The sequence below is a fragment of the Danio rerio genome, chromosome 22 (genome assembly GCF_049306965.1).
Source record: "Danio rerio strain Tuebingen ecotype United States chromosome 22, GRCz12tu, whole genome shotgun sequence".
Lineage (NCBI taxonomy): Eukaryota > Metazoa > Chordata > Actinopteri > Cypriniformes > Danionidae > Danio > Danio rerio.
In genome coordinates, this window is record NC_133197.1 from 32,243,820 (window position 1) to 32,365,715 (window position 121,896).

The window sequence follows — 121,896 nt, forward strand, 5'->3', positions numbered from 1 at the left end:
TAAAAAGTAGCCCTTTCAAAAGTACTCGAGTACTGAGTATTACTGTGTGAAAACCTGATGCATTTACATGTAATTTGAGGATGTGTGTAAACGTAACATTCTGTAGTGCATTTAGTTTTTGTTCAGCAGACACACAACATCATAAGACATTAATATTAAGTTAGATTTAGGTTGTGATGTCAGGTGCCTGCTGGGTGTTTAAGGCCATTTCGATCATCATACAGTAAACATCCGTCATCTTGTCATTAGAGACATGCATCTAAACAGTCTCTGGGTCAATGTTTAAAGATTTTGGACATCTTCTTGGACACTTTTAACGCTTCCAAACAGTTTGTTGCAATTATAAATCACCCATGTCTAGAGGTAGTTCATTGGACAAAAATCACAGGACTGATTTTTCTAATTCCCATAGACAAGAAAAAAGTAGTGGAGTAAAAGTACTGATACTGCACAAAAAAATGTAGTTAAGGGAAAGTAAAAGTACACACTTTTAAAACTACTTAGTAAATTACAATTCCTGAGAAAAACTCAATGACAGTCATTTAAGTATTTGTGATTAGTTACTTTACAACACTGGTTGCACTTAATTTAAATGTCATCTTAATTCACACTTCAATAGTTGTGTTACTTTTTCCCCATCCGCAAAACTATTTTAGTTAAATACAAGAGCCATTTTATTTACAGCAGTGTATTTTTATTAATTAATTAATTAATTAATTAATTAATTTATTTATTTATTTATTTATTTATTTATTTATTTATTATTATTATTATTATTATTATTATTATTATTATTGCACAAACCATTAGGAACATGCATAAAACAACACAATACAAAAGGTAAATATAAAAAAACAAATATAACAATGATAAAAAAATGTATTAAAATTAAAAAATGAAATCCACAAAGCATAACGTACAGCATTACTACATCCATTGATTTTGTGATGAGCCTCTGGGAAACGGGTCTGTTAAAAGCAAAGCACGGTTTTTCCAACTGTGAAGAAACAGAGGTCCTGGTGAACTTGTGGCCATTTTTTTGTAAACATGCAGAGCAAAATCCTCTGAGTAAAATTTACTCATTTTAGAAAGTATTTGGTCCCTCTCTAAAGTGAGTTAAAGTTACTCAAGTTAATGAGACAATGAAAGGATTAAGTGATGATGGAGCACTGATGATGAACACTTGTTGTTTATAAGCTGAAACATAGAAGAGAAGCACAAAACTACAACTGACTTCACAGCCTTAGATGAAATCAGCCAAAATATAATACATTAAATCTCTCAAAATCTCAGCAGAGGATCATTAAGCAACTCCACAAACAGCAGCTTTACTTACTACCAACCTGTTTGCCCTTATTTAAAGAGGGACCAAATACTCTCTGAACTGAGTACATTTACTCAGAGGATACTGCTGTGTGCCCTCTGATTCTAGCTGTGGGTTAAAATGCAATATTTCATATAAACACCAAGATTGTCCAAAAAATGTCTTTGGGTTTTGTTTTTCATTATTTATTTTACCTTTTGAGTAAATAGTAAACAAAAATCAGTATCTGCAATATTAATTGTGTTGCACTTCATTCGTCAATTTAATTCACACAAATAATTACATTACCTTTTCTCATCCACAGTAAATGTTTTTCGTTAAATACAAGAGCAGTTGTGTCCAGCAGTGTATTGTTTGTTGCCCAAAACTATCAGGAACACATACATACAACAACACAATATAAAAGGTGAACATAAACTAATATAACAAAGATAAAAAAAAATAAAAAAAATTACAAAAATCCATAAAGCATAATGTGCAGCATTTCTACATTGAATGATTTTTAGAATTAACAGGGAAATTGAAAACTATTATAATAATTAATAAATATCTCAGATTGTTTAAATTTTAAATGTTTTGCTTTTCAACAATTTCACAGTAAAAAAAAAAACTTTAATGTGGGAGATGACTTTATGTTGGTGTATGTGATATTTTGATAATAAAGAGAATAACAATATATTCAAGACTTTTATTGAATTTGTTCATAATAAATACATAAATAAATAAATAAATAAATAAATATATATATATATATATATATATATATATATATATATATATATATATATATATATATATATATATATATATATATATATATTCATTCATTAATTTTCTTGTCGGCTTAGTCCCTTTATTAATTCGGGGTCGTCACAGCGGAATGAACCGCCAACTTATCCTGCAAGTTTTTACGCAGCGGATGCCCTTCCAGCCGCAACCCTTCTCTGGGAAACATCCACACACACATTCACACACACACTCATAAACTACGGACAATTTAGCCTACCCAATTCGTCTGTACCGCATGTCTTTGGACTGTGGGGGAAACCAGAGCACCTGGAGGAAACCCACGCCAAGGCAGGGAGAACATGCAAACTCCACACAGAAACGCCAACTGAGCCAAAGTTCGACCCAACGACCTTCTTGCTGTGAGGCGACAGCACTACTGCACCACTGCCTCGCTCATATATATATATATATATATATATATATATATATATATATATATATATATATATATATATATATATATATATATATATATATATATATATATATATATAATCTTTTAAGGTAAAATAATAGCTAAGTTTTGTCATTTTAGAAATATTCTGCACAGTTTAGTTACACCCACCTCCAACTCACAGCTGCTTAATAATCTCTAGTCGTCTTGAACACCTTGATTAGTTGGATCAACTCAGCAAAACTGTGCAGAGCTGCGGCCCTCCAGGGATCCAGTTTGAGACCTATGCTTTACAACATTGCATTCAAAAATTAAACTACAAAGACTCTCTTTATCTGCTTTACAGAAACTACAGCTGTCATTACAATGTACTTTGGTAATAAAGATTTTACTGGGTAAATTGTATGTAGTATTTTAAAACGAATTTCCGTAATTTTATTGTTATTGTTAATATTTGTATTTGAAGGATGTTAACTATATTAGAATTGCAGAAAAAATGTCCTAAAATAGGAATAATTTTATATTGTACACGTTATATTGTAGTGTTTTTTTATTGTGTGAAAAGTGAATATACAATCACAGTACACTAAGAAAATAAAAAAAAAACATTAAAAAAAGAAAACAAAAATAAAAAGGGGTATATACATCACAGATTAAAAGAAAAGATTGATAATTTACAAATTTCTGTGTTTTTTTAAGCCTTTTTTGTAAAAGAGTTAGTTTTAAAGTAATACAGCATTTCAGTAAGCAAAATGTTAAAAAAAAGGGTTTTCGGTTTGTAAATTTGCATTTATGTTTATAAAATTGTGTTAATAAGATGAGAAGATTAAAGAAATTTATTTTCTTTTCATGTAAAGGTTCTGTCTTGTAATTAACAAAACCAATTAAAACATTTTCCCACAGTAAGGAAAGGTCGAATCAATGTTCTCAATTATAAAAAGGGAAAAATCTTTCCAAAGCGAATTAGAATAGCTGCATTGCCAAAATATGTGAACTAGAGACTCAGATTGTTTCTTACAAAAGAAACAATTGGTTGTCTAGCAGTGTATTTTTAATTTATTTTATTATTGACTTCAATAACAAACATACAAAATCTGATCTTACACAAAACAAGACAATTATATAACATTGATAATAACTTAAGAGGTTCAATAATATTACAAACAAATAAAAACCAGGAACAAAAGAGAAAATAAAATTTAAAAAATAAACAGAGATACAAAACACAAATACAGCAAGATGAATGAAGGACTAATGTATCTGTGATATTTCCAAAATAATTATCATAATAATCCAAGAATCTGTCACTTTTCTTGATTTTAACCAGTCTAAGAGATTTAACAGTTGTCTAGCAGTGTATTTTAGTCAGTTACTGTTTAATTCCAAACAGTATTGTTTTTATTTTATTTTATTTTTTATAGCATAACCATCAGGAACAAACATACAACACAATACAAAATATGAAACACACACAAAAAAAACTAAAGTAATAATGGTAAAAACAAAGATAAATAAAAATTAATTAATTAATTCAATTCCACAAAGTATAGTGTACAGCATTTCTACATCCAATGAGTTTAAGAATTAACATGGGAGTAAAAAAAAGTGTCATATTATTTAATGCATATCTTTGTCTAGCAGTGTGTGGTGCAGCAGTTTTGATTGACATGATGTCATAATACAGATTAATCACTTTTCCTTTGACGCTCTCTAGAGGCCAAACTTGGCAAATGATTATCTGTAGTGCAGCAGTATAAAGTGTTTTCTATGTAGATTACGGACTTTTATTATTATTAATTGATCTTAAACACAATTTTAATAACAATAAAAAAGCATTGATTCGAATATATTAAATAAGCTGATATGTTTGATTTAAAATATACAATTTTATCATTATAATCGATTCCCTGTCGTTCAGTAGAGTTGCTACCATCTGTTCTGAGTATTTAAAGGAATCATTCATTCATTTTCTTTTCGGCTTAGTCCCTTTATTAATCAGGGGTCGCCACAGCGAAATGAACCGCCAACTTATCCAGCATATGTTTCACACAGCAGATGCCCTTTCAGCCACAACCCATCTCTGGGAAACACCCACACACTCTCGCTTACCCATGTCTTTGGACTGTGAGGAAACCCACGCAGAAAACATGCAAACTCCACGTAGAAATGTCAACTGAACCAGCCGGGACTCGAACCAGTGACCTTCTTGCTGTCAGTGTGAAAGTGCTACCCACATAGCCACCGTTTTGCCCTATATGGTAAATTTGAAATATAAAATTTATATAATTATTGTAACCGATCCTCTGCTGCCCTCTTCAGGCCGTTCAGAAGAGTTGCTACCAGCAAGATAGTAGTACAAAATATTATTCATTGATTCATTTGTACATTTTCCGTCAGCTTAGTCTGTATTTCAGAGGTCGCCACAGCGGAATGAACCACCAACTATTCCAGAATATGTTTTACAAAGTGATGGCCACAAACTATAATAGGCTATTTTTTTTTAAATAATTTCGACACCATCTTTAAAAACGATATTTTGAGGTTACTTGTTAACAATTTTCTTCCTTTTGCCTTCAAATAAATGTTTTATGTTTTGTGCAATTCTAATGACAGCCTTATGAAAATTAACCATGGTTTTATTATAATAACCATAATGGTTTATCCCAGGGGTTCCCAAACTTTTCAGCCTGCAACCCCCAAAATGACAGTTCCAGTGACTCGCAAAAGTGGTTTGTTCTTTAGACTACAGAAAAAAAATATATAGCTTAGGGGGGCTAATAATTTTGACCTTGAAATGTTTTTGTTTTTACTTTAAAACTGTTTTAATCTAGCCGAAATAAAACAAATTTTACTTTCTCTAGAAAAAAAAAAAATATAATAATATATATATAATTTAAAGGAAAAAAATTAAAGGGGGCTAATAATTCTGACCAACTGTATCTAACAACCATAATATAGTCATTATTAATATTAAGCTGTTTCATTTTTAATATTAACCTCACTAAATGAGAATAGTGGCCCAATGTTTGCAGCACAAGACGACGATGATGTTGGAAAGCTTTTATTTCTCACATGCACTTTTACATGCAGTAAAATTGGACCCACCTGACCATACACAAACATCACACATTTCAGGGGAAGACAGGTGAGACAGGTCAGACGAGAGGTGCTTTTAGAAAGAGGAAATGTGATTTATTAGGGAAGAGGTAGGCGAAAAAAAAGCCCCTCTCAGACTAGTCTTGAAGGGCAGGGTGAGATCAGGAAGAAAAAAAGCCCCAACACAAGCACAAACACAGACATAACATAATGTGGATAGTCCAATAAAAGCGGCAGCCATCTGGTCCTGCAGCCAGGGGGCGCTGGTCAAAGATGGTCTCCAGGTCTGACCAAAACTTGTTGCAAAGCCGCTAGTTTCTCCCTGATGTTTTCCAATTTGCGGTCTATAGCCACAGTCACACAGTACTAACAGTTCTGTTCACTACCATTTCAATCCATCCGGCCAGCTTGGTAAGGTTTTGAGCCGCACCAACCACTTTTATTAATCATCAATACCCCAGAGCCCCGCCTAAGCCCATCAGCAGAAACCCTGTTATCAAAGTTCAGAATTGATAGATATTTTAACATCCTCCAAGGACAGAGCGACCAGGCACAGAATGTGCTACTTCTCACCCCTGTCCATCATGTATCCAGCAGCAAACATCCCTGCAGGACAGTTGGGTTCCCACGAACCCAAACTTCTCGTAAAGAAGATGGTGTCGATTGTGTTCAGAGACCAGCTGATCAAATCCATAATTCCTTATTTGTTTGTAGAGCAGGGCAAGGAGAGCCTCAGAGGTGCCAAGAGAAGCCAAGCAGGAGAGATATGGGAGGGAGAGGGAAAAACTGTGACTGCTTATGCCAAAAGCCAAAGAAGACCAAGACTACCAAGACTGTTCTTGGTTTAAATTTGGCGACCGCCACTTGGAGCCTCTATGTTCAGCCGTGGCTTTTATTTTTAATGTATGTGAGTGCTGTAAAAGTGTCAAAGTTTAACATTGTGCCGTAAAACCTGCGGCAACAAACACTATTGCTGTGTCCTTAATCTAGTGCAGGAGGGCTCAACCCTGTTCCTGGAGATCTACCTTCCTGCACAGTTTACCTGTTATGCCTGGTTTATACTTCTGCGTCCAGTGACCGGCGTAACCCACGGTGCATGCAACGCACGTAGCTGTGCATTTATACTTCTGCGCGCTGTCTCTGTTGGTCTGCATTAACACTTCCGAAACGCTAGTTGGCAGTAAGGTGTAAATGTTCCTCTGTGTCAAGTTTCTTCGCTGTTGTTTTGCTTTTCCTGAACACTTCCAGGATGTACAAGTGCCTCAAACTCGCTCATTTTGAGGCAGGAACCGGCGGACGTGCAACAACTTTAACTATGAGGTAAACACAAAACAAAACTTTCCATCTGGAGCTCCTTCACAGGACTCCACACTTGCAAACAATCGCTCCATCAGGCTCGCACCATTCATGCGGCTCTCTGTCCCACCCTGTCGCTACGCGTCGCTGCGACGTGTAGTTACATTTTTTGAGAGGTGCACGTCAGCAACGCCGACGGCCACGGCGAAGGGCTATGCGTCAGCGCTGTAGCATACGCCGCCGTTTGACGCATCTGTCAACAGCTCGCTGGCTGAGATATCACACTATCTTGTTAGATATGCCAAATGTGACTGTTAAACGATGTACTGGTTTGAATGCAGCTACTCTTCTTCCTACTGAGGAGGATGGGGAAGAGCATCATTATTGTTTAACAGCACTTGAACAGGTGTGTACACCACGACCTGACCTCTCTGACGAACCACTTGAAAATTGTGACAATGTCCTCTTTGTGGATGGTTCAGCGTTTAAAGATCCACAAACAGGCCAGAATAAGGTTGGTTACGCTGTAACAACTGAATTTGATGTGATGGCACTATTCGGCACAGGCCGCAGAGCTCGTGGCGTTGACAGAGGCACGTAAATTGATGGCAGAAAAAGAAGCTACCATTTACACCGACTCTAGGTATGCATTTGGGGTAGCTCATGATTTTGGGGCTGTGTGGAAACAGAGAAAATTTCTAAAGTCTGATGGTTGACCAATACTCAATGCTCCTTTAGTGGCAGCGCTGCTTGATGCGATTTAACTACCTGACAAACTGGCCATTTGTAAATGCGCAGCGCACACTAACAACAAAGATTATGTTTCTGCAGGTAACTCCAGAGCAGTCGCAGCAGCAAAAGTCGCGGCGTCCCGAGACGAGGACAACTCTGAATGTTCTCTGATATCTGTCGATAATGACAATGACGTGTGTTCTTCTTTGCAGGATATGCAGACCTTCGCGACGGGGTTGGAGAAAAAACAAGTGGAGACAGTCTGGCTGTGTGATGAAAGATAATGTGTGGAAGAGTGCTGAGGGCAAGGCGTGTTTACCAAAAATTTTTTCCAACATTATGCGAAATTACTTCACGGTAAAGATCATGTGTCAAAAACAGCAATGGTTGCGCAAATGAACGAACTGTGGTTCACAAAGGGGTTCACTACATTTGCGGACAATTTCTGAAGACGATGTGTAATTTGCAACACACATAATGTGGCCAGAGCGATAAAGGTTCCACTATCATCTCATCCACCTCCAACAGGGCCTTTTGAATATTTGATGATGGATTTCATTGAATTGTCCCCATGCAATGGGAAAAGGTATTGTTTGGTGATGGTTGACATGTGGTCAAAGTAGGTTGAAGTTTTTCCAACCTCAAAACAAGATTCGGCTGCGGTAGCAAAAGCGTTACTGACTGAAATCGTGCCGAGATGGGGAATACCACTAAAAATAAGCTCAGATAATGGTAGTCATTTTGTTAATGAAGCAATCAAACAAGAGGGCCAATATTTGGAAATTGATTTGAGAACACATTGCAGTTACCATCCAGCTTCAGGCGGAGCTGTCGAAAGAGAAAATGGTACACTGAAGAACAAATTGGCAAAATGCTGTGAAGACACAGGGCTTACATGGGTTCAAGCTCTACCCATTGTCCTAATGTACATGAGAATGAGAAAAAGACCAAGAATGAATTTGAGCCCGTTTGAAATTGTCTTTGGCAGACCACCACGTGTAGGTGTGAATGGGGGTAAACAGCAGCTGCCCTCAACAGATGTGTGTGAGGATGACATGTTGAATTACTGTAAAGAAATGTCTCATGTGTTGTCAAATGTTTGTGTGCAGGTAAAGGCCGCATTGGGGAAGGCAGCTGACAGACCATTACACAATCTGAGGCCTGGCGATTTCGTGGTAATAAGGGACCTGAGGAGAAAGAGCTGGAGAGCGAAATGTTGGCTGGGTCCATTTCAAGTGCTACTGACCACTGGGACAGCGGTGAAGGTCGCGGAGCGGGCGACGTGGGTGCACGCTGGGCACTGCAGGAAAATTCCACCACATGAGGAGGATTCTGCGAGGGAGTAGGAGAGAAAGAGGGGCTCTGAAACTGTCTGAAGGAAAACAGCAGGCTGATATCTGAGTGAAGCAAGGTCACAGCTGGGGAGAAACAACAACAAAGTCAAGAGGTGTGTGTGTGAAACAGTAACTACTGAATACAACACCAAGCAGCAATCAGACGGAGGAGAAGGCGACCAAAAGAGAGGTGAATAAGCTGTGGTTGACCATCACATTAAGGATCTGAAGATGGACGCAAAGATTTCTGGCATCCATTCTGTGTGCAAGGAATGTGTGGTCTGAGGAGAACAACACTGGCATTGCTGCTAGTGTCACCTTAATTAACCTGATTACAACAAAACATTACTGGCATTGTAGTTGATATGAGATTGGCCGTAAAAGTGCCTAAGAACGCTAAACAACTGATGGCTAGATTGGCTGTCATTTAAGTGGGGAAACTGAATCTACTGGGCCTTTACTGTGGTGTTACCTGTATTGGGGGTGGGCCTGGTGATATTATGTTGTCTGCCATGTATTTTCAGATTTATATCATGGTCAGTGGGCAGACTGATTACATCTACAACATCCCTTCAGATGGTAAAGATGGCTGTCAACAAAGAGGGTATGAATATTGATATGGGGGATGAATTTGATTATGTCTTTGGTGATAGCAGCAGCTATGTGGATATGAACAAAGAAAACCCATAAACAGACTGAGAACAGATTTAGGTGACGGCTGTTACTTAATTGAGAAAATGTTAATGGATCTGACTTTTTGTTTGAATTTTGAGACGACTATTTGCTTGCTTATATGTATTTTGAGTCTATCCAAACAAAAACAGCAAACTGCATGAGTTGTATGTTCTGTAACAAGTCTTAAAAGAGTGATTATTTGCATGAAAATCGAGAGAAGAGTAAAAATGCGATGTATGTTTAAGAGTACAGAAACAACAACGTGTTCCTATGTTTATGAGTATTATGATTGAATCAACAATGTAGAGGGTTAGTAATTTTAACTGATTGACAAATGTTTCTGAATTTTGTTGTGTGAAATTAATCAATAATGTGAAAATAACAGGCAATTTCTGTGATGGAAACCTCTGAGGGGTGACTGAGGGTCTGACTTCGGTCAGGAGCGCAATAACAGTGATTATTCGTTTAGCCCGGCTCCCAGGGAAGAGGGATGTTTTGAAAAGTAAATCTTAATGGGGAAACTATATTAAGAAGAGGGTTTGAACATCTCTAGTGTATTAATGTGTGCAGAAACCTGTTAAATGATTTGTGTAACCAGTGTGATTAATATAATTGGAATGATTTTTTTGTAATCAGCATGATCAATATAATCAGAATGAGATTTATAACTAGTGTGATTTTTAGAAAAGGTGAAAAAATGAATTTGATGATGAGTTATCAATGAATGATAAAAAGAGAGGAATTGTAATGGAAATTCATTTTTAGATGAGCTTTATATGTTAGAAACTTGTCTAAGACTCATTATTACATTTGTGTGTATCTGTGTTCTCCATATGTTCATCATAAAACCTATGTGTGTACATTTTTATAGATAACTATATTTCTTTAGGTGAAAGCTTTTTCATTATCCTAAGAAGAATGTGTGGTTGTTATGAGCATATCGCACGAACAGCACTGACGCCTGACGTAATTGTAGATGAGGCCTTATTGGGAGTTGACCTCGTAAGCAGTACAAACTAGATAAAAAGGTGAACACACTTTGCTTTAGTATCTCACTCTGCAGAAACTGTTGTTGCTGTATGACTGTGATCTTCTTTATAAAGAATAAAACTTGTAAAAGACATCCCGGGTAAGACTTTGTTTCTTGACCACTGAGACAGCCTCCTTAGAGAAAATAGCCACTACAATATATATATATATATATATATATATATATATATATATATATATATATATATATATATATATATATATATATATATATATATATATAATATTCATGCTTCAAGGCTGCACTTGCGGTCAGTAAAACTTTAACTTCAGAGTTTTACTTCCTTTCAATGTTCAAGCACTCATTTTGAGGTTTGGCAGCAAGGTGTGAAACAAACAGGACTGCATTATGTTGAAGCGCTCAACTTTTCACAGGGTGAGGATTATGCAACTTCAACTCTGTAAGTGTTATGGGATGTTTTTACTTACTTTGTAAATGTCACTGTGTATATGATTTTTTAGATCATAATAATTTTTTTGCTATTTTTGTTTTATTATTTAATTTTTATTTTATAATTTATCCATTTAATCAATTTGCAGATCTGCTGATTTGGATAGAAGCTTCAGAGACTTTAACAACTCAGTTCACACATTTAGGTCAGAATGTGACTATAAACTGTGATCTTGACATAAATGAGGTGACGTGGATGTTTCTGAATCTAGCAGATTCTCCACTTCTGATTTTACGATCATTCTCAAAACCACTGAAATATTCAGTGCAACCCAAACATAATCTTTTCATAAATAACATCACTGTTGATGATTTAGGAGTTTATTACTGTATAAACATAGAAGAAACTGCACAAGTTAGCAACGGCACAAAACTACACATCACTGGTGAGTGATCCTTACCTTTTTATTTATTATTATTATTATTATTATTATTATTATTAATAGTAGTAGTAGTATGTGCTTTACACTTGATTTATCTTGATTTGTAAATACTTAAAGGGATAGTTCTCTAAAAACTGAAAATTCATTGTTTACTCTCCCTTGTTCAAAACCTGTTTGAGTTTCTTTTTTTCTTTTGAACACAAAAGAAGGTATTTTGAAGAGAGCTGGAAACCTGTTTGGTAATAGGTTTTCAGCTTTTATCAATATATATACTTTTGTGTTCAACAGAAGAAACTCATAATGGTTGGAAAAAACTTCAATAGTTAGTGAGTAAATTTTAATTTTGAAGGGTGAACTATTCCTTTAAGTGACCCTTTAGTTGCTGCTGACACAAAGTTTTTTTATTTACAGCCCCAACTCAATTTTCTGAGTTATCTGAGAGTCAAAATCACACAGAGGTGAAGAACTTGCAGCAAAATCACACAACAGCGAGGTGTATTCAGCAGAATCAAACAACATGGTGGAAATTTACAATCATCTCTGGTCTTCTGAATGTTCTTCTGGTCATTGTGGTCGTTGGTGAGTTGTTTAGCAATAAACGCAAAAACATAAATGTTCTTTATGAGATATTAAATGAACAGTTACCCAAAAACTACAAAACACAAAAGAAGGTGTTAAGCTGAAAACCTGTAACCAATGACTTCCATATAGGGAAAACAAATACTATAGAAGTCAATTGGTTACCAGTTTAAATATTGTTTTCAGTTTTTAGGTGACATATTCATCCCTTTATGTTGTTCTGATTTTTGATTTTTTGTTACTAATCTAAATATGTCACAAGGACTATCACTGATTGGGTGTAAAGAATCTAGAGGACAATCACAAAAACTTCAGAGCACAAATCAGCAGCAGCTTCAGTCAAGTGAACTAGTGGTAAACAACACAAAACTCCTACTAATAAAAATCAAACACAATTTTCTTATTTACAGTTTGCTCATTTTGATTTCCTTGTGTCTCTTTCAGTACTCTGAGGTGAATGTTTCGAAGCTGCGTAAACTTTTCAGGTCCAACCAAGTCTCTTCCTGCACCTATGCTGCTGTAAAGCTTCCAAAGTCATAAATAATTACATGTATACTAATTTATTAATTACTTGATTCTTGACTCATTATTGATATCTATTGATCAGCAACCTTGAATAATATACGGTTCATTGCAAACTCACTCATTTCTTGTTTCAACTAAAGCAGTTCCTGCTATCTTCTGTCTTTTTTTGCATTTTCAATAGACTTTAGTATTAAAGGAGCAGTCCTTTTTTGGAAATCTTACAACTCCCTCAATATTAAACAGTTGAGTTTTACCATTTTTTAAATCCATTTAGCCAATCTCCAGGTCTGGCGGGAGCACTTTCAGCTTAGCTTAGCATAAATCATTGAATTGGATTAGATCATTAGCATCTCGGTCACAAATTTCAAAAAAGAGTTTTGAACATTTTTCTATATTTAAAGCTTTACTTCTGTAGGTACATTGTGTACTGACCCAGCAGGCACACAGCGTCATAAGACTTTAATATTAGGTTAGATTTAGGTCATGATGTCGAGCGATCAAAATTCAGCGTCGAAGGACAACGTTATTTTTGTGTCTAATAAACGATGTTAAATGACGTTGATACTTCTTCGGTTTTAGGTTGTGTTAGAAAGTGACCAAAACCCAACGTCGAGCCAACATCTTAAACCAACGTTATATTGACGTTAAATACTGACATTTATCTGTCAGGTATATGGCAACCAAAATTCAACATCTGATAGACGTCATAGTGGTAATGTCCACACAACGTCAAGCTGTACCATTAAATGTTGATATTTGGTCATTTTAGGCTGTGTTGAAAATTGACGTCTGTGAGTTCTGACGTCAACCCAATATTCATTTCCACCCAAAATGCAACGCCCCCACAACGTTGGGGTACAGCGTCAATCTGACGCCATGTTGATGTCCTGTGCCTGCTGGAAAGACTGATGAAAAATTAAAAGTTATTTACTAGATCTAAATAGCTAGGAACTTTACTCTTTACTCTTAGTCTTACTCTGTCGTATTAATCAAGGAACTTTTTCTGTTGTACCATGGCTGCAGCAGGCTCAATGATAGAAAACAGCACAGTTACCAGTTACCAAGCTGGAAATTATTATTTTTTAGGTGACAAAATAGTAACTTTTTATTTTCTGGTGGTTTTAGTTCTATTATTCACAATTTACCTAATCCCACTTGGTCTGATTTTACAGATCACTGTTATGCAGATGACATTCAACTTTATTCTATCTGTACACCTACTCCATCCGCCCAAATTGATAAAATCTCTGCCTGTGTAAAGGACATTAAAGACTGACTTAACTCAAATTCTTTGAAACTTAAAATGAACAAAACTGAGATCATTTGTATTGGCATGTTTTCTGAATGTTACACTTTTGATTTGATAAACTGACTACTTTGTTTGATCCACCTTTTGTTTTTCTAGTTTGTTATATTTGACGTCTTGTACAGTATGTTTGTTAACCTAATGTTGTCTTTACTTGATTATTGTTTCTTTCAATTTACTCCGCAAATATAACATAAACTACCACTGCTATGCTGATGATCTCCAACTATATTTTCCTATTAAACTAAGAAAAGATTTATCATTAGAACACCTTTTCTTATGCCTAACCGACATTAAGACTTGGATGACCAATAACTCTCTGCAACTAAATGAAAATAAAACAGAAGTGCTCCTATTAGGTCCTGCTGCTTCCAACGATTCAATTAAAACTCAGCAAAGATTCCTGTAATCTGCACAGTCATGCCAAGAATCTCGGCATAATTTTTGATCCACTTCTGCAGTTTGACAAGCATGAAAGTGCAGTTGCAAAGAGCAGCTTTTTTCAACTTAGATTGGTGGCAAAAGTTAGGCCATTTTTTTTCTAAAAAAAGATCTAGAAACTGTAACCCATGCTTTAATTTCCTCCCGATTAGACAACTGCAACTCCTTGTACATTTGTCTACCTCTGTCAACACTCTCTCGGCCGCCAGATTGATAACTAAGAAAAGAGATCACATCTCCCCATCCTTGCTTCACTGCACTGGCTTCCTATAAAATTCAGTTGATTTTAAAATCCTTATTTTTCATATAAAACTTTGTACAATTCTTCCCCGATTTATGTCAGCAAGCTCATCAGGTCATACAGCTTGTAGACCATTAAGGTCCCATGATCAGTTTCTTTTGTCGATCTCTCGATCTCGCTGCAAATCAAAAGGTGCTTGAGATTTCTGTGTTGCGGCCAGGCCCGGATTGGCTAATCGGGAGGACCGGGAGAATTCACGGTGGGCCGGTCCGTTTTTTGGCCGCAAGGGCCAGTGTCCCTAGTTCCAGAATGCTCTCAGCAGTCACACTTTTTAAAAATAATTTATTTATTTACTTGACCACAGCCTTCTTATTCATTATTTTACCGCAGCTCTGCTCTTTTTATCTATTTTCTCGTAGCTTCGTGAGCAGGATGCAGCCTGCAGGTTAATGATGATATAACCAGATATGTCACTTCACATTATACAGCTGTTGTGGTACAGTGGTTAGTACGTTAGTTGATGACGCGGTCAACCTGGGTTCGGTCCTTGTCTAAGTAACAATTTTTTTTTTTTCATCTTTATTGTTAACACATAATACTGTAAGGGTTGTTGAACATTTGAAGTTCTAAAAGAGCTGTTTTCTCAAAAAAAGACGTGATAGTGTAATTAGAAACTGAATTGGAAATAACCTTATTTTAATATAGTCAGTGGTGAACTGAGGTGGGCCGGTCTGAGGCTTGTAACTCCAGGGCTGAAAAAGAGTCCCACTCCGGCCCTGGTTGCGGCCCCAAGGTTCTGGAACAGTTTCCCATTGAACATCAGGATTTCTCCACCCTTGGATACTTTCAAATCTAACTTAAATGTTTATTTTTACTCCCTTGCCTTTGAGTGACCCAAACATGTAATTTCTTATCTGTATTTTGGTATTACATATGTACTTGTATATTTTCTTTTCTTACATTTTTAATACAAGTTTTATTTTATTTTATTAAATATTTTATCTCATTGTAAAGCACTCTGAATCAACTACAGTTGCATAAAGTTGTGCTCTTGAAAATAAAGTTGCCTTGCCTTTCAATGTCTGTTCGTACTATATTTTTTTATTGCATACATTTTAAAGTGTCCTTGAGCTCTGGAAATATAAAATATAATGTATATGAAATGTTCTATACAAATAAAAATGTATTATTAATATTATAAGTATTTGCAGAAGTGTCAAGCTTTGGTAAAAAAAATATCATTACTTTCTGTAGTTAGATACTATTTGGACTCTTTGGGGTTAGATGCTATCTCACTTAATGAGGTTTAATGATTTATTAAATGAGGTTAAATGATTTTATATTAGAGCAATTCCAGTGTTATGGATGCAACATTTGTAGTAAAAACCTAAAACATAAATTCACAGAGAAAGTACATGTTAACACTATATTGAACCATCTGTTTATATATTCCAAAACAACCACAGTTATGGGATCAGAAAAATATCAATCTGTGAACATTTTATAGATTTTAAATGAGGTAAATAAACATGTTATGGATGTGACCAATAGAGTATGCTAGTTTACACAACATACTTTGAAGAAATTCATTGAATTTAACTGCACAACCCAAAACAAACAATGCTAATCAAAATGATAGGAGTTGGCTCTCTTTTAAACAAAAATGCTCAATTTTATTTTATTTTACAATTTTTTGCATTCATGAGGAAAAAGCTTTGTTATGGATGTGACAGATGTGAAATTGCCACTTGGGTGACTTTGGTAAATCAAATATAATTATTTGAACAGAGACATTTTTGAGTGTAATAGCACTAACATATTGTTGCTGTATAAATAAATTGGCAGGATGATTTTGTTTTGTATGCATTATAAGAAAATAAACAATAATTTAAGATTTTACCACAGTTCAGTCCTAAATCAATGCCTCTTTTTCCTAAAATTATTTATGTTTACAACCCACATTATTAATTCGTTTTGAATTTAGACAAGATTTAGTCCTAAAATGGAAACGGTTTCAACTGGTTTTGTAAGCATGACATTTTTTTCCACTATGAAACTTTCAAACATGTAGAGTGTTATAGGAGTAGCCTGAAAGGAAGTTCTTTAGTGGTTTAACCTCAGCTCAGATGTGTTTCCGCTCAGAGTAAGAGAGGTTTGAATGATCAGTTTATTCATGTGGATCAGACAACTTACATTGCAAACATCAAACATGCTTAAGTTGTGTAATATGAAAATAATTAAATATTTTGATGTTGTTAAATGTCATATTGTTAGTGTTTCATACCTTGTGCCTTTGAATTTGAGAAAGAAAGCCTGAGAGACAAAAACAGGACTGGTTTTAAAAAATGACACTTTTAGAAATAGCACTCAGGCCACAGCAAAACCTCCTCTAAACTATGGACACAGACACTGTTTGTCTTTGGTTTTCAAGTGACTGAAGGGAGGAAACATGTTACTCTTGACTATTTTGTTGAAAGTAAAGGATTAAATATTATGCAGGGTTTTAAAATAATAAATATAGAACCATATTATTTGTTTATTCACTTTTTAAAGGGATATTTTACCCAAAACTCTCTCTGTTTAGTGGTTTTATTAGTTTCTTTATTCGGTTGCACACATTTTTTTTTAATTAAGCTGAAAACCAGTACCCATGGTAATAAAACCATAGTAAGAAATAACAAATACTGTGGAGGTCAGTGGTAACAGAATTTACAGTTTTGGGTGAACTTTCCCTCTAATGTCAAGCCTATCTTCATAGTGATCTCAGAAAAAAATTCTGAATGATTTACAAGTAACAAAACATTATAAAAGGCGACGCAGTGGCGCAGTCGGTAGTGCTGTTGCCTCACAGCAAGAAAGTCGCTGGTTCGAGCCTCGGCTGGGTCAGTTGGCATTTCTGTGTGGTGTTTGCATGTTCTCCGCGTTCGCGTGGGTTTCCTCCGGGTGCTCCGGTTTCCCCCACAGTCCAAAGACATGCGGTGCAGGTGAATTGGGTAGGCTAAATTGTCTGTAGTGTACGAGTGTGTACAAGTGGGTATACATGATTCCCAGAGATGGGTTGCAGCCGGAAGGGCATCCACTGTGAAAACAGGTGCTGGATAAGTTGACGGTTCATTCCGCTGTGGTGACCTCGGCACTGAGCCGAAATGAAAATGAATGTATTGTAAGGCGTGAGATATCACAAATACTTTGATGTCTTTGACAATTCAAACATGAGCCAAAAATAGAGACAATTGGCTTCACAACCCAGCAGGTGGGAATGCGGGAAAGAACCAGTTACCGCTACATTTGCATTTGAATCCGCTGAAACTCGAATTCAACCACCCCAACTCACACATATGGTCATTTCAAAGTCTGAATGTTCTAAATTAACCCAAGTGACTTTATCTATCATGTTTGATATCATTTGAAATGTCTCAGTGCGACTGGTACAATGGTCTCATTCTCTCAGAAATAGACATAATCAAAACAATAAATATATAACTTCAGGCATCTTTTGAACCACTGTGAAGGGTGTGACTTTACCACAGGCAGCACTAAATGCAAATGCCTTTTGTTATGCACACACCCGATTTCTCTGAGCGACATGAACACCCGAATGAACGGATGTAATAGTTACTAGTGAAGACAAAAGGTTCAAACATTTATCTAAATTATATATTGATATAATCTTCTTAATGTTTTATGATTGGAGTCAGATAAAACTTAAGATAAATATATTAATATTCTAAACCACCTCATGCTAAAATTGGAGTCAGATATGAGTTAAATTTAAGGTAAATCAACATTGTGCATTGGTAAGACCGAACAGGCACTGAACCTTCATCCACCAGTGGACACCGGCATTGGGCCAACTGGTTGAACCTTTGTCATGTTCACCAGCGAACAACCACCAGATGTCGCTGGTAAACACACACACACTTAGAACTACACTTTTCCTCGGCCAACTGAAGGAGTTAATGTGTGGCTTGAAAAGTGTGTGTTAATCAGTCTCTAAAGTCCTCAGGTGTGAATGTAAATCAAGCTAAATGAGAAAGCAGGTGTGTGGGCGAAGAGCATGTATGAAGTTGTAGTCCAGGAAAAGTGTAGTTCTAAGTGTGTGTGTGTTTACCAGCGACATCTGGTGGTTGTTCGCTGGTGAACAAGACAACCTTATAGTATGAATGAAATAGGAACACACTGAAAATAAAGGAAACAAATCTCAGTGCATATATGCAGCTGTCACAATACTATATCCACTATATTCATGAAATTAACTATCCAAAAAAAACAAAAAAACATGGGATATTTATGAGAGCTTTAATGCCAGATGCCTAATGCTAAAACACGAAAACTACATGAAGTATTTATCATAGCAGAAGAAATATGTAAATATGTTTTGGATGAACTTAAGTGTTAAATGAAGACAACTCATATTTTATATTCCCACAGAATATTTGACCAACTCCCTCTGTCTCATCCATGTTAGCCATCCTTGTGTTTCTCCTGGTAAGCTACACAAACTAGCCTACATACAATGCGCCAACATGTTTTTAAAAAGCAGCACATTTGCACATTGAAAAAAACTTAATCAAAAAGGCTTTCGATTTGAGTAATGACAAATGATGACACACAACCCAACACAAGGCTGATTAAAAATGTAAAGAGCAGAAATTACATATATTTACTTAAAAATGTAATGAGTATAAGTAATAAGTCCATTCATTTTATTTTCGGCTTAGTACCTTTATTGATCCAGGGTCGCACACTCACACACTACAGACAATTTAGCCTACCCAATTCACCTGTACCGCATGTCTTTGGACTGTGGGGGAAACCGGAGCACCCGAAGGAAACCCACGTAAACGCAGGGAAAACATGCAAACTTAACACAGAAACACAAACTGACCCAGCCGAGGCTCGAACCAGCGACCTTCTTGCTGTGAGGCGACAGCACCTAAGTAAAAAGTTAAGACAAAAAATAGTGAAGTGCTGTTCCTGAAAAAAAAAAATTTAAGTACATGAATTAATTATTTGTTCTTTGTTATTTCCCATCAATGTCTTCGGTGCAGCAAGATGATATTACAGCAAACAAGCAAAACTTCAGTGCACAGGACCAATTCTGTATATTTCCTATTAAAAAAAAAAGATACAGTCAGTTCTTAATATGGCTGCTCAAATACTTTCAAATAATCAAAGAAATTTCAGAACTATGCCTATTTGTTTAATAATATAATAAGCATTTGACTGTATATTAATATCTGCATATGGACCAAAGATAAATAAATAAACACAAATTTTAGGCATTTTAACTAAATGTTGATTTATCATACTTTGTAAAACAAGAGGGCGTGCTTCAAGTCTATGAATAGTTTAACAAACCTATTTACAAAATCTATGATCCAATAACACTGCAAGACTGAATAAAATGATTTGTAACTAATATAAATGCAATCTAATAGAGAGAAAAAAATTATATATCAAATATATCTATTTAAATCGGTGGGCCTGACAGGGTTGAATACTATAGCAACCAGCATTGCTGTATACTTGGACAGGGACATGTGTAATAAACTGAAGAGAATTAGTTTTCATTTAAGTTGAATTACACTCTGCTTTCTGCATGATAGGCTGGATATGTAATGTATTGTAATGTGTATTTATATAGCGCATTTATTGTGTATGGCAATACACCCAAAGCGCTTCACAATCATGAGAGGAGGTCTCTCCACATCACCACCAGTGTGCATCGTCCACTTGGATGATGCGACGGCAGCCACAGGACAATGGCACCAGTGCGCTCACCACACACCAGCTATTGGTGGAGTGGAGAGACAGTGATAGAGCCAATTCAGTGGAAGGGGATAATTGGGAGGCCATGATCGTAAGGGCCGATAGAGGGACTTTGGCCAGGACACCGGGGTTAAACCCCTACTCTTTCACGAGAAGTGCCATGGGATTTTTAATGACCACAGAGAGTCAGGACCTTGGTTTAACGTCTCATCTGTAAGACGGCGCCCACTGACAGTGTAGTGTCCCCTTCACTTTTACTGGGGCATTAGGACTCACACAGACCACAGGTTGAGTGCCCCCAGCTGGACTCACCAACACCACTTCCAACAGCAACCTAGTGTTCCCTAGTGGTCTCCCATCCAGGTACTGACCAGGCTCAGCCCTGCATAGCTTCAGTGAGTAACCGGTCTTGGGCTGCAGGGTGACATGGCTGTGGCATGTGCCACAATCTGAAATATTGTTATGTCTTTTTTTCCTGTTCATCTAAGTCCTGCTATAGCCACTCCTCATTTTATTTGGGCTTGGAACCGGAACATGGAATTTCAAATAAACTCCTGTGGCTGAGTTCTGAAACACAAACATCATATGTGTTTAGTTAGTGTGATCTACTCATGACATTTACTTCTTGCTACTGTTAAATCTGAATAAACTGAACTTACAGTAAAGAGAGAAATAATTCCAATACATACAGCAAACATTATTGCAGTCCTCTTTGGTCTTGGTTTTGTTCCTTGGTTTGTACTTTCTCTTACTTGTTTTTCTGAATCGACAAAAATGAATAGGAAAAACTATATGAAAACATACATGCACCCATTCCTAGAGCAAAATATTAATGCGGGGCAAAGATTAATCGCAACCAAAATAAAAGTTGTGTGTGTACTGTATATATGTATTATAAAAATATAAATGCAAACATGCATGCATATGATACAGATTCTAAATATATTCAAATATTTATGCAATAAAAATGTTTTTACACACCTTTGACAATAAGATTGAAACTCTTTAATATTGATTGTCTTATAATATAGCACGTGTATCTTCCTTTATCACTGTGTTGAAGATTGTTGAGTTTGAGCGAGAAGTTTCCATTCTTATATTCATCAGGGAAGGTTTCAGCTCTGTTCTTATATTCTTGATTTTGTCCCTCTACTGAAACTTGTCCATTAATAATGTCGTACACGTTCAGATTATTGTGTCTCCAGCACATTATGATGTCTTGAACTGTGAGCTCAGGTTGTCTAGTAGAGCATTCGATAACACTTGAGTCACCAATAAAACCCACAATGCTCTCCTGCAGAGACACTAAAAAGAGAAAAGTTTATTATATAAAAAGAACTAATAAGGCATTTTCTAACTTGACTGTTAAACTTGTGCTCACTTTCAGTCATCAGCAACATCAGCTGGAATAATAATAATTCCTTACATTAATATAGCACTTTTCTGGGCACTCAAAGCGCTTTACACATGGGAGGAACTTCCTCATTTACCACCAGTGTGCAGTATCCACCTGGATGACGCAACGGCAGCCATTTTGCGCCAGACCGCACAACACACACCAGCTGATTGGTAGAGAGGAGACAGAGTGATTAAGTCAATTATGATATAGGGATGGTTAGGAGGCCATGATGGACAGAGGCCAGTGGGCAGATTTGGCCAGTATGCCGGCGTTAAACCCCTACTCTTTTTCGAAGGACATCCTGGGATTTTTAACGACCACAGAGAGTCAGGACCTCGGTTTAACGTCTCATCCAAAAGACGGCGCTCACTGAGCAGTATAGAGTCCCTGTCACTATTGACCTTATTCTAAAATGCGGAAGTGCGCCTGTTTTCGCGATTGTCTTAGAACTTCCGTTTCAGTCACCTATGGGAGAAATGACTAGGAATAATAAACGGCAAAAACGGTCAAACTACTTGCTCTACAAACAAATGTTTGCATGACTATAAAGACCAAGTAGAATAATAAAACAAGGAAAAAGATTCAAATGGCAGCGCCCACTCGTCTGCGGAGAATAAGGTCAATACTGGGGTGTTAGGACCCACACAGACTGCAGGTTGGGCACCCCCTGCTGGCCTCACTAACACCACTTCCGGCAGCAACCTAGCTTTCCCATGTGGTCTCCCATCCAGGTACTAACCGGGCACAGCCCTGCTTAGCTTCAGTGGGCGACCATGTAGAGGTCTGCACTCCCGTGGCTGCCCGCGGGCGCCGCGGGACCCGACCAGATTTCTGCGGCGCGGGAACAAACTTCCGAATAAATCGCAGGAGCGGTCGGTAACGGGTTTAATTTGGGACGGGAGCGGGCTGTCTAGTAATATCGCAGATATTGCTATGCGAATGAGAGAGAGAGAGAGAGAGAGCTTTGCCTGTGTGTGTGCTTGGTGCTTGTGTGTGTGTATGTTAGTGCGCGCGCGCGAATGAGAGAGAGAGAGAGAGAAAGAGAGAGAGAGAGAGAGAGAGAGAGCTTTCCCAGATAGCAAAATACACTCGGGCTAGTTCCGGCTAGATTCTCGCCTGCCTGAGACTTACCACTCGGCCTGGCTCTGGCTGCCGGACTCGGGCCAGATGCTTGTGGGCTCACACCTGTGTGTCTGCTTGGTGCTTGTTTGTGCGTTTGTGCGCGCGTATGAGAGAGAGAGAGCTGTCTGTGGCCCCGTTTACACTAGTGCGTTTTAGTTTTAAAACGGCGTTTTAGAATGAAAACGATCCGCGTCCACACTCGCGTTTTACCCAGCGTTTCTGAACTGCTCTCCGTCCACACCAAAACGCTGAAAACGCACATCACGTGACCACACACACACACTTTGGCAATCGCTGGAGCCCATCTACCCAGATGAGAGCTCTGCTAGTCGGACTTCTCATCAAGCATCTCCCGCTGGATCTAATCTCACTATATTTATTAAACGTGATATTTCATTCATCTTGTTGTCTTTATCTAACGACATATTCCCTGACTTTGGTCATTGGAATATATTACTTGTTCTCAGGTAACGTGTTTTGGCTGAGCGCAAAGATAAGTTAATGATTAATGTAAGCACGTAGCCTACATTCTGTATATTGACTGATCGCTTGCCTTTATTTCCTATAATGTATAAACTTATTGTATGTTATACTTTTATAATGGCCATTATCGATTATTAAAACTGATATTCAGCAAAAGAGAGGGTGTGTTTCGCATTTTCACTGAAATTGAAAGGAGGCAGTTGTTATCGGCTCCGTTTTGTTATAAATATGCACACAGTGAAGATGACGCTCATGCAGCACGACGCCTCAACATTTCTGCGGTCTGTTTAGTTGTTAATATTAAAATAAAAATAGGCAGTTCCTTATATCAAGTTTACATTTTATTGTTGAGAAAGTGAAACAATGTAGCCAAGGTGATGTGAATGAAGTTATAAAGTACACTGTTCCCTGTGAAGATTGACGCGTGTCCTCGGTATGTTTTCCATATCAAACTGAGAAGAAGAGATGCAGCCTTGATCAAACTTGCGAAGTCTGAACTTACACGGAGAAGATTCAGGACTGAACTGTGTGTTAGGCTACTTAATATTGAGGAAAAGCCCCAATCAGAGAGGCGAATGTCTGCAGCCCCACCTCCGTTTTCAGATGTCTCCGTCTTTCCCCATCCACACTGAGACGGAGCAGCAGCGTTTTAGAATGAAAACGGCCTCTCCAGCGTTTTCGAAACGCTCCGTTTTCGGCGCTCGAGAACTCCGGCGTAGTGTGGACGGATGGCGTAACCGTAGCAAAACTTATGCGTTTTCAAACTAAAACGCGCAGATCTCTACGACCATGTAAGCGCTGCAGAGAGCTAGCTGCCGGAATAAGACCAATATGTCTTGCCTGTTAATAAAAAACGTTGTAAGCAATATTTGGCGATACATATCATACGGTCCTTACAGTGAAACATATGAAAACATATAAAAGAGTATTGCTCAACTCTAAATACATTGCTTGCTGTTTAAATTGCAATTGTTTAGGCAATTAACAAAATTATTTTTTATTTATAAATGTAAACTAAGGCATTTTTATAGAGACAGTTTATAGACAATTAAAGACTAAAGTTGTTATTGCGTTACACTGTTTATTGCACCCTCTTTTTTAGCTCATTTCTCTCTTTTTTTAAAGGTTATAATACTTAATTAACAATATGGACTATTTTATTGAAAAATGAATTGTTTTGTTATTTTGGCTTCAGGGCCCTGTTTCAGAAAGGAGGTTAAGTGAAAACGGAGTATGTGAACCCTGAAATGAGAGAAACTCTAGGTTTTCCATTTCAAAATGACAGGTTTGTCGAACTCGAGAAAGCAGGGTAAGTCAAGCCTGTTTCTGAAAGAGAGGTAACTTACTCTGTGAACCTAACCTGGTCTGGAGCTGGTTTTATTCTCTAAACTTTGAGTTTCTGACGGTCTCCTCCCCTTTTTTAAAGACGAAGCAGTATTTTCAATGCAATCTCATGGCAATTCACAAAGAAACGTAAGTATTTTACGTTTGGTCAGTTTAGTGGCTAATTCGTATGAATTCATACGATCTAATTTGTACAATTTAGTACGATTTGCTTTTTGGTGGGGTAAGGTGCCACGCCTTCTTTTTAAAATCGTACATTTTTGTATGACTGAACTCGTACAAATTCGTACGAATTAGCCACTAAACTGACAAAACGTAAATAACTTACGTTTCCTCGTGAGATCGGGCTGGTGTTTCTCACCTTAGCCTTACGTTTCCACTCACCTATTTTATTGTTTGATTTGGAGATGCGCATAAAAAAACGATTGATGGAAATGTCATGATGCACATAACTTTTGTAAATAGACATAAAATCATGCGCATAACTAAGTAGGATAAACTTTCATTCAATAAGAAAATATGTACATAAACTACGATGGAAACACTTTTACCGAACAAATTCCAGGATGTGTATTAAAAAAGAGATCGTACATCAGGTGCGTACATCAGGTGCATTCGACATGAAGCACGCTACAGCCGGCAATCAACGAGATTAGCCAAGCACAGGTAAGGGCGGAGTTGAAAACGGAGCTGTCAAGCCAGACACTTCAGGGCTCAAAGTTGCCAAAGTCATGATGACCGATCACAAGGTGTCATCATTATTTTTTTTTTATAACAACAAAAGATTTACAGTACAAATAAAAACAGAACACAGTCTCTACAAACTAGTACATTTTTAAACAATAAGAGAATTATAAATTAAATATCAATTGTATGAAAGAAATAAGGGGAAATGAAAGGATAATATAAACATAAAAATGAATAGGCCTATTAAATGCAAAGCAATAAGCACAAATTTTAGGAGTTTAAACATCACTCTTTAGGCTAATACTTCTTGTTTGAATATGGGTTAACATTTATTTACATTTATAGATAAAACTTCATTCATTCATTCATTCATTTTCTTTTCGGCTTAAGTCCCTTTATTAATCTGGGGTCGCCACTGCAGAATGAAACACCAACTATCTAATCCAGCATATGTTTTACACAGCAGATGCCCTTCCAGCTGCAACCCATCTCTGGGAAACATCCATACACACTCATTTACAATGGACAATTTAGCTTACCCAATTCACCTGTACCGCATCCGCATGTCTCTGGACTGTTGGAGAAACCTGAGGAAACCCACGAGAACGCGGGGAGAACATGCAAACTCCACACAGAAACACCATATGACCCAGCCAAGACTCAAACCAGCGACCTTCTTGCTGTGAGATATTTGATGGGTTGCAAATATCAAAATCAAAGCTCTGACGTTTGCTTGCAAATCAACTTCTGGCTTTGCTCCTTTTTATCTGCTCTCACTTCTGCAGATTTATGTGCCCTCCAGAAACTTGCGTTCTGTGAATAAACGTCGCCTCGTGGTTCCATCCCAAAGAGGGAAGAAATCACTTTCCCAAACTTTCGCATTCAATCTGCCCAGTTGGTGGAATGAACTCCCTAACTGCATTAGAACGGCAGAGTCACTCGCTGTCTTCAAGAAACGACTAAAAACTCAACTATTTAGTCTCCAATTTCCTTCCTAATCTGCAATTGCCTTTCCGGCTCCACCGCTAACTGTTCTACAAAATAAATAAATAATGTTTTGCTTCTTACACTTTACATACCTGAATCTTGCCTACAGCACTAATTCATTTTTGCTATTATAGTTGTGTAAATTGCTTCCTTGTATGAAGTGCCTAGAAGGATTTAAATCAAACTTCGCTTATCAACACATACATAAAACACGTGTATATACACCTATAAATTACTCGCATATACACCTATACTCCTGGATGTTCAAAACAGCACAGATGAAACTTGTGCATATACATATAAACTTGGCGCATGCATACACCCACATACATACGCGAATACATTTAAATTCAATCCTCACATAAACACCCACATTAACACACGCACATACATATAAACTTGCTGCTACAAACACACCTATACACATTTGCATATACATATATACTCAATTCTCGAATGAACACCCACAATTACACGCACATACATATAAACTTGCAGCATGCAAACACACCTATACACACTCACCTATATGTATAAACTCGATCCATGCATTTGCACCCATGAACTCTCACATATCAATGTAAACTTGATATGTGCATAAACACCCAGATAACACTCTTACAAACATACAAAATAAAATTCACAAACATGTACAGTTAGTTGTGTGTGTGTGTGTGTGTGTGTGTGTGTATATATATATATATATATATATATATATATATATATATATATATATATATGTGGGGGTGTGTGTGTGTGTGTGTGTGTGTGTGTGTGAGTGATTTCATATGTGTATATGTATGAATTCTCAGTGTAAAAGCAAGTTATTTCACTTAAAAAAGAAGTAGCTTAATTTCTACGTAAAAGTCCTTTGAGCACAAATGAACAAGATCGTTATTTGTCATGAATCAGGTTATTGCAAAGCTTATGAAATAGAAAGAATGTGATTAATAGAGGTAATAAATCTATTCAATTATGAACATATGTTATATAAAATATTAGTCTATATAAATAGACTATACAAAATAAGAAATATTTTTAAACCTTTTAATTTAATTGGATAATTACACAAATATAAATGGACAGATAGAACCCTTAAAGCAAGTTCAAGCTGAAAAGCAGCCAGAACTATAAAAACTGTATACTCAAACTAAATTCCTTTTTTCTATTGCAAATGTTAATGTAGCCCAAGCCCGGTTTGGATAATCGGGAGGACAGGGAGAATTCCCAGTGGGCCAGTCCGTTTTTTTTTGCCAGTGAGGGCCAGTGTCCCTAGCTGCTTGCACTCTCAGCTGTCACACTTTTTTTCATTTATTTATTTATTTGACCATAGCCTCATTCTTTTTCTTCATTATTTTGCTGCAGATCCGCTGTTTTTATTTATTTTCTCACAGCCCCATGAGCAAAATGCAGCCTGTAGGTTAATGATGAGGTAGCTCATCATTCATTCGACCCCAAACAGCGGCACCTTAGTGAATATAAGAATTTGAATAATTAATGTTAATGAATTAATTGTGGTGAATCAATGAATATTACACCTGCTCAATAAAAATCACGTTTCACTACATTAATAAATCTGACTTAACTTGATCAGAAATCTAAAAAGGGGAGAAAAAGATTAAGCCATCAATAGAAAGTAATACTGTGGTTAAGAGTCTTTCAGAATATAGTGCAATACTTACTTTACAAACGTTCTGACACAACAGCTCCCTTGTGGTCCAGTGGTCATCATGTTGCATTACGACGCCGCCAACATGAATTCTAACCTGATCTGAGTGATTTTTACATTATTTTTATTTTGTTGTTAGGACATATAATACTGTTTGGGTTACTTATATAGGTGTACATATTTTATTTATTTATTTATTTTGTGTGAACACCATTACAAAGGACTGGATATCTATAAAAAAATGTGCACAGAATATATATTCAGATATTGCACAGTGGGCCGGACTAAGGCTTGAAACTCTAGGGCTGAAAAGGAGTCCCACTCTAGCCCTGATGTGGCCTATACACTTCTTGTTTTGTTTTTTAATTATTATAATTGTTATGCTTTTAATATGTTTTTATAATTTGTATGTCATAATTGCAAGATTTTGGTATAATTTTGATTGTTAATTATGCAGCATATACAAAAAAAAAGAAAAGAAAAAAAAAACTCTGATTAAAAGTTTCTAACTGTACATATGTTTGTGAATTTTATTTTGTATGTTTGCAAGAGTGTTATTTGGGTGTTTATGCACACATCAAGTTTACATTGATATGTGAGAGTTCATGGGTGCACATGCATGGATCGAGTTTATATGTATATGCGAGTGTGTATAGGTGTGTTTGCATGCTGCAAGTTTATATGTATGTGCGTGTGTTAATCAGTGGCGTTTCGAGGGGGGGCTTAAGCCCCTGATGTATTGTCAAAAGCCCCTGATCCTTTGCAATATGTTGCACTTAAAGAAAAATATGATGTATAACATTTATTTTGTTTTCTAAGTACTGAATATTACTGCGCACATCACGCACATTCCACCTAATGCAGTGTTTGTGTCGGGTCAGCTGTTCAGCAGTACCTGTATCTACCGGCAGGTGGGAGTGGCACTGTTGTCAGATGATGTTTAAAAAAAATCCGCCACTGCACTTTATTTATTCATTATTTTGAAGAGCTGAAGCTGATGAGGTAATAATACAACTCTTTCACGAAACTAATTAGTTCTGACTACTGATGAAGCTTAACATTTGTTTCCACAGTATAAAATATGTGTAGTTTTGGTAAATAATAAAATAACTAATGGATAAAATGTGCATCATATATCAATGCATACATGTGAATTAGTCAGAAAAAGGTAAATTGTTTCTAGCTTTTCTATGATATCTAGGCATATTTATCTACATATGATATAGCCAGTGCCAGTCACATCTGTTTCTAATAGTTAAATCACAGTGAGCTCATGCATCTAGCATATTATTTTATTGCTTCTATTATAACATGCTATATCAGTTAGCACGGAATTATAAATCGAATTTATTCTTATGAAAATACCTGAAATGGCTGGATGATGACATACAGTTGAAGTCTTATTAGCCCTAGTTGAATTATTAGCCCTCCTGTTAATTTTTTTCCCTAATTTCTGTTTAACGAAGAGAAGATTCTTTCAACACATTTCTGAACATAATAGTTTTAATAACTAATTTCTAATACCTGATTTATTTTATCTTTGCCATGTTGACAGTAAATAATATTTGACTAGACATTTATCAAGACACTTCTATACAGCTTAAAGTGACATTTAAAGGCTTTAAAGGCAGGTTAGGGTAATTAAGCAAGTTATTGTATAATGATGGTTTGTTCTGTAGACTATCAGAAAAAAATTTAGCTTAAAGGGGCTAATAATTTTGACCCTAAAGGGATTTTTTAAATGTGTAAAACTGCTCTTATTCTAGCTGAAATAAAACAAAAAAGAATTTCTTCAAAAGAAAAAATATTATCAGACATACAGTGAAAATCTCCTTGCTCTGTTAAACATCATTTGGGAAATATTTAAAAAATAAAATAAAATTCAAAGGGGAACAATAATTCTGAAAATCAGTTAAAGCCTTTTTATGTTTATTCAGATCTAATTTTCATTAAACACAGCAATAGCTGGATACCCTTATCCATATTAAGGATTTCCTGGAATGATCTACTACTTTTATGAGGCATCTCTGGAATTTCTGCTCAATGAATGAATGAAACAGGCTACATGCATTTAAATTGCTACAATGCCCACATTACCTTATTTTGAGGAAAACTGAAAAAATCTCCTTCTAAAGAAATTTGAAGGAAACACATTTCTAGCATATAGATCTTTATTTTTCTTTTTTGTACTATTTTTGATAAAATTGTTATTATGTCAAAAAATAGTAGCCTATTGAATATCAATATTTAGCAAGGTATTGAATTTAAAAATTTCAGTATTTTGACAACACTACACCTTAGTTAATCACTCTGTCCAAATGAACATGTTTGTAGCTTTTTATTGCATTGGATAACTCACACTATAAAATAAATCATATTTTCAGATTTAAGGACATGCAGAAAATTACATTTTCAAAAAACAAATAGAAACTGCAAATCAGGAGAGGAGATAGGAGGCTCAAGAGGTATGATATGGCTCACAACAAACTAGTAAATGAGAAGTGGGATAATTTATCAATGTTTTTTTTTCCTTTTTGGTGTTACAAGTCACAAAGCTTCAAAAATGTATTGTTAAAATACTTTCAACTCAAAAACCCTATTTATTATTAAAACATTTATAAATATAAAAGTAGATTTTGGGGTGAATTTGAACAATGAATTTGTGGGTGTTTATGTGAGGATCAAGTTTATGTATTTGCGTGTGTATGTGGGTGTATGCATGCGTCAAGTTTGTATGTACATACAAGTTTCATCTGTGTTGTTTTGAATATCCAGTAGTATAGGTGTATATGCGAGTAATTTATAGGTGTATATGCATGTGTTTTAAGTATGTGTTGATTAGCAAAGTTTGATTTAAATCCTACACGGCACCTCATATCCTTGTCCTCATTTGTAAGTTGCTTTGGATAAAAGCGTCTGCTAAATGACTAAATGTAAATGTGAGGCGACAGCCCTACCTACTGCACCACTGCGTCACCGAAATAAAACTTTCCAATATATAATAATGTAAAACCTAAAACAAGTTGTTTTGATTAAGTCTTAAACAATGATTAAGATTATTTTGGATAATGAAATCATTTTTAAAAAGGCCCTTTAATCCAAAAAGATTGAACAAAAGGGCATTCCTTAAATAAATGAGTTACACTTTAAGCAGACAAAGGGCAGATACATCCATGTCACTTTTAAAACTTTTGCATAAACAGCTTGACAGGAAAAAATACATATATTTTAAATCATATAAATATATATCTATTTTGTTTTATTATTTAATAAAATAGTTCTTTAACTTAATTTGTTAAGAAAACATTATGGTGTCAGGATCAATGATGATAATTATTTTATTACAAGTCTGTAAGACTTATTTGAGTTAATATTTAGGGTCACTAATACATATATATATAATTGAAATTCTTGATGGAGCTGAATGCAGTAAATATTTTGTATAAAAAAGGTCAAAAATAAACCTGTGCTAACAATCTAGCTTTTATAACCAGATTATTTAACAAAAGATGATACTGCAGTAAATATTTGTAGTCTTTTAATAAGCAGGAAATATACAAGATAGAGATCGTATGAAAAGTTGTTTGTTTTGAAATTTGTGAATCGGATTTTGTCCAATAATAAAACCAAAACACACGTGGTTGTTGTCATGCGGTGAACTCGACCAATATAATAATATCGGAGTCTTCATGGCAGCTCCAGCAGTCATTCCTTAGATGCTGGACCGGCTGAATCAGTCGCCTGATCCCCGAGTGTTGCGGTACTTTGATGCCACATGTGACAGTCACGTGCTGTTGGCACAGCATCAATCAGCGTTGCCAGGCGTACGATAATTATCGTATTTGTATTGTATTATCGTATTTGGCACTTTTCCTCCCATGCGCGCCGTGCTTAGGTCAGTACAGTAGTTTTCAGCTTGAGGGCGATCGTATTAGCAAAACAATAAAGTTTAAAAAATGAGTGCTGGAAAGGAAGGTGAGAAGGACAGGGGAGAGGCGAAGAGGAGGGCAGAGTCTGTGGAGCAGCCTAAAAGTAAGCACTGACAGCAAACGTACAGAAGTGAGTGGGAAAAGGATCTGATTTTTGCAGGATGGCTAAGGCCTGTTTTTGGCAATGACAGCAAAGCTTTCTGCTGGTGTTGTAATGTACACATGGTGGCTGAGATCACTGTTTTAAAAAATCACGAAAAGTCAAAGAAGCATCAAGACAAAAAGAAAAATCTTGTCCCAGCTCAAATGTCCACTTGCTGCAAAAACCTGTGGAGAGTGAGATGGATACAGCTGTGAAAAATGCAGAGATGAAGTTAACAGGGTTTATGGCAGAGCACAACATAGCACTACGGACCTCAGATCATTTGGTTGGTGTCTTGAAAGATATATTTAAAGATTCAAAAACAGCTCAGCACATGTGCCTTGGGAATGTAAAAACGCTTTGTGTCGTTGTTCGTTTTTTCGACAAAGGCATAAATAGAATTCAAACTTGTTTCTGGAAACTGGTACAAATCTATTCAGACAAATACGGACAGTTGGCCGCTGAGGGAGCAACTGCTGAAAGACTTTACAACGAGATAATGAACCGATGCAGAGGTACCGATTGAAAACACAGTGGGATTCGGTTCGGATGGTTGCAATACAATGATTGGAAAAAATAATTTCGCCTCCAGTCGCCTTAGAAACGATCTGCCAGGCATCACAGTGCAGCAGTGCGTTTGCCACTTGTAGCACCTCTGTGCAAGTGAAGCATGCAAGCAGCTCCCTCACAGGTGCGAGGATTTAGCCAGAGACATATATCGATATTTCAAAAACAGTGCAAAACGTGTCGCACAACTCAGAGATTTTCAAGACTTTTGCCATGTTGAGCCCCACAAACTACTAAAGCCCGCCCAGACTAGATGGCTGTCATTGAACGAAGTTGCCCAGTGGAATGGTCTTCGCCTTTTTTTTACCGACCAGTGGCTCGAGGCCAGATTGACGGCTGCGGAGAATATTTTTCACCCCTAAATGATGAGTCTCTTCATCTGTACTATTATTTCCTTGAGTGGACGTTGCCTAAATTCACAGACCTTAATCAGTGTTTTCAAAGTGAAAAGGTGGTGATTACTTCATTGAAAAACAAGGTCTGTGAAACCTAAAAAGATCTCCTCCTCACCTTCATGGACAGAGACTATGTTCTGCACACTCCTTTGAATCAGGTCAACATAAATGACAACATAAAAAATCAGATTAAACACACTGTACTTGGGTGTAAAAGTGATGCAGCTTGCTGTCTTTGGTTTCCCTCACGCAACAATTGCCACGGTTGATTGACAAGACAAATGCAGACCGTCTCCAAATCCTCGATGACCAGTGGAGGCGATTGCCACTGGTGGCCTTAAGCAAAGATACAAAGGCAATGGATGTTGATGAATTCTGGCACCATATTTCTACATTAAAGAGTTTCGAGGGTGCAACGGTGTTCAGTAAATTGGGAGAGTTTGCCCTTAATGTTCTCGTTTTCCCCCAACCAAATGCCTCATGTAAGCGTGTGTTTTTCAAAATGAATCTTATCATGACGAAGCCACAAAATCGGCTCATTACAGATACCCTGAATGGGCTCGTGCACACCTCAGACTGTATTATAAATTCTGGAGGGTGCACTGCCTTCAAACCAACCAGCACAATGTTGAGGTCCATGACTGCATCAGATTTGTACCCCAAAGTGAATCCTTCAACATCTGGCAACACACAGGTCTCCGATGACAGCGACTCGGAGGTGGAGTTTGAAGCTTCCCACTAAGGTACGCCTAGTTTTTTACGCATTCTGGTAATTTGCACGTTGTGGCAAAACGCTATTTGTCTAGATAATAACTGCATACTGTTCATTTGACTCGTGTACGATAATTTTTTCTCCAAATCTGTTAATTTGATGTTCTGGTACGATAGTTTGACATTTCCAATCTGGCAACCCTGATCCGGACAAAATTTCTAACCAGCATGCACCGCTTTATGGCAGATTTCGATATATCTGCGCAGTGCTGCATGAAGTCGAACGCACCTAATGTCTACATACCGAATGTGCCTTCAATTAGGGATGGCTGAGGTGAAACTGACATTTCGACACAGTTTCGAAATCCCGAAGCGCAAGTGTTTCGAAGCACTGCACCGAAGCATGATCCGAAACACCCAGGTCACGTGACTAAAGTGTTTATAAACACCTAGTCAAGTGACTAAAGCGATTCAAAGCATCAATCACTTCAGAAACGTTTCAAAACCTGGCAAATCTGCGTTTGACTGACTGGCTTAGAGTGAAACTTTGTCCCATATGGCCTGGTGGCCTGTGCATGTGTACACTAACTGTGCTGCAAATGGATTTTGGGTTCAAATCCCAACTTGTAAATGCTCCGAAATTATGATTTAATGTATTTTAATAATGTTACTGCTTTATAGTGTTGTCTAGATAGGATTAGCTGCGCATATGCCATAAATACAGCATAATTTTTGTAAAACTGTATAATAATAATTCATATTTTTGCATTATTGTGAATTTCTGAATAATTCTGCAACTTGGGGTTTAATACCTCAATTTGCGTAAATGTTGCTTTACTGAAGCTGTTCCAGTGCAATATATAAAAAATTATGTCTAGGTCACTGTAGAGTGGGGTCTCTAAATGATTTGAAGCTTCGACACATTTGCATCATCTGTTTTAGTGTTTCATGAAGCCTTGCTTTGCCCACCACTATTTTCAATACAGCTTGTATTAAGAACAAGGAGCAAATGATACAGTAGCTACAGCCGTGTGCTCTTACATGCAGCTTCTGAATACCTAGGTTCACATTTATGATGTCATGAAATAAGGACTCTAACATTAAATGCAATACCTATTTAAAACCAGAAAGGGTCGCTAAATCACAACTTAATCCTAACTAAATGTGAAATGTCTGGATAAGACAACACCTTGATTAGCAGTTTCAGTTTTTTTCATTGCAGTTGGTGCTTACACTGCAGTAAAGTGCCCCAAAGATTGAGCTTGGCACCTTTTGAAATAAAGGTTTAACTTACATTTGTGTTAGTTTAAGTTAGGTTTAATCTGGTTGTGCTGCACAGTGACGGTTCTAGCTTAAATGACACCCTGGGCGAATTACCCCATATACGCCCCTCAACACCTCCAACCCCTAATCCTAAATGTAACTGGAAAACAATGTAAAGACAAAACCGGAGTTAAGAAATATTTTGCATGAATATTAATTATGGCAATTCTATAGAATACAAAAATAAATGTTTTATAGAATTATCTGTTCATCATTACGGAAGCGTAGATGCGGAAGCGTAGAGCTACTTCTTACACAAACTCAATAGTGATGTGCAAAACCCACTGATTTCCTAGCTGATCCTATACCAAGTTAGATGAAGGCGAGTATCGGCAATACCGATCCGATTCCGAAACTGCCCAAAAATGACTGTTTGGTAAATTAAAGTAGCAAGTAGTGTACTTAAAAGTGTCCCTTTATACTGAATACGACACATATAACGGGTTATAATTGTTTAATGATGAAGAATTATACAAAAAAGCCAACATATATTTATTGACAACATGTGAGCGTGTATATCTTAAAACGCCTGTCTGAAAAAAAAAAAACATTCACACTTCTACATTTAGTGGCATGTTAATCCGGTTCCCATGAAAGTTTTTTTTTAACCTTTTTTCGTTGTTTTATCAGTCACAAAAAACCCAAGACCCCTAATACAGCCACATCGCCGCATTTTCTCCCTCTGTACCTGGATGGTGCCTGCCTGCTGCACCTAAGGACTCTGAAAGCGATGTTAGTCTCGCCCTAGAAGCACTTGTGCCTCTCCTTTCCTCCTCGTCTGACAGCCTATCATGATGTTGTCATACTCTGTCTTGTGATTATTATGTAGATTTTTGATTAAGTTTATGGTATTACCACAGTACCTCACTGTTTTGTTACACTTGTCACAAACAGCATCATTTGAGTTTATGGAAGTGAAGTAGCTACACACATAACTTCGCATGTGCCACGCCAGCGGACTGAGTGGCTAGCTACCGTGATCTGCAGTTGTATAGTGCCACCTTCGATATAAGCAAATATGTATCTCTCGTACCAATATTTAGGGAATCCGAAGTCGATACATATTTTAGCGCTTTCGAGCGCATAGCGGCTTCTTTTCGCTGGCCTAAAGATTCATGGTCCCTTCTTCTCCAGTGCAAATTGGTTGGAAAGGCACAGGAGGTTTTTGCTACACTGTCCTTAGAGGACAGCCTTAATTATGATACTGCTAAATCAGCAATCCTCCGTGCTTATGAACTCGTACCTGAAGCATACAGACAGAAATTTAGAAATCACAAAAAGCTTTCTAGCCAGACTTTTGTTGAGTACGCGCGAGAAAAAGGCGTTCTTTTTGATAAATGGTGTAATGCAAGTAAGGCAACTGACTTTAATTCGTTAAGAGAATTAATTTTGCTTGAAGAATTTAAAGATAGATTGCCTGAACGTGTAGTGGTATACCTTAACGAACAAAAAGTTATGTCGTTGTCACAGGCAGCTGTGTTGGCAGATGAGTTTGTGCTTACGCACAAAAATGTGTTCTATCCAGTCCGATCGGATAAAAATCCCACTGTTCAGTCTGTGAATTTTCCACGTATTCCGACTGCTACTTCCCGACCTAAAGAGGCAATAGAGTGTTACTACTGCCATAAGAAAGGGCACAAATTATCTGAATGTTCCACGCTGAAGCGAAAAAATCCGCAACAGCCATCTAAAAGTGTTGGTTTTGCAAAATCTATTTTAACTAACAGCAATGATGAGAGCACTGATCTGAGCTACACACCATTCTTGCTCAGGGGTCTAATTTCATTATCTGGCAACCCTGAAGATCAGTGTGAGATTGTACTGCTGCGTGATACAGGCGCTTCTCACTCGTTTATGGTAGAAAATGCATTATCTCTGCCTGAACACTCATCTTGTGGATCTAATATTTTAGTCCAAGGCATTGAGATGGGTTTTGTAAATGTGCCACTATATCGCGTTCATTTACAGTGCGATTTGTTCACTGGGTTTGTGTCAGTCGGCATTCGTCCTTCTCTTCCTGTTAAAGGAGTTTCATTTATTCTAGGTAATGATTTGGCCGGTGGTAAAGTAATGCCTATTTTAGAAGTTACTGATCACCCCAATCTTACCTGTTGTCCAGACGAGTTATCAGTAAATCACCCAGATACTTTCCCAGCGTGCGTAATGACGCGCGCCATGTCACGGAAAGATGATTCAGTTGACTTATCAGACTCTTTTATTGCGCCAGTATTTTCTGAGAATGTAGTTTCTCCTCCAGACAAAACAGCTACACAGAAACAACAGGAAAAATCTGAATATTTTAATTTTGATGGTGATGCTCTGAGTTTGCCCGTTACTCGTCAGCAGATTATTGCTGCGCAGAAAGATGATGATACTTTGGTAAAGTGCTTCGACTCCGTTGTTGATTCAGATCAGATTGATAAAAAGCAAATTGCGTATTTCGTTGAAAATGGCTTGTTGATGCGCAAGTGGTGCTCTAATATTGAGACTGATGCTGATTGGAATAATGTCTATCAAATTGTCGTTCCCTCCGCTTACCGCCAACATGTATTATGTCTAGCACACGATCATGTGATGTCAGGTCATTTAGGTATCACGAAAACATACAATCGGATACTTAAACATTTCTTTTGGCCTTGTTTAAAGAAGGACGTCGTGCAGTTTTGTCGCACCTGCCATACGTGCCAATGCATGGGGAAGCCAAACCAGGTAATTCCACCTGCTCCTCTTTTTCCTATCCCAGTCATAGGAGAGCCATTTGAACATGTAATTATTGATTGTGTGGGTCCATTACCTAAAACCAAAACAGGTAATCAGTTTTTACTTACAATAATGTGTACTGCTACTCGATTTCCCAAGGCAATACCGCTCCGCAGAATTACAGCTCCTCTTATAATCAAATCATTGATTAAATTTTTCTCCACATTCGGCTTACCAAAAATCATACAAACTGACCAAGGATCAAATTTTATGTCAAAAATGTTTGCTCAAGTTCTAAAATCATTGTCTATCACCCACCGAGTATCAAGTGCTTATCACCCACAAAGTCAAGGTGCTCTCGAGCGATTTCACCAGACGCTCAAGTCTATGTTAAAGAAATACTGTGCGGATACCTGCAAAGACTGGGATGAGGGCGTTCCATTGGTACTATTAGCGGTGAGAGAAATTATCCAAGAGTCTCTCGGGTTTAGCCCCGCTCAGCTTGTATTCAGTCACGATTTGCGAACTCCTCTTAAACTTCTGAAAGAGAACATTTTGGAAATTAAGGAAAGTCCAAAAATGAATGTTCTTAGTTATGTAAGCCGTTTTAGAGAACGTTTACATGATGCTTGTAAATTGGCAAAAGAATCACTTAAAGCTGCGCAAAATGTCATGAAGCGTCAGTATGACACCCGAGCGGTCGCGCGCTCCTTTCAGCCCGGCGATCAGGTGCTCGTACTGTTGCCAATGCCTGGTTCTGCTCTCTCTGCCCGCTTTTCTGGACCCTATGTGGTGCAGAAAAAGTTAAGCGAGACAGATTACGTAATTGAAACACCTGACAGAAAACGCAAATCGCGGGTATGTCATGTTAACATGTTAAAAACGTACCATGTTAAAGAGAAAACTCAGATCACCACACCTGTTCTTCCTGCTGTTGCAGTTGTGAGCGATGTTACGCATTCTGAAGCTGATGATGGTGGCCTGGTGTTACGCAATGCTCCTCAGCAGTGCGCTCGTTTAACTAATTCAGAGATGCTGAAAAATCTGAATTCACATCTCACGTATTTATCAGATTCTCAAAGGCAAGATATCATTCATTTAATTCAGAAATTCCCCAATCTTTTCAGTGACACTCCAACGCAAACATCCGTAATTAAACATGACATCAATATTCAAAATTCTTCCCCAATAAAGCAACATCCTTACCGTGTGAACGCACACAAGCGTGCTATTATGAGGAAGGAGGTTGAATATTTGATGGAAAATGGTCTTGCAGTTCCTAGTTGCAGTCCATGGAGTTCACCGTGCGTTCTGGTACCCAAACCAGACGGAACATTTAGATTCTGCACAGATTACCGTAAGGTTAATGCTGTCACTGTCCCAGATTGCTACCCTTTACCCCGTATGGAAGATTGTATTGACAACCTTGGTTCAGCTAGTTTTGTCACTAAACTTGATTTGTTAAAGGGCTACTGGCAAATTAAATTAACTCCGCAAGCTTCTGCTATCTCAGCCTTCGTTACACCAGATCACTTCATGCAATATTCAGTTATGGCCTTCGGATTGCGAAACGCACCTGCCACATTTCAAAGATTAATTAATACGGTTTTATTCGGCGTTCCAAATTGTAACGCATATTTGGATGATTTAGTGGTTTATGCATCTGAATGGTCTGAACACATTTCTTTGCTGCACACTGTTTTTGAAAAACTGTCCAACGCCACATTAACATTAAATTTGGCAAAATGTGAATTTGCTAGGGCGACCGTCACATACCTTGGTAAGGAAGTTGGTCAAGGTCAAGTTCGGCCAGTCGCTGCGAAAGTCTCCGCCATAGCCGAATTTCCCGTACCTAAAACCAGGCGAGAGTTGCGCCGGTTTTTGGGTATGTCGGGGTACTATCGGAGTTTCTGCCGAAACTTTTCCAGTGTGGTTTCACCCCTAACGAATTTACTTAGTCCTTCTCAGCAATTTGTTTGGTCAGCTGAGTGTCAGCATGCTTTTGAGAGCATAAAAGCTTTGCTCTGCTGCGCTCCTGTACTCGCGGCCCCAGATTTCACCACTCCTTTTAAACTGGAAGTAGACGCGAGTGCTCTAGGTGCTGGCGCGGTACTTATTCAGGAGGACCGTGATAGTATCGAGCACCCAGTCTGTTATTTTTCCAGAAAATTCAACAAACACCAAATTAATTACTCCACTATCGAAAAAGAAGCACTTGCATTACTATTGGCATTACAATACTTTGAAGTTTACCTTGGTTCCAGTTCGTTTCCAATCATTGTTTACACCGATCACAATCCGTTAGTTTTTCTCTCCCGAATGTACAATCAAAATCAGCGCCTCATGCGCTGGGCTTTGATTGTACAGAATTACAACCTGGAAATCCGTCACAAGAAAGGCACCGACAATATAGTGGCCGATGCTCTTTCCAGGTGTGTGTAGTTGGTCGTAATTAAACCGCATGGTTTGTTTTGCGAGTTTTTTTTCTTTCTATTTCACAATTTTTTTTTTTTTTTTAACAAACAATATTATATGTTTGTTCTCATGGGTGGGAGTGTTATGTATTTGTGTTTTTTGTGCTCTGTTTTCTCTGTGTTTTTTCCCTCTCTCTCTCTCTCTCTCTCTCTCTCTCTCTCGCTCTGTTCTCCCGTATCTGCTCTCATGTATTCTCAGGTTCTGTTCATTGGTCCATTCAGCTGTCAGTCATTCCTCTCCGGTTACGTCACTCTTACGTCACATCCAATAAGCAAAGACCTCCCGTGTTAAAAGCGCGCGCCAGACCACTCGCTCTTTCTTGCTTTCTTGCTTGCATTTGTCTCTTTCGCTGTTTCGTCGCTTTTTTTTGTATTTACCGCGTGCGTTTAGAAATTACCCCGTCTAACTGTGTTTTGTTGTTGCTTGTTTCTGTGTGCACGTTATCAGTCCGTTATTCGTACATTGTTCTTAGTTTATCGTTGTTTACGAGGCTTGGACGAAGCGGACAGGTAAGAAGGTCACGTGACATACATTTCGCAACACTCAGGACTACTCTGCTGTCTAGTACATTAGGTTAGGGGCGAGCGCCACTCCTTGTACTTTTTGAATAGATAGATAGAGTAGATAGTTAGGGCTCGGAAGATCTTCGTGTATTAATTATACTGTTTTTCACATAGTTAGTTAGCTAGATGCTTCTGGGAAGTTAGATTTAGTTTGGGTTTTGTTCTTTTCATTTCTTTAGCGCCGCCCGCGTCCCTTCTGCCAGCTCTCTTGTTTTCCCCGTCTTTATTTGTTTCAGTGTTGTACATATTTGTAACAATTACGCACATGACTTTGAGGGCGGAATAACAAGTAGTTCCGACTAAGTTGCCATTATTCAGAGAAACTAGGGTAATTAGGGTTACTTTCTGCCGTTACCTTCCACACATTTTTATCGGCGTACACATGGGGGTAAATTAGATTTTACAGTAGGGGGGACAATAAATATAAAATTTCTTATGAGCAGTTTTTTCAAGGGGACACAAATAATACAGACAAATTGTACTTATAAAGATATGTCCCCACAGTTAAAAACGGTTCCATCATTATTATTACAACATAAATGAATACGTCATTATACGTCATTATGGTTATCATGAATTGTTTTTCTCAGGTTCAATGACAAAACAAATTGTTCTTCAAAACTATTTATTGCATTGTTTGTTGAGTTGTTTACAGTCAACTGACTGACTCCTGAAGCAGAATAAATGCAGTCATACTGTATCATACTGTAAATGGGTGAGCCTGTGAAGTTCATCTGCTAAACAGCCAGAATTGTCATTATCCCTTCATTAAAAGCACAACACCCTTATCTGACACTGTACATATGATTGACCCTGCTCTGCTTGTTTCTCAATAATTTCTCCTTTGCCTGTGATTAATATTGTGACATTAGTATTTTCATAAGCACTCAATCTGAAAGCCAAATTGTCTCAATATGTGAACTTTTTGTACTTGGCATTTAGGTGCACTGAAAAATGATCTTATGTCCATTTTCTCTGTCATTTTATCTAATGGATGACACTGCAAGGCAAGTTTATTTATATTGTAGCACATTTAATACACAATGGTAATTCAAAAGTGCACATAAAGTACGCAAAACTCAGAAAAATAATCACAACAACAAAAACAAGGAATTTAAAAAGAAATACCAGAAAATACAGTGGGGTTAGTTTGGATGTAGCACAGTGCTCATTAATCGGGGTCGCCACAGCAGAATGAACCGCCAACCTATCCAGCAAGTTTTTTACGCTGCGAATGGACAGCTAAACAATATGCTAATTGTGGCCGTTAATGTTAAGTTAAAATTATGCCAAGTCGTCACAAATGAAACAATGCATGGGAAACGGCTTTGACGTGTTAGTTGCAGTGCACTATACAACAAGCTATTGTATACAGGCTAACGTTAAGTAATTTTAATGGCTAATACAGCAGATTCATGGACAATTACATCTGTAATCAGCCTTTTTGTCGCAATAATTTATGAATGAGTCTGCATTAACTACATTGAAGAGAATCACTTATTTAAGGTGAATAAAATACCTACTTGCTAAAGTTTAACATTGACTGAGCCGAAGCCAAACATCCGTCTATCCCCGGGTGCCTCCTAATGTGAATCCCGGTAGTTTATATGCACAACGATAAAATATGCGACACAAGTTGTCGGCTCGCAGTAAGTTTTGCTAGATGACAAAACTAAGGTTGATATAATATGAGGATGATCTTATTTTGACTAATGGCTATAGAAGCAGAAAGGAAGGATAATGAGGCAGGGGTAAGACCCAGCCGGGGAACGAACCAGCGACCCTCTTGCTGTGAGGCAATTGTGCTACCCACTGCGCCACCGTGTAAATGAATGAATGTTTTTATGGTTATTTATGCCATTACCTTATTATCATCCTATATATGTTGCATTATTATTATCATCCTTTGTATGCAGGCCCGGCGCCAGGATGTCATAACTGAGCAAAAGTATCTGGATGCAGCCTTATGATGCAAGCTGAGATTGCATCAATCAGCGATGCAATGTCAAACACATTGCACTCAAATGGAGTGCATTCCTTTTTCCTTTTAATTTGGCTATTTATTCACTTATTTATTATTACTTTGCATTACTGCCGTACTATACTTTTTATAGTAATAATAATATGCTTCGCTATTACTGATTTTATCAATGAAGGTAATGCAACCATACCATTTACATAATAACTCAGACAGACCATGGCTTCAGAACCAAACAAGTGCTTTAAATTAAGCTACATTATATTATCCTTATTTCTTTCTGTTTTATTCAAATAATATAAATGTTTAAAGTTTTAGGTAAAGACATCAAACTATGTCTACACATGCAAGCTAGACAACTCTATAACCGGTAAATAAATATAGTGAAATCAGCATAACCAAGTCATCATGCTTCATTACCCAACCAATCCGCTTGTTAAGTGTGACGTCACGCGAAGCGGCTTCCGGGTCCAAGTGCTCTATTCAACTGAATGGGGAGACCATGGTAATAATAAATGTTTACAAAGCAATTTAAAATTTCTGAAAATCACGATTGCAATATATATATATATATATATATATATATATATATATATATATATATATATATATATATATATATATCCATGCCTAATACCCAATGGCTAGAAAGTAGGGATGTAACGGTATCAGAATTTCACGGTACGGTAATACCTCGGTATGAATGTCACGGTACGGTATTTGAATCATTTACAGGAAAAAACAAAACTTATGAAAATACTCCAAAAAAGTGCCAAAAGTGTCAATGACATACAAATTAGCCATCTATCTGTAAGCTTTGAAACAGGAACTTCAATTTTAATAACAAAAAAATATTAAACCATGTAAAAAAATAAAGTTTCAATTTAGTATTGTTGAAAACTCATCACATTCAACATTTAATCACTCACTCACTTAGATAGAGATGGGTTTAAAGGAAAATTATCATATGAATATAATCTGGTAAAAGCTGGTATCTCTGGGTATTTACAATGTCCCCTGCAACAGAAAAAAACCCTCTCATTTGGGACTGAGGTTTCTGGGATAGAGAGATATGAGTTGGCCCAGGTTGACAGCAGTGGGGTAACGTTGTGCATTGTCTTTCCCCCACTTGAGAGGACAAACCATGAGTGAGATAGAGATCTCATGTCTGCATCAATCTGAACAGTGTGCTGACAACACAGCTGATAAGAACTCGCGCGACAACACCCCTATTCAGTACGCGCGCGGCGACAACACAGCTGATAAGAACTCGCGCGACAACACCGCTATTCAGTACGCGCGCGACAACACAGCTGATAAGAACTCGCGCGACAACACCGCTATTCAGTAAGCGCGTGACAACACAGCGCTATTCAGTAAGCGCCCGACAACACAGCTGATAAGAACTCGCGCGACAACACCGCTATTCAGTACGCGCGCGACAACACAGCTGATAAGAACTCGCGCGACAACACCGCTATTCAGTAAGCGCCCGACAACACAGCTGATAAGAACTCGCGCGACAACACAGCTGATAAGAAGTCGCGCGACAACACCGCTATTCAGTACGCGCGCGACAACACAGCTGATAAGAACTCGCGCGACAACACCGCTATTCAGTAAGCGCCCGACAACACAGCTGATAAGAACTCGCGCGACAACACCGCTACTCAGTACGCGCGCGTCAACACAGCTGATAAGAACTCGCACGACAACACCGCTATTCAGTACGCGCGCGACAACACAGCTGATAGGAACGCGCGCGACAACACCGCTATTCAGTATGCCCGCGGCGACAACACCCGCTTTAGAGTTTTCCAGCTCTTTTTCATCCCCGCTTCTAGCAGCACACTCCATTTCCGCATTACTGGATTTGTAGTGACAACAGACCGCAAGGGATGATGGTCAAGCATGGGCTGATGGGAATTGTAGTTTTCGCTACCTCCCGTTCGCTTCATTCGCCTGAGCAAATTTTCTCAGAAGATCTATAGTTTTACCGAGTCATGCGACTACGGTAATATCGAAAAAAATTTATATTGCGGTATGACGGTATTTACAATACCTTTACATCCCTACTAGAAAGTGATTATTTTTTTATAAATTGTAAAAATGTTGGTATTTGTTATGCAGCAAGCCCAGAGATTGTTGTGTACACTATGACTTTATGTACAATTAACTTTAATTTGTGATATGAATAAAAAGTTATCAAAAAATATATATTTCTCAACTCAAATGAGTGGCCCGGAAACAGTATTACATACGTCACCAACACGTCACCACTTAACACGCGGATATCAGTTTTGGGAAAAAGTTCAATGTTACAGTCTAATGTCATTTAAAAAATATCTTAGTAACATTTTAAAGCATTGTGCCTGGTTTATACTTCTGCGTCAAGTGACCGGCGTAACTCACGGCGCATGCAACACTCGTAGATGTACATTTATACTTCTGCTCGCTGTCTCTGTTGGTCAGCAACACTTCCGAAACAATAGTTGGCAATTAGGTGTTAATGTTCCTTTGTGTCGAGTTTCTTTGCTGCTGTTTTGTTCTTTCTGAACACTTGCTGAATGTACAAGTGGCTCAAACACGCTCATTTTGAGGCAGGAACTGGCGGACGTGCAACAACTTTAACTGTGAGGTAAACACAAAAAAAAATCTTTCCATCCAAACAAAAGGTAAACAATCGCTCCATCTGGGTCACGCCATTCGCACGGATCTCGGTCCCGCCCAGACTCGTCAGCGCTACCAAACCGACCAATCACAGAGCTTGCGCTAAGCCTCGTTGCAACGTGTAGTTAAATTTTTTGAGAGGTGCACGTCAGCGACGCAGACGGCTACGGCGTAGGGCTATGCGTCAATGCTGTTGCATACACCTGCGTTTGACGCAGAAGTATAAATCAGCCTTTAGTGTAGCCAGAAAATTACCAAAAAAGATACCCAAGTTCACAGTTCACATAATTTTGGCATGGATGACACGCAACTCAATAGGCTATATATCTTTTTTTCATCATTTTAAAGGTAAAAATCAGGGCTCTGAACCGGTTCAAAGAATGAAAACGATAAACGAAAACAACTGACATTTTCCAGGAACAGAAACAAAAAACGAAAACAAGAAACAGAAGAACAGAAACATAACCATATAATAACAGTAATTTATTGTTCTCTTAATTATATGAATTTGGGAAACAAAAAGCATTAATTTATATCATGTCTAGCTACAAACGCGACGGTGACGCATACAACGTGAATGCCCGTGAAGCAAATGTCATAAGCGAAAGTCGTTTCTGATGCGACGAGCTTGTCTTATAGGTCACAGAGAACCTGCTCGTTCAAGTACAAAGATATGTTTCGTTTTTAGTTATTGTTATTAAAACTTGTATTTATACTAAATGAATTATTGATAGTCGATTGTTTTTATATGTGTCTCCATAAAGAAAATCCTTATGTTAATATTTCTCAATCATCTGATAAATCAATCTGTAATATTGAAGGATGAGGGGAGGATTGTGGCAAACCAGTTTATTTTGTTGACCAATCATATTGTACCCGATTGGTGCAACTCCACCCCGTGGGTGTCAAAGAGGGTCATCCCGGGAAGTTGATTAGAGAGTTCATGAAAGTGCGTAGTTCATGCGATCTGTTTAATAAAAGCAATCTGTGAAACAAATGAAGAGTTTCCATGACAAAGATCATAAACATGAGAGATAAAGTTTTGAAAGATATGATATATTATTAAACCACTAAAACATTTTCCTTTTGGAGAATTACAGTATTTAATAGCTTAGTCCATATAAATAATCCATAAATAAAATACATTATTTACAAGGCTACTGAAGAATTAACCAAATATGCAATATGATCCGCATAATGATCACATTGAAATTAGATAAGCGTTCATCTTTATATAAACTATAAATGCCTGGCCGTGATGCGTTTTTATGCCAAAGATCATATAGCTTGAAAATCTTTAACATTTTAGAGGAAGTAGGTAAAGTTTGCACAATCGGTGTTTGGTCTTATTAATCTGCTACCCATAATTAAATTTCATGTAGCCTACTTTTTTATTGCTTGATTATATTTGTGCATAATAGGTTTTTATGTGTCCCCAATATGCAAAGTCAAGAGAGTGCACGACTCCATAAGGTAACGTAAACTGCACACACTTGATTATGTAATGTGTGAAATTGGGCACACGTCTCACAGCGCAAAGCATATCTTAATAAATGCTCCTGCCTAATCGGTCATCGATAAGGTATATCGGTTTTAAAGGGTTATCGACAATAAATTGATCATTGAGTAATCGTTAGCATCCCTAGTTTAATCAATTGTGAATGTATTGGCAATGTTATTTAAAAGGCACACACAATCTATAAATTAATCTATCCAATACAGGGCTCTAGACTAACTTTTTGCCTTGGTGCACCTTTTTTTCTTAGGTGCACCTCGCATTGCATTGCATACAATTTTATACAGTACATTAAAGATAAATAAAGCAAGGATATTGGAATGATGCTTTTTATATTTTTACACCAACAAAAATATCTTGTGTCATGCCCTTGTATAATAAAAATCTTTGTAATTGTAACATTCAACATGCAATAAATTGCCATTAAAAAATCCTAAACCGCATAATGTTTTGTATTTTAAAATAAAATATATATTTTTTTAACTTGACCTATGCCTAATCCAAATAGCACTAAATAATTTACATATTTAAAAATTACACTAATTAAACTAAATAACTATATATTACGCTAAATAACTAAAATAGCCTATATAATCTTATTCTCTGATTAAAACTAAAGTGATTTAGCAATGCCGCACCACTGACAAGCCAATCGCAGAGAAACAAAATCAACCACAGAAATCGCAGAAACCGCAGTGAGCACTTTTTCCAAAGTTATGCCTTTCTTTTTCCACAAATAATTACTGTGCGTTTAATGTTAAATAAAACAATAATGAATATAGGCCAGCATATAGGCCTATAAGTGTATCCTGTGTGTGTGTGTGTGTGTCTGTGTGTGTGTGTGTGCATGTGCGTGTGTGTGTGTGTGTTCGCATTGTCATCATGAACAAAAGTGCAGATATGATGAAAGTTAGAGATACATTTTGAAGCTTTACTCATTATAACAGGAATTTTTTGCAAAAATACAGACATACTTAAATATTCGTTTGGTCTCAATAATAAATGCTTCTTTTGGACATGATGCTGACAACAGCTATAGTGTTTAGAAATGGCCAACGAAGGTGGGCTGGAGTATTATAAATGTTTTTACTGTAGATCGAAACTGGTTACAGATATTAAACTAGAGATACTGATATTATATAATAAAAATGATTTTAATCTATAAAATAAAGAGGTGCACTTGTGGTCAGTGAAAATTTGACTTGAACTTCCTTTCAGTGTGGGTAAAGCTCTCGATGTGAGCTAAAGGTTAGCACCAAAGAGGTGTGAAACAACAAGACTTCATGTAGAAGTGCTCAACTAGACGTTTGAACAAAATGAGGATTCTGCAACTTCAGTTCTGTAAGTTTTATAGATTATAGATATCTTTGTGACTCTGGACTGTTTGCTTTTGTATGTTTTAAGATTTCTTTCTGTTTCTGATTAATACATTTCTGTCTGTGATTTTCCTGCAGATCTTCTGATGTGGTGTCATGCTGGAGATACATTTACGAGTCAGTTTACGGGTTTGGGTGAAAATGTGACAATAAGTTGTGATATTGATGCAGATGAAGTGACATGGCTGTTACTGAATCCACCAGATCACCCTGTTAAGATATTACACATCTTCTCAAACCCACCAACACATTTCTACTTAAATGAAACATACCGACAGAAATACTCAGTGCTGTCAAATGATCTGATCATTAAAAACATCACATATGATGACTTAGCAGTTTATTATTGTGCAGACATAGATGCATCTGTACAATTCAGCAGTGGTACCAGACTACAGCTCTTGGGTGAGTGGTGTTTCTCTTTTCTTTCTTTTCTTTATACTTGCTGTATTATCCATTAGATACATTTTAGACGCTTGGAGCTTTCTTTAAAAGCTCTAAAGAAATAAATTTCTTTATTTTTTAGCTCCATCTCACTTACCAGAGTGTCAGAACTACACGGAGATGAAGAACTTGCATCAAAATCACACAACAGTGAAATGTATTCAGCAGAATCAAACACCATGGAGGACATTTACAATCATCTCTGGTCTGCTGAATGCTCTTCTGGTCATTGGTGAGGTTTTTTCATAATTATTTAAGTAACCGCAGTGTGATTCTATAATGAGGTAACAACCGTGTGACTCTATATGTAGAAAAATAAAACCGAAAACTCTTGTACACGATGTTGGTGTAGAGATGTAGTTCTTACATTATGTTCAATGTTTGTATTTGAAATTAGGATTATTAAAAGTTATAATACCTGGAAGACGATTGCAAGAACTTTATATCACTGAATGGCATCAAACTCAGTCAAGTGAAGAATCAAGTAAACCACGGGTAAGTTACACAAAGCAGCTCTTACCCAAGAAAACACAAAATTTTACTTATTATTGTTTTCTCATTGATCTTTCAGTGTGCTGAGGAGGATTTTTCAAAGCTGCTTAAACCGTTCAACCATTCTGAGGTGTGTAATTCCCTGATAACAGCCGTTGTCTTTAAAAGCGATGAATAACATGTACCAACATGGAAAAAAATACTGTAGTTATTTAATATCACAGTGTTTTGGACCATACTAAAGTGTATTATACTGTGTATGTTAAAGCATTTACAGCACATTGTTAATGAATTCTAATGTCTAGTTTTAAAAGTGAACTGATAAACTGTAATTAGTGTAGTATAATTTACTTTTTACTACAGTAAGCAGTGTATTGTTACGGAGACCCAAAAGGGATGTGATGGTGGAGAAAAAATGGGTGGTAGAAAAAGAAAACGTGGTGAGAGGAAAATATATTTTTAACTATACAGTTAATATCAGAATTATCAGCCCACCCTGAATTATTAGCCCCCCTGTTTATTTTTTCCCCAATTTCTGTTTAACAGAGAGAATATTTTCTGAACACATTTCTAAACATAATAGTTTTAATAACTCATCTCTAATAACTGATTTATTTTATCTTTGCCATGATGACAGTAAATAATATTTGACTAGATATTTTTCAAATCACTTCTATACAGCTTAAAGGAACATTTAAAGGGTTTACTAGGTTTACTAGGCAGATTTGGGTAATTAGACAAGGTATGGTTTAATGATGGTTTGTTCTGTAGACTATCGGAAAAATATATAGCTTAAAGGGGCTAATAATTTTGACCCTAAAATGGTTTTTAAAAAATTAAAAACTGCTTTTATTCTAAAACATTAAAAAAACAAATGAGACTTTCTTCAGATGTAAAAATATTATCATACATACTGTGAAATTTTCCTTGCTCTGGTAAACATAATTTGGGAAATATTTAAAAATAAAAACCAAATATAAAAAAAAAACAAAGGGGGGCTAATAATTCTGACTTCAACTGTATATTTTTTTTATATTTTTGCATTCCCTCGCAAAGATGTTTTGCGTTCCCTCGCAAAACTGACGTTCCAAAAAACTTCCTGTTCACTTTGTATTTTATAAATATAGCTCATTTGTTTATACAGTCAAGCATGAACCCAGAGTATGAATGCTATTTCTTTCATTAAATGGTTGATGTGCTTATTGTGACGTCCTACACTGTGGAGTGTTTTAGAGTGATTGCATTAGGAAATTAATACATTAGGATAACCTGTTAAAAAGAATTATTTAATAATTTATTTTATTAAAGGCCTAGACCTGTTGTACTTAAACCCATCAGTGTTCAACAGAAGAATTATATTATATTATATTATATTATATTATATTATATTATATTATATTATATTATATTATATTAGTCTCTCAAACCAAAACAATAAAATAAAATAATTGGATTAATAATTAATGATTACATATTAAAAATATAGATATTAATTAGGTTTTCCTCACTTCCTTCCTTTCTTTTTTTCTCCCACCAATTTTTTTCCCACCATAACATCTTTCTGGGTCTCCGTATATTGTAGTATAATATATGCTAGTTGTAGTTTTTTTTTTTTTTTTTTTTTTTTTTTTTTGCTTGTTTGTTTTTTAAGTTACAAAATATTTACAAAAGTTATCTGTATAATAATCTGTAATGGAAATCAGGCTTGCTGTCTTTTAATTGAAACGCAGCTGCTGTCAGCTTTTGTCTCTGTTATATAGTTTTCAGTATTGTATTTAAAATTAAATCTGAGATTAATGAATAAAATAAGAATCTTTCCACCATTTACTCACACTTCAATAAATCTAAATTGTTATGAGTTCCTTTCTTCTGTTGAACACGAAAGAAGATATTCAGGGATGCTGGTTTGCAACATTCTTTAGCTGTCTAGAGCTAAAACTACTATAGAAGTCAATAATTACAAGTTTACAACATTCTTCAGAATATATCTTCATGTTCAACAGAAGAAATAAAGTCAAACAGTTTCAGTGAGCGAGTGAATGATGACAGAATTTTTATTTTAGGGTGAACTACTGTATTTCTTTAATTCTGTAATACTGTGGTTTTCGCTTTTTTACAAAAACAATTGTTTTGTACACTGTGATGGCTTATTGAATAAAAAATATTTTAAAACTGTCATCAACTTGTTTATTTCATTAAAATGTTTATTAGAGACAATAAGACAGTTAGAGAGCAATAGATTTACTACATCAAGGTCATATACACTATTAATAAATCTATTTTAACAAAAGCTGTTTTCTTATTGAAGGTAATTAGAATGCTTAAAACCAGTCTATATGTAGTAGGTCTAGAATATTTGTCCAAATGAATGTTTTATCAATGTAAAAATCATTAGAATATAAAGTAAAGATCAACTTTCATGAAGACATTTCTGTGAATTTCTTTCTGATTAATAATCGCTAAATACTTTATTTAAACAGATTGAATAGATTTTTTTCAACCCTCAAACTGATGCCTATCTTCATCAGGTCGTGAGAGAAATGGTCTGATCCGTGCAATATTGCGGAGATGAAAGAAGGCAGTTTTTGTTGTGTTTGAAGTCGGAGTTAAAACTGAGCTGTGTTTCAAGGAGCACCCCAAGATTACGCACCTGGGTTGAAGGAGACAGTTGAACATTATCATCCGAAAGTGTAAAATCCTTGTGCTGGCTTACCTTAGTAGGGGTGCCATTAATAAGACCTCAGTTTTGGAACTATTTATTTTAAGGAAGTTTTGACTCATTCCAAGATTTAATTTCTAAAAGACAGGCAGACAAATCTGACATAGCAGTACTGAGAATGCCACAGGCCCCACTATCTGCAGTTAGATAAAGGTCATTTACGACCCTAACTAGGGCAGTCTCAGTACTGTGCCCAGCTCTTGCATTACAAATAACGTGAGTTATGTAATAATATTACTCCTCTAAGTAACAAGTAACGCATCACTTTTCAAAATGAAGTCTGTGGCGAGGGGGCGTGGCCGAGAGCCGTGGGAACGGGGTGAGGCCACCGCGTAACTGGATACACCTGCGGTGCGCACCTGCCTCGGATCCCACGGAAGGAGCTCTGGACCATAAAAGGAGGACCGATGGCAGAGGAAGCTGAGAGAGGATCGGGCCCGGACTTATTTTACTTTTGCTTTCAGTTTGACGGCAGTCTTCATGAGGAGCTGCCGTCCGTTTGTTTTGGTTTAGACGGCAGTCTCCGTGAGGAGCTGCCGTCATTGTTATTAATAAATCATTTTAAAGCTCTGTTGGTTCTCCGCCTCCTTCTTCCCGGCGGCCAAAGGGCCGTCAACTTCACTACAGTGGTGCCGAAGCCCGGGAGAAGGAGGGACGCGTTGTCCAGATGCCCTCGCCGCTGAGAGAGGGGGCGAGTGTTCGGGAGTTAACCCGAGTGGGGGAGAAACCCGTCCGTCTGCCCAGAGTGCCGGGGCGGCTTGAGGCTGGCGAGGAAAGGATCTGCCTGCTGCCGTCTCCCAGCATGGGGGAGGAGCAGGGGACGCGGGGCTCACCACCGGAAGGGAAAGTGCTGAAGGGAGCCATCCCACAGAAGCCGGGGGAGTCGCCGCGATCCGCCATGATGCCGTAGCCTGCATCCATCCACCGAAGCGGGAGCGGAGCAGGAGACCAGAAATGCTGCCAGCCAGCCAGGAGAACCGCCGCCGGACGCCAGAAGACGGACGGGTGGATAGATTCCTCCACAGGGCTCCCAGCACGTCGTCGCATCTCTCAGCTGGTGGAGGACCGAGTGGCAGCGTGTCTGGAGAACCGAACCCCAATTTTTTTTTTTCTTTTTCCTCTCTCCCCTTTCTCGGTCTACTCTGTCTTTCCTCCTTTTTTTTTCATCTCCTTTTCTCTCGGCCCGTCTCATATTGGTCTTGCGGGTGCTGTGGCGCCAAAAACCCCCGGCCTGTGATGGGAGATGGGGGTATGTGGCGAGGGGGCGTGGCCGAGAGCCGTGGGAACGGGGTGAGGCCACCGCGTAACTGGATACACCTGCGGTGCGCACCTGCCTCGGATCCCACGGAAGGAGCTCTGGACCATAAAAGGAGGACCGATGTCAGAGGAAGCCGAGAGAGGATCGGGCCCGGACTTATTTTACTTTTGCTTTCAGTTTGACGGCAGTCTCCATGAGGAGCTGCCGTCCGTTTGTTTTGGTTTAAACGGCAGTCTCCGTGAGGAGCTGCCGTCATTGTTATTAATAAATCATTTTAAAGCTCTGTTGGTTCTCCGCCTCCTTCTTCCTGGCGGCCAAAGGGCCGTCAACTTCACTACAAAGTCATAATATTTTATTTACTTTTTTAATAATGTAATGAAAGTTAGATTATAGTAATTGCTGAATTAAAATGAACGTCGCCACGTTAGATCCTACATGCAATGAGAGAACACAGGAGCAGACAGAAGTGATGATGGCAGAGCCTTACATCTCTGTGAAGGAAATATTCTCATTATTTTAAACACATGGAGGAAAAGGAAAAGAGGATTATCTGAATATACAGTGATTTTACTTCACTAATAAGACAAAATACAAAAGAAGCAAACACATTGCTTTAAAGAGCACCTATGGTGAAAAATCTACTTTTCAAGCTGTTTGGACATACATATGTGTATATATAGTGTATATACTGTCATATTGGGGTGAAATAAAAACACCCAGTCCTTTTTTTTTTTTTCCAAATTTAACAACATAAAAACCGTGGACCAATTGGAGCGGTTTTCAGATCGACCGCAACTTTACGTAGGAGTGCGGTCCCCTTGCCCACCAATATTGATTGAAAGCTTTTTTTATTAACATGTCTCCATAGCAGGCCCGGATTGGCTAATCGGGAGGACCGGGAGAATTCCTGGTGGGACGGTCCGTTTTTTGGCCACGGGGGCCGGTGTCCCTAGCTCCAGAATCTGTTGCTCTCAGCTGTCACACTTTTTAAATTAATTTATTTATTTACTTGACCACAATCTTCTTAATCATTATTTTTTCAGCTCTGCTCTTTTTATCTATTTTCTCGCAGCCTCGTGGGCATGATGCAGCCTGCAGGTTAATGATGATATAACTCAGATGAGTCACTTCTCATTGTACAGCTGTCGTAGTCCAGTGGTTAGCTTGTTAGGTTACAGCGCCACTGATCCGGGTTTGATTCTTGCTGAGTAATTTATTTTTTTCATTTTTATTGTTAAGACATATAATACTGTTAGGGTTGTTAAACATTTGAAGTTCTAAAACAGCTGTTTTCTCAAAAAAAAGACCTGATAGTGTAATTAGAAACTGAATTGGAAATTACCAAATTTTTACTGCTATATTAGTGAAATTACAGTTGCAACACTCATCCTTTATAAATTCTCCTTTAGTGAAGGGTTTCCTGTGCTGTGCGATTAGCTGGGCTACATCATAACTAGCCAGCGTAGAATTTTCTTGCATTTTATTAGCACGAAAAAAACTGCTGTTGTTGAGGTGATAAGCCAGCTGCAATTTGTTTTACTTTTTGACCTCGTTCGGCACCAGTGTAAGAGCTAAAGGCCTGATGTTTTATTTTATAATGTCTTTTAATATTATATTCCTTCATTACTGCAACTGATTCCTGGCAAATTAAACAGCAGTGTTGTGCAAGTTACTTCCAAACTGTAATACATTACAGATTACTTATTACTGTTATTTCAATGTAATCCCTTATCTTACAATATTACTGTCTCAGAATTGTAATATGTTACATTACTCTTATATTACTTTTTAGTTACTTTCACCAAAATAACTGCAGAATTAGAACTTAACATTATAAAATTCTATAATGAGCATTTTACATCCAGTAGAAAGTAATTTGATGTAGCAGAATGACTGTGACCTCTCCAGGCTACTAACAATATAGTATATAATTGGCACTGTGATAGCTCAAGACAATGCAAGAAAGGATGACAGCCAGAATTACAAATGATCTGTTAAAAGTATGGTAGAGGTAAAGTGATTACCTGGCAATATCTGTGAATGGCTTGGCTATATTCATATTAGACACAACAGGCCGATATGTAAACTCCAATGCCATGACAAAATGCAGATTTTGTTTCTTTTCTTATTGTTGCCATTATTGTATTTACTTTACATTCAAGTGGTTTACAACACAAAACAGTCCTGCACAAAGTGAGCATGATGAACAGCTTTCTCAGTATAATGTTTGTGCTTCGATTTCCTGTTTGTGGACAAAACTGCTTGCGAGCTCTCACATACGCTGCTTGCGCACAAATTCTCATGATCTCTCAAATATGCACTGCTCACGCACAAGTTTTCTTGCTCTCAGTACACTGCTCTCTCAGTGAGATTATATGCAGACTCACAATTTGTGTCTTGTGTTCCCTCTTCCTTTCAAGCTTTTTGATATGATTTATATTAGTACACTATTTATTAACAATAACCAAAATACTAAAATAGACTTATAATTTTTAATATAAAAAAACATATTATTGTTGGCTGTATGTTATATAATGAGATATTTCAAATAAAAAGCATTTAGACAAAAATAAAAACTAACGCAAGCAGAAATGCAACTAATAGAAACACTTGATATAGTATTATCCTACTGTACTATTCACTCTTCAAATAAATGTCATTATCAATCACATTTTTTTATGGCAACTAAAATAAAGTGAACTAGTGTCTGTTGTCTTCTACATTGTTGATGAGATTTTGGAGGACATTTTCCCTCCCATCATCTTCATTTTGAGAAGAAGCTGTTCCACAGGGCCCCTGAACACACATATTGTCATTAAGTACTTTAATTACTCTGTTGTGGTAATATTATATTTGCTATGGTAACACAACAAGTGTAATATAAACAAATGATTCAGTGCTGTAGTTTTTTTTACAATATGGGGTAGATTGTACAACAATTCACCACACTTTACTGTAGTAAAACTACACTTTATATTTAATTTTATGAGTTCACTATTCTTAATACGACAGTATGCTTAAGCATTCATTGTAAATACTAGCCTAAAACATAGGCAGTATACCTTACACTCAAAAACACTAGTATTTATTATAGAATTTATCTTAACCTGTAAGTAAATAGTGTAGCAATAATAAACCATATAAAAATTCTTGGGATAACAATTAAATAGGAGGATCTCTGGAGAGCAACAGAACAAAATGAAGAGGAAAAACAAGGCACAGATTGTGAGTCTGCATCATCTGTCGGAGCGAGAGCAGGTCGTTAGCACGTGAGCAGCCCAGCCAGTGTTGAGTGAACGCGAGGAGTTTTGTCCACAGAGGAAACCGGCACGCTCACTCGCTCGTATTACATGAATGAGCTTACGACATTTGTCAGAGAAATAACGCCATATGCACTTACGTCCGTCTCGCGAATGCACTGTCTTATGCCATTTTCATCTATTTTCCGCTGCGCGTACTGCGAACCGGGCTGAGCCAATAGCCCCGGACCTTGAGCTCAGAAGCTGAAATCATTCCGCGTTCAAAGTAAAAAGGTCATAGCCAGATGGGAGATTAATGACAGCACGCGCATATATTCTCTAGCCACGAACAGGAAATAGAACTGCGGTATTTTTTATTTGTTAATGTCTTGCGGGTGAAAAGTGTGTTGTAACGCACACGTTACTGAACATGTACCGAGTAAAATATTACTGAAAATTTATTAGTAATGCCTTACACTACTGCGTTACAGGAAAATGTAATACATTACTGTAATACATTACTTTTGTAACGTATTACTCCCAACACTGTTAAACAGACACAAATTCCACTGACCTCTGTGAAAAAATATGCTTTGACCCATCGTGACTGAAATTTCCTGCACTCACTGTTGATTTTCCTTTTTCTTGCTTGCGCCATAGCTCGCCAAAACGTGATTATGAATTATGTTTCTTTTAGTTTGTTCGGTTCATTTTACTTCATAACAGGAACTGCTGCCTTATGAAGGCATGTAATAGCAACACCCAGTGGTTATTTATTGAATTACGTTCATTTTGTATAGCGGGCCAGATTCTATTAATATCCATGAATAGCCTCGCGGGCCGCCACAAAACTGATTGCGGGCCGCAGATGGCCCGTTGGCCGTAGTTTGGACACCCCTGGTCTACGCTATGTATGTGTGTGTGTGTGTGTGTGTGTGTGTGTGTGTGTGTGTGTGTCTGCGTGTCTACGCTATGTATGTGCGTGTGTGTCTGCGTTACGTGTCTGTGCTATGTGTGTGTGTGTCTGCACTGTGTGTGCGTGAACTCATTGTTGCAACTCCACAAAAAATGCATCAAATACTGATTGGTAAAGTTCTTACTGTAGTATTTTTCACAGATCTTACGTGAGATCTGCTTCCTAAGGCAGCCGAGGGCGGCGATTGAGGCATGTTGCTGACAGGCACATGGGAACGTTGGATGGGGATGACTCGCCTTAAAGGCCCAGTGCAAAAAAACAGCAACAACCTTTTCCCAGCTATAATACAGACATTTAAAACAGCTATAATAAATACTCTGATGGGTGTTTTGAGCTGAAACTTTACAGACACATTCTGGGGACACAAAAGACTTATAATAAATATGAAAAAAGGGGTAACCTATGTGCCCTTTAAACTGCATTAATCTGTATAAACGGCATGCACAGCTCTGGGGTCAGGAAGTTCTCAAAAGATAACATTGCCCTGTATTATTATGTTTTTTCTTTTCTAAAGGTAAATAAAGGGTATACAGTGTGTTCTTAACTGCAGAGCTCCTCTATTTAAAAGAAGAGAAAAAAAAACTGATCTGCAAGTTCTGAAAGAGATCAAGCCTCAGCCAGGTCAGAAAAAGTCATACAAAAGTAATTCAAAAGTAACGTAACGCTTTACTTACCATAAAAAATAACTAAGTAACACAACAAGTTACTTTTTTGGGGAGTAGCTGAATATTGTAATACATTACTTTATAAAGTAACTTTCCCCAACACTGTTAATCACAAATGAATCGTCTGTGCTTTATAAACTGTTAGCATCTGAGATGAAGAAAACCATAAGGCAGAAAAAATAAGATGAGAGCGGTTTTAGAAACTCCACTTGACACCTACACAAAGGTGTTGTTGGTTGTTATCATGTGACTAAATGAATGGAACGTTTTTTTTTTTTTTTCTGGTTTTGGTTTGGTGCTTCAGCAGAGTTTAACCACATCCCTTTTCAGAACAACAGAGGGACACAAATTTGTGTCAAACAGGAGATGTGGTTTTAAAAATAAGTATTTAAAAATCATTTGAATGCGTCATACATTTACCAACAACATGTTAAAGGGATAATCCATATATAAATATAAACCTCACTGAGGAAAATTAACCATGGTCCGTAACCATGACTTTAGCTACAAACTATGGTTTTTCAGAGTGTACTGTGGTTTTAAAACCATGGTTTTACTACAGTAATACTGCATATTACAGTACCATTGCATAAAAACAACAAATAAATTACAAATAAAAAGCCTTTTGCCTTTCAATTCTTTTTACATTGGATTGCGAATTTGTGACCCCTGGGGTTATTATGCTAGATCAGGGGTGCCCAACCCTGTTTCTGGAGATCTACCTTCCTGCAGAGTTCAGATGCAGCCTTGATCAAACACATCTGTCTTTAATTACCGAGTACTGCTTCAGATCCTACTAATGCTGCTGTCACACTTGAGATTATGCATGTGAAATTTAGTTGTACAGCTGTGAGAAAAGGGGCGGGACCAAACAAGATAATTAATTTTAAAAAAAGCGATCGATTGGTCCATGTTTGGTCCATGTCCATGTTCTGTCCAGAGGGGTCATGGTTGGTCTTCGATTGGTCTCAGGCAATCATGTGATGTGATTTTGCACATCAGAGTTCACCAAGCTTGAACTCTCCAATGCAGCGAACTGTAAAACTTGTGTTTCAGGTCAGATACATTAAGATTTAATTGAGTTAGCTGTTTGATTAGGGTTAGAGATAAACTCTGCAGGTGTTTAGGTCTCCAGGAACAGGGTTGAACACTCCTGCACTAGATAAAGGACACAGCAATAGTGTTAGTTTCAGTAGGTTTATTTAACAGCACAATGTTAAACTTCAAAACCCTCATGGCACTTTCATACATTAAAAATAAAGGCCAGGACTGCACATAGAGGCTCCAAGTGGCGGTCTCCAAATTTAAACCAAGAATAGTCTTGGTAGTTTTGGTCTTCTTTGGCTCTTGGCGAAAGTGGTCACACTTTTTCCCTCTCCCTTCCTTGTCTCTCCTCCTCTTGTCTCATTTTATTCTATCTCTGAGGCTCTCCTTGCCCTGCTCTATAAACAAATAAGGAATTATCGATTTATCAGTTGGTCTCTGAATGCAATTGACACCATTTTCTCGATGAAAAGTTTCGGTTCAGTGGAACCCAACTGTCCTGCGGGAACGTTTGCAGCTGGATACATGATGGACAGGTGGGAAAAGTAGCATGTCATGTGCCTGGTTGCTCTGTCCCTGGAGAATGTTGATGATTTCTATCTATTCTGAACTTTGATAACAGGGTTTCTGCTGATGGGCTTAGGCGGGGCTCTTTGGTATGGATGATTGATAAAAGTGGTCAGTGCGGCTCAAAACCCCACCAAGCTGGCTGGATTAAAATGGTAGTGAGCAGAGCTGTTATTACTGTGGCTATAGACTGCAAATTAGAAAACATCAGGGAGAAACTAGCGGCTTCATGTATGAAGACATTCTCTTTATACATCCGAATGAACGTGAGCTGAGCGCACATGCACGCTGAAAAAAAGTGGAATGTGAATTGGAGATGCTCCTTTCGAAGGTAGACTGGAGAAAAACAGTATTATTTGCATATTATTATTTCCGATGTAAAGGTGTAAAATTTTGTAGTTTATTTAGGCTAAGTGCAAATAGCACACCTCGTTGGAATGATTCCCATTCAGGGCTGGACTGGGGCAAAAAATCGGCCCTAGCATTTTGGGCCAGAGCGGCCCACTACATTCAATCAAAATGCTATCTATCTATGTCCAATATATTTATCAACTCATATTTTATAAAACACAAAAGCCATATATATGAAATAAATAAGTAAATACAAACTTTAATCTCAATTTAATTTCTGTATAGTGTCCATGAAGATATTTGTTGAGTTCTAAAAAATACACTATTCATTCATTTTTTTTTCTACACATTAGTCCCTTATTTATCAGGGGTTGCCGCAGTGGAATGAACTGCCAACTATTCCAGCATGTTTTATGCAGCAGATGCCTTTCCAGCCACAACCCAATATCAGAAATCACCCATACACACTCATTCACACACACTCATACACTACAGCCAATTTAGCTTATTCAATACACTATTCAATCAGCCCATGTTTCAATAATAAACATAACAAAAACTGCCTGCTAATGCATGGGTAAATCTTTAAAGGGAACAGTGTACTTTATAACCTAATTTACCTCATTCTGCTTGCTGTTTCACTATCTAAACAATGAAAACATAATATAAGGAAATTTGTTTCATTTTGATATTATGATTAACAGACACCAAACAGCCTTGTGTAGCTATATATTTATATGAGCGTCATCTTCACTCTGCATATTTATAACAAATCAGGGCTTAAATATAACTGCCTCCTTTCATTTTCATTGAAAAGAACAAACTTTACCCCATCTCTTTTGCAGAATATCAGTTCCCCTTCGGGGGGAACTTCAGCACTATAAGTGGATTTGATTGTAAAATCCACGCATTGGGAGGTTCGGTTCAGAAGCTACTCGTCTGAAAGAGTATTGAACGGGCCAATTAAGAATGAATTGGCAGCGCAAGCCTGCGCAGGTGAGCGGCATAAGCAATCAACTGAGTATATAAGCTCACCTGGCGCAGCAGACGCTATCCTTTTCGCTTCAGAGACTTTCTGATCGAGTCGATGAGGGTTCCTCCTGCTGTGACCAGCGATTCTGAGCGAACGAGAGCATTCTCCCGGTCCAGAGTGTGTACACGCAGTGGCAGACGGTCGAGCTGGGTTTCTCCCTTGCCTGGCGTTCTTTGGGTCCGGTCCTCCAGAGCGGTGCGTATAAAGTTGCAAACTTCACAGAAAGAGCAACACAGTCGTGCAGCACGTCCTTATCAGGACGGCGCTCCGACTGTGCGTTTCTGGATGCGGTGGTTTCCTGTCCTCGGATGATGGGCGCGGGCACTGCGTTACATGTCTGGGGGTCCAGCATGTTAATGCGCTGCTCGCGGGCAGTTCATGTCGTCATTGCGATGCCATGACTGTTGCGCAAGATCGCGGTTAGCCTTTGCAAAAGGGCGAACCACCCCAGTTGTCCCCTGCTCTGCAGCGGGCACTCGGGCAGATCTGAGGGTTTCAGCGAGAGATAATCCGTCGCCCACGGGCCCGCGGACCTCCCGCTCCTCTAAGCGCTCCATCCAAGCTTCGGGCGGGGGAAGCGATCCGTCTAACAGATGGTAGCCCTTACGCCCGATGACACCGGAGACCAGATGTCCACCGCGGCATCGGAGGGTGGGCTTTCATTGTCCGATGATGATCCAGACCCGCTCGCCCCCTTCGGGCTGGTGAGCGCTGTCACTACGGATCCTGAAACGGACATGTTAGCCGTGCTTTCCCGGGCTGCTTCGGCCGTGGGTTGGAGATGGTTTATCCCCCAGCTCCGCGGCCGGACCGACTAGAGGGGCGTTCCCTTCTTCCCGGAGGTGCACAGTAGGCTCACGCGGTCTTGTAAAGCACTTTTTTCTGCTCGTGCTGCGTGTTCCTCCACCCTAACCACTCTTGACGGTGAAACAGCCAGGGGGTATGTGGCGATTCCTCAGGTTGAGTGCGCGATGGCGGTAAATCCGCGCGGCGCCTCTTCTTGGCGGGGTCCGCCTCGTCTCCCATCCAAAGCCTGTAAGTTATCTACCTCCCTCGGAGCTAGAGCTTACATAGCTGCGGGCCAGGCTGCTTCTGCCTTGCATGCGATAGCCACCTACCAGCGCTACCAAGCGCAGGCGCTGGCCGAGCAGCACGAGGGTGGGTCCAACCCAGGCTTACGAGCTTCGCACCGCCGCCGACTTAGCTCTTCGGACTACTGAGTCCGCTGCGTGTGCGTTGGGGAGGACGATGTCCACATTAGTGGTCCAGGAGCGCCACCCCTGGCTGATATGCGCAAAGTCGACAAAGTCCGCTTTCTTGACTTCCCCATATCCCCAGCCAGGTTCGGCGACACTGTCTGTGAATTCACCCAGGAATTCAAGGCGGTGAGAGAGCAGTTGGTGGGTGATGTCTTATCGGCGGTCCGTAGCCCGCTCCGCCCGCCGTGCCATTCATACCTGCTCCTCGCCGAAGGCGCCCGCCTACGAGAGCTGCTCCGCCCCCGCACACGCCTCCGGCGAAGCGAGCGCGTCGGGCACCTCGGAAGCAGGCAGCCCCCCTGCCCAGAACGCCGCTAAGTCCGGCAACGGACCGCGAAGCGCCCCTGGGACAGGCCATCTGGAGAAAAGGGAACTTGCTCTTTCCCCGCTGGAGGGCGGGGCCCCATTTCCAACGGCACTTTTTACTGCCATGAAAACATTATGAAAGGGCACTTTTCACTTCCCCAGATGTGACAGCCCGAAATCTGCCAGTCTGGGACGCTATGCTTTCTAGCTTGCAGATTCGGTGCGTTTCGCCAGTGGCTCACGAGCGCTGGGAGGACGGTCTCCTTTCTCCCACCCCTCGAGCCTCCCCTCCGGAGCTCGGGTTTGGAGTGAGAGCAAATATCTCACCTCCAGCTTTTCCGTGGGACCCGCGAGCTTCCCGGATCAGCACACCCACTCCGCGCTGCCCCACTGCTGGTACGTCAGCGATTGTAGCGATGAGTCCATTAGCGAGAGCTCTGCCTGCCTGGTTAGCGCGGGCCAGCTCTTCGCGGTGGCTCATACACACAATCAGACTCGGCTATGCGATTCAGTTCGCGAAACGGCCCCCCAAGTCACGGGTGTGTATTCACCAGGGTCAGCCCCCTGTCCGCCCCTGTCTTGCGAGAGGAGATTGCTGTCCTCCTGGCGAAGGATGCAATCGAGCCGCTCCCTCCAGCCGAGATGGAGAGCAGGTTTTACAGCCCACGCTTCATCATGCCCAAAAAGAGCGGTGGGTCACGGCCAATCCTAGATCTGCGCGTTTTGAACCGCTGCCTGCACAAGCTGCCGTTCAGAATGCTCACGCAGAAGCGCATCCTCCGGTGCGTTCGTCCTCTGGGTTGGTCTGCAGCATTAGACCTGATGGACGCGTATTTCCATGTCTCCACTCTTCCTCGCCACCGACAGTTTCTGCGGTTTGAGTTTGAAGGTCGAGCTTGGCAATACAAAGCCCTCCCCTTCGGGCTCTCTCTGTCTCCGCGGGTCCTCACCAAGCCCGCGGAGGGTGCCTCAGCGCCCCTTCGGCTCGCGGGCATCTGCATACTCAATTTCTTTACGACTGGCTGATTTTTGCCCTCTCTCGGAGCAGTTGATTATGCACAGAGACAAAGTGCTCTGGCACTTCCACCTGTGGGGGTTTCAGGTCAACCGAGAAAAGAGCAAACTCGCCCCCGTGCAGAGGATCTCTTCTCTCAGGCTGGAGCTGGACTCGGTCACCATGGCAGCGCGCCTCTCCGGAGAGCGCGCTCAGCTGATGCTGTACTGTCTGAGAGAGCTCGACAGTAAAATAGTGGTCCCACTGAAACTATTTCAGAGGCTCCTGGGGCATATGGCATCCGCAGCCGCTTCATGCCGCTCGGATTATTCTATATGAGACCACTTCAGCACTGGCTGATCACGATCGAGTCCCCAGACGCGCATGGCACGCGCGCGCACACCGAGTCTCTGTTACTGCGCTGTGTCGCCGCGCCCTCAGCCCTTGGAGCGACCCCTCGTTCCTACAGGCCTGGGTGTCTCTAGAACAGGCGTCCAGTCTTGTTGTCGTTTCAGCAGACGCTTCCAACACGGGCTGGGGGGCTGTGCGTTGCGGGTATGCGGCTGCGGACCTGTGGAAAGGTACCCAGTTGCATTGGCATATCGCCTGGAGCTGTTGGCAGTGTTCCTCGCTCTCCACCGTTTTTTTCCGGTGCTGGAGCGGCAACACGTGCTGGTCAGGACGGACAGTACGGCGGCGGTGGCGTATATCAGCCGTATAGGGGGAATGCGCTCTCGCCGCATGTCTCAGCTCGCCCGCCGTCAGCTCCTCTGGAGTCATCCGCGGCTGAAATCGCTGCACGCCATTCATATTCAGGCAAGCTCAACCATGCAGCCGATGCGCTCTCACGGCAGCCTTGCGTCCTGGAGAATGGAGACTCCACCCCGAGTCTGTTCAGCTGATATGGGCGCGATTCGGGGAAGCCCAGATCGATCTGTTGCTTCCCCCGAGATCGCTCATTGCCAGTTGTTCTTTCCCTGACCGAGTGCTCTCGGCACGGATGCACTGGCTTACAGCTGGCCTCGGGGCACGCGCAAATACGCGTTTCCCCCAGTGAGCCTGCTCGCGCAGTTACTGTGCAAGGTCAGGGAGGACGAGGAACAGGTTGCTGGTTGCGCCCCTCTGGCTCAACCGGACCTGGATGTCAGAGCTCTCCCTCGCGATAGCCCTCCCCTGGCAGTCCCTTCGAGAGAGCACCTACTCTCTCAGGGACAGGGCACCACCTGGCACCCTCGCCGATCTTTGAAGAGATTTTTAGACGCGAGGAAGACTTAGGTAACCTCCGATTGCGGTGGCTAATACCGTCACTCGGGCTAGAGCCCCCTCCCCGAGCGCGCCTATGCCCTGACGTGGAGTCTATTCACTGAATGGTGTGTCTCTCGCTGAGAAGACCCCCGTAATTTGCCAGATCAGCGTTGTGCTTTCTTTACGCCGAGAGAAGTTGGAGAGCAGGCTGTCGCCCTCCACACTCAAGGTTACGTGGCTGCCATCTCCGCTCTCATAACGCGGTGGCTGGCAGCACCGTGGGAACGCATAACCTCATCATCCGGTTCCTCAGGGGCGTTAAGCGAATTAATCCACCCCGCCCCCTCTCATGCCCTCTTAGGATCTCGCCCTCGCTACACAAGCCGCGTCAGATCCCTTCGATCCTCGACTCAGTATATTTCTGTCCCTGAAGACAGCTCTGCTGGTCGCGTTGATATCGATTAGAGGGTCGGGGACCCGGAGGCATTTTTCGGTCAGTGACTCGTGCCTGTAATTGGGCTGGCTTCTCTCACGTATGAGACCCCGCCCGCGATATGTGCCCAAGGTTCCTACCACTCCGTTTTAATACGAGGTAGTGAGCCTGCAAGCGCTGCCCTCGGAGGAGGCAGACCCAGCCCTTATTTATTGTCCAGTTCGCGTTTTGCGTATTATCCGGACCGCACTCAGAGTTTAGATCATCTGAGCAGCTCTTCGTCTGTTATAGCGGTCGGCAGCAGGGAAGTGCCGTACCGAAATAAGTTCCCACTAGATTGTGGATGCCTTTCTTTCACTATCAGAGCCGAGATGAGCCGCGTCCCCCGAGAGCGCGTGCGCACTCCACTCGGAGCTTCGCATCCTCTCGAGCGCGCGCACGCGGCGCCCCTCTAACAGACATCTGTAGAGCTGCGGGCTGGGTGACACCCAACACATTTGCAAGGTTTTACAATCTGCGAGTGGAGCCGGTTTCCTCAAGGGTATTAGGTAACCCTTGGTGATTGAGGAAACAATTCGGTAGGGTGTTGAAACACGCTTGCTGCGCCATTTTCCCTAACACGGAGATACGTGCGCCTTTTTATCTGTCAGTAAAGTTCCCCGTCAGGTGAGCCCTGCAGATTCCTCCGTGGCCCCCAGCACTGACTCAGCGGAGGAGTCACTTGCTGGCCCACTACGTTGTAGGTCTGCCCGCTGGTCAGCCCGCGTTTTGGGTAAAGGTGCCTGCTATGCGTGGTCCCCACTAGGCGATCCCATATGCTTATTCAGCCACGGTTAAGCCCCCCCCCCCCTGGGCGGACCCGTGTCTTCCCTCCCCGCTAACCACTCTTTTGCTATGCGTACTCCCCCTTTTAGGGCTAGTCCATATGTAAATTCTGCCATCTATCCCCCCTTGGGTAACGGATGGCCTCCGCAGCGTCCTCCCTATCGGGATTGCACGCTTCCCAACGTACTGTCGTATTTTCCTAGAATTATCTAGATGCTCACGACTTCCCAAAAAATATATATAAATCCGTAAAACTTCTGTTGAAGTAGGATAAATTAGGCAGGGACACGTTGGAGGACCGCGCCCCCCATGATGTGGGTGCGTCACGCTTGCTTGACTATCTCCTCATCGGGGGTGTTGGTAAGATGCAGTCATTGTGGCGCTTTCAATGGGCTCCCAATGCGTGGATTTTACAATCAAATCCACTTATAGTGCTGAAGTTCCCCCCGAAGGGGAACGTTCGAGGTTACTAAAGTAACCCTTCGTTCCCCGAGGAGGGGAACGGAAGCACTATACTCCGTCGCCATAATGACTGTCCCTTAGCTGTTGAAAGTCTCTTCAGCTTAAAAAGGATAGCGTCTGCTGCGCCAGGTGAGCTTATATACTCAGTTGATTGCTTATGCCGCTCACCTGCGCAGGCTTGCGCTGCCAATTCATTCTTAATTGGCCCGTTCAATACTCTTTCAGACGAGTAGCTTCTGAACCGAACCTCCCAATGCGTGGATTTTACAATCAAATCCACTTATAGTGCTTCCGTTCCCCTCCTCGGGGAACGAAGGGTTACTTTAGTAACCTCGAACGTTTTAAAAATCAATAATGGCCATTATAACAGTATAACGTACAATACATGTATATGATAAAGGTAAGCAATCAGTCAATGTGCAGAATCAGTGTATGTTACATAAAGTAATATATTAGCTTATCTTTGCACTCAGCCAAAACAGAGTTACCTGAGAACAAGTGATTCAAAAGACATAAGAGTTGTTAGATAGACAACAAGATGAATTCAATATCACGTTTAACAACTATAGTTAGATGAGATCATCCAGCAGATTAACTGTGACATGCACTATACTCTCACCTGGGGTTTAAGCTCACCCGCTGAACTACTTTCTGCAGCTCTTGGCAGAGAGTGTGCGGTCACGTGATTTGCGCTTTTAGCCTTGTAAGTTACTAGAATGAACGGAGATCTTTTCAAAACCGCTAAATGAAACGCCGGTGTATTTCCCGCGATTTCTCTGCGCCTCCCCTTGCATTCTTTCTTTCTGACTCTCGGCTATTTTGACAAATACACACAGACTACGCACGCTCACACAGAGTCCAAAATAGGAGTTTGTGATTGGGCCAGCCCAATGTCAATACAGAAAAGATTTTTGTGACCATTTTGAGCAGTCACCACTTATACTAACGTTTATACTATACTTTGCTTTTTGCACTATTGGGATTGTTGTAAAGCTGTATTGTTGGAGTGATGTATTATGCTACTTCTCCACTTCAGAAGATGCTCTACTGTGATCCCCCCCCCCAACCCCTCCCCCCCTAAGTGACGTTGTGCTATACGTATACTGATTTGTGAGTTGCCCTGTTTTATTAAACTGGTCATACGCTGAACTGAGTGCTTGTTTTAAGTGTATCCCTGAAGTTTGTGTGTTTGTGTGTGTGTGTGTGTGTTTGTGTGTGTGTGTGTGTGTCTTTTTGTACTGGTTTTTATCTTGTTTTTTCTTCCTTCAGAATTGGGGCGCGCTGGTGTAGAATTGGTGTGGTGCTGGTGTATCCTTCGCCTGCTGTGTTCACAACTGGTGGTGTGGTGAGTGTGTGTGCGTGTGCCTCCAACACTATAACCCAGTGGCCCCGGTTCTGAGGAGGAAGTACTGAGTAAAATGTGTTTAAATGCATTAAAGTGTTTGTACTGTTTTAATAATCAGATTTTTTAATAAATTTGAATCAACTTCATTCAATTTTTGTGTTCTGAAGTCTGATTTGAGCCACAACGAATCTGTGTGTCTTGAAACTGTTGAATAACTGTGTAATGTGGGTCCCTGGCCAATAATTTCCAGGGTGGCGTAGTCGAGCAATATACCTATAATTCAACCAATCCTCTTACAATCCAACACCCCCCCCTCCCCACTTATATATATAATTTGGAGGTGTATGATGTTGTTTTTTCTGACCATATGCCCGTGGTATTTGAGATTTCTTTGCCTAGTAATGCAGACAGGCCACGCCCCCTTGTCGTGCGTTATCGTGTTTTTTAACTCCTCCACTGCCACACGGTTTTATGATTGTTTTAACTCTTACACCATTTCTGTGCCCTTGCATCATAATACAGATGTTTTTAGCTCCTGGTTACATGACACCTGTAGGTCTGTGCTGGACAATGTTGCTCCATTTAAAACCAGGCAGCCTAAAGTTAAATTTGAACCCTGTTTAAATGATGATAGTCGTGCTGTTATAGGCGAAAATGCCGTATAGCTGAGCGAAAATGGAAAAGACAATTTACAGGTGTCTTTTCAAATTTTAAGAGAACATTGACATCATGTCCAATTGTAATAAACCTCAGGTGTTATTTAAGTCAATTGATTCTATTCTTAATGCCCCTCAGGCTCCCTGTTTTGAACCCTCTTTTGAAATGTGCGATAACTTCTTGCTGTTTTTTATTAATAAGGTGGCCTCAGCTAGAGCCCAGATAACACCACCCAATTTTGATCCCTCAATCCTTCCCATGTTCCCTGCTGCCTTTCAGCAGTTTGAGCATGTCACTCTCGCTTAGCTAGATGAGATTGTGGCCCACATAATGCCATCAGGTTCACCTCATGATGCTGTTCCCCCACACCTTTTGAAAGAGGTCTTTTCCATGGTGGGCTTTTTTGTTTTAGCTATTATAAATAACAGCCTTACTTCAGGAGTGATTCCTAAAAATTTCAAACATGCTGTTGTACAGCCCCTTCTTAAAAAACCTGGAATGGACACAAATATTCTTCAAAATTATAGACCAATCTCCAAGCTGCCTTTTTTATCTAAAGTGTTGGAAAAAATAGTCTATAATCAGATAATTGCACACTTGAATGAGCACAACCTTCTTGAGATTTTTCCAGTTTGGTTTTAAAGCAAAACACAGCACTGAGTCTGCCCTTTTAAGAGTTTTTAATGATATTCTTTTATCATGTGATTCTGGTGACTGTATGGTTCTTGTCCTATTAGATTTAACAGCTGCTTTTGACACTGTTGATCATGACATTTTACTTTCATGCTTGGAACATTGGGTTGGCATTAAAGGTGTAGCTTTGGAATGGTTCAGGTCTTATTTGGAAGGCCGAACCTTCTCTGTGCGGTTGGGTGATTGTGAGTCCTCCGGTGCTCCACTAGCATATGGAGTTCCACAGGGTTCTATTCTGGGCCCTATATTGTTCTCTCTATATCTGCTTCCACTTGGTTCGATTCTCAGGAGACACGGCATCTCCTTTCACTGTTATGCAGATGACTGTCAGACTTATGTTCCCCTTAAAAAAACAGATGACCTTCCGCTAAATGCACTGGACTCATGTTTAAAGGACATTAAGTCTTGGATGGCACTGAATTTTCTCCATTTTATTGATTCTAAGACCGAAGTGATGGTGTTTGGCCCCAGTTCCAACGTTGCTCATTCTGTACAACTAAATAATCTCGAAACTTTTTGTAAGCCAGAGATTGTGAACTTGGGTTTTAAAATGGATCCTGAACTAAACATTGAAAGCCAAATTCGGTCTGTTGTTCGCTCTAGCTTCTTTCACTTACGACAACTGGCCACAATTAAGCACGTTTTATCGCACAAGCACTTTGAAACAGTGATCTATGCTTTTATAACCTCCCGCTTGGACTACTGTAATGCCCTTTATTTTGGGGTGAGTCAGTCTTTGATCTCTCGACTGCAACTGGTTTAGAATGCAGCTGCACGTCTTTTAACTGGCACACGCAAATACGAGCACATCACCCCGATTTTATCTTCTCTTCACTGGCTGCCCGTGCACTTCAGGATCCATTTTAAGGTACTTTTATTTGTTTTTAAGTGTCTAAATGGTGCTGCACCCCTTTACCTCTCTGAGCTTCTCTGTTCCTACACACCTTATCGTTTGCTCAGGTCAGCCGACCAGCTCCTCCTGGGTGTGCCCAGGACCAGTCGAAAGCTCAGAGGGGATCGGGCTTTTGCTGTGGCTGCACCAAAATTGTGGAATGAGCTGCCGTTGTACATTAGACAAGCCCCTTTCATCACTGTTTTTAAATCTCTTAAAACCCACCTTGGCTTTTAGCACAGCTTGAGATGTTGACATTTTATGTTTATTTATTTGTATCTTAAAGTTTGTTTTACTCTTTGTTGTCAGCACTTTGGTCAACTGTGTTGTTTTAAAGTGCTTTATAAATAAATTGAATTGAAAGAGAGGGATAGAGAAGAAAATTACATCAGTGAGTTTACATGGTTGAATTCTAAAACAACCCACTTAGCAAAATTTCTCTGGCCCAGCTCTGGCCCACACAATCAGGTTTTGCTTGGCCCACATGCCGCAGTGAATTACGGTACATGACTGGACCAAATCTGGCTTCCAGACAAGGGCCAAACACAGACCATATCTGGGCCAAGTCTCAGCCAAGTTAATAACTCATAACTGGGCCTGAACTGGGCCAGATAGGTTGGTGTGTCACGATTGCAATGAAATTGATAAACCCATGGAGTGACGCGCTTTAGGTACACTATGGGCACGCTTTTTCTCAAAGTGACCTGATTGGTAAAATTTTTTTTCTTTACTCAAAAATGATTTTAGTGTATTTTAAATGTGGGTCAAGACTGGCCAAACTCACATGGCCCACTTATCAAATTTTTAAATCTGGACCAAATCTTGTGTGCCGCCTTAAAAACGGTGCCACCTCTGCCAAACCCGGGCCATGTTTGGCCCACATGCTGTATGCCTGTGCCGGATGAATGCCTGCTGTGCCAGCTTTTTGCCAAATCTGGGCCAGAATTCTTTGCTACTAGGGAACCGTTATTCTGTTATACTTGGACAGGGACAAGTTTCAAAGAAGAGTTTTGAAACACAAACATCATATGTTAAATTGGACAGTATGATCTACTGATGACATTTACTTCATGCTACTGTTAAAACACTGAAAACACTGCACTTACAGTGTGTCATTTTGGTAAAGTAGATGCTCACAGAATTTGAAAGAGAAATTGCAAAAGGCACAAAATAAATTAGCATGAATATTTTCAAAAATGCATCCAAAAGCACATTTTCACAAAGAGTGTTTTAATAAATTAAGTATGTTAACTGTTAGTAATAGAGTGTGTTTTTTAAAACTGGGAAAGGTACGTAAAATGTTTAATAATGTGGTTCCTAGTTATTTGATAAACTATTTTTTAAATGGTGGGGCAACAGCATTCATACAGTACTAGGAGTTGGGATTTTAATATTTGTTTATTTAAGTTTAGAAGTTTAGTGGGGGAAAATATGTTTTTATATACAAGTGCAATCATGTGGAACAAACTACCAAAATCAATCAAGGAAATAAAAGATTTAGGGTTGTTCAAAAAAGCTATCAAAAGATGTTTTTTTGATGAGGATAATTAGTTTGCATGGTGGATCCTCGACAGTTTTTTTTAACAAAGTGTATGGAATACTTTTTGTACAGTTTGTCTAAAATCTGTCAAATTCAATTCAATAATTCCAATAAACAGAACAAAAACTATTACAGTCATCTCTGGTCTTGGTTTTGTTGCTTGGTTCATACTTCCTCTTATTTGTCTTTCTGAATGGACAAAATAAATATTAAAAAACAATATGAAAACACAAATACACATCTGTTCTTAGAGCAAAATATTAGTGCTGGACAAAGATTATTTGCATCCAAGATAAAAGTTTGTTTTAACAAAAATTCTCTTATGATAAGCACGTGTATCTTCCCTTATCACTGTGTTGAAGATTGTTGAGTTTGAGCGAGAAGTTTCCATTCTTATATTCATCAGGGAAGGTATCAGCTCTGTTCTTATATGCTTGATTTTGTCCCTCTACTGAAACTTGTCCATTAATAATGTCGTACACGTTCAGATTATTGTGTCTCCAGCACACTGTGATGTCTTGAACTGTGAGCTCAGGTTGTCCAGAAGAGCATTCCAAAACAACTGAGTCACCAATAAAACCCACAATGCTCTCCTGCAGAGACACTAAAAAGAGAAAAGATGATTATATAAAAATAAAGAATAAGGCATTTTCTAACTTGACTGATAAACTTGTGCTCACGTTCAGACATCAGCAGCATCAGCTGGATTAAGACCAATATTTCTTGCCTGTTAATAAAAAAGTTTAAATTAATATTTGGCAACACATATCATAGTCTCCTTACACTTGTTTATGCTTAGTTCACTCTAATTCTCAACTATCACTCTATATATCAATGAATCTCAGACACGCAGGTTTTCACTGTGCTTCCTTTACTTCACATGCATGCGCATAGCAATGACGTCATACACTACAAACCATACATGGTCTGTCACATCCTCCCATCCTGCTGTCTATATACATAACATATTGGAACATCTTTCCTTTTTTTTTTTGTTTTTTTTTTAAACAATTTATATACAGTAATATGTGCACTGTATGCAAGGAACAACATAACATTACAACATGTGCACAACAGCATAACACTGTATGCTCTTAATTTCGCTTCAGTGTCATAAAAACAATGACAGATGTTTAAACAAAATCTCTCAAGTGTGTTGGTCTTTTAACTATTCTGCCACTTCTAGTTATCACAACACTGTTGCTGGTGTCTGTATGGTGTGTGCGTGTAATGCGTGTCTCTGGAACTGCCTTTGTATGTCCCTCATCTGGATGATTAGTCTGAGCAAGCTTGACAGTATTCCCTGTGTCTGCTCCCTGTGGTCTTCCAGGCACAGTCCTGAGATGTTTCCGATTTCTCCGTACAACAGTTCCATTTTCCAGCTTGACAGTGTATGATCGGTTATTGGTCATTCTTTCCACCTTTGCCAGTGTCCAGTGTGCTTTACGTTTTGTGTCCAACTGGACTCTTACTTGTTCTCCCTCCTGCAGAGGTCTAAGATCTTTCGCCCCTCTGTTGTAGTAGTAGGCTTGTTTGCGTTGGTTGATTTTTACAGCGTGCTCTGTGTTTACAACACCTGGCTGCAGGAGGCTGTCCCGTGTTGGCAGTAATGTTTTAGTTCTTCTGCTCATGAGTCTTTGGGCAGGACTGGCATTAAATCCTTGAGATGGAGTGTTCCTGTGCTCTAGTATAGCCAGGTATGGATCAGCTTTTGCTCTCTTAGCTTTTTCCATGAGATGTTTTGCGGTTTTAACTGCTGACTCGGCTTTGCCGTTGCTTTGCGGATATGCTGGAGATGACGTCACATGCCTAAATTCCCAAGCTATGCTGAATTTTTTAAATTCCTGAGAGCTGTACTGTGGCCCGTTATCAGAGATAACTGTGTCTGGGATCCCGTGTCGTGCAAAATGGGCCTTTAGTTTGTGTATCACTGTGCTTGAGCTGGTATCAGTAAGATAATCAATTTCCCAGAAGTTAGAAAAATAGTCAACTGTGATGAGATACGCTCTGTTGTTGAATGAAAAAAAATCTGTGCCTACTTTTGCCCAAGGCCTTATCGGAATGTCATGTGCGCACATTGTCTCTTTCTGCTGTCGCGCATCTACAGTTCTGCAAACAGCACATTTCCCTATGTATTCTCTCATAGCGGCACTCATTCCAGGCCAGTATACACAGTCTCTTGCTCTTCGTAAACAGCTTTCTATGCCTAGATGTGATGCATGAATTCTCTCCATGATCTCTGTTCTCAGCTTTGCTGGTATTAGAGCTCTCTTACCTCTAAAAATCACTCCACCTCGCTCACTAAGCTCTTCTCCTATAGAAAATAATTGTCTCACCTCTTCTTTCAGCTGAGTTTTCTCCTCTGGCCATCCCTGAGCTATCACTTGCTGCAACATCTGAAATTTCTCATCCTTAGCTGTTTCTCTCTGTATCTTTTGTAGAATCCCTTCTGATATGGGCAGGTACTGCAACATGTTGATTGTCTCAATTTCTGTCTCTACTGATCCTTCTGCAGCACATTCTGATAGGTATGCTCTGCTGAGAGTATCTGCTAAGTGCATCAGTTGACCTGGCACATAGACAACGTTAATGTCATATCGTTGCAGTCTCAAAAGCATTCTCTGTAATCTTTTGGGCGCATTAAGCAATGGCTTTTTTACAATGGTTTCTAGGGGTTTGTGGTCTGAGTGTACTTCTACTTTCCTGCCATATGTGTACTGGTGAAATTTCTCCATTCCAAAAAGAATTGCTAGGCATTCTTTTTCTATTTGTGCATACCCTTTTTCTGTGGCTGTGAGGGCTCTGCTGCTATAAGCGACTGGTTGTCCTGCCTGCAAAAGTGCTGCGCCCAGTCCTGTCTCAGAGGAGTCACATTGCAAAACTAGGTCGTCCTCTGGATTGTAGTACTTCAAAACAGGTGCTGAGGCAATCATTTGTTTCAGTTTGTTGAATGCATCTTCCTGTACATCAGTCCACTCCCAAATCACATCTTTGTGTGTCAGTTGTCTTAATGTGTCACAGCTGTCTGATAAATGTGCACAAAATTTAGACAAATAGTTCACCATACCTAATAATCTCTGGAGTCCCTTCACATCAGATGGCCTGGGCATCTCCAATATAGCTCTCACCTTCTCTGGGTCAATCTTTAATCCCTCAGATGTCAGTCTGTGTCCAATATATGGCACCTCTTTCTGTCTTAGCTTGAGTTTGTTGAAATTTAGTTTAATGTTTCTGTCTCTACAACGGTCCAGGAGTTGTCTTAGCTTTGTGTCATGATCTTTCTCAGCTGCCTCATCATTGTCACCTTCACCACAGATAAGGATGTCATCCGCTATTATCCGTATTCCTGGAAGCCCCTCTAATGCCTAAGTCAACCTGTGCTGGAACACTTCTGGAGCCGGGCTGATTCCCATAGGCATTCTAATCCATCTGTACCTGCCACATGGCATTGCAAAGGTAGTGAGGTAGCTTGACCGTTCTGAAAGCCTTATGTGCCAGAACCCATCTTTCACGTCACACACTGTAAAGACTCTCGCTTTGGTCAGATCGGGGAGAACATCATCTATGGTGGGTAAGGGAAAATGTTGACGTCTCAATGCTTTGTTTAATTGTCTTGGGTCGATACAAATTCTGAGTTTTCCAGACGTTTTTTTCACCACCACCATTCTGCTAATCCACTCTGTGCTCTTTTCCACCTGAGCTATAATGCCTCTCTCTACCAGGCTTCCCAGCTCATCTTTTAGGTGTTTCATTAGTGCCACAGGAACTCTTCGCTTTGGAAGCCTTACTGATTTCACTGCGTGATCCACTTCTAGGTTATATTCTCCTTCCAGGCATCCATCTCCTTCAAATACGTCAGCATACTCCCTATGTATGTCACTTTTGTCCCATGGTTCTTTTCCTCTGCATCTTTCTGTGGTAACAATATCATCAATTGCCATAATATTTTCATGCTGTATTCTTACCAGATCTATTGCCTGTACTGCCTTGTTTCCCAGTAGGGGCACTGAAGAGGAGTCTTCCACAACAATAAACTCCATCCGGTACAGTTTTCTATTTCTCGGGTTTCTTATTTTTATTTTGCATTTTCCCACTGGTGCTCTTATTATACATGACCAGGATTTGTTCAGTATTTTCCATCACGGTGTCAGGGTTTAACTGCTGAATGGGAATTACGTTACAACTGGCTCCACAGTCTAATTGAAATTTTACTGGTCGTTCTCCTATCAACATGGTTGCAAACAGTTGTTTTTCCTGTGTGTCCTCTCTCATTTGCGAACTAAGGCTTAGGATTTCCTGAAATGGTTCCTCTTCAATTTCTGCCACACTGTGTATTCCTTTTCTCTTAGTTTCTTTTGTTTTACATGTGGCAGCAAAATGGTTTAATTTGCCACATTTTCTGCATTGCTTTCCATAAGCTGGGCAACTCAGTTTTTTCCACTCATGCTGTTTTCCACAAAATTTACACTTTGTAGGAGTTTGTTTTGCACCCTGATTTTGTTTAATTATCTGTACTGTGTGCACTTCTTCAGCTTTCTGTCCTTCTATGGTCATTACATTCTCTTTTGACAGTTCTGATGCTCTACAAATCCTTACGCATTTCTCAAGCGTCAGTTCAGGCTCTCTTAATAGACATTCTCTCACATGTGAGTTCAGTATGCCGCAGACAATTCAGTCTCTAATCAGAGAATCTTTAGCTGATCCAAAGTTGCATGTGTCCACTAGCACTGTCAAATCAGTAATATACTTATCAATCATTTCGCCTGAGTTTTGATTTCTGGAGAAAAATTTGTATCTTTCTACTGTTTCGTTTGGTGCTGGATTGCAGTGCTATCTGAACGCGGTTATCAGCCTTTCGAGCGTCAGTTCACCGTCAGCCGGGAGGGCGGCGCCTAGCGTCTTACTCAGTTCTCTCCCGGTTTCTCCGATTAAAAACTGGAAAACTTTTACCTTCGTCTTGTCATCCGCATCTGTAAGCGATAAATCAATGTACAGGGAAAACGTTCGAGGTTACTAAAGTAACCCTTCGTTCCCCGAGGAGGGGAACGGAAGCACTATAAGTGGATTTGATTGTAAAATCCACGCATTGGGAGGTTCGGTTCAGAAGCTACTCGTCTGAAAGAGTATTGAACGGGCCAATTAAGAATGAATTGGCAGCGCAAGCCTGCGCAGGTGAGCGGCATAAGCAATCAACTGAGTATATAAGCTCACCTGGCGCCAGCAGACGCTATCCTTTTTAAGCTGAAGAGACTTTTAACAGCTAAGGGACAGTCATTATGGCGACGGAGTATAGTGCTTCCGTTCCCCTCCTCGGGGAACGAAGGGTTACTTTAGTAACCTCGAACGTTCCCCTTCGGGGGGAACTTCAGCACTATAAGTGGATTTGATTGTAAAATCCACGCATTGGGAGCCCATTGAAAGCGTCATAATGACTGCACCTTACCAACACCCCCGATGAGGAGATAGTCAAGCAAGCGTGACGCACCCACATCATGGGGGGCGCGGTCCTCCAACGTGTCCCTGGCCCTAATTTATCCTACTTCAACAGAAGTTTTACGGATTTAGATATATTTTTTGGGAAGTCGTGAGCATCTAGATAATTCTAGGAAAATACGACAGTACGTTGGGAAGCGTGCCATCCCGATAGGGAGGACGCTGCGGAGGCCATCCGTTACCCAAGGGGGGATAGATGGCAGAATTTACATATGGACTAGCCCTAAAAAGGGGGAGTACGCATAGCAAAAGAGTGGTTAGCGGGGAGGGAAGACACGGGTCCGCCCAGGGGGGGGGACTTAACCGTGGCTGAATAAGCATATGGGATCGCCTAGTGGGGATCACGCATAGCAGGCACCTTTACCCAAAACGCGGGCTGACCAGTGGGCAGACCTACAACGTAGTGGGCCAGCAAGTGACTCCTCCGCTGAGTCAGTGCTGGGGGCCACGGAGGAATCTGCAGGGCTCACCTGACGGGGAACTTTACTGACAGATAAAAAGGCGCACGTATCTCCGTGTTAGGGAAAATGGCGCAGCAAGCGTGTTTCAACACCCTACCGAATTGTTTCCTCAATCACCAAGGGTTACCTAATACCCTTGAGGAAACCGGCTCCACTCGCAGATTGTAAAACCTTGCAAATGTGTTGGGTGTCACCCAGCCCGCAGCTCTACAGATGTCTGTTAGAGGGGCGCCGCGTGCGCGCGCTCGAGAGGATGCGAAGCTCCGAGTGGAGTGCGCACGCGCTCTCGGGGGACGCGGCTCATCTCGGCTCTGATAGTGAAAGAAAGGCATCCACAATCTAGTGGGAACTTATTTCGGTACGGCACTTCCCTGCTGCCGACCGCTATAACAGACGAAGAGCTGCTCAGATGATCTAAACTCTGAGTGCGGTCCGGATAATACGCAAAACGCGAACTGGACAATAAAGAAGGGCTGGGTCTGCCTCCTCCGAGGGCAGCGCTTGCAGGCTCACTACCTCGTATTAAAACGGAGTGGTAGGAACCTTGGGCACATATCGCGGGTGGGGTCTCAGGACGTGAGAGAAGCCAGCCCAATTATAGGCACGAGTCACTGACCGAAAAATGCCTCCGGGTCCCCGACCCTCTAATCGATATCAACGCGACCAGCAGAGCTGTCTTCAGGGACAGAAAGATACTGAGTCGAGGATCGAAGGGATCTGACGCGGCTTGTGTAGCGAGGGCGAGATCCTAAGAGGGCATGAGAGGGGGCGGGGTGGATTAATTCGCTTAACGCCCCTGAGGAACCGGATGATGAGGTTATGCGTTCCCACGGTGCTGCCAGCCACCGCGTTATGAGAGCGGAGATGGCAGCCACGTAACCTTGAGTGTAGAGGGCGACAGCCTGCTCTCCAACTTCTCTCGGCGTAAAGAAAGCACAACGCTGATCTGGCAAATTACGGGGGTCTTCTCAGCGAGAGACACACCATTCAGTGAATAGACTCCACGTCAGGGCATAGGCGCGCTAGGGGAGGGGGCTCTAGCCCGAGTGACGGTATTAGCCACCGCAATCGGAGGTTACCTAAGTCTTCCTCGCGTCTAAAAATCTCCAAAGATCGGCGAGGGTGCCAGGTGGTGCCCTGTCCCTGAGAGAGTAGGTGCTCTCTCGAAGGGACTGCCAGGGGAGGGCTATCGCGAGGGAGAGCTCTGACATCCAGGTCCGGTTGAGCCAGAGGGGCGCAACCAGCAACCTGTTCCACGTCCTCCCTGACCTTGCACAGTAACTGCGCGAGCAGGCTCACTGGGGGAAACGCGTATTTGCGCGTGCCCCGAGGCTAGCTGTAAGCCAGTGCATCCGTGCCGAGAGCACTCGGTCAGGGAAAGAACAACTGGCAATGAGCGATCTCGGGGGAAGCAACAGATCGATCTGGGCTTCCCCGAATCGCGCCCATATCAGCTGAACAGACTCGGGGTGGAGTCTCCATTCTCTAGGACGCAAGGCTGCCGTGAGAGCGCATCGGCTGCACGGTTGAGCTTGCCTGAATATGAATGGCGTGCAGCGATTTCAGCCGCGGATGACTCCAGAGGAGCAGACGGCGGGCGAGCTGAGACATGCGGCGAGAGCGCATACCCCCTATACGGCTGATATACGCCACCGCCGCCGTACTGTCCGTCCTGACCAGCACGTGTTGCCGCTCCAGCACTGGAAAAAAACGGCGGAGAGCGAGGAACACTGCCAACAGCTCCAGGCGATATGCCAATGCAACTGGGTACCTTTCCACAGGTCCGCAGCCGCATGCCCGCAACGCACAGCCCCCCAGCCCGTGTTGGAAGCGTCTGCTGAAACGACAACAAGACTGGACGCCTGTTCTAGAGACACCCAGGCCTGTAGGAACGAGGGGTCGCTCCAAGGGCTGAGGGCGCGGCGACACAGCGCAGTAACAGAGACTCGGTGTGCGCGCGCGTGCCATGCGCGTCTGGGGACTCGATCGTGATCAGCCAGTGCTGAAGTGGTCTCATATAGAATAATCCGAGCGGCATGAAGCGGCTGCGGATGCCATATGCCCCAGGAGCCTCTGACATAGTTTCAGTGGGACCACTATTTTACTGTCGAGCTCTCTAAGACAGTACAGCATCAGCTGAGCGCGCTCTCCGGAGAGGCGCGCTGCCATGGTGACCGAGTCCAACTCCAGCCCGAGAAAAGAGATCCTCTGCACGGGGGCGAGTTTGCTCTTTTCTCGGTTGACCTGAAACCCCCACAGGTGGAAGTGCCAGAGCACTTTGTCTCTGTGCATAATCAATTGCTCCGAGAGAGGGCAAAAATCAGCCAGTCGTAAAGAAATAGAGTATGCAGATGCCCGCGAGCCGAAGGGGCGCTGAGGCACCCTCCGCGGGCTTGGTGAGGACCCGCGGAGACAGAGAGAGCCCGAAGGGGAGGGCTTTGTATTGCCAAGCTCGACCTTCAAACGCAAACCGCAGAAACTGTCGGTGGCGAGGAAGAGTGGAGACATGGAAATACGCGTCCATCAGGTCTAATGCTGCAGGCCAACCCAGAGGACAAACGCACCGGAGGATGCGCTTCTGCGTGAGCATTCTGAACGGCAGCTTGTGCAGGCAGCGGTTCAAAACGCGCAGATCTAGGATTGGCCGTGACCCACCGCTCTTTTTGGGCACGATGAAGTGTGGGCTGTAAAACCCGCTCTCCATCTCGGCTGGAGGGAGCGGCTCGATTGCATCCTTCGCCAGGAGGACAGCAATCTCCTCTCGCAAGACAGGGGCGGACAGGGGGCTGACCCTGGTGAATACACACCCGCGACTTGGGGGGCCGTTTCGCGAACTGAATCGCATAGCCGAGTCTGATTGTGCGTATGAGCCACCGCGAAGAGCTGGCCCGCGCTAACCAGGCAGGCAGAGCTCCCGCTAATGGACTCATCGCTACAATCGCTGACGTACCAGCAGTGGGGCAGCGCGGAGTGGGTGTGCTGATCCGGGAAGCTCGCGGGTCCCACGGAAAAGCTGGAGGTGAGATATTTGCTCTCACTCCGAACCCGAGCTCCGGAGGGGAGGCTCGAGGGGTGGGAGAAAGGAGACCGTCCTCCCAGCGCTCGTGAGCCACTGGCGAAACGCACCGAATCTGCAAGCTAGAAAGCATAGCGTCCCAGACTGGCAGATTTCGGGCTGTCACATCTGGGGAAGTGAAAAGTGCCCTTTCATAATGTTTTCATGGCAGTAAAAAGTGCCGTTGGAAATGGGGCCCCGCCCTCCAGCGGGGAAAGAGCAAGTTCCCTCTTCTCCAGATGGCCTGTCCCAGGGGCGCTTCGCGGTCCGTTGCCGGACTTAGCGGCGTTCTGGGCAGGGGGGCTGCCTGCTTCCGAGGTGCCCGACGCGCTCGCTTCGCCGGAGGCGTGTGCGGGGGCGGAGCAGCTCTCGTAGGCGGGCGCCTTCGGCGAGGAGCAGGTATGAATGGCACGGCGGGCGGAGCGGGCTACGGACCGCCGATAAGACATCACCCACCAACTGCTCTCTCACCGCCTTGAATTCCTGGGTGAATTCACAGACAGTGTCGCCGAACCTGGCTGGGGATATGGGGAAGTCAAGAAAGCGGACTTTGTCGACTTTGCGCCTATCAGCCAGGGGTGGCGCTCCTGGACCACTAATATGGACATCGTCCTCCCCAACGCACACGCAGCGGACTCAGTAGTCCGAAGAGCTAAGTCGGCGGCGGTGCGAAGCTCGTAAGCCTGGGTTGGACCCACCCTCGTGCAGCTCGGCCAGCGCCTGCGCTTGGTAGCGCTGGTAGGTGGCTATCGCATGCAAGGCGGAAGCAGCCTGGCCCGCAGCTATGTAAGCTCTAGCTCCGAGGGAGGTAGATAACTTACAGGCTTTGGATGGGAGACGAGGCGGACCCCGCCAAGAAGAGGCGCCGCGCGGATTTACCACCATCGCGCACTCAACCTGAGGAATCGCCACATACCCCCTGGCTGTTTCACCGTCAAGAGTGATTAGGGTGGAGGGACACGCAGCACGAGCAGAAAAAAGTGCTTTACAAGACCGCGTGAGCCTACTGTGCACCTCCGGGAAGAAGGGAACGCCCCTCTAGTCGGTCTAGAAGCAGCCCGGGAAAGCACAGCTAACATGTCCGTTTCAGGATCCGTAGTGACAGCGCTCACCAGCCCGAAGGGGGCGAGCGGGTCTGGATCATCATCGGACAATGAAAGCCCACCCTCCGATGCCGCGGTGGACATCTGGTCTCCGGTGTCATCGGGCGTAAGGGCTACCATCTGTTAGACGGATCGCTTCCCCCGCCCGAAGCTTGGATGGAGCGCTTAGAGGAGCGGGAGGTCCGCGGGCCCATGGGCGACGGATTATCTCTCGCTGAAACCCTCAGATCTGCCCGAGTGCCCGCTGCAGAGCAGGGGACAACTGGGGTGGTTCGCCCTTTTGCAAAGGCTAACCGCGATCTTGCGCAACAGTCATGGCATCGCAATGACGACATGAACTGCCCGCGAGCAGCGCATTAACATGCTGGACCCCCAGACATGTAACGCAGTGCCCGCGCCCATCATCCGAGGACAGGAAACCACCGCATCCAGAAACGCACAGTCGGAGCGCCGTCCTGAAAAGGACGTGCTGCACGACTGTGTTGCTCTTTCTGTGAAGTTTGCAACTTTATACGCACCGCTCTGGAGGACCGGACCCAAAGAACGCCAGGCAAGGGAGAAACCCAGCTCAACCGTCTGCCGCTGCGTGTACACACTCTGGACCGGGAGAATGCTCTCGTTCGCTCAGAATCGCTGGTCACAGCAGGAGGAACCCTCATCGACTCGATCAGAAAGTCTCTGAAGCGAAAAGGATAGCGTCTGCTGGCGCCAGGTGAGCTTATATACTCAGTTGATTGCTTATGCCGCTCACCTGCGCAGGCTTGCGCTGCCAATTCATTCTTAATTGGCCCGTTCAATACTCTTTCAGACGAGTAGCTTTTGAACCGAACCTCCCAATGCGTGGATTTTACAATCAAATCCACTTATAGTGCTGGAGTTCCCCCCGAAGGGGAACTCTTCTTCCCATGCTTTCCAAGCTTTTGGTATATTCGTCGCATTCCAGTCAAAATTCGCTGGCGGCTTCAATCCGAAAGCACCCTCCATGATCGGCGCACGTCTCTCTTAATTACTTTCTCCGTAGTGATTTACCTCGGTCTTTCACTTTTCTTCTTGGTAATTTACCGCTGCCACCATGTTTATGCTTAGTTCACTCTAATTCTCAACTATCACTCTATATATCAATGAATCTCAGACACGCAGGTTTTCACTGTGCTTCCTTTACCTCACATGCATGCGCATAGCAATGACGTCATACACTACAAACCATACATGGTCTGTCACATTCTCCCATCCTGCTGTCTATATACATAACATATTGTAACAACACTGAAACATAAAACAAGTCACGGTTACAGAAATGTAACACTTTAAAAGAGTAATGCTCAATCCTAAATACATTGCTTGCTGTTTTAACTGTTTGGGCAATAGGGTATATGCCGAGCTAGTGCTGTTCCCATGCTGATACACTTCCGGTGACCTGTTATTGTGAACTTTTTCTCATTTTATACGGTTCCTTATACAGCATCGATGTTGAAATGTCATTAAAATACATTTAGTTAAATAAACTTTAGCATTTATTTAGTTGCTCAAGCGTAAAACGAGACAAAAAGCTGTTTACTCCCACGCGCTCGTCAGAATCGGCAGGCTAACGCAGAAGCTCCATTGAATATACTGGGGTAAAATAAATGCTCATATTATAAAGATATGGCAGGGAAAATGTAATTTAATGCAGTGCTTCTTGTACAATCTGAGACCCACTTTAAATCGGATATCACTCAGCTATTGGAGATCGCTGATTTTTTTTTTTTTAAAGAAAACAGTAGTGATGTGACGTTGTGCGCCGAGGCTTCGAAGCATGTATCAAAAAAACGATACATCTGGCAGTGAAGCAGTGTACCGGAGCTTGATTCGTTTTGCCATCATCACGTGATCAGTGACGTCCGAAGCTTCATTTTCGCCTTTACCCACGTGACTGCTTCAAATTTTGATTCAAATGTTTAAACACCCTCATAGTAAAGAGTATAGCGAGAGATTAGGCGTCGATTACATACATTTGTACTGTTTCAAAGCACTGCACCAGTCCCACACAGCAGTAATTAAACTAAAATACAATAGTAATTTTTAGTAAAAAGGTTTTGAACCATACTAAAGTGTATTAGCTTATTTTTTTACAACTATCTTTAAAGAAAACCACTGCATATCGTAGTATTGTCTTTAACAGAGACCATCTGGCGAGCGCATCTTTATAGTATCAATCACATGGCGTCCTTCTAGAGCACTCGCCTCCCACACAGGAATCGCTGGTTTGATCCCCGCTTGGAGCAGAGCTAGTTGTATTATGATAAACTTTTGAATACCTTGGATTTTACCACAGTCATCAGTTGTGTAATGTAATATATCTTGTGTAAAAACTACAGTATTTGAGTAATTTGTTTATATTGCTGTTGTTGTATTACTACATGAATGAGTTGGTCAGTTGTGAACATTTGACATTATGGCAGCACAGTGCTTTCCCACACTTTCACCAGAAGAGGTCCTCATCGAGCTCTGATTTAGAAAGCTTCGAGTAACGAACCCTTTTCCGATACAATTGAGTCGAGCGCTTCACTGGTTCAGAAAGCTTCATTTCACCATCAAAACAGACCTTAAACGCACCGGATTTTGCATTGCCATTCAATTCGCCGGAAGCGCTTAGGTTAAAGGCAAATTAAAAGTCCTATTAGCATGCTTCGCCCCATTTATGAAAATGTTTTCTTTTATAAATGTAAATTAGGTCATTAATAAAATTAAGACATATGCAATAAAAATGTTATTGCGTCGTTTATTAGACCTTTTTTTTTTTTTTTACTAATTTCTCATCTTATTTTAAAGTTTAGAATAATAACTGAACAATATGGAATATTATGGGCTGGAATCGGTCTGCTACATCTGGCAACACTGTTTGAACACTTTAGTCACATGACCAGGGTGTTTCAGATAATGCTTGGAAAAGTCTAGATCGGATACATGGCCAGGTGAAAATAAATGAAATTTTTAATAAATAATAACAATATTTCTCGTTAACGTCCGGCAACAACTACCGGTGCTTCGAAACGTCAGTTTCACGTCACCCAGACGTACAGGAAGAGCAAATTAAAAGTGAAACAGCCGTTCGATCTTGCAGAGGGCAGATAGCACCGCATTTTAAAATCAGGTTAACGTTAAAAAATAATTAACTGTTTTTCACCGTAAGTGACTTAGGCAGTGAGTGACGATGTTGGGAAAATCCAGGTATGTCTGTCGAAGTTTTTTTCTGAATAATAGCCTACCATTCAAGCTAATATGTTCGGTAACACTACACAGTTAGCTTGAAATAAGCCATCATTTGTAATGTTTATGAAAACGGGATAAAATAGCCAGGCTAAATTTGGTGCAATTAGCTGATTGGTCGGCTTATGTCCATCACTTCACCCATCATTTGTCGAAATATTTCGGACACATACGCAAACTATTTTTATTACTTTGCTTACACCAAATTCTGCGACCGTCGTATTCTGTGACTCTAGTAGGCGCCGTTCTCACTGTTTTACTTGAACTCGCTCCCACAGGCGGACTGGGGTCCGTTCTTCGTACCTCGCTTAAATGATCTAAGATGATTTTGCCGAACCTGGATCTTTTAATCTTGATAACTGATCTCTCGCTAATTTGGTTCTTCAAACAAGTTCGTGAATCAGATTAGAATGTCTGGATGAACTGATCTGAGATCGCTGCGTGTGTTGTGAAGGGCAGATCTATCGATCCTCGAAATCATGATCAGCAATGCAACGATTGGCTGACGGCACAGCAGCGTAATGACATCATCTGATTAATATTCAATTATCCATGTGAGCAAAATTACATCAAATTAGCAGTAAATGGTTTGTTAAATATGACACGCAATAACCTTCCACATTTGTTGTGAGCTGCAGGCTTTCCACTTTCATGTGTCAAGAGTATTCATCATGTATTTCAATGCATATCAATGTATTTAGTTCTACATTTAGAAAAGATTTTCTTTATTATAGTAGCCGTTTTTTAATCGTTGTATGGAATAACTGGATGTTTACAAAAGCATTTTGATATTGGTAAAGGTGTCTGCAACTTTTGTGAAGCATCAAATCACTGTCATATTAACTGTCAAAACATGTTCATGACTGCATTAATGTATTATTTCTTTTTTTAAAAAGTCACATATTTTGCATTTCTCATAAACAAATTGTACTAAAACGATCTAAAAAGTTCATATCAATAAATTTTCTCTTTGTACTTTCATTTCGAGGGTGCAGATTGCATAAGTTTTGTTAATATAACTTTATTTTAATAATAATTATAACTTTATATATATAGTTAATTTTTTTAAACTATTTTCCCAAGTGTATATAACTACTACTGTAAGAAAATATCATAATTCGGTACTTTCTCTATTATCTTTGCTTGAACTGACTCGATCTAATCCTGTTTATATGAATTGAACCTGCTCCCGATCAGGTTTGAGCTAGCAGAACTGTTGCTATGACAACAACTCTCAGATCAGCTTTGAAGAATGAAATGATCCTGGATCATGTCAAATCGTCAATATCCAAATCCAGCTAACTGAGTAATCCACGTACGAAGAACGGACCCCTGGACACGCAAACAGCGTACACACTCTCACGTGAACGCGCTCGGCGCCCGTGCACATTATATGAGCGCGTCAATATATTTCATCGTTCTCTGTTTACTATTATTTTTCTTGCCTTTGATATATAGATGTTAAGTTTACATATATTTAACAGCCCATCAAATAAAGCATTTTGCTATAATATGACCAGTACAGCGAGCTTTTATATTAATTTTAGGTTATTAAAACACACTATCTATCTATCTATCTATCTATCTATCTATCTATCTATCTATCTATCTATCTGTCTGTCTGTCTGTCTGTCTGTCTGTCTGTGTAGCTAGTCTAGTTTGTTTTAGCATTTTTCCCTTGTAAGCAGTTATGTAGATTACTGTTGATCCCTTTTAAATGTTCCCTAAATATGTTTATAGAATTTCTAAATTGGCTTTTAAATTAAAAAGAAAATTATTGAAGTAAATGTGAAATGTGTGTGTAAAATACTGGTTAACAGAATGTAGGCACACAAGTTAAAATAAGTAAGGTGCATAATTTAATTTAAAATGAAATGTTTTTTATGTGTATATTTTCAAAAAGGTTAAATCTAAGAAAACATTTAACTTAACAATTACTTGAAAACTATTAACATAAAGACATGGTATGGGATTAACATTCTGCACAGTTGTAGGGGCTTCATGGAGTCAGGCTTAAACACATTACATGTGATACCTCTGGTCACACGTGTCACTGAATCTGTAACGAAGGAATAAATGTTTTGAGACTGCCATCTTATTTTAAAAGAAGGTTACTCAAGAACAAGGTAATGGTTTACTGTATGTTTCCCCTTTCTTCTTCCACTTCTATATTATTTTCCCCACAATAGTGGCACAGCTCACTAAGGTCATCTATTGAACCAAAATATACTTTTATCTACAACTATATGAAGGGTTAATTGGGTCTTAGTCATGTGGGAAAAAGTTACTATGGAAATTATAGCTTGACAATTTGGCAATTACTTATCACTAAAATGTAATATTGAATTAACATTTTCTAAATTCGCACAATTCTATAATAAAAAATATCAAAAGGCAAAATATCTCCAAATTATACCCTTTTTTTCACACAACTTATTTTTGTAAGTTGATTATTTTTATGCAGTGAAAAACAAAGTACCAGATTCATTCAGCAGTCTAATGGCAATTTTTTCCCCTGTCATTGTCCCATACAGAGATATTATTTGCAAACTGCAGAGACTCCACAGTTGTGATGAAACAAAACACTTTATATATATATATATATATATATATATATATATATATATATATATATATATATATATATATATATATATGTATCATACATTTTCTTTTGTGTGATTTAAAAAAAAAATCCTAACTTGAAAAAGACAGTAAGGCAGGGAAGAGACTTGCATTTTTTGTTTATTTTTATTTTGACTATGTCAGGTAACACTTATCTGTAGGCTATATACCTATTTTTAAGGTAATATTTATAATGGTTTTCCTAACTGTTTTGGCATGCACGGAGGACTGTGATTTGGCATTTTGGAAAAAATAATCTGCATAAACTTTAAATAAAATTAGGTGTAGAATTATTTTTATTGCTATGAGTTTTTGCTGACCAAATAAAAACTTCAAAACAAAACCATGGTGTAGATCTATATACTTATGCATGAATTAACACATAGTCCTTTAATATGGATACGATAATAATACTAAAATGAGCATTAAAAAGTCTTGTATATCATTTTGAAAGATGCAAGTGTGCGGTGAAAAGAGAAAGAGAGAGCAAAACTGTCCAGAAACATTATTACAAACTGTTTGATTGAACCATGCGTGTTGTATTTTATCATATTTGAATATATATATATATATATATATATATATATATATATATATATATATATATATATATATATATATATATATATATATATATATATTTATTTATTATATATATATTTATTTATTGGGTATGTATTATCAAAATTGTAGTTTTTTATTATCATGTAAGCTGTTTGCATTTGGAGAACATTATTTTTTTCTGTGTGAAATACGAGGGATCAGATACTAGCATTGAACAATTAATTCAGCACACGCAACCTGGGTGCATTAACGAGGCATTAACGACGCAAACTAGACTAATTACACAGACAGACAGACAGATGGACAGACAGATGGACAGACAGATAGACAGACAGACAGACAGACAGACAGACAGACAGACAGACAGACAGACAGACAGACAGACAGACAGACAGACAGATAGATAGATAGATAGATAGATAGATAGATAGATAGATAGATAGATAGATAGATAGATAGATAGATAGATAGATGGTTTAATAACCTAAAATTAATATAAAAGCTCGCTGTACTGGTCATATTATAGCAAATTGCTTTATTTGATGGGCTGTTAAATATATGTAAACTTAACATCTATATATCAAAGGCAAGAAAAATAATAGTAAACAGAGAACGATGAAATATATTGACGCGCTCATATAATGTGCACGAGCGCCGAGCGCGTTCACGTGAGAGTATGTACGCTGTTTGCGTGTCCAGTCCGCCTGTGGGAGCGAGTTGGGCTGTTTCTCAATATGCGTTCTTCAGCGGTCTTGCGTCCTCGTGTTCTCGTGCAACGTCATCATCAGCTGCCTAAGTTCAGTTCCAATACTCAAGATCGCAAGTACGGAGGACGCGTGAAACTTCCCGGATGTGTTCTTGATATCGAGGACACACCGTCCCATTTCTCAAAGGACGCATTCTCTGCCCTCGCGGTCTCCTGAGTTCGTTCTTCCGAGGACACCTGGCAAGACCGCTCTCCACAAGAACGCAAGTCCATTCTCTGCGTTCTTGGAATTGAGAAACACCTTCAAGTTAAACAGTGAGAACAGCGCCTACCAGAATACGGCGGTCGCAGAATTTGGTGTAACACCGCCATCATCTTGTGTTTCTTATCTTAAAGGACTTGGAGAGTGAAAATATAAATTAAATACAATAAAGTATTATGTATGATCAGATGCAGTAAATGAAATAATATAGAGAGAAATAAGTCTGTAAAATGACAGAAATAGTAGTGGCAGTTTATTACAGTACCATAATATACAACACCAAACCATGCAATATATCACTTTACGCTATTAAAATGTCATTAAAATGCCTTTTACAAACTTTTCAAGATTAAACATTGTTGGAAGAAAGATCAAGGCCCCATAATGCAATTCAAAAGCATACAACTGATTTACAGACATTTCTTTTACTATTATTATTATTATTTGTTATACAGCAAAGTGCTTGAAACTGGCGGGTTAATGTGCAATATAACAAAACAATAACTATTATTTAAATAAAATATTCTATATTGTTCAGTAATTATTATAACCTTGACAAAAGGGTCAAATAAACAGTATAACGGAATAACAACTTTAGTCTTTAATTGTCTATTAATTGTCTCTATAAAAATGTCTTAATTTACATTTATAAATGAAAATCCTTTTGTAAATTGCATAAAAATTACTATTAAAACAGCGAACAATGTATTTAGGATTGAGCATTACTTTTAAAGTGGTAAATTCCCGTAACAATGACTTGTTTCAGTGTAAGGAGACTATGATATGTGTTGCCAAATATTACTTTAAACTTTTTTTTTTTAACAGGGAAAAAATATTGGTCTTATTCCAGCTGATGTTGCTGTCGACTGAAAGTAAGCACAAGTTTAACAGTCAAGTTAGAAAATGCCTTATTATTACTTTTTATTTAATCATCTTTTCTCTTTTTAGTGTCTCTGCAGGAGAGCATTGTGGGTTTTATTGGTGACTCAGTTGTTTTGGAATGCTCTTCTGGACAACCTGAGCTCACAGTTCAAGACATCACAGTGCGCTGGAGACACAATAATCTGAACGTGTACGACATTATTAATGGACAAGTTTCAGTAGAGGGACAAAATCAAGCATATAAGAACAGAGCTGATACCTTCCCTGATGAATATAAGAATGGAAACTTCTCGCTCAAACTCAACAATCTTCAACACAGTGATAAAGGAAGTTACACGTGCTATATTATAAATGAATCAAAATATAAGAGTGTCAATCTTATTGTCGAAGGTGTGTAAAAACATTTTTATTCCAAAGAGTAAAGAGGTCTAATAACAAGAATATTTACATTTTAATACAATTAAACATAAATATTTGAATTTATTATTTATAATCTGTTTCATATGCATGCGTGTTTGCATTTAATAACACATATATACAGTACACACATACATTTTGCCAAAACAAATTTTTGTTTTGGATTAATCTTTGCCCAGCATTAATAGTTTGCTCTAGGAATGGATGCATGTATGTTTTCATATAATTTTTCCCATTCATTTTTGTCCATTCAGAAAAACAAAAGAAAACGAGCCACGGAACAAAACCAAGACCAGATTTGACCTTAATCATTTTTGCTATGTGTATTGGAATTTTTTTTCTTGTGACTGTAAGTTCAGTGTATTAAATTTTAACGGTAGCGTGAAGTAAATGTCATGAGTAGATCACACTGTCTAACTAAACACATATGATGTTTGTGTTTCAGAACTCAGCCACAGGTTTTTTTGTGCCGGTCCCGAGCCCGGGTAAATGAGGAGGGGTTTAAGCAGAATTTCCACTAAGTAAGTGCATCTTTAATCCTACAGCCCTTTTTACAATGCAGATAATGTCAAACCAGCTTTATACAGATAAACAGGAAAAAAAACATAACAATAATCAGATTGTGGCACATGTTCAGCATATCACGCAGAACGCAGAGTGTAGTTAAACTTAAATGAAAACTAATTCTATTCAGTTTAATACAAATGTCCCTGTCCAAGTATACCGCAATGCTGGTAGTTTTAGTATTCAACCCAAGGCCCACTGATGTAATTTGACAAAACAAATTTCAGCTGTACTTGTGTATATATATATATTTTTTTCTCTCTCTCTCTCTCTCTCTCTCTCTCTCTCTCAGTTTTTCAGTTCAGTTCAAGTTGCTTTATTGGCATGACATTAAGTACAGTATTGCCAAAGCATTTCAAATATGAAACATATTAAAACCTCTCTCTCTTTCTCTCTCTCTCTCTCACAGTTAGATTGCATTAATATTAGTTACAAATCATTTTGTTCAGTCTTTTAGTGTTATTGGTTTGTAAATAGGTTTGTTAAACTATCCATAGACTTAAAGCACATTTTCTTGTTTTACAAAATATGATACATCAACATTTAACTAAGATGCCTACAATTTTTATTTTTTTATGAATATATATTTTTGTTCCAGATCGTGCAGATATTAAAGGTGGTGTAGGTGATTTGCCAGAATGCTAGCATTAGCATAATAGCTTTGAAATTTTACGACTCTCTCCTGCCGTCCAAAGCCACGCCTCCTTAAGTCATGAACACGCGAACTCGCACTGATTAGATAGAACACTAGATCATGCCATTCACCAGTTAGAAAACTCTATGGAGACATGCACTTTATCAAGCGGAGTTGTTAACAGGCCAAAGGGTGCAGGAATTATATATCTCCAAAACTGTGTCACGGGCTGGCACTGTTCAAACATGAACAATTGTGTGAATTTAAATCAAATTTCACCTCAGTAAAGTTTTTAAGTTCTAAAGGGTTAAATATGCAAGAAAGTTTTACCGTTAATTGTATAACTAATTTTGTCTATTTGAATGAACTGCAACAGGTCATACATCCAATGAAAATAGTTTGGCGGAAAAGGCTTTTTCCAGTTCAATAGGATAATTCTTTTAGCAATTATTAAGCAAAAGACTGCAAAGATGACAGTGACACATTTCTAGGATTGAGTCCGAACAGTGCCACTAAAGGAAACGGGTCAATTTTTAGAAGAAAAATATCAGATATTGATTTAAAGAGCCCATATTATGGGTTTTTGAAAATGCCCTTCCATGTAGTGTGTAACAGCTCTAAGTGAAGTGAAATACCCAGCTAAGGCTTAAATCTGTAAGTGTACACTGTTGATTCATCTATAAAAGAGTCGACTCATAGTGCTTCAAATAAGTCGTCTTGATAACGAGTCATTAGGTGTTTCGCCATGACGTGATAACGAAACCAAGTAGTTGCACTTGCAAACCCGGTCGTCTGTATTTTCAAGTCCATCGTCTGTATTTACATTCACCCACTGGCAGCCAAAATCCACGCCTTACACTATCGAGCGTGTATGAACTGTGAGTACTTTTATATTGTTGATTAGCTGCTGGGCATTTCACTCTGTCTCTCGCTGAAGGCAGTCAGTATAGACCAATCGCAATAGTCTGTTATCGGTCCAATCAGCGCAGTTTAGTTTTGCGCTAAGGAGGGGTTCGGGAACTAATGAATCACTGAACGATTTATATGGGAGTCGCTGGGATAATTAGGTAAAAATAAATGCAGATTACAAGGTAATGAAAGTGTTTTTTGACCTTGCATGCATATTAGACTGTTGTTGGAGACCCTTACAACCAAAATATGACCCTATTTCATGTATAATATGGGCTCTAAGAGATTTCTCTGGACAAAGCCAAAAGGTATGGTAGAGGTTAGCTGGAGCTTGTCGGCATCCATAACAAATGGGATCAAATTCTGGGTTTGTTTTAGATAGTTTTTGTCCAATAAATTCTGTGTAGTAGTTTAAACTGTATCAGTGAATGGCGAGCAATATTCCATCTAAAGTCTTAAAAAAAGATTTGAGTATAAACACTGGAATGTTTTGAAATAAGAAAAGAAATTTAGACAAAATGTTTGGTTTTTATGCACTGCAAAAAATGCTTTTCTTATTTAGATTTTTTTGTCTTGTTTCAAGTTCAAATATCTAAAAATTCTTTAATAAAGGAGAATTTTCTAGACAAGCAAAACCTATCTTGTTTTGAGAAATAATATGACAGCGAGTTTTTCCTTAAAACAAGCAAAATAATCTGCCAATGGGTTGAGCAAAATAATCTTGTTTTTCCTTTTGACATAAGATTAATTTGCTTACCCCATTGGCAGATTATTTAGCTTGTTTTAAGAAAAAACTCACTTAATATTAACATATGATTTCTCAAAACAGGACAATATGTTTTGCTTGTCTAGAAATATCTTCTTTATTTGAGAATTTTTAGATATTTGGACTCGAAACAAGACAAAAAATATAAGTAAGAAAAGCATTTTTTGCAGTGTGGTATTAATTTTGCCTATACAAGCGATAATGGAAGAGTCGTCCACCTAGCTAGATCTTGCTTTGTTTGATCCAGAATTGGAATAAAAGGTTAACAACACACTTTTAACATTTATGTACATCAAGGCACATTTTTGCATCTGTAAACAAATAGTTGGAAGTAATTTTTTTGCCTTCCCATTAATTTAAAAAAATGTTTCCCAAGTAATCTTTAACAAACCAAATAATTCTTCACAGTATTTTCTATAAAAATAAGTTTGTGTTGAATAAAAGCAGTTTTAATAAATAATAATAAAAAATATATATATTTTAAGGTCAGTATTATTAGCCTCCTTAATATTTACTGTGTATTGTAGATTATCTAATTATCCCAGCGACTCCCATATGAATCGTTCAGCGATTCATTTGTTCCCAAACCCCTCCTTAACGCGAAGCTAATCTGCACTGATTGGATCGATGACTGCCTGTTGCGATTGGTCGGCATTCAGTGCGAGACAGAGTGAAATGACCAGCACAGCTTATCAACAATATAGAAGTAGTTAGAGTGCATAACTAGTTTATTGAACCAAAACTCCAAGAACTGGGGAGGAGATCAACGAAAGTCTCCTAGACCATCACACTCTACCTGCTCTTTTTTTTTCACACACACATTACCCTTTTCCTCACTTTCTTTTTCATTTTCGGGTTGAGGGCAGCGTGATTGCCAATAGAGTGCCAGTTCAACTTGCTCCAGCCCTGAATGTTATTCAGACACCTTACCCCAAATTTAACCCCCCTGGTCTTTTGGATTTTCAGGGACTGATGTGTGTGCTGTTTAACACCAGCATATTGCTCTATTCTTAACCAGGACACACATTCAGTATTAATCCACACAGTGGCAAAAGCTGAACTATTTTGAAACTTGACTGCTGCAAGTGTGTAAGAACAGCTGATGATGGCCATAGCAACGACAAACGGCAGTGGAACACAAGGGGTCCGTTCTTCGTACCTCGCTTAAATGATCTAAGATTATTTGGCAGATCCTAGATCTTTTCATCTTGATAACTGATCTCTCGCTAATTTGGTTCTTCAAACAAGTTCGCGAATCAGATTAGAATGTCTGGATGAACTGATCTGAGATCGCTGCATGTGTTATGAAGGACAGATCTATCGATCCTCGAAATCATGATCAGCAATGCAACGATTGGCTGACGGCACAGCAGCGTAATGACATCATCTGATTAATATTCAATTATCCATGTGAGGAAAATTACATCAAATTAGCAGTAAACGGCTTGTTAAATATGACACGCAAGAACTTTCCACATTTGTTGTGAGCTGCAGGCTTTACACTTTCATGTGTCAAGACAAGAGTATTCATCATGTATTTCAATGCAAATCAATGTATTTAGTTCTACATTTAGAAAATATTTTCTTCATTATAGTAGCTGTTTTTTAATCGGTGTAAAGAATAACTGGTTGTTTACAAAAGCATTTTCATATTGGTAAAGGCGTCTGCAACTTTTGTGAAGCATCAAATCACTGGCATATTAACTATCAAAACATGTTTATGACTGCATAAATGTATTATTGCTTTTAAAAAAAAATCTATTATACACAATTTGTACTAAAGCGATCTAAAAAGTTCATATCAATAAGTTTTCTCTTTGCACCAGATGGCAGTCTTTGTATTTTCATTTCGAGGGTGCAGATTCCATACATTTTATTAATATGTATAACTTTATTTATTTTATTAATGACTATAACTTTAACTTTTTTATATATATATATATATATATATATAGTTTAAAAGTATGTACCATTTTCCCAAGTGTATATAACTACTACTGTAAGAAAATATCAGAATTCGGAACATACTTTCTGTATTATTGCTTGAACTGTTTATATGAATTAAACCTGCTCCCGATCAGGTTTGAGCTAGCAGAACTGTTGCCATGACAACATCTCTCGGATCAGCTTTGAAGAACGAAACAATCCTGGATCGTGTCAAATCGTCAATATCCAAATCCAGCTAACTGAGTAATCCACGTACGAAGAACGGACCCCAGCTCGTAAATGCATTTAAATGTAAACAAAGCAGCATGCATCGCGCTTTCAATGTGGCTTTAGACGCAATATGAGAATATAAAGAGTTAACCTGATACAGTACAAGCGGTTACAAGTAACAAAACACAGTTAAATACATAATTTGAAAACAAGGAGACAACCATTTTAATCGCACTTACTTACACTTGTGAAATAGAGGAAGAAACTGATCCTTGTACATAACAGTCCCTTACATCAAGTCTTTTCTGATCCTTCCTTTAGCAAACAGCTGATGAATTATCCATTGTAAGGGTGTAAGACTCCAGAATGCTGAGATATTTTTGCAAAATTAAACTTCAACCACTGATTCTTCACAGTTTCATCTATGGGTAGAGAAAATAGCACTAACTTTCCTCTCACACTTCCAGTAATATCCAGCTGAGTACAGCGTTGATTCAACCGGCGTCTGCTACAGTGTGTGTCTACTCTCTTTTTCTTTGTGTACTGTGCTTGTGGGTGGGACCACAGGCTTCAATTTTCCTGGGTTTGTGCGCACAACAACTGGGCAGTGCTTAAGGCTCTTTAAAAGTCAGACTCTGACACCATTTGTGATAATAGATTCAAATCAACTCTAAAATTGTTTAAAAATTATTTTCTGTAATGCACAAGCTTTGTTTTTTTACAGTTGTGCCTTTTTGATTTTATTTACAGTAATGAATTAATATTTTCAGTATATTGAATTCACTATAAACACTTAGATGAATTAAACTCTGACACCATTTAAGATAATAGATTCAAATCAACTCTAAAATTGTTTAAATTATTTTCTGTAATGCACAAGCTTTGTTTTTTGTTTTTTTACAGTTGTGCCTTTTTGATTTTATATACAGTAATGAATTAATATTTTCAGTATATTGAATACACTAAAAACACTTAGATGAATTAAACTCTGACACCATTAAAGATAAAAGATTAAAATCAACTCTAAATGTATCTGAATATTATTCTGTATGATGCAAAAGCCTTGTTTTTACAGTTGTCTTTGTTGATTTTTTTATATACAGTAATGAATTCATATTTTCATTATATGGAATGCACTGTAAACCAGGGATGGACAAACCTATTCCTGGAGGGCCGGTGTCCTGCAGAGTTTTACTCCAACACTAATAAAACACACCTGAAAATGCTAATCAGTGTCCTCAAGATCACTAGAAATCTATAGGCAGGTGTGTTTAATTAGGGTTGGAGCTAAACTTTGTAGGACACCGGCCGAGTTTGCACATCCCTGCATTTTCACACCATTTGAGATCAAATATTCAAATCACCCCTAAAACTCTATACATACTTTTTAACCACAAAGAAGAAAAGTATTAATTATTTACTACTATGTAAGGCTGGGATCATTTAGAGTTAACTAGTCAGCTAACAAGTGAAGTAATCTTGGCTGTAATCCTCCCACACATCTTGACAGTAGGACACACTTCTTGATTTAGATTAACCATGCTCCTGGAGCCCCTCCAACACTATTTTGCAAGCCTCCTTAAAGTGTGTGTTTAACCAAAAGATAAATTCTGTTTTGAATTACCCCCACGAGACCTTCACTCATCTTCGGAAGACAAATTAAGATATTTTGGATGAAATTCAAGAGTTTCCTCATCTGCCATAGACAACAATGTTCGCAAATCATTCAAAGGCTAGACAAAGAACCAAAGACATTATTAAAACATACTGTGTGACTTTATTGGTCCAACTGTAATCACAACAAAGCTCCAAGAACACTTTTTCTTTATCAGATCAGCGTGCACAGTACTGCACTTTCATGTTGCACTTTTGATTCTAATACATTGTACTGCTTGTAGTAAGCACATCATTCTTTACCGGAAGCGGGAGAGAAGATGTAAGCAATCAAACACATTTTTTTTTTGGTGCACACAAGTGTTCTTGGAGCTTAACATGATTACAGTAGAAACACTAAAGTCACATGAAAGGTTTTGACAATATTGTTGCTTTCTTTTCTGGACTTTGAACATCTCAGAGCCATTCCTGTTCATGGAGGATCAAAGAGCTTTTAATTTCTAAAATATCTTAATTTGTGTTCTGAGGATGAATGAATGTGACAACATGAAGGAATTAAGTTAACTTATTAGTTTTTACAATTTTTTTTCAGTGGATTAAACTTAAAACAATTAAATTCAACGATAATTTAAATGGTATATTCACCACAAAATAGGCAACCGATTAGAAAATAATTTAATCAAAATAGAAACTAGGTTAGCCTAGCCTCATATGCTAACCATTCAACAGCTTGGTTACTGGAGAGGTGACATTTAAAAATAATCTAATAATAACTAATTAATCTGTTATTTCTCTTTTTTAGCCAAAAAGCCTGATGGACTATTGTTGTGCAATGAAATATATCGTTACTAGCCGATTAGGAAACACGCATGGACAGTGCTTCTACATAATTCATTCATAGAAAAAGCAGCCAGAAAGAAGAAATTGACAAATTTGTGCCGAATATTAGCATCATTGACTGATAACAATGTAAAGTACCTATAACTGTCAGTATGTTTGTGTGCTCTTTACAGTTTCTATTCTAATTTGCAGTTAAGTGGAATAAATTAATATATTGAAATGCAGATGAAAGTATAAATAGCAGAAGTGAACAAAAAGATTTTTCCTACCAGCAAATATTAATCCGACACCAAATTTAAAAGCAGACACAAACCAGCTATAATGTCATCACCAATGACCAAATCTCCAAAAAGACAGACGAAAACATCAGTGATTTGTAGATCTGATATGGCCACGAGGCTTATAAATGACAGCTGCAGGTGAAGTAAAATGGTCGCAAGTGCTTAAGCGAGGGCTTAAAAAAACAGACAGCTGGGAAACAGCCTGCTTTGTATTTTGTAGAAACACAGTTTAGATCTTTTTAGGCTAAGAGGTGTGTGTTATTGCCGTCTATCACTGTGTCAGGAATATGGAAATAAAACCAACTTACCTCCGCTCCTTTAGCGCCGCACATAGAGTTTGATCTGGGCTGGCATTTCTCCTCTTGGGTTTTAGGTTTCGGAAAGGGAAAATATTCCACCACCCTGTCTACACTTTTATGATACTGCACATTCCATAGGCACAACGCTTTGGCCTATTATTTCCCTCCCTCGAAAACTTGACAGCTCCTGCGCGTAGCTATGATTGCTAAGCCATGGTTGGTGGGTGGTGTTTTTTTGGGTGTGGCTTAGCAAAAGGTCAAGTAAAGTTAAATGTTAAAGTATATTGATGGAAAAAGTACTTACTACTCTATTTTTACTTATACTTATCTATCTGCCCAGGCATTTTAATATTTCAAAGTGAGTATGATTAATAGACATGTGTTCATAGTTTTACCACATCTACTACCCGTGGCATTTTCTATAGTATGTAAATATATTTTTAGTTTTCTGAAACTAAATTTTTACTTACTCTGTTTGTAGGTCAGATGGTCGCTCTGCACAGGCAAGAACTGAGTGACTTCCTGAAAAACATTTTCTTTCTGCGTCTGCCCATCTTCGCCTACACACAAAAAGAACAACATCTGCACCTCGTCTGCTGATCTTTGATGCAGCTGTTTTATATTATGTGCAGCAGTCGTTTAAAATAATCCCACAGTGACGTAAGCACATTTAGCACTCAGTTATTCTTGGCAGGATAGTCCTGTTATGGGCCAAACTTAGACAGAGCAAGGGACAGCAGCTGCAATTCAGCACGATGGGGTAATAGAACAAAACTCAAGATCGTAAACAACTGTGATTAATGATGAGCTAATTTAAATACTTAAAATTTCAGAAATGATCTAGGAGGAGTCCAAACTAACAGGGTCTTGGCCTGAAGGCATTTGCAAGTTAACAATTAAAATCATAGCACCACCAGATGGCCAACACAATTAATCAGTTGCAAAAATGTTTAAAAGAATTTCAAAAATGTACTATCTGACTGCAGATTTGCATATGGAAGGTGAGATATGCAAGGCATTTTAGAATGATCATATTTGGGGGTCAATGTGGCCACTAAAATATTTTAAGTTGTTCTTATTTACAGGAATGCTGCATTTTCTTTAATCATTGTTAAAATGCTTGTTACACAATATTGTTATCGTCTTGTCCTTGATCATTTTCATTTAAATTTTTTTTTTAAAATGTCATTCCTTTTTAGAATAAAACTTGAATGTGCTGCTCTGATGTGTCCTGTGTTAAACGTTTTTAGAAATTCTAAAACATATTCCTAATTAAAATAATCTTGTTATTATGACATGTTCATCTTACAAATATATTTAGCTTTTGTACTTAAATAGGTTTATCACATTGAGTCATTTGTAGATAAGCCTAAAGTTTCCACAAAGACTAATTATAGCCTATATGATTTATTAATAATTCACATGGAAATCCAAAATTGAGTAAAGCACTGCCCCCAAATCAAATACTGCATTGCCTTATAATATAGATAATATTATAGATAGATTTAATGCTAACAAGAATTAATTTAAATAATGTTACCAGGACTGCAGGCGATAGAAGGTTGCACATTTCGAGAGGAGATGGCAACACTGACCGTGAAAAAAAGCGAAAGTGATAAGCTTCATAGATATATACATTAGATGTAGCCTGACCTATTGTTGTCTATTGGACGGAATGCGTCAATAGCGCCGCCATCTTGCTACAGGGTAGCGCTCTGAAATGAATGCGGAACCAAGGTACAGTGGAGGACTATGGCCATCCAAAGCCAGAGATATACACATATATCTATGATCGGGAGTTTTCCTGGATGTTAGTATGTAATTTTTTTTCTAATTACGAAAATTATAATTTTACATCACTTTTCTACATTGATGGATCAGTGACCGCTTGGGCATTCCTGACAAAAAGCTTGTGTTTGTGTGTACAGAAATTTCACTGTGTGTTTCAGAAATTGAAACTATTCACCCTCCCTGTTTACTGTTATCATCAATAACGTTACCTGATTAGCACTAAAGTTCAGAACATACAAAAACAGAAAAAAAAAAACTTAATATTACCTATGAAATGTTCTGCTTTTGTGCTTTGTTTTCTTTGTTTGCTCGTTACTACACCCGTTGACAGCGCTAGTCCCGCATCTTTACGTAATAACACTGTCTTGACTAGTGCGGATGAATGACTCTTGTCCTGGGAGCACTGTACCAATGTGGCGGCGCTAATGACGCATGCTCAGGGTCCCTATGCGATATCTAGTGTATATATCTATGGATAAGTTTTTGGGCAGACTACTGCTTTTAATATACGTTTAAATTCAACAATAGAATTAAGTACAACATTGTTCACAGTGAGTAGATAGTGGTAATGTTAGAAGTCTTTCATATATATCCGTTCGAATATTCAAAGTAACATCGTAAACAGACATAATGGACGAATGTGCGAATATAAAACCAACTTTACCTCTATGTTAAGCAGAAACTGTCAAATCAAATGGCTGATTACGGCTGAAATTAGCTGATTAGTACTCAACCAAAGGTGAGCACAAAAGTTTAGCAGTAATGTCAAAAATGATTGAAGATCCCATATAATGAAAATCTGGGTATGTAAGCGAAATAATTAGGTTTTCTATCCCTAGATTAAACAGTAATGGTACAATTGAAATCTCTTTGACAAAAAAAAAGACTTTATATATAACAGTGAAGCAATATTCCGCCATGGACAAAAGAAAGGGGCTTTATTTTGATGTAAAAAAAAAAAAAAAGATTTTTCATCCATTCAAAATACAAAAATGTATTGATAACTGTCAAATATATGATGTAAATGACATTTAAAAAGAAAATACTACATAAATATGAGAAAGTACACTCTCAGAAAAAAGTGGTACAATGTTGTACCAAAGATGGTACAAACCCTGGTCACTGGGGCAGTACCTTTTTATGGAACATAATTGTACCTTAAGACAAAGAAACAATTTTGTACCATTGCAGTTTGTACATTTAAGGGCATGGTTTGTACCATGGGAAAACAAAATGTAACTTTGGTTTTTAAAACCTGCAGATAAAATATTGTACCTTCTTCAAATGTACAAATCTGATACATGAAGGTATTACAGTGACAAGACACTTTGTACCTTAAAAGGGTCAAATGTGTTCCTTCAAGAACTATTTAAAGACATTTTGCTATATCCAAAATGCGTAAAAAATTCTGTAAATATTAAACATCAAATACATTTTAAACAATGTTTTTTTTAAGTTTCTTTTTGTGTGAATGCACCTTTTCCATTGACAATAAAGAATAAAAATACTTTAACATAACTTTAACACTAAAATGTTACAGAAAAAACTTTCTCCCATGTACAATATAAAACATTTGTTTTCTCCAGTTTCACACAATACCTTTGTAATCACTTAAAAGTCTATTTAATTGACTTAATATTAAAGTAGAAATAGAATTATGCAAAACTAATGTTTAATTATTCATAAAATCACGTTGCCTTTCCAGTAATGTTTATTTTCATAGATATTGTAATAAAGAAGGAGATGTCCAACACTTATGTACCTTTTTATGAGAACAATTGAGTACCTTCATTTCAATTGTACCATAAAAGGTGCAGAACAGTATTGAAGGAACTCATCGGCATATTGCAGTGGTTAACACAAGTTGAATCTGAAATCTTGGGCATCTCCAATGGTCTCATTCATTGAACTAGCTTGAGGGCTTATACCATCAGGATAACAGAGCTCCAATTGATTTCGGGCTCCTCTGACTAGTACTTCTATGCAGATGTTCTGGTACCCTTCGGCTAACTAGCCAATGATTAATTAAACCAGTTAAATTAAAAACAATGGCCCTTACAGGATCTTCAGCGGAAACCATTTCACGAGACTTTTAATTGACTCCTGGTCATGTGCTCGCCTTGGGCATATCCTGCGAGAAGCACAATTTCGTAGAGACAAAGAGATCTCTAGAAACATTAATGCATATGAACAAAAGCTAATCTCTTAATGTTAGAACTAAGGCAGATGTATCTTTGAATAATATGCCATAATGTTCCATATATGCTGTTTATTCCAATCAACTAGGTTAATCAATGTGTTGTTTTAACCCTTATAACAGAGTAAAATAATCTGTATGTGTCTGAAATGTATGATGTCTGGTATTGAACAAAAGCTAGTGACATTTGCAATATGTTGGTGTAAATGAAAAACTAGTAGTACAAACAGTATTCTTCTTGTAACGTTTGATGTAGGACAGTTTCAATCTTGCAAGAGTTCTACCACGTGAAATCTACATGCAGTCTGTTAATTAATGACCTTTCCTACGTCAGTATGGGGCGTGGCCCCACCCTTCATGGCAGCTGCTCATTGGCAGACAGTGCCATGGGGACGAACCAGACCAGGTCACTTAAAAACACCCTGCAACAAAGAAACTTTGCTTTTTGCATCAGCTAGCTTGCGCATGCTTTTGCTCTCTGCCCCCTTTCGCCTGCCCGGACAACGCGTCGCCACGCGATTGGGTCACTATGAACTTCCACGCAAACCTCTTAAGTTTCGGGACTCCCGAAGCTGCATGAACTTCCGCAAACCGACTCTCAGCAGTCTGTCACCTCGGTAACCCAGGACAACAGCCATTCATGAGCGCGTGAATCCCAAAGACGTCATCGAAGCGAGAAACTACCCAATCAGAAGCACCGTGTTTCCCCAAGGCCAGCCGGCGAGGGAGATTCGACTTCAGCAAAAAGGGCGCAAGTAACACAAACTAATGTTGTCTCTTGCTGATCTTGTGCAGATTGATCTTAAGCAGTTAAAGATAAGCCATATCTCTGCTTTTGTGGTTTCTCAGGTGTTATTCTAAGATCTTGTAAGAAGTATTAGAATTAATTTGGGACGTTGTCAACTCATATTGCATCCTCTGAACTACCTCTGTGTGTATGTGTGAATGTGTGTGTGCGTTTGTTTGTTGTTTGCTTATTACGTAGTTAGTTTCATGTATCGTAGTGTAGCTCAATAAATCTTTGTACTCATTTTGTAAGAACTGTGTTCTTGTTTGTGTGCTTCTAAGTCATTGCCTCGAGCTGTAGATCTTGTTACCTTGCTAAACAAACATCCAATACTGTGTTATGTTATTATCGTTGGCCACGTAAATAATATTAACAAGATTGGTGAGATACGATGTCTTCTATTTGCGGGACAAATGGTAGATAAAGTGTGAATCTTTTAATCTGATTCAATCTGACTCAATTGAGTCGAATTGAGGTACCTTCAGGATCCGATTCATTGAAATGAGCTAATAAACCCCTGATCGATATTAAAACGTAGGTTGATCCCCTACAGTATCATAAGAGTTCTTTTCTGTACCATATAAGATACAACTTTTGCAAAGGTACAAAAGTACCTTTTTCAGACTGTATAATGAAAGTAGTCTCCTGGAGTTCAACAAAATCTTTTGTTTTGGAATAAAAATGACTCTTTTAACATAATTTGACTTTCGTCATTCTTATTTTCTTAATTTTCCAACATTCACTTCCACAGACCTTCAGAGAAATTAAGTCACAGTGGCATTTATACCTTTTTCTGTTACAGTCTGTACCAAGGATCATAATGGAGAGACCCTGGCTAGAGAGGAACTTCTAAAATGTTGGTCAACACTTATTTTTCTTTGCCAAATTTCAGAACCAGAAAATATTTTCATGCAACTAAAAAAAGTTTGATTTGAACATGCACTCAACTAATATTTAAATGCAACACTTTCGTTTTTGCTCCCTTGTTTAATGAGCTGAACTCAAAGATCTGAGACCATGTACAAAAGATGCATATTTCTCTCAAATAATACCAGGTGTCTGGTGTGTCCACCATTTGCCTCATGCAGTGCAGCACATCTGCTTGACAAAGAGTGATCACGGTGTTGATTGTGGACTGATGGTCGACTCCTCTTTAGTGGTTGTGCGAAATTGCTGGATATTGGCAGGAACTGGAACAAGCTGTCATATACACTGATCCAGAGCATCTCAAACATGCTCATTGGGTGACATATCAGGTCAGGATGCAAAAACTGGGATGTTTTCAGCTTCCAGGAATTGACAATACCGATGTTTGTGGATGAACGGCACAACAATGGCTCTCAGGGTTTTTTGTCGAGGTATTTCTATGCATTCAAAATACCAATAATAGCATGCCTCACATACCATAATTCCAATGCCACTATTATCAATTTGATTCAGAATGTTGACTTCAAAAACCGCTCATCCACACAACAGCATACAAACTGTCTGCCATCTGCCCTGTAGAGTGAAAACCAATATTCATTCTTTAAGAGGACACTAGTCTCCAAAGTGCCAGATACCATCGAATGTGAGCATTTGCCCACAAAAGTTACAAACTGTACAACAACAAACTGCAGTCAAAACCCAATGAAGATGAGGAGCATGCAGATGAGCTTCCCTGAGACGGTTTCTGACTGTTTGTGCAGACATTCTTTGCTTTTGCAAAGTGATTGTTGCAGCAGCTGTGATTGTGAGGCCAGTTGGATTTACTGCCAGAATCTCAGAAATTCCTTTAGGGATGGCTTACGATAATTTATGGGAAACAGCTGTGGTGGACATTCCTGCAGTCAGCACACCCTATGACATGTAACACGTTGTGGAGTTTAGCACATTTTAGATAGGCGTTTATTGTGGCCAGTCTAAAGCTGTGGTTACACTAGCTAAATTCTGTTGTGTGCTGCACAACACATTCACATGTGTATGAACAAAAGTCTTTAGGGTGAAAAACTCAGCCAGACTGTCTGCAGCACACCTGTCCAATAGTCATGCTGTCTTATCAGCATCCTGATGCCAAAGGAGAAGCACTTTAGCAACGAGACCAACAGCCTGTAAGTACATTTAGACTTGTTTCAGTTGTTGTGTATGGTTTGAGGACACTTAAGACTTGTTTTGAGCTTTTGTGTAAGGTTGTAGGACATTTAAAACTTGTTTTCAGTTGTGTATAGTACTAGAAAAGTTTACCCACTGTTTCCTTAGTTACTATAAGAGCTTGTGTGTTGAGCGCGGACGGTTTCTCGTTGTCCGCCGCAGTTTCGGGCGTTGTTTTGCTCTCGAGGCGTGTCCAGCTGAATTCAATCAGCTAGTGCTCTGGGTGTCCAGCTGAATTCAATCAGCTAGTGCTCTGGTTGTCCAGCTGAATTCAATCAGCTAGTGAAGCTATTCACTAGCTGATTGAATAGTGAGTAAATGAGATGGTGTAAAGACCATCGCCTCTACCTGCGTGACTCCACCGAGCAAAGACACAGACAAAGCACTTGAGTACTTTACTTTCTTACTTTACTTTATCTCTACACTTAATTTTGTTCTCATTGCACTTTTATTATGTATTTACTAATTCCTGTTGTTACTAACACTCGCAAAGCACGGGAGGTACGCTGCAGGCGTAATCCTCACAACCTTTGTTCAATACATGTATCTGCTATTTCACAACTCACTCTCTCCGTGGGCCTCTGGAATTGTCAATCAGCTGTTAACAAGGCAGATTTTATTACCTCTATAGCTACATATTCTGACTATAATCAGAATAACTAGGCCTGGATGAGGCCGGAGGACACTGCTACACATGCAGCTCTTTCTGCTAATTTCTCTTTTTCCCACACTCCTCGTCAGACAGGGAGAGGGGGTGGGACTGGACTACTGATTTCCAAAGAATGGAAATTCACTCAGAGACCGTCCCTGCCAACAATCAGCTCCTTTGAATTCTATGCAGTCTCCATTATCCACCCCTTCTACATAAATGTGGTTGTCATCTAACGCCCACCGGGTACAATAGTTTACTTCTTAGATGAACTGGCTGTTCTTCTCTCATCTTTTTCTAATTATGACACTCCCTTGTTGGTGCTAGGTGACTTCAACATTCACATTGACAGACTTCCAGACTCTGCTTGCCTCTTTTGACTTCAAAAGAGTACCTACTTCTGCTACTCACAAATAAGGTAATCAGCTAGATCTTATTTACACACGACATTGCTTCGCTGATCAAACACTAGTATATCTACTACAAATATCAGATCATTTCCTTCTGTCCCTCAACATCCACATTACTCCTGAGCCGCCACACACTCCAACACTGGTTGCCTTTCGCAGAAACCTATGCTCTCTCTCACCCACTAGACTATCCACCATTGTTTCAGACTCTCTTCCTCCATCTGGCAAACTCTCTGTACTTGATACAAACAGTGCCACTGATACACTGTGCTTCACACTAGCATCATGTCTAGACAGATTATGTCCTCTTACATCTAGGCCAGCCCGTGCCAGTCCTCCTGCACCCTGGCTCTCAGATGCTCTACGTGAGCATTGCTCGAAACTTCAGGCTCCAGAGAGAATTTGGCGGAAAACTAAAAATCCTGCACAGCTTTTAACCCTCTGGGGTCGAAGACAGCGTATACACGTTTTGACCTGTGGTGGCGTCAAACTGCTGAAATGAACTTAAATGATACTTTCAGTTTTGATCGTACAGATAAGATCAATACATCAATCGAATCTGTTATGTGTCTTCTTTCTGTTGTGTACACTCACAACAACAACAAACGTGTGTGCTTTTGCAAAATAAGGAAAACAAACAGTGTAGGCATTCTGTCTTTTCTCTCTCCGTGAACTGCTTTTAGAAACGCGTCAGTAAAATGCGCTGAAACTCCGCGAATACTAAACGCACACAGATGAGACATGCATTTCTAGAAAGCTTAAAGTGTCTACTTTTAAACACAGCTATGCATGTTGAAAATAAACATTGCTTGATAAAGTAATCGGTATGAAACCAACGCTATGTCTAGTTTCTCAGTCTGATCTCGTTAGTTTTAATGCGACCACGCCTATGGGGCATTGTTATTACAAGCGTCTGAAGACGCGAGCAGACTGTGGTCAGAAAAACACGTCACTAAAATGAAAGGAAACTCGGCAAATAGTCAACAAAGATGATGATTTATGATATCTATATAAAGCTTGATATGTCTACTTTTGCATTAACCAATTCAAGTCGTAAACAAATGATCTCTTTTTATGTAATCCGTATAAAAGTAAGGGCTGGTACGGATTCTCCTATATTGCCTCATTACAGCAGCGTGGTCCCGCCTCTCAGTAAGCGCGCTTCATATGTAAATCCAGATGTGAAAACAATGGAGGTAAAGGACCAGTGGCAAAGAGAGCTAAAGTAGACAAGAAGTGCTCTGAGTTTGGTCAGTAATGCGAGTAATGCTGGTCCGTGTGTCATGCCAACAAACTGTTAAATAAAGATGTAGCCTTCAACGTCACAAAAATTTATAAAAATGCTACAAAAGTGGACCAGGATCAAATAATCCTGTGTCTCTGAGTCTCCGCTGATGTCAAGAAGAAGGCCAGGTGTTACAGTGAAATACTGCCTTTTTCCTGCGCCCCTCCTCATCAAAAGATACCTGTCAGCAATTCTACATTTCTAAGTGTCCTTTGTACGTTTATTCCTTAAATAATCACTGTGAATACTGAATGAGAGGATGATCACTTGAGCCAAAAGCTGCTGTGATGCGCGCGACTGTTTAAAATATTTCATTATCGCACATGGTGTGTTTTTCACCTGCTTTCTTGTGCTCACAGTTATTTTTGTTAATATAGATTCATTCTATAAAATAACATTGCTCTATTATGAGATTACCAAAACTAACTCAGAATCGTATTATTATAATTCAAACTTAGTATACACTATTCCATATATTATGATGTATTGTTTTTTTAACTAATTTAAAATGTTTGACAATTTTAAGATAATATGTTGCATTTAGGCATGTTTTTTTTTTTTTTTTACTTATTTATAAACTATTTATAGACAATCTTCATTTACAAAAAAAAAATAAAAAATCTGTAGATTTGCTATGTGTAAGTTTACAAGTTTGATGAGTTTTACAGTGTGCACTGACTCTCACAAAAGTATCTCTTGTTTTTTTGTGATTAATATACTTTAAATAAACTGCAAACAAAGACGTATAGAAACTTTCCTCTAACTCCTCCTTGAAACTCTTCCCTCCTAGTCACATACTGTACCTGTCTGATGGCTCATTATGCAGCTCATTATGCAGGTCTTTGTCTTCAGGTGTGACTCACTGCATAGTAATGATAGTTCACACCTTCTCGAATAAATCAATTTCACTTAAAAAGTGACTTAGAATTTTCAATTCATTATATTGTTTTCTGTGAGCAAGTTAACAAAATGATTCTCACATCATTTTGAAGCAAAAACACTAGACTACCAGATCCAGTTCTCAAAAGTCTTGTGCACAAATGTTCTCTGTGTGTTTCACGGCCTTGTTTCAGTGACTTCAAAATTTTAGTTTTTCACTAACCACGCATAAACGTTTCTTTCTCAAAAACACAAACATGCTGCTTAGGTATTATTGTAGCCCAACTTGTGCTGTTTAAAGTGTTATCACACTTTAGCCAATAATATGTTTTTAATATACTGAAAACCACACAAATGTCAGTGCATGTCAGAACTTCTCCAGAACCCCAATTCACCCTTAGACCCCAGCGGGTTAACATACCAAACTCGTCTGTCTTCTTTCTCGGCTGAGGTTACTTCTGCATAGCAGACATATTTCCGTCAGAAAAATCAACAATGCCACTAATCCTCACCTACTTTTTAAAACATTTCCCTCCCTCCTCTATCCTCCTCCTACACCCGCATCCTCCACACTTACTACTGATGACTTTGCTACATTCTTTAGCACCAAAACTGCAAAAATCAGTGCTCAATTTGCTGCACCTACAACAAACACGCAAGGTACACCACCGACACCACACAAACTCCCCTCTTTTTCCTCAGCTCTCTGAGTCTGAGGTGTCCAAACTCGTGCTGTCTAGTCATGCAACCACCTGTCCACTTGATCTCATTCCCTCTCATCTCTTGCAAGCCATCTCTCCTGCTGTCATACCAACACTGACTCACATAATTAACACATCTCTTGACTCTGGTTTATTTCCCACTTCATTTAAGCAGGCTAGGGTAACCCCACTGCTAAAGAAACCCAACCTGGACCATACACTACTTGAAAACTACAGACCAGTATCCCTGCTTCCATTCATGGCCAAGATTCTGGAGAAGGTAGTGTTCAATCAAGTCCTGGACTTTCTTACTCAAAACAATCTCATGGACAACAAGCAATCCGGCTTTAAGAAAGGCCACTCAACTGAGACTGCCCTGCTCTCGGTTGTGGAGGATCTCAGACTGACTAAAGCAGACTCAAAATCATCAGTACTCATCTTGCTGGATTTGTCAGCTGCTTTTGACACTGTAAACTACCAGATCCTGCTATCTACGCTCGAGTCACTGGGCGTTGTGGGCACTGTTATACAATGGTTCAGATCTTACCTCTCTGACAGGTCATTCAGGGTGTCTTGGAGGGGAGAGGTGTCCAACCTACAGCATCTAAACACTGCGGTACCTCAAGGCTCTGTTCTTGGCCCACTTCTCTTCTCCATCTACACAACATCTCTAGGACCAGTCATCCAGAAACATGGATTCTCCTACCACTGCTATGCTGATGATACCCAGCTATACATCTCTTTTCATCCTGATAATCCCTTGGTTCCAGCTCGCATCTCAGCCTGCCTGTCAGACATTTCACACTGGATGAAAGATCATCATCTTCAGCTTAACCTTGCAAAAATGGAAATGCTTGTAGTTTCTGCCAACCCGACTCTACACCATAACTTTTCAATCCGATGGATGGATGGGGCAAACATTACTGCATCCAAAATGGTGAAAAGCCTTGGAGTAACGATTGATGACCAACTAAACTTCTCTGACCACATTTCTAGAACTGCTCGATCGTGCAGATGTGCACTCTATAACATCCAAAAGATCCGACCCTTCTTATCTGAACATGCAGCTCAACTCTTTGTTCAAGCTCTTGTTCTCTCCAGACTGGATTACTGCAACTCTCTTCTAGCGGGGCTTCCAGCTAACTCTATCAAGCCTCTTCAGCTGCTCCAGAACGCAGCAGCACGAGTGGTCCTTAATGAACCTAAAAGAGCACGTCACTCCGCTGCTCATCCGTTTGCACTGGCTGCCAGTTGCTGCTCTGATGTTTGCCTACTAAGTGACGTCTGGCTTTGCTCCTTCTTATCTGCTCTCACTTTTGCAGATTTATGTGCCCTCCAGAAACTTGCGTTCTGTGAATGAACGTCGCCTCTAGGTTCCATCCCAAAGAGGGAAGAAATCACTTTCCCGAACGCTCGCATTCAATCTGCCCAGTTGGTGGAATGAACTCCCTAACTGCATCAGAATGGCAGAATCACTCGCTGTTTTCAAGAAACGACTAAAAACTAAACTATTTAGTCTCCACTTCACTTCTTAATCTGCAATGGCCTGTCTGGATATACCACTAACTGTACTCAAAAAAAAAAATACTAATGCTTTCCTTCTTAGACTTTACAGACCTGAAACTTGCCTATAGCACTTATTCACACCGAATATTAACCATTAACAGACAGATATTCAAATATTATTTAATATAAAAAATTGACATTTTCTATTTTGTGACCCTTTAAATATTTTTAAATACTGATTTATTTTAACATGCTAACAGCATACAGAACATAACAGAACATCTTCATGCACCTGCAGTGTTTCCGACAGCATAGAAAAAAGAATCAACTAAATAAAAACAATAAAACAACAGGCCTGCCCTAGATATTTTTCACTGAAATGGCAAATTTTAATTACAAAACGAAAACACTGACTGAATCCTTAAGAACCGGCATAGGCTGTTTGTCCAATCGTTTTTTTTTCCGTCAAATAAAAATATCAGGCTATTAAATCGATCGCTCCTCTGGAAACATGCATCTAATTAATGCTTCGTTGTTATTATTATGTCACAAAACCCATTTTAACATTTTATTAGAAGTCATTAGCTTAAAGATTGTCATAATGACATATTTCCCCCCGTCTCACTCGTGGTTCATGTGTGCACGCTGCCAGTGCGTTTGAACCTAAGGGCTTGTATGTTGACTTTTTGTAAAGTATAGGCTACTATAGCATATAACAGCATATGCATACATGTTTTATAAGCAAGAAAATAAAGCTTCAGTTTGGTGCAGAGTTATCATTATGAAAAATGTAAGAAAATCATTGGATTTGTTTTATTCATAGATTATGTAGGCTATTTTAAAAATTGATATTATATAAGAACTATAAATAACACATTTTCTAAATGGAAAAAGTTGATTTGTTAGTTGAACACTAAGTCATCAATAGCCTATTTATTAAGTTTATGACGCGGCTTCAGGCAGCACAGAGGCGATCAGCATCAGCGCTGGTTTGAGTCAAACTGTAACCAGAAATATCCTTTTTTTCATTTTGCTTTGCTTCTTTGACAAAATCCGTCTGTAGGCATGTGTGGTTGCACGTGTTACTGTCCCGCGAGTTAACAAATATGTGTTGCACATTAGGGGCCGATCACACTTTTCTGTTCTAAAAACGCGAGGTGGACCTCACTGCCTTTTATGTTGACAAGAAAAAAAGAAGCGCGATGCTCTTTTTCAATGTCACTATAGGAAACGACTGAATCAGCTGGTCTATTGTGCGCGAGTTTTGCTGTCCATGTTGATATATTGTAATATATAATAACATTGTGATGTTCATGATTTGTAAAGTAATACAGCTCTGGATACTTGAAAATGCGACCACAAGTCTCTTCTCCATTATTAAAAGTTACCTGTTGTTCTGACAACACAAACACTGCAGGCACTTTAACAGAAACCCTGCCTCTGCTTTCATTTTATTGAAGAATGAAAGACGCGACAGACGTAACAAGTTTTTCCGCTCAAGGTTGAGTTTTATTTCAACCACGAGCACACAGCACACAACAGTATAACGTGAGGCATGCAGGGCGCATAATGCCTAGTTCACACTAGAGGATTTTAAGCCTGATTTGAGCCCGATTTGGAAGTTAACGAGCTCGCCGACAGATTGCGCTGTGATCGGGAAGAAATCTGCGGGCGCTCGGCGCTCTTTATGTGTGAACTACTGAACAATGCATCAACGAGGCTCGCTGACGCGTCGCAGACACCTCGCAGACGGAAATCCAACATTCAGCATGCTAAATATTCCAGAGCAGTCGGCTGACTCAACCACACGTGTGGTCAGATGTAGTGACGAGCTGCAGCCAATGAGAGAGCATATCAGCATGAGCTGAATGCCTGTGTGTTCAGGAGCTCAGCAGAAACATCTGATTGGTCAGAATGGGCATCGGTGCACTCGCTTCATTCTGCGTTAACACAGACATGAGAGTAGGCTATATTAACAGTGGAACTAGAATTGTGTAACTATTAGAATTACCATACTGCTCATTCTGACCGTTCTCATATAAAGCGCCATATTGTCACAACATATTTACATTCAAAGCTATTATTGAGATATTAAAATTAAGCTTTGAATGTCTGGCATCATATTTAATGACACCATTACCCTAAAAATATAATCTTTTTTTTTGTAATACAGCCTATAAATATGTAGTTAAGATACTAAAACACTTAAAGGTCTTGGCTTTCATTTTCACTTTCAAACAGGAGCTATTTAACAGCACAGAATATGCAGTTTTGAAAGATATCTGAAGTAAATTGATGTTTTTGCCATCAGAAAGTTTTGTTTATGTTAGCAGGAAGTTGCCAGGCAAGAAAATGCACACATTTAAAGTCACAGCGAAAAGTATCAGACATGCATGCAGTCATTTTGACCAATATGGTATTTTAAGGCAGAAATGCTCAGTTCTTTACTGTTTTGTAATAAAATAAAATAACAATGTCAGAAAGAAATACACTAATAGTTAGAAAACGGCAGGGTGTTATAAATATGTTAGTTTTATTTTTCAAAGAGTTATAAAATTACAAAAATTAAAAACTCTCTGTGTATCTATCCACTGGAACCTGCAGATGAGTGAATAATCCGCTAATAAATCAGCTGATTTGACAATGTTTTTAAATGCTTTCTCCAAAGCTTGAAACGCTGTCAGTGATGTAATCAGCACACAAGCAGCCAATAGTGTTCAGCTTTTTCTGACGACTCCTCCCTCAAATTTTCATTGGCTGTGGTTTGGTAGCTTGAATGAGCTGATGGGGAATGAGATGTTGTCAGATCATGTAGTGTGTGACCCCCCTCTTGTGGATCGTTCACGGAGTGTTGCGTAGTGTGAACACCACAGAGATTAAAAGACACAAAGTCAAGTCATGTAGTGTGATCAGCACAGCGATCTGCTGATGTTTAAAATCCTGTAGTGTGAACTAGGCTTAAGCAGTGCGTAAAACACTCACGGCTGTTAGTAAACCATTCAAAAAATACCCTTCTCAATGCAAAAAGCGCGTTCGCTGTAATCAGCCCCTTATGCAGCCAAAATTTTAAATATAAAAAGTAATATAATTTAATGTCGTTTAACTGATACCATTAATCAGTTACAAATGCACCATTTCTGTTAACGGTTAATCAGTTATTTTGAGCATCCCTAATAGAAAAAAATATTTGAATTCAGCTCTTGAAAATGAGAGCAAAAATGAAAGTGTTGTGTTTATATTTAACTGTGTATTTGTGCTCCTATTATTGTAACTTATTCTTGTTCGTAGATGCCTGTAATCTCACTCTTGATCCAAACACGGCACATGAAATGCTCTCAGTTGCAGAGGACAACAAAACATTGGTGCATAACTCAGAGCCGATGATTTATCCTGATCACCCAGACAGATTTACTGGCCTCCCACAGATTCTGTGTAAAGAGAGTCTGTCTGGACGCTGCTACAGGGAGGCTGAGTGGAAAGGACTGGGTGACATGGTGGTGTCCTATGGAGGAATCGGAGAAAGGAGAAAGTCTTGATTGTCGTTTCGGAGCCAATGATGGAGTCAGTGACTCTGTGTGATCTGAACTCTTTCACATGTACAATCACACACATGTGATTAAAACGTTTATAACTCAAACCTTTACCTGCTGAAATTAAACTTTTTTTTTTAAGCTGAGGCTTGGAAAAGATATGCAGTGTTGGTCATAAATCACAATTTAACAGTGTTTTCAAACATATAGTATTTATTTTAGGTTTCAGACACTCAAATACACATAACTACTAGCAAAAAGCAACATTTATGATTTGTAAAATACACGCTGGTGACTATGGAGGTGGCAATAATAATTATTTTTAAATATAACTGCACAATGTGCTTTATTCATATTAGAGACACACTGTTTCAGGAGTTCACACTTAGCTGATGATCCATCAAAAGCTTGTTTGGCACGCTATCCCGGGAGAGAGCCCTGAGCTCAAGGGATCCTTGAGCCCAGGGCTTCCTCCCGTTTGCAGAGCAAGAAGGGAGCTTGAGCTCACGTGTATCTCAAAAACTCCCCGGCTGCAGTAGCTAAGGGAACACTTGAGAAGAAGGAAGCTAGACAAGTGCCTGATTTGTTAAATCTGTTATGCATTATGTGTATCTTTAAATGGTGGGAGGAAACCGGAGAATCCGGGGGAAACCCAAATGGACATGGGAAGAATATACAAACTCCTCACAGAAACACCCACCGGCCTGGTGGGGACCAGGGCGGGCAATGTTCTTGCTCTGGGCTTAACAGTGCTAACCACTGGGCCACCATGCCGCTCGATCTTTGGTAAAAGGGGAGGAAGGGGAGTATCTTCCAGAAGAAGATAAGTGTAGACTGAAGACTGGTTATTTATAGTAACTTAGGAATCATATGATTGGGAGATCATGATTAGCTAATGTGAGACCGGCTGTGATAAATCATAAGCACGCGATCCCTTTCGAAATTAGGGATGGCTGACGTGAAACTGACATTTCAACACAGTTTCGAGATCCTGAAGCGCAAGTGTTTCGAAACACTGCACCGAAGCATGATCCGAAACACCCAGGTCACGTGACTAAAGTGATTCAAAGCATCGATCAGTTAAGAAGCGTTTCGAGACCTGGCAAATCTACATGTTACTGCCGGAGTCTGATTCTTTACTTGTCTCATATGGCCTAGTGGACTGTGCGTGTGCATGCTGTTACTATTTTTCCAATGTCTTTTGGGTTCGAATCCCGACTTGTACAAATACTCCCAAATCATGGTTTTATGTATTTTAATCATATTTCTGTTTTATGGTGTAGCCTAAATAGATTACAGCTGCAGATACGCCATCAATATAGCATCATTTTTGTAACACTAAAACAATAATAAATATTTTTACAGTACTAATGGTTGGGTTTAGGGTTTGGGTAGACGTTAATGAAATACAATAAATGGGAAATTTAATGAATAATATAACATTCTTGATACCTTCTGGCCACAACTGTGTCTAATCTAGCAATAACCGTTTTAATATCAAAACAAGACCTATTTATTCAAAAAGTGTTTATTCGGATGTCAGACCAATGTTAAAACAAAACGAAACAAGAACAAAACATTACCAACTGGTATTAAAGCATTTCGAAATAGCTGTATCTGCCTAGATTCGAACCCACTATGCCCACATGGAAGTCAGAAACCATAACTGCTCCACTAAATCTCTTGAATATATATTTCTACAAAGTGGGGTTTAATACCTCAATTTGCTAAAATGTTCTTGCTGAAGCTGTTTCGGTGCAATACATGAATAAATGACCACTAGGTGTTACCGTAGAGTGGGGTTTCGAAACGTTTCGAAGCTTTGACTCATTTGCTTCGATTGTTTCAGTGTTTCATGAAGCCTCGCTTTGCCCACCACTACTCAAAATGAGTTTAGAAATAAACTTCATTTATTTTACTCCAACATTTACTCTATTACGCTTCCAGTTAAACAGACAGGAAAATGATGAATAAACGTGTTGTAAATCCAGCAGCTTAAATCTCCTGCGGAACCAGAAGTGTCCAAACTCTGTCCTGCAGATTTTAGCTCCAACTTGCCTTAACACACCTGCAAGGATGTTTCTAGAAAGCATTGTAAGAGCTTGATTAGCTAGCCCAGGTGTGTGTGATTGGGGTTGAAACTGAACTGGACAGCCCGAGTTTGGACACCTCAGGTTTAAAGACTCATAACCCTTCATTTATTAAATAATATGATCATATATTTGAGAATTGGAGTATATATGGATATTTCACAATATAATTTGCATGTTGGTCAGTGCTTACAGTAAAGGGAAACAAAACACTATATATACGTAACTCATTGGGGCTGCGGTGTGTCACCTAACTTAAAATAACTTTCTCAATCACAGTCGCGATAAAAAAGCTCACGCAGGGCGGACAGCAGGAGTATTAAGAACTGGTAAAAGGGATGAACAACAGAGCGGATCATTTCTGTACACTACGAAACACAAAGTGGCTCTCAAAACTATTTGGACAGTTAAGACTAAAGATGGGATGGTACCTATAAATAAAAACCCGAACCATTCAATTCACAGCACAGCGTTTCTTATTTTTTAAATCGTTCCACACATAAAAACATCCTATGGCTTCACAAGAATTGGAAAGCAACATGATTTTTTATATGGTTGTGTTTGCAATAAGTACACGACTCCACTTTTATCTACTTTTATTATTATTGTAGTAAGTATGTTTGCAGTAAGGTATGGCGTAGAACAGGTGATCTAAAATCTTTCTGAAAGTGCATTTATAAAATGATTCATATTTTACGAATGCACTCAAACCACTTAACTGGACGCATAATGTAAATGACCATAAGTGTCTGAGGACCGCATGCTTCGTAAAAGAAAACAAAAAAAAAAACTATTTAAAAATAGTTAAAAACTATTTGGTATTTGACTGCAGTTCAGTTAAATTGTTACACCATTATATGACAATAAGATATTGTAAGTCAATATAGCAGAAACCTTTATATTGAAAGGGAACAATCAATGATTACGTTTACATGAACATCAGTAATCAAATTATTTGCCTTAATCTGAATAAGATGATGATATGATTGAGGTGTTTACATGAGTTGCTTTTTCAATGCGCCTTTCATGATCCTGTTTTACATGCTATAGCACATATTTCAATTAACGTCATTGCATCACCACATTTCCTCTGAAGTTTCATGTAATTTCGGGTGTTTCATTTTTAATTTGTCAACTTTAACTGCAGTTTGGCACTTTTACTTTCATTTAGGATCCGTGTACGTTTTGCAGTGGTGGAAAAAGGGTACTGAAAAATCATACTTGAGTAAAAGTACCAATACCCGCCTAAAAATGTAGTTGTAGTAAATCTGTTGTAAATATTACTGAAAGAATGAGTAAAAAGTAGCCCTTTCAAAAGTACTCAAGAGTAGTGAGTATTACGCTGTTAAAAGCTGATGTGTTTACATCTAATTTGTGGATGTGTGTAAACGTAACATTCTGTAGTGCATCAAGTTACTGGCCAGCAGGAACACAACGTCACAAGACGTTAATATTAGGGTAGATTTAGGTCATGATGTCAGGTGACCAAAATTCAATGTCTAGCCTCTAAGGACAACATTATTTTGATGTCCAATAATGACATAAAATGACGTTGATTTTAGGTTATGTTAAAGTGACCAAAATTGAGCCAACATCTTAAACCAACATCATATTGACGTCCAATACTGACATTTATTCATCAGGTATGGCAACCAAAATCCAACGTCTGATGGACGTCATAGTGGTAACGTCCACACAACATCAAGCTGTAACACCATTAGACGTTGATTTTTGTCCAACACAAAACAAATGGTTAAAATATTCTACTACAAGCTAAATTTTTGCATTTGGCTTTGTGTCAGTCTCTCTCTTTTTGTTTTTTTTTGTTTTTGTTTCTGTGTTTACACACAAATAAATACTATTGTAATTTTTCATAGAAATGATGGTGATGATGTTTTTGAACCAAGCTATAGTAAATTGTATTATACTATATGTTATTTGCAACACTTTATTAAAAAATGCTAAAGCATGCTGTAAGTATTAAGTACTCGTAAACTGATGAACTAATTAATACTGTAGTAAACTGTAGGTTTTTTTAGCCTATCAAATATAGATAATTTACAGCAGTTTATAAGTAACAAAAATACACTATTATTTCAGATTTAATGCCAAGTGAAAACCAGAACTGATTTTAATATTTTAAAGTTCTCAGAATGGTATATAAAACAGTTTAATAGTAGTTTTGCAATTGTGCAACTTATTTTTGTCTAGAAAGTCTTATGCTACATTGTGTTGTGACGACCCCTTGTGGTTGTTTGTGGCTGGGGTGTGGGTGTGTGTGTGTTGCAGGTCCAGCTGATAGCGCCGGGATTGAGAACACCGGTTTGTGATTTAGTTGCTCTGCTATAAATAGCGTGTCTGTTTCAGACGAGGAGCGAGGAGGCTGTTCGTGGAATCTGGTAACTTACTTTTCGTCTGGGATCGATCTTGGACCGGAGTGGGCTAGCAACATGACCTTCGATAATAGTAAATAAATATATTTTTTCTACCGCAATCGCACTCGACTTCTTATTTGTGGTGACCAGTTTAGGTCATAACAGTGTGGTTAAACTCAGCTGAAGTGATAAACCAAAACCAGAAACAAGTTCATATGGTCTTTTGAAAACTTATCACAAAAATAAAAAATATACAAAAACCATTATCATTTTTATATCATGTATTCAAATGACATTAATTAAAATCAAAAGTGCTGCTTGAAACTTCTCTGACTCTGTTTTCCTGCATCTGTTTTTGAACCCAGAAGAGTGAAGATGCACTCGCTCTGACAAGATCTGTTTCCACTGAGATGCTTCAACAAAACCGCTTCAACCAACTGAAAGAACAAATTATGTGGATTAAATTTAATGGCCATAAATACAACATGTATTTAAGTTCAACTATAATTTTACATATATACAATTACTCTGTTAATGGTTTTTCAAATAATGAATAGCTGCAACTCAAGTTTTTCAGAAGAACCAAAGTTCTACCAGCTTAATAAAAAGCACTAAAGGTGTGAGATGATGTTGAAAAAGTTTCTGTGTTAAATGTAATTCTCACCTGTTGCTCTTTTACATCATTACATGTTTTATCAGCACATCTTATCACCAAACCTAAAACAGGATCAAAATAAAAATCACAGAGACTCATAAAACTAATGTAAGATCAAACAGGAACAGATTATTAAATGTTTATAGATTTACAGTAAAAACAAGTTAAAAAGCTGATTTATTATCTAGTACACACCCATTGCCATAATGACGGCTAAAGTGCTGAACAGTACGTGATGATGGCCAAATTTCTCCATGATTTCTGATTTTGTAAAGTGTCATCTGATTTTGAAGTCTGGTTTTTGTGGACAAAATCTATCAATATCAAAATTGTATCATCTTAAATCAATGACAGCAATGTAGTATGGTATTAAATGTTGTTAGAGATCTGTTAGGTTTTAATATTGAACATATGAAAATAACTCACTGTTTGAGTAGATTCTGGTGCCATTGCTGAATTTCTGTGGTTTACTACAATAATTCATCAGTGCTGATATTTCTGATGAACAGACGGCTCTTTTCATGGAATATGTCATGGAGTATTTGTGTTTTTAGATGCTCTTTTCATAGTTTTTTCATATGTGCTTTCAAAATTGCATAAGATCAACTGGAGGATTAGGGCCTGGTTTTTCAAAAGTAATCCACTTGGATTTTGGATAAGGGATTGGATCAAATCTTGAAAATGGGTTTTTCAAAAGAAAAAATGGATTACCTAATCCGATAAGATCACGTAATCCAATCTTGGTTTTGATACGGATCAAACCTTTAGTTTGGGATTTTCAGACCTTTTTTGTAGGATCTGGATCACTTTGATCCAAAAAATCTGGATTAAACTGATCCTATCAGAAGGGTGGATTCAGCGTGGATTTCATGCCCAAAATGTAATAAAAACTTACTAAATTTATCAAATAATACTATATTTGGATCATGCAGTATCTTACAAGATATCCTATTCATTCATTAGGTTTTAATTGTATTTGTTCATCCTTCAGGCTCCAGTGATTATAGGCTTTAACGTACTCAGCCTTTCAGTATACGCCTACCGCAAAGTACAAAGAGTTTCGCCTCGGAAAATATTCCCCCAAACAGCTGTCAAAATTAACCAAAAACAATCAATTTTATTCTGTCACTAATTGATAGATATATATTCATCACAATAGAAAATATTTTCTTTTTAGAATACTTATTAGTGATGCATGCAATGATAACAGAATAACAAAAAAAAAAATGCAAAGAATGGCAATGGCTGATTTTTTAAATCACTTTTAACAATTGCAAAAAGAGACTGAAAAGGCAGAAGCACAGCTTCATCTGGCAGAGGAACAACTGACTGTCCAAACTGCAGCAAACCAAGGCTAGACTTGAGATCCGCCTCCTAAAGTCTATGCTCAGACAAGCTGGTCTCTCCACATCAAATGAGGAAGTCTGAAATTATTGTTGAGCTTTTGACATTGTCTTTTTTTATTCAATGCATCTACTGTATATTTGAAACTTGTTATAAATATCCTCAATGTACAGTGTTTGTGTTGTAGGTCTCAGATGAGCGGACTGCTGGATAAGGATGGGCTGGGGTTTTTCTTGTTTTTAGTTTTTTTTTTAATGTGTGCGTTTTCTTTTCAAATAAAAATAAAGTTTTACTGACCCCACACTGGCTATTCTACTTGTTGCTCTTTACATATTTATAGTTCTGCATTGTGATTTCCCATCCTGTTTGAGCACTGGTTAGATTTAGTGATCCTGAAAAGTTCCTATCCAGATCAGATTGATCCAATCCAATGTTGCTTTGAAAAACTGGCTCAAAAAGTAAGCTGGATTACGTGATCACGGATCGCAAAAACAGGATTACTAAATCCGGATCAATTTTATCTTGATTAAACCTTTTGAAAAACCGGGCCCTGGAAATTTTTGTCTGTACCAGTAAATCTCCTTTATATCAAGATCACAAGTTAAAATCACATCAGCTCCTAAAGTTACTGCTATGTTTGTTAGACTCTGTGGCTACCACATGAACAGACTTATTTATTTTATTATTATTATTTTAATTTTCGACAGAACAACAGTGGTATCTTGTACAAACATGTACAGCAGTTTTTGTTCTACATTCTAACAAATGCACACAAATGCTTCAAAGCAAAGACAAAAATAAAATATTATAAAACAAATTTAGA

General features: G+C 39.3%; 2 protein-coding genes and 1 long non-coding RNA gene across 17 annotated transcripts; 2 read left to right on the top strand and 1 right to left on the bottom strand.

Moving 5' to 3' along the window:
- Positions 1-16,765: 16,765 nt before the first annotated feature.
- On the bottom strand, positions 16,766-98,987 carry LOC100535347 (V-set domain-containing T-cell activation inhibitor 1-like). 5 transcript variants are annotated; one of them, XR_012397861.1, is made up of 6 exons: positions 95,954-96,225; positions 21,370-21,693; positions 21,078-21,148; positions 20,701-20,955; positions 19,545-19,728; positions 16,766-17,489 (listed from the first exon to the last, which is right to left on the bottom strand). XR_012397861.1 is itself a non-coding variant. In XM_073937522.1 (5 exons), exons 2-5 carry the CDS (start codon positions 95,988-95,990, stop codon positions 20,872-20,874), a joined length of 516 nt encoding a protein of 171 aa, XP_073793623.1. In that variant the 5' UTR covers positions 95,991-96,132; positions 98,754-98,987; the 3' UTR covers positions 16,766-20,871. The 5 variants fall into 5 exon arrangements, 2 of the variants coding, with proteins under 2 accessions (XP_073793623.1, XP_068072577.2); XR_012397860.1 differs by having other exon boundaries at positions 16,766-19,728; XR_012397859.1 differs by having other exon boundaries at positions 19,545-20,955.
- Positions 84,868-99,966, top strand: si:dkey-169i5.4. Of its 6 annotated transcripts, none has more exons than XM_073936750.1 (6): positions 84,868-84,929; positions 90,207-90,253; positions 90,330-90,653; positions 90,935-91,029; positions 91,126-91,201; positions 99,226-99,966. In XM_073936750.1, the coding sequence occupies exons 1-5, from the start codon at positions 84,922-84,924 to the stop codon at positions 91,171-91,173; spliced, it is 522 nt and encodes a 173-aa protein (XP_073792851.1). In that variant the 5' UTR covers positions 84,868-84,921; the 3' UTR covers positions 91,174-91,201; positions 99,226-99,966. The 6 variants fall into 6 exon arrangements, with proteins under 6 accessions (XP_073792851.1, XP_073792853.1, XP_073792850.1 ...); XM_073936749.1 differs by lacking the exon at positions 84,868-84,929 and adding an exon at positions 85,050-85,185; NM_001126460.1 differs by lacking the exon at positions 84,868-84,929 and adding an exon at positions 89,217-89,434.
- Positions 99,967-103,172: 3,206 nt separating this feature from the next.
- On the top strand, positions 103,173-121,374 carry LOC110438286 (uncharacterized). Of its 6 annotated transcripts, none has more exons than XR_011010394.2 (4): positions 103,173-105,609; positions 106,626-106,716; positions 118,989-119,165; positions 119,440-121,374. It is a non-coding gene; the product is annotated as an uncharacterized lncRNA (long non-coding RNA). The 6 variants fall into 6 exon arrangements; XR_012397883.1 differs by having other exon boundaries at positions 119,067-119,165; XR_012397882.1 differs by lacking the exon at positions 106,626-106,716 and adding an exon at positions 114,368-114,640 and having other exon boundaries at positions 105,390-105,609.
- Positions 121,375-121,896: the final 522 nt, after the last annotated feature.

What these genes read in the sequence shown, in the direction of transcription:
- si:dkey-169i5.4 (XM_073936748.1), top strand. Translation starts at nt 90,085, where the DNA reads ATGTATTTAGGATTGAGCATTACTTTTAAAGTGGTAAATTCCCGTAAC. An exon ending in GATGTTGCTGTCGACTGAAA is followed by an intron (nt 90,254 to 90,329) that starts GTAAGCACAAGT and finishes TTCTCTTTTTAG; the next exon opens with TGTCTCTGCAGGAGAGCATT. An exon ending in GAATTTTTTTTCTTGTGACT is followed by an intron (nt 91,030 to 91,125) that starts GTAAGTTCAGTG and finishes TTTGTGTTTCAG; the next exon opens with AACTCAGCCACAGGTTTTTT.
- LOC100535347 (XM_073937522.1), bottom strand. Translation starts at nt 95,990, where the DNA reads ATGTACAAGGATCAGTTTCTTCCTCTATTTCACAAGT. An exon ending in TCTTCCTCTATTTCACAAGT is followed by an intron (nt 21,694 to 95,953) that starts GTAAGTAAGTGC and finishes TTCTCTTTTTAG; the next exon opens with TGTCTCTGCAGGAGAGCATT. An exon ending in TTTCAATCTTATTGTCAAAG is followed by an intron (nt 21,149 to 21,369) that starts GTGTGTAAAAAC and finishes TTGTCGATTCAG; the next exon opens with AAAAACAAGTAAGAGAAAGT.